General features: G+C 44.0%; 4 protein-coding genes and 1 long non-coding RNA gene across 14 annotated transcripts; 1 reads left to right on the forward strand and 4 right to left on the reverse strand.

The window, feature by feature from the left end:
- Positions 1–20,033: 20,033 nt before the first annotated feature.
- On the reverse strand, positions 20,034–38,483 carry LOC130678831 (aldo-keto reductase family 1 member C15-like). Of its 5 annotated transcripts, none has more exons than XM_036888231.2 (10): positions 38,274–38,483; positions 34,448–34,615; positions 33,527–33,643; positions 32,588–32,665; positions 31,740–31,862; positions 23,607–23,716; positions 22,637–22,802; positions 20,949–21,031; positions 20,773–20,873; positions 20,034–20,229 (listed from the first exon to the last, which is right to left on the reverse strand). In XM_036888231.2, the coding sequence occupies exons 1-9, from the start codon at positions 38,481–38,483 to the stop codon at positions 20,774–20,776; spliced, it is 1,155 nt and encodes a 384-aa protein (XP_036744126.2). In that variant the 3' UTR covers positions 20,034–20,229; position 20,773. The 5 variants fall into 5 exon arrangements, with proteins under 5 accessions (XP_036744126.2, XP_036744134.1, XP_036744130.2 ...); XM_036888239.2 differs by lacking the exon at positions 38,274–38,483 and adding an exon at positions 36,083–36,247; XM_036888235.2 differs by lacking the exon at positions 20,773–20,873.
- LOC118913914 (aldo-keto reductase family 1 member C15-like) lies at positions 34,477–62,938 on the reverse strand. 5 transcript variants are annotated; one of them, XM_036888252.2, is made up of 10 exons: positions 62,784–62,938; positions 61,122–61,289; positions 60,198–60,314; positions 59,270–59,347; positions 58,386–58,508; positions 56,550–56,659; positions 55,586–55,751; positions 53,885–53,967; positions 53,121–53,165; positions 34,477–34,615 (listed from the first exon to the last, which is right to left on the reverse strand). In XM_036888252.2, exons 1-9 carry the CDS (start codon positions 62,868–62,870, stop codon positions 53,123–53,125), a joined length of 975 nt encoding a protein of 324 aa, XP_036744147.2. In that variant the 5' UTR covers positions 62,871–62,938; the 3' UTR covers positions 34,477–34,615; positions 53,121–53,122. The 5 variants fall into 5 exon arrangements, with proteins under 5 accessions (XP_036744147.2, XP_057354098.1, XP_036744145.2 ...); XM_057498115.1 differs by lacking the exon at positions 34,477–34,615 and adding an exon at positions 38,444–38,626; XM_036888250.2 differs by lacking the exon at positions 34,477–34,615 and having other exon boundaries at positions 52,967–53,165.
- On the forward strand, positions 49,624–51,690 carry LOC130682899 (uncharacterized). Its single transcript, XR_008996335.1, has 2 exons — positions 49,624–49,673; positions 51,077–51,690. It is a non-coding gene; the product is annotated as an uncharacterized LOC130682899 (long non-coding RNA).
- Positions 62,939–85,559: 22,621 nt separating the features above from the next.
- Positions 85,560–96,740, reverse strand: LOC130678840 (aldo-keto reductase family 1 member C15-like). The gene is made up of 9 exons (XM_036888249.2): positions 96,590–96,740; positions 94,956–95,123; positions 94,036–94,152; positions 93,100–93,177; positions 92,213–92,335; positions 89,182–89,291; positions 88,195–88,360; positions 86,501–86,583; positions 85,560–85,771 (listed from the first exon to the last, which is right to left on the reverse strand). Exons 1-9 carry the CDS (start codon positions 96,674–96,676, stop codon positions 85,729–85,731), a joined length of 975 nt encoding a protein of 324 aa, XP_036744144.2. The 5' UTR covers positions 96,677–96,740; the 3' UTR covers positions 85,560–85,728.
- Positions 96,741–114,352: 17,612 nt separating this feature from the next.
- On the reverse strand, positions 114,353–124,209 carry LOC130678854 (aldo-keto reductase family 1 member C15-like). Of its 2 annotated transcripts, XM_057498113.1 has the most exons (9): positions 124,053–124,209; positions 122,406–122,573; positions 121,482–121,598; positions 120,559–120,636; positions 119,674–119,796; positions 117,970–118,079; positions 116,998–117,163; positions 115,281–115,363; positions 114,353–114,548 (listed from the first exon to the last, which is right to left on the reverse strand). In XM_057498113.1, exons 1-9 carry the CDS (start codon positions 124,137–124,139, stop codon positions 114,506–114,508), a joined length of 975 nt encoding a protein of 324 aa, XP_057354096.1. In that variant the 5' UTR covers positions 124,140–124,209; the 3' UTR covers positions 114,353–114,505. The 2 variants fall into 2 exon arrangements, with proteins under 2 accessions (XP_057354096.1, XP_057354097.1); XM_057498114.1 differs by lacking the exon at positions 122,406–122,573 and having other exon boundaries at positions 124,053–124,205.
- Between the last annotated feature and the right edge of the window lie 19,970 nt (positions 124,210–144,179).

The raw sequence follows: 144,179 nt of genomic DNA on the forward strand, positions 1-144,179 counted from the left end.
ACTCAAGAATGGACTAACAGGTACCAAAGGGAAAGGGACTGGGGAGGATGGGTAGGTAGGGAGGGATAAGGGGGGGAGAAGTAGGGGGGCATTAAGATTAGCATGCATGGGGGGGTGGGAGAAAAGGGAGGGCTGTACAACACAGAGAAGGCAAGTAGTGATTCTACAACATTTTGCTATGCTGATGGACAGTGACTGTAAAGGGGTTTATAGGGGAGACCTGATATAGGGGAGAGCCTAGTAAACATAATATTCATCATGTAAGTGTAGATTAGTGATACCAAAAAAAAGAAAAAAAAAAGGGGCAGTTTCTGTGTGGTAACCTCCAATGAGTTCTACACAAGAGTATAAAGGGCATATAAAAGTGTAGGCAAAGGGTCTGTTTGTGTTTATACAGAGGATCAAAGCCTAATTTGGCTACCCTGAAAATGAACTAAGATACGATATGAAAGAGAACTTGCAACATCAGCACTCTCTGGAAGACTCATGCCAGAAGATGATCATCAAAAAACCCCAACAAAGATCCACGCACTGCTACAGCTGTAGATGTACTCATCCCACCAGCTCCTGGACTTGCCATGGGAATGAGGAAGGAGATATGTAAGCTGGCCTGTGCATACAGTAACACATCAAATTTGACTGGATCTATACTGTTGGAACTCAATCAAGAATTAGGAGAAGTGCAAATTGTAGCGCTCCAAAATCTTACAACTACAGACTATTTACTGTTAAAAGAACATAAGGGATGTGAACATTCCCCAGGAATGGGTTGTTTTAATTTGTCTGATTTATCTCAGACTGTTCAAGTTCAGTTGGACAATATCCACCATATCATAGATAAGTTTTCACAAATGCCTAAGGTGCCTAACTGGTTTTCTTGGTTTCACTGGAGATGGCTGGTAATTACAGGTATGCTTTGGTTATGTAACTATACTCCTATTATGTTAATGTGTGTGTGCAATTTAAGTAGTAGCTTAAAACCTATACATGCTGAAGTTACTCTACAAGAAGATATGTCAAAGAAATAATCAATCTTCCCATGTTTTCTTCTGCCTGCTACTTCTATAGCTTTTCTTCTTCCTTCCTAATTACAACCCTTAAATAGAATTCGTGCCTCATATCAAATTTACCGAGTATCATAATTCTTCCAAGTAGTAAAGATACCTCAAGACAAATGCGGGCCATAGAAGCTACAGGGCATAAATATGCAAAGAAATAAAAAGCTAACCATTTCAAACAATAAGGCTTCTCTCTCACTTACCAACTTTACATTTCCCTGTATGGCCCCGGAAGATGACTGGTTAGCCAGAGACAGGTAAGATTCCTCAAGGGAGGAACAACCTAAGACTGGCACAGTCGCAGGGGGGTCATCAGGTGAGAAATTGGGGATCAACAGAGGTGAGGCTTAGAACCTCACCCCCCCGTTCTGAGAGAAATCTTCTGCATACGTGGATGTTTTATTGCCCTTGTCTAGCTTGGATTAACACATAGTCTACAGGCACACACCTGATCATCTACATTTGCTCCCTTACAACACTAAACTATGTTTTCTACCTTTATCTTGTATCTACCTACCACTTCAGCATTTTATTAAAAATAATAATAATAAAGAGAGAAATGTGGTATCCACATATAAATCAAGTATAAAAACCAAATGAGTATTCATATTTGAACTGTTTATAGTTCATAATGCATGAGCAAAACCGAAAGTTTCTGTGATGACTGCCCTTGTACTGTTCACTATGTAACTTATTCATTATGTAAGAATTTGTTCTCCATGTAAGAACTTGTTTGTTATGCCTCAGAAGATTGGAGACTGACGAAAAGTAGGCTTGGGGTGGATTAATGATTGTGCATTGAGCATTGACTCCCCTATACAGAGTTTTATTGTCATTAACAACCATTTGATCAATAAATATGAGAGATGCCCTAAAAAAAAAAATACTGATTACCATACCCCTTGTATTTTCATTGTTAAAATCAGGTCTCAGTTCTGAGTCAAGTCACAAGAAAATTCCCTCAGTTGATGTTAATAGCCTCCAGCACATCATTCAACAGGTTAAAAATTTGTCTAACACCCCTTGAAATATTTATCTATAGATTGCACTAAATACTCTTGAAGTGCAGAGACAAAATTTCGTTCGTACTTCCTGGTTTAGCAGCTTAGGAATGTTGTCAGTAAAAGGGACTTTAATTCCTTTGAAAGTTGTATCAGGCTATCATGCTCCCTGCTTCACTTTAGGACTTCTCATAACACTGGTATCTAAACACTACCCTAAAGAATTTTATGATTGTTGTCATGCCTTACAGCATATGGTTTTCAAAAAACATCTTCCTTTTTGTAACCAGAACGCTGATTATCCTTTGCTTTCACACACCTCTCCTGTTTTCTAAGGTTTCTCAAAGGCTGCCTGTGGGATAGGATGCTCTCAGGGAGGTCGCGGTCCATCAGAGGAGTAGGTGCCCATGGCAAGATGGCCTCAGTGATCCCTGCCTCCTGGGAGCCATTCCTTTGTGAAATTCCCCCTCCTTGAGCGTAGCTAGTATTGGGACATCCTTCTAACCAGTAGAATATTGCAAGACACACCTTATTTTTATCCAGACACAGTTGAGGATTAATATACAGAGACACTGTCCCCCAACAGTAAAGTGTAATGGGCCTGCAGTGGGAAAGAAAGCATCATGCCAGCCTGGGCAGATGCCTGTGTGGCTTCTCCTTTCCTATTGAACTTGGGGACCTGGATGTTGGAAGGAGAAACTGACAGAAAGGAGTAGAGACCAGGAGCCCAAACTGTCTTCCTCCCACCAGAGGGAAAGCTGATGCCCAATGCCAAGGCAGTGAATGCTCGGACATCACCGCCAAGGCCCCAAAGAACCCCTGTGACCCAGAGCTGTAAAAAGCCTCTGTTCATTATGATTCAGCAGTATTTCTGAAAAGAGGTGAAGTTGTATTATTGAAAACAATGAGGCTTTGCAGGTTGTTAACCCTCCAGGCAGGTCAAATTCCTTCTTGTACTGCATGCAGAATGCATGCCAGGTGCTGATCAAACGTTCCCTGCACCAAGTCAAGCTGACTGGCAAAGCCTCAGGGGAGACACCATCAGAAAAGTAAAGAAGGGGATGGGTCTGTTGTTGAATTCAACACCTGGCAGAGGGCAGAGTCTGGATTATTGAGCAACTACAGTACATTGTGCAGCTGGATAGCTCTGTGGAAGTCATGAGAAAATGGTGGGTGTGGCAAGGCTAAGAGATGTTCTGAGAGGAATCAACTTTCTTAAATAAACAAAAGGTTTGTTTAACTACCAACTAGATTTCCTGTTTACTCTGAGTGTTTCTCAACCTCTCCTGATGTAGTGCTTAGAATGGAGCAAAGGTTCATTCCAATGCGAGTGCTGATCCAGTTCAACCGATGACCAGGGCAGCCCAACCGTGGCCAAGGTCAAGTCTGTTTCCTGGAGAAGGTCCCTCATGTTCGGTTTGAAGAGACAGCTAACCTAACCCTAAGGAGACAAATGAGATGCAGAGGAACTCTGACACAACAGCCCTCAGAGACCACAGTTCATTGCAACCACAGGCTCTGAGAAGTCTGAGAGTTCATAGGAGAAAGAGCAAGGACCGTTGTAACTCCCGGTGAAAATCCTGGGGCAAAATACCTTAGAAACTGAAATCAGTAAAAGGGAGTATAAGGTGGGATAAACCTGTTTATTTCTTACAAGCATTCGTCCAGTGCTGGGTCTCTCTCAACCTGCCTGCAGAAGAAGAGAGCTCCACCCAACTTCTCTGATCCAGATAAGCCCTCACTTGGCCTTGTAATTACGTACTGATATGGAGATGAACTACTTCTCTCCACCCCTTGGAAACACCTATTGATGTGGAGATGCTCTAAGACAAGGTGAGAGATTCTGGAAATATTGCAATTTTGCCCACACACAACCTCTCCAGAAATATCACCTTACAATATTAGTTCCCTATCTTCTGCTATGCCACCTGAACAAGAAAACTGGAGCATTGCAACCAGACTAGTAACATACAAGAGCAACAACAATAAAACCATAATAATCCTCCAGCCAGAGGATTCAGCTAAGTTCAAAGTCCTATGCAGATTTAGTGCATAGCTCGCTCTTTGCACAAGAGGCCAGTAGCTGAACTGGTAGGAGCAGTTCATCATGTTTCAGCTACAGTCAGAGGGCAGGTCCAGGCCACAGGGACTGTAGAAGAAAATAAACTTAAGGGCAATAAGATACATGTTTTAATGACACCAGCATAGGCAAATCTTGTCCATCAGGTAGGATGCACGCAAGAGAGTGGTCCTGTGATAGGACATTGGCAGGAATGGGATCTCGTCCTGGTCTAGTACACCAGATTTTCACCACCCTCCCTGTGGTAGTTACAGATCATTCAATATGGGCAAGGAGAGGTACATGCACTGGCCATAAAGACAAAACAAAAATTTCCTGTAAGATGCTCTTACCTTCTGATATTTTGGGTCTTTGGGGTACACTCTGTGGTTCCTGCAGAAATACAGACAAGGCCAGCTTCCAGGCCTTTTTCCCAAGGTGCCAGAAGGGCCAGCCATCACTGGTCCATGTGTTGAAATGTCCAGGGCCAGGTCACTCAGCAGTGTCTCCAGGGTTTAATGCACTTGGGGGTGGTAGCAGAATGTTGCTCTGCTGGCCATATCCTGGCTTCAATAACTCTTCTTTGGTTTGCACATACAGTTGTATAGGAGAGGCAGCAAGGTGTGTTAGCATATCCACAGGGCTCAAGGCTCCTTTATGGGGCTTCTCATTCAAATGCCAAAGCACTGTCCATAAATGAACTGACCAGCCCCATAGACTATTGGTGTCCCCGACTTTAGGCCAGATTTCAATAAACCATTGTACCTCTCTATCATGCCTGCCCCAGTTGGGTTAAATGGCACATGAAACTTCCACTTTATTCCTAACTGCTTCACCCTTTCTTGTAATACATGTCCAGTAAAGTGGGTGCCTTGAACACTCTCAATCACCTGTGGCTGCAAAGAGATGCTCTACACCCATTTTGGTGGTTTGCTGATCTGCATGACATGCAGGAAAAGCAATAACAGTCCAGTAGCCATGTCTACACAAGTCATGGCATACCGATATCCTTCTGATATGGGCAGAGGCCCGATATAGTCTATCTGCTACCTGACAAGGGATATCAACCCCTTTACTATGTCCCATGTTGCTGCAGGACTTTGTGTAAGTCCCTCTTAGAGCACACAAGGCACTCCTGCTGGGCTCTGCTGACATCTTCAGACATCAATGGCAAGCCCCAGTGACGGACTACAGCCCACATTGTCTTTTGCCCCGCTTACAACAAACGCTGATGTAACCATTGAGTACATCAGAGGCAGGCTTTCCTTCTAGCCAATGCACCTGAGCCAGTGTGTCTATTTCATCATTCCCAGGGGATACCGAAGGCATATGGCCAGCCACATGATTTTTTGGTAACTGCCTTAGTCTGGCCGGAGGCCCATAGGTCTTGCCACAACTCTCCTCCAAAAGGGAATGATGACCAGCCATCCAGTTGGCATTGTTACCATGTCGGTAGCCACTGGGTTAAGTCCTGATAGATGGCCCAGCTATCAGTACAGACAACTATGGGAGAAGGCTCCTGGGTGATCATAAGCCACACTGCCTGCAAGTCAACCCATTGACAACTCTTCCCCTCTCAGCCCTCTATCCACATTGTCTCAGTCTTGATGGAAAGGCACAGGCCTCCACTTCGGGGCTGCCTGTGACTGGGGCCGTCTGTATACCAAGTATGTGCAGGTATAGGGACTTTTCCCTCCTGGTGAGGACTCTCAGCTACCAGTGGCTCAAAAACAAGTTCTTCCTGCTTTCCACTGGTGTATGTCACTGGCCAAAGTAAGCACTGGAGTTCCCTACTTAAGCAGCTCATGGAAAGGGCACTATGCTACTACAAATATGCACTCCATATGGCCAGTCGGCATCTGTGCCATGCCACTCCATGGCCTTTGGGTCCAGTCTCACACCCACCCCATTAAAGGTAAGTGGTCATTACATTGGTCAGAACTGTTCTGGTGATGGACTCCATAGACAGCAAGGCATGGTACATAACAGCCAGTTGCTTCTCTGTCAAGGCTTACTGGACCTCTGCTCCTTTCTGTAGTTGTGACCAGAATCTAGTAGGTTGGGGGGTCTATTCAAGCCATTGACAAAGACCCTGTCCATAACCATGAACATCTAGCTCACAGGGCCTTGATGAGTCCATTACACTCAGGGCCTGAATGGCCTTGACTGCTTTCTCAGCAGCAGTAAAAGCAGCTATACATTTCATACCATCGCACTTGATACCCTTTCATACCAATGGGTATAAGAGCTTCAGAATTTGTGCCCTGTGTGGGGTAAACTCTCCAGTAGCCCAAAAGACCCAAAAACTCTTTTCTGGAGATCCTTTTATCTCTCTCTGTGTCAGCTTCTATGCGTTCCTGTTCTCTGGTTTCTATTCCATTAATGGCCTCTTGCATCTCATCCATTCTGCTTTTAAGTCCTTCCAGAAATTGTTTTATTTCTGTATTCTCTCTCCCTACTTTGTTGGTTAGCTCTTGCATTTTTCTCTGTAGCTCCATCAGCATGGTTATGACCTTTATTTTGAATTCTTTTTCAGGAAGATTGGTTAGGTCTATCTCCCCAGGTTCCCTCTCAGGGGAGGATGTCTGTGTGGTTCTGGTCTGGATCAAATTCTTCTGCCTTTTGATGGTGATAGAAGTAGTTGTGGGGAGTTGGCACGTGTGTCAGCTGGGAGAACATCCCTTCTTGCTAGTTTGTGGCCTTCCTCTCCTGGGAGAACAGCGACCCCTAGCGGCTTGTGCTGGGCAGCTGTGCACAGATTGGGTCTCTGTTTCTTGCCCGGGATGCTGTGGAGGGAGCTCTGCGTGGCTGCTGCAGGCGTGGCTGGCCTCAGGCTGCTACTCCGCTATGGTGGGGCCGTGCTGGAGGGGGAATGGGCAGGAGGCTGTTTTTCACCATGAGGGGCCTCTGAGCTGCCCTGTTGCTCAGGAGGTTAGAGCACACAGAGTTCCCTGGGATTCCCAGCTGCTGGGCTAAGTGTCCCGGGATGCTGCTGTCCAGCTGTGAGGCCTCTGTCCCTTTAAGACTTTCAAAAAGCATTCACTTTTCTTTGTCCCAGAGGTGCTGACTGCAGGGACCCGCTCACAGGTTTTACTGTCCTGTTTCCCTAGTATCCAGCTCCCCATGCACTGTGTGTCTGCGCTCCCGGTGCAGATGGCTAGGGCTGGGTATTTAGCAGTCCTGGGCTCCCTCTCCCTTCCTGCTCTGACTTCTCTCCTCCCACCAGGGGAGCTGGGGTGAGGGGCGCCCTTGGGTCCCACCAGGCCATGGCTTGTATCTTACCCCCTTCGTGAAGTGCTAGGTTCTCGCAGGTGTAGATATAGTCTGGCTGTTGTACTGTATCTTCTGGTCGCTCTTTTAGGAATAGTTGAATTTGTTGTATTTTCAAAGATATATATGGTTTGGGAGGAGATTTCTGCCGCTCTACTCATGCCGCCATCTTGACTCCTCCCAAAAACTCTTATAATATTGCCCCACTGGTAGGGGTTGGGAAAGCCTGGACCTTGTCTATGACTGCTCATGGGATAACTTTGGTTTTGCCCACTTAGATAACCCCCAAGGACTTTACTGACAAAGAAGATCCCTGAACCTTGGTGCTTTTCACAGCCCATCCTTTCTTCTATAGATATTGTAGCAATCTAGAAACTTCCCCTTCTAAATCTGCAAGGGAATCAGACTTGCGCATATTAGTGTAGTGATACAACCACACCATTTGCTGTTTCTTCTGTGTGGCTAAGTCCTGGGCTACAAGTCCATGACAAATGGTGGGACCGTGGAGGTATCCCTGTGGAAGGGCAATGAATGTCCACGTCCAGCCTTCCCACATGAAAGCAAACTGTTCCTGACTTTCCTGTGCTATGTCAGTAGAGAAGAAAGCATTAGCAAGGTCCATAACATTATGTTACATCCCTAGGTCATGACTGAGAGTGTCCATAAGGGCTGCCATAGAGGGGACAACAGCAGACAAAGGGGGTGTGACTTCATTTAATTCCCTGCAGTCCACAGTTATACACCAGAATCCATCTTGCTTTTCCACTGGCCACACTGGGGAATTAAAAGGACTGTGAGTGAGCTTTATGAAGCCCACGTTCTGCAAATCCTGTGGAGTTTCCTTGTGTTCCCCAGGCTATTTATATTGCTTAGTATTTGTCAGCTGCCAAGGTAGAAGCAGAGCTAGAGGTGGGTGCTTAGCATATCCTCTCAGAACTGCCCTTACCACTCATATTCTCATTCTGAACTCCCCTGCAGTGGTCTATAACTACAGGCCCTGCAGGATATCCACCCCCAAAATATATTCAGGGATGGGAGAAATACACACAGTATACTCCTTTGGGGGTAAATGCCCTATCCCCAATGGGATTGGGCATTCTTTACTCTAATTGTCTTTCCCCCATAGTCATCTATCACAGCAGGGTCCCAGGAAAATCCTCACGGTTGCCATAAACCAGAGAACATTCAGCTCCTGTGTCCACCAGTGCCAGGACACATTGTACAGTCATGGGGGACCAATGAAATGCTAATTCTACATATGGCCTCAGTCCCCAGCACATCCCAAGGTGGGGGCGTTGATCCCCACCAGTCAAACTGCAACACCCAGTCATCCTCCTCTGGAGGCAAGGTCCCAGGTGGAGTCTGAGTAGTGTCCCCTAGGAAGTCCTGCAGGGACACCGGCCAGACATGAGGCTTTGCCTCTGCTTTCGTGTCTTGGACCTCAGTGGCTGGAACTGCTGCTCTGGCTTTAACTGTTGCCACAGCTCCAACAAGATCTTCTTGGGATGTCTATCCAATTTCTCTTTTACTGCCCCTCCTTTACCAAGTCAACCCATATCTGGGTCCTCGAGACCTTCATGGGGCCCTTTGCCCCTTTCAGTCATAGCCCACACTTCCTTCTGTGCTCTTATTGTTTCAACCTCTCCCATATCTGCTGAAGTACGAGTAGCCACACTTCTGGGTTGCCCTATGTGGGTGTCAAGAATAGTCACTAGGGACCCAAAGAGAGATAGGGGAGCTGTATGGAGCACCAGAGCTCTCATACCCAAGGTGAACAATTCCTCATCTGGCCCTGGGGGTTCCATATTATAGATATTTTTTATGACCAACTCCTGTAACACCTGCTGGAGCTCCACATATGTTTTCTGAATAGTGGGTAAGTATGGTAAATCATCCTGATTAGGCCAAACTACCCTAATGGCTGATGTCAGCCAATCCAGAAGCACCTAATTCCCTGAAGTGTGACAGGCACATTGCAACTGCTTCCAGAGGAAAGGATGAGTCACCAGGGGAGCCAGTCTACCCACTTCAGAACCCAACATAACAATGTTTTCCACCCTCATATTCAAGAGATGCAAAAGCTGTGTTTTACGTCTGCAAAAGGTTCCAATGGCTTCTGCCAAAACCGGGTGCTCATATCTACAAGCTTATCCTGCGAACAGGGGTGGAGCATGGAGTGCTCCACTACCTGGGGAGGGGGCTGATCCTCCCCCTGAGGAGCCCATACTTGTTGCATTTTAATTTACTTAATTACAGCTGGGTGGGCCTTTAATAAAGGAGGGGCTGGTACCTTGGGCTGTGCCCTTGGGAACAGCCTCACCCTTGGCTTCAGCCCCTCATCCTCTCCTGATATCTCCTGTACCGTCTCCAGGGCTGAAGGCATGGCCCCTTTCTCCCCCTCCCCCACAGCCTTGTGCCACACAGATTCTCCTGCTTCCTCCTCCCTCGTTTCTAACGTATCTTCCAGGAATGCAACCTGACTTCTCAATGACTGTCCTCTCTTTCTTAAAGGCATCCCATAGGTCAACACCCAGCTCCTCCAAGTGAAACCAAAGTGTATCTTTCTCCCTGATAACTCTTTCCAATATCTCAAAAAACAAAAATCCCACAATCTTGGCTACCACATGGCCACTCAGGGCCTCTAAGCAGTCTTCTATCTCATGGAGGGTTAATTCCACACCTTCCGGTGTCTCCACCCTTCCCCAATCTGGGGAAGACCCCACCCATCTAGGAGCTGCTTTACGGTAGTCCAGTTCCCCACTTGGGGCTCTTGGAGTGGAAGCCCCAGGGGGGGGGGTTCCCAGGTAAAATAGCAACATCCACAGTGTGGTTCCCTCATCCATCCCCTCCCAAATCAGCCTCCGGGGCCTCCCCACCATCCACAGGGGGCTTTCTGGGTATCTCCCCCATCTCTAGGGGCAGCCTGCCCAAGCATCGCACCCATGAAGACAGATTACGGGTACAGAGGTACGGCCAACTACCATCATATGTAATTCTGCAGGGGAAAATATGTTCCCAGCCCAGGGCAAATAAATCTTTGAAGCCAAAATCAGTCAAAGGGGAAAAATAAAGTAGGAGAAACCCATCTATAGCTTACAAGAATTCATCTACTCCCTCTCACCCGTGTCTCTTATGACCTAGCAGTGAAAACCCCACCAAAACTGTCTGGTCCAGGTGCTTGCTCACTTTCAATCCCTCTAGTAACAATCTATTGATATGGAAATGGGCTACTTCTCTCCATCCCTTGAAAACACCTATTGATATGGAGACGCACTAAAGCCAGGCAAGAGATTCTCAAAATATTGCAATTTTACCCACAATTTCCAATCAGCTGGTATCAAAAGAGAGAATCTATGTGACTCAGAAGGTAACCAGCTTATGTCTTTTGAATTTCTAACATGCTATCAAAGGCCTCAGTATACTGTGAGTCAGAAGTAATTTTGGTAGAAGTGTGCAGTGGCGTTCTTGACAGCAAAGAGACAGAAAGTCTGGGATGCCCAAAACACAAGCATACTCTTCTTATATGTCCTACAAAATGTAATGCCAGGTACTAATCAAATATGCCATGCACTGCTGTAGACTCTTTTTACAGTTGAGGTCTCTCAAATGTCCACGGGGTTCTGGGGACCAAGTCTGACCTTGCTCCCCCAGTGAGAGGACAGTTGGAAAGATTGAAAAAGGAGTTCCACATACCCCCAGCATGGGGCATTTTTGGACAGTCCCCAGGAGGACATTGGGCAGGGAAGGTAGTTGTGTGTCACTGAGGTGGAAACTGTGTGCTCTTGGTGACATAGAGTGGCAATCTTCTTTTATCTTCCTTGGGAAACTGATTGTCAAGCTTCCCCTGACCTACTGAGATAGGGAAGCAACAGAATCACCCCTGACCAGTTAGAGTACAGTGTGGGCCCTGGCAAAGGACAAACTCTTACTGAGGCTTCAAGAATGTAGAGGAATAACAGGGTGCTTGAGGTTGAAACAATACAACAATGTACCCCCCCAACAGGACCCAGTGATATGGAACAGCTTGCTGACCATACTCACATAGACACATTAGTTTACAATAGGGTAACTGGATTAACCGGGTTACCTTTACTGAGATAGGTTAAAACATAATGAGCACTCTGGCTGAACCTATAGGAAACTAACAGCTCCCACTGCAACAGGCATAAAACCCTAGACACCGAGACCTCAAGCGGCAGCCTTGCTCCTCCTCACTGTACCTGTGGGGAGCTCCATACTTTCTCTAATTCTAAATAAAACTTTCTCTAGTAAATCTCCTACCTTGCTCATTCACAAAATTCATTCTTCTGTGCCACGAACAAGAACCCCAGCATCACTATGTTCAGAGAAATATTAAAAATAAAATTGGCTGAGACCCAGAAAACTTCTCTCCACACATGTAGAAATGAAAGGACATGATTTTATTATTCAATATGCAATAAACCAGACTGCAATGAACATCATAAGTAATCTTCCTGAGATTACAAAGTTGTAAAGAAATCTCATCCTTTTATACAGGTAAACAGATTTATCCTTAAGGTAAATGACTAGTCCTCAGGTAAGAGGGCTCAACAACACCATTTATGTTGCATTTTTTATAGTTCAATTCTAAATTTAGCTGGGCAGCTATCTGTGCTATTGGTTGTCTTTATCCAAAGGAAAGTTGAAACTTCTATGGGAACAGGCAATTGTAGCTTAGAGCTATAGGCCCAGGGGCAGTATCCTTTCTTCCCTGATGTTACATTTCAAAGAGACGGTGTCCAGTCCTTTAAGACAAATGTTAACAAAACTGACAAATCTTTAACTAAATTATAAAACAGAAGGTCCAAACAAATAAAATTATTACAAGGGGACATTTCCCCTGATATGACAAAAATGCAAAGGATCTTAAGAGACTGCTATGAATAACACTATGCCAACACATTTCATAACCTAGAAGAAATTGATAAATCCCTAGCTACTTACAGCTTCAAGACTGAATCATGAAGAAATAGAAAATCTGAAAAGACCAATAATAAGTAAGGAGATGAATCTGTAGGAAAAAAGTAATAATAAATACTTCACAGCAAAAAAAAAATGCTCAAGGCCAGACGTCTTCCTGGGTGAATTCTATCAAGCATGTAAAGAAGAATGAACACGAATTCTTCTCAAACTCTTCCAAAATATTGAAAAGGAGGAAATACTCACAAACTCATTTTATGTGGCTAGCATCACACTGATGCCAGAGATAGGTTATTCATGCCAGACATCTGTGTCCATTCATGATAAAAACTAAACAAACTAAATATAGAAGGAATGTACCTCAGCATAATAAAGGCCAAATATCACAAGCCCAGAGCAAACATCATAGGCAATGGTAAAGAGCTGAAAGATTTCCCTCTAAGAATAGAAAAAAGACAAGGACACCCAGTCTCACCACTCCTATTCAAAAAATACTGGAACTCCTAACCAGAGCACTCAAGCAAGAAAAGAAATAAAAGGCATACAAATCAAGAATGAAGAAGTAAAATCTTTGTGTACAGATGTTAGGTTCTCATATGTAGAAAATCATGAAGATTCTGCCAAATAGCTCAGGACTAATTAACAAACTTACTTAAGTTGAACATGCAAAAATCAATATGTAAAGATCAGTTGCATTTCTTTAAGCTAACAATGAATTGTCCAAAAAATTAATAAAGACAACAATCTCATTTACAACAGCTCCACCAAGGGAGACGCAGGTTGGTTTTTCTCCATCAGCCCCCAGCATAGAGGAAGCTTCTTCCCCACACCAAGTCACTTACACCAAAGGAGGAGTGAACATCCCAGGCCTACAGTATCATGTTCATCTAAGTCCAGGCAGGAGGGCAGCATGATGATTATTTGCACAAGAACTAAGCGGAGTTGGATGGAGCCCAAGTTACTCTGAAAGGAGATTTGACCAAACAAAAGACAGTGTTCAATTAGGTCTCTGTGATCCTGAAGGAAAGGGTGACCCAGGGTTAAGATAAAAGTATTTACTTAGCACGGAATAAAATGTCAAGAATGAATATCATCCTCCTTGAACAGGTGGAAGTCCATTGAGAAGCAACAAAGAGAACTTTGCCTTGTGACCTGGAAGAATCCATCCAACATGCACACAAATGGAGCATATGAAAGACAGCTTTAGATGCTCCCAGAGAGGTTCACAGTGTCCTTCTCAACAACCTGTCCTTGTGCAGGTGCTGCTCCAATCCCCCCTTCCTAGGCCAGCAACAACGCAGACAGGGACCACCTGTTGGTCCTCTGGATCACATCTCGAGTTCACCCATTTCAAGAAGAGGCTTCAACTCCAAATTCAGTCTACAAGAAATGCCTGTGCCCTTGCCACGCTCTTGGCTAGGAGGGCATCTGAGTCACAGTGAGACCTGTGCTGCAACCAGAGGTTCCCCTAGAGCCTCACGGACTCCCTCCTGCTCAGGAATTAGCATCAGCTCCAGGGCCACCTCCTCAGAGAGGATCCTCTGCGGTATCACTCCACGATTCCCTCAGCCTACTGATAAATGCCCAAGCAGCCCCTGAGAGGGGAGATGCTCTGTTGTCAATCCCACTGGTGTTTCCTTAGTGTTTAATGATATTTTCCCACCAGAGACTATCAGGATCAGCAGGGACCACACAGGAGTAGTAGATTCAACCGGCCCCCTGGTACTCCAAGCTGGCCTTCAATATCCTTTGTGAAGTATCATCAAATGATGCTTGAATCTCTTCAGTGCAGGAAGGCATTACCTCATGGGGCAATGTATTCCACTTTTGGGTAGCTTAAGTACTAGATGGTTGTTCCTAATGTTAGCCCATATGTGTTTGCTGACAGCTGCCATTCTTTGTCTTCATGTAAATTAGTGGGACTAAAAATAATAAATACAATGCAGAGTTGTTCAACGTAAACTGTATCGGTATCTCAGGGTGTCCCTATAGAAATGCAGCTTTGTGGACTCTGTTTCAAACTCACAACCTCAGCATATGTGTGGTGAGACTTAGGAATCCAAGTACTGAATAATGACCTACAGATAACTGCAATAGACACCAAGTTTGACAGAACTACTGTCTAACTAAACTTTAATAAGAAATGCATTAATATATTTGAATATCTACCTCCCTACTCTGAGTAGTTTTCTTCTGCAAAATCAACAATATTACTTTAGATATTCTTATACTGAATTTTGAATCCTCTGATTATCCTGGTTGCAACCTTTCAGTATCTTTCCTCTTCCTTCAAACATTGTCCCAACTGCAAATTTGAAGAAAGTAACATCTAAATCTTTACAGGCTTGAAGACAAAGACATGGCACTTTAAAGAGAACACTTCTGTAGGCCAGCATTGGCCAATTAATTTCTTTATGTATAAACAGTCAATACATCACCCAACTACTTATCTTAATTCAAGGCCACATTTCTGCATCTTAATAAAGCTGAGATGAAATTCAAATGGTCTGCGAGTTCTGGGGCATCCCATGCACCGTTATGACTATGTCAAAGGAAGATAAGTTATTTTGACAAGATTATTGCCGAGTAAAAGTGTAAGCTAGGTTCTAGAAATTACAATTCCTCTTCTATGAACTCCAAAACCATTCACTAAGCAATGAATTCTAAAACCTTGCCAGATATTGTTCTGTATATTGAACTATCATGAATATTATCTACCTTATTCTCTATTTGAAATCACAATGTTTTTCTTTCCTCTCCTATCTCACATTCTAAAACTCTGTCTGATATCATCAATAGTAGTTAAGTAATGTCATGGCAAGTCCTCAGAAACTGGGCCAGTGATTTTCTCCTGGCCTGATTTTTGAACTAATTTAAACTACTGAGAGTTTTATTTGATCTCTAGCTCCTCCAACCCCTGCCAGCATGGAGTCCCACACAGCAGTACTGAGCCTCTTCTCAAATACTCAGTCTTTGTGACTCTCACCTCCTTGTATGCAGACTTTATATATCAGCATGATCACATTACTCATTGGTAATCGAACGCATCTTGCTTTTATTTGCCTGCACACCTTTGTATATGTGCTCTCTTTGAAGTGTGTCCATGATGACCTAGCAAGGACACTTTTTGAAATGCTGGCCAGCAATAGTATTAATTGTGAAGATTGTCATGGTCTTCCACTTGACAGCAGACAGGTATACCGTAGAGAATGACTTCTATCTTTGTCCAATTTTTGTGTTTCATATGTGCTCACATTGATTGTCATATTCTACATCCAGATCACAGAGTGTAGAAGGATGATCTCATCTGGGTGGTGTCTAATGTCTTATTCATGGCAGCATTGAATAAATGTTTGCTAGCCTGAAGGGCACCTTACTGCAGGTGAGTGGCCATTTCTGCACTATTTTCCAACCTTATTCATGACCACAGGACATTTCACATTGCTGTTTTGAACCCAAGAATGCTGGGCCTCCCCAATCTGTCCCTTCCATGTTCCCATAGCCTCCACTTGTGCCTTCCATGGGTCTCAGTTGTCAAAAACACATGCAAATTCTCATCCTTTATTCAAGTCATACCGATGGTATTGTGAGAAATAACCAACACCAAGGAACACTGACAACCAGCGAAAATTGCAACAGCACAATTGGCTATAACGTCAATATTAATTTAGAATGTTTACATATAAAAGTGAATACATAGCCAGGAGTACAGTCATTTGAGGAAAATCTCTAGCATGAAAGACAGAGAAAAGAGAAGCCCCAAAAACAAAGATGAAAAAGGAATTTACAAAGAAAATCACCAACATAGAAACAATTAGGCAGTGGAATTTTTTAATGTAAATACAAAAGAACCCTCACAAGAATAAGATAAGAATGAATCCTTAAGTCAAAAATAGAATTTCCTTCCTTAAAACAGACAATCAGAAAAAGGGAGGGGCTAATAGAAGTTAAAAATAAGATAGTCAAAAGTTCACTGTGCAGCAGTATAATAAGAAGGAGAACGTTACTGCTATTAATAATCAAGAAAGAGATAAAGAAAAAGAAAATAAAAACCAGATAAATTATAAAACCACACTTTAATATACTGGAAAATTCTGAGGACTCAGATATTACACAAACTCAAGTTCCCAGAAGGAAAGAGCCGTCCTACATGCCCTAACTCTCACTAGCTGTTTTCTTTCATGGATAAATGTCCCAACTGTGATGAGCTGCTGTCAGCCTTAACCCAGATAGGAACCCTCTACTCAGGGAATTCTAAACTAGCAGAGAGACTTTTCGGCATGGTGCAGGGCTAGCATTGTAGATTCGCAACTACAAAAATAAAAGCCCCAAATGTACTGCGGTGCTTTCCCCAAGCACATTTACTGAGCTCTGGGGGCTGGGAGGGGGTGTGGAGGCTTGGGGCCGGGGCAGAAGCCTCCAAGAAGCAGAGCATATATCCTGAAGTCTTGTGGTGCTCGGGCATGAGAGCCGTAGTTGACAGGACACACGGTCCAGACTGCCCTGCAGGGAAGGGAAACACCGCAGGGCACGTCAGGCTTGTTGAGGTGAGCACAGGAGGGCTGAGGAAGCTGCATATTGCATGACACGTACAGAGAACAGGGGACTGTACAGCAATAGAGGCCCCACACTCTGTCCAGGAGTTCCCTTCACTATAGACCAACTACTAGAATGTGGAACTCCCAACACATGTAGATGAGGGAGCTCTTAGTTAATCAATTACCACAGTCTTCACAGAGCTGAGACTGTTTTCAGTTCTAACAAGCAGACAAAAGGATTTTTGTTAAACATTCATGGAATTCAGTACAGACCTTGGAGAATCCCTAGACAGGTTTAAAGAGGTAAGCTAATCAGACAATAATGAAGCTACATACACACAAAGGGAATGTTGATACAAAAGAAAGCAGAAAAAGAGAAAAAAGAAACAAGGAACAAATGGGACAAATAGGAAACGAACGCATGGTAGAGATAAACCCAGCATATTGTCACTTACAGTACATATACATGGTTTAAACACTCCATTCAAAAGGCAGAGATATTCAGACTGGATAAAAGCAAACTTTTCTTATATACTATCTACAAGAAACAGACACATAATGATGCATCTATTCACAGATGATGTTATCAACAGCAAAAATTCCAAAAACAATTTTTGAGACCAATAGAACTAATATGTGAACTTAGTAAGCACACAGAATGCAAAGCCAGTATTTAAAAGATTAATAGCATGTTTAAACATATGCCACAAAAGGGTTAGAACTTGAAATTTCAGAAACAGTAATATCCATTATTGTATTAAGAATAACAAAATATTTTGGGGCAAATTAAAAATATGTGCAAGATTTGTATGCTAAAGCATGCAAAATACTGATGCAGAAGTTAAAAATATCTAAATACATCAAGAGATCCAATCCAAAGTTTGGAAGACTCAGAAATGACTCCTTGTTATTTCTTCCCCAAATAATTCTCTAGATTCAATGCAATCCTGCTAAAAATTCCAGCACAATTCTTTAGAAATTGACAAACTCATGGACAAAAAAAGGAGTTAGAGTAGCAAAAATATGTTAGATAAAGAAATAATTTGGAAGATTCAAATAGGCTCAACTCAAGACTTACTATAAAGGTACACTAATCAAGACAGTGCCATTTATCAAAGAGATGGACATATAGATGAAGTGAGCAGAGCACAGTCCAGAGAGAGACAGGCAGGTTGATGGCCAACTGCTTCTCTACAGAGGTGCCGAGGTAATGCAAGAACAGGGGGTAGTCTTTCCACAGCTGCTGTGGAAACACTTCAACATCTTTCATCCAAGGGCAGAGGCTCCCCAAGTTGGGTCCTGAACCCCAGCACTTGCCCTCACCAGCCAGTGCCCACAGGCCAGCAGGACCACCCATCCCAGTCAAGGTGGCCCCCTGGGGCTTTCAGTGTCTGCCCCCCAGAGGAAGGTCACGCTCCGCTCCATAGTATGTGGCCTCTTTGTGAGCCTCATGTCTTGGCCTTGCTGGACGTGTGCTCTGTGTTATAACAATATTTAATCACTCAAACTTCCCATATATGTTATGTGTCCCCCAACCCTACACCAGAAAACACTCTGGCTGGTCCCAAATCTTCAATTATCCTGCAGTATAATAAGGCTCCTTTGGGACCACTGCCTCAGCTGCCATCATTTTTTATTTTAGTATCACCTGTAATGCTACTCAAACCCTTAGACTCCACTGGGGTTCTTGCTCTCAGAGGATTAATCAGCAATATTCACAGATTGCGAATCTCCTGGCCAGGTGGAAAGTGCATGGGAATTGTGAATTGAAAACTGTTGACTTTGCTGTCGGCTTAGGTTAGAATACAACCAGGTCAAGTAAATCTATCACACATTGAGTTAAACCCCATAGAAATGTTACCTCCAAGCAAGTCCAGAGGAACGTGAGCACTGGTGCCACCCTATGAGGTCAGCTTTGCACTGACCCTTCACGACTTGCAAACACAGCATCTTCCCTTGGAGACCTAATGGGCATCCCACACATGTTCTAAAATTGGACTCACCATGTTCCACAAAAATCTGTACCCCCTACCTCATCTCCACCTGAGAAAACAGCAACTCCTTCCTTCCAGTTCTTTAATCAAAATGCCTGGTGTCAACTTTGAAACCTTTTGTTCCTTTCCAAGAACTTCACAAGGTTAGAGAGCCGTGTTGACTCTACTCTTCAAATAAATGCAAACTGTAACAACTTCTGACCACCGTGCCTCCTCATACTATATCCAAGCCAGCATCATGTCTCACATGAATTTTATATAGAGCCCTAAAACAGGGTTCTTTTTCCCCTTTTATTTCTCAACATAACACCCAAAGTGATCCTTTTAAAAGAAGTCAGCTCGTGCAGTTCTGCTCAGAACCTGCAATACCATTCTCCTCTTCTCCTTGTCCTTTTAAAAGCCTACAGAACACACGCTCCCCACCACAAACTACCAGGACCTTATCTCTTACCTACCTTGCACATTAAATAAGCACCTTACATTTCACTGAAGGAAGCCACTGTCTCTAAATTCTGTGATGTTTGCTGAACGAACTTTTTGAAAAGAATGGCAAAGAATAAAGGGCACAGTGCTTTTATCACATGTGCACAAATGTGAGGACTTGTGCAGAATTATCTTCCAATGGCACTTACCCCTTTCTGACATCTAATACTCCTTATATCAGCCACTCTTCTTCTTCTGCCAGAGTATACACTCACTATATTTCTTATTTTAATTTGATCTTTCTATTTTATTTATTGAGTAAATAATACCTGGCACATAAAGGATGTTCATTAGAGTTTTCCTGAATGAATAAATGAAAAAAGGGCAAAATACTCAGGAACTAATCAAAATACCAAAACATAAACAGATGACTAAGAACTTAATAAACTAATAGGATGCGCTGATTTAGCACAAGCTAAATATAATACTGGAATTTTTAAGTAGTATTTGATAGCTTCAGAAAATACTTTTGCTAACGTTTAAAAAAGTATAAAAGTATGTTGAAGATTATTTCAATATTGTATATAAATACAAACACCCACTTTTGGTTAGGAAAACCATGAGGGAACTGCTCCAACCACTAAGCATTTTTATATGGCCTAATTACAGGTTATCTTATACTCTACCATTTCCTTTTATCATCCAAACTTTCTGTAATGTGTATGTATCTTAATTATAGGAAAAACAGATTTATTCTGAAGTCTTTTTATTTCTTTAAGAGATAAAAGGGCAAGTGCCTGAATCCAGAGACCCTGCTTCCCATTAGCTCCAGCAGGTACAGAAATCGTGCGCACACTCTAGAAGGAAAAAACTCTGGTAGAGCCCATAGTGATTGACCTCAGTCAATATTCTTCAGACAATGGATACCAAGGGTGATGGACGGCACTGAAAGAGAAAGCAGGACATTAGCTCAGCAGCTCTGTCTCACTGCCCAAGAGAGGGTTTCTCTGAGGGAGCTTCAGGCCCTGCTCCAATCTCTGAGTGACAACCACGCCCTCGCGCCCGGAGCCCCGCCCACTCCCACGCCTCCAGGGCAAACTGCCCCTGCAGCCCATCCCCCACGTTCAGAGCAGCAGGGCCGCAGCAGGGCGCTCACAGCCCCCAGGCACAGCTGATGCCACCACCCCATAAAATAGGAATTTTACAATTGTGTTAGGATAAACCTGAATACGATCTATGCAGGATTCATTATTACTCAGTCTCTATTAATATAATCATTTTTTTACATTATTAAAGTAATGAAAAATGAACCATCTCCATGGGGCCTGAAAGTGCAGTGGGCCGCAGGCACTGTGCCTCTGAATCTAATGGGAAAGCCACCCAAAGGCATGTCCTACAGCACAGGGGGAGGCCCACGACAGCAGTGAATTCAGGGATGCAGGTCTTGGTGGACTGGACTTCTTCTGGTCCCGCCTGGGCCCTGCTCACCTTACTGTCGGATCCCATATGGGGTCCTGGAGTTCACCTTTGTTCTGAGGTCTGCAGGGAGCTCCTGTGTCACTTCTACACCAGACAGCAGGCCTGCCTCACTGATTTCAAAAAGTTTTAGCCTCTGACAAACTCCATGTGACAGAAAACCAAATGAAAACATTCAACTCACTCACAATTGTGCTTTAAAATATCGGAAGTTTCTATTGACGCCATCAATTGCTTTCATGTCTTCTGGAGTCAGTTCAAAGTCAAAAACCTAAAAGGAAGGAGAGATCAGATGGCCTCTGCCTGGGAACCAGGGGCCTTGGCAGCTCTACAGAGACAAGGTGCTTCTGCCTGCACTTTCCCATCGCTCTCCTCTGCTCCACTTCACAAATGAGAGGCTTATGTCTCATCCACCCCACACCTTTCCAAGTGAGGTGCTTGCAAAAGAAAAGGAAAAAAAACTTTTTTCCTAAAAAAAAAAAAGACAGTTCGACAATCAGGACAAAACACCTGCTGACCTGACTAAACTTCTCTCAGGTTTCCCTCCCACCCCTAGAATTAGACGCAGCCGTGAACTAAAGCCAGCGTGGAAGGAAGAGCTGTCCCTGTGAGTCCGCCCCATAACCTGGTGACCCCACAGGCAGCTGATACCACCCACACCTTTCTCTTCCCAGATGAGCTTACTCTTCCCACAGCAGGAAACTTTCCAATGGACATGAGACACACTCACACATCTTACATTCAGAGAGTTCTCCCTTTCAAATGCATCTTTCTTCCTTAAATTCAGATTTGTTCTTATTTGACAATGAACAGCCCCTAATGGAGAGTCCAGTAACAGCAAAGCAGACAGTTTTTTAGTAAGAAATACAAAAGCTAGAAGCTCAGTATTTCATCCAGGGGACAATTTCATAGAAAATTCAGTGCAATTATCTTTTTTCTCTCTGTCGGTCATCTTAAAATATACCACAGTGCCATGGGGATATGTATTAAAATGTTGAGTTGAACTGAAAAAATGGAACTTTTTTCCTGATAGGTTGTACCATGAGATTTAGCTTTCCCTATCAGGTATTTCCATAAATTCAGTGAACTCAAATTTTCCTGTGTAGGTTTTGGAGCAAATAAATCATAATAGGATCCAAATGTCATCTTTTGCAAATGTTAAAGTCATGATGAAATTTTAGCTGTCATCTTAAAACAGGTAGAGCTGATGCAGTTTTCACCATTCTCTAGAGGCTCATGATGAAGTTGGAGACCCTGGGTGAAACAAAGCACTGGAGATATATGGGGAGAGTTGTGGAGACCACCAATTCATTTGTTGATTTGGCCAGTCTAGAAGCTTCTATCTGGCCTGCTACCTGCTAGGAGCTGTGCTTGGGAAAGGTGCTGAGAGCTAACATAGGGAGTCTCAAAGTCCAGACAGCACGTTGACAGAAACACATCATGTAGGCTAACCAGGTGAACACAGCCTCCCTAACAGAGCGATGCCAAGTGCTATGGGTTCCTGGATGGTTCAATATAGCAGCTAATCCCGTTTGGGTTTGATATTGAAATAAAAATAGGATATTGAAATACAAATAGAAGAGGGGAAGGAGAGGAATGAGGGTTTTCAAAGGTCTTTACTGCACAGATGGACTCCCTGATCCAATGAAAAAAACAGAGAGGAAAACTGTTCAACATCACACAAGGACATGGCAAAGTTACAACCAGGATCCATACAACCTAGGACCCTGAGGCTAGTGCTCCCTCGTCCCCCTGCACCCGTGGCACCCAGGGAGAGGTGAGTGATATGAAGGGACATAGTTGCATGTTGTAAGGGAAGACAGACAGCCCCAGTTCTGGCATGCGTTCCTCACTGGGAGGGACTGCAGGCCTGTACCTGGAAGTTCTCCTTGATTCTCTTCTCATTGAAGCTCTTCGCCAGGACCACCACCCCCCGCTGCAGCTGGTAGCGCAGGGCGACCTGGCCTGGGTTTCTACTGTGTTTCTTGGCAATTTCCTTCAAGACTGGATCCTCCAAGAGATGTGGGCTGTCCTCTGGCACCCTGAGAAAAGAAAATACACACAGACTGTGGTGTAGGACTGGAAATGTAGTGTTGCTGACACCTTTTTCCCAAATTCCCCAGATAATTGAGAGAAGTAGCTTTGTATGGTCAGAATGATTAAGAGTTTCAGAAATATTCACAGAAATTCATTCATAGATGTGCCAAATGGGAAATAACCAATAATTCCATCAACAGGTGAATGGAGAGAAAACTTGTGCTGTCTGTGTCCACACAAAAGAATATTATGCAGCAATAAACATAATGAACTAGACACTTAAAGCAGCACGGATCAACCCCATAGACAGATGTGAGCCAAAGAAGCCAGACACAAAAGCATACATGCTCCATGTCTGCTCTTATACATGAGGCAGGTGCTGGAACATGGCCAACTAATTAAAGTTAAACACAAAAATCAGTGACATGGTAAGGTAGAATTTCCATAAAAGACACTGAAGGACTCTTGGGGAATTAGAAGGGCTCTGTATTAGCACAGGGGTGTGAATTATACTGAATCCACCTCTCAAAAATTATAACGCTAAGATAGATATGAGAAGCTGTATAAATGTTGTCATAAAGTGACAGTTGACGGTAACATTTGGAGTGGGGTTTGCACATGTGCATAAACAAGAACCAAGAATGCTGAGATGGTGGAAACTCAGTGAAGGCACGTGAGAATTCACTATACTACAATGGCAATGTTTTTCTGTATTAATTTTTCTGTACAAACATGTTAAAACTTAATGTAAGAAGTGTCTCATCCCCAACAGAGTTGCTGACACAGCTCAGACCTGACACTCTCATTACCACTTTGGGTCTCTTTGGGTTCCCAGAGCACTGTAGGCAACTAGAACGATGTCCTTGGACTTGCAGAATTCCAGGAGTTTGCTCTGATTGAGGTAAGGGTGACATTCAACCTGTAAATTGCCAAGACCAATAGGAATCAGACTACATGAGCCAGTTACATTAAATTAGAGAAGCCCTTTGACCAAGTATCTAACACAGTAGTACTACATGTACCCTGTCTTCCAAATTGGTAATCTTTCCATGCACCTCCCGAAACACCCTCATGTGCTGTCAGATTTGAAGGACATAAAACAATTTTCATCATATTTTTTAATTAGTGTCTGAAATTATTACAGACACTTCTTCCCAGATGGCAGTCTCTACAATCTACAAATTGAGCCTAGAATATCTAACACTGGAGAAAGCAAAGCTGAAACGGAGGCTCTGGGGCATGTCAGACGGAGCTCACTTGAAGAGGCTCCTACTCGACATAAAGAGGACAAAGTGATCTTCAATAGGAACAGTAAGTATGCTGGGCAGGAAATGTCCTATTGGTTAAATTTTGCAAATTCGCAATGACACACATATACTATCAAGCCTGTATATATAACCTCCAAATTACAGGAAGTAAAAAACACAGTCATATCAAACTGTATCACAGGGATCAATAAGTAAAACAAATTGTGCCGAACAGGAGGAATTTAAAAATGGCAACATGACAGGTGAGACAGAGGTCTCCACCCAAAACCACATATAATATGAAAATATAGTTAGTACAATTAATCCTGAAAGAGCAACAGGAAACAAGGCTGCACCAGACTGCATACACCTGCATATACCTGGAGAAAAGAACAGAACTCACAGAACAGACTAATGTACCAAAGCCATGATCCTATAGGACCAAAGCTGTTCCCCCACACTAGCTCACTGGTGGGAAGAGAAATGGACTGGGGAGGGAATGGAGGCCTAGGACTGCTGAACACCCAGCCCTAGATATCTGGTCTAGGAGTACAAACCTACATTGCATGGTGCTCTGGAGATTTGTGGGGTTGGAAAGCTAAGACAGGCATAATACCTAGAAAGACTGAGATTCCAGTTGCTTGTGGAAAACAGGGATCCACATCTGGCCGCTCTGGGACAAAAGAAAGGTGGGCAGTCTAAGAGACTTCCTAACAGCAACAGGGCTGCTGATGGGACAAGGATTGCACAGAGCTTCCTGCTCAGGAGAAAGCACAAGTGGATAAAATTGTCCAGGCACACTCTGCTCAGCAGGTTGGGAACTTTCAGGAGCTTCAGGCACTACATCCCCCCGGCTGGCTATGCAGCTCCAAGGACCCTCAGCATGATATACAACCTGCTGTGCCTTCCTCCAAGCCAGCCCACACTGGCTCACAAACTGGCAGCACTTTCCCTGGCGTCAGGCCAGCCAGAGGGGGCACCCTCCTATGGCAGTTACAAACACAAAGCACAGGGGCTTAAACTTGCGTGCTCAGCCTACTGGTTCTGGCAGTGGCGACAGGCACAGCAGTCAGGAAGCAGGAAACAGCTCTTTCCTACCCCCAGGCACCAGCACCACACCCGTGTGACTACTGACATTGCTCCAGGGGCTGAGCAGCTCCAGAGTAGAGCTTCTGGGCACTAGAGGGCTCCACATACAAATATGAAATGTCAAAGGAAGCTGGTTCAAAGCAAAATCCCTCAAACACCAGAAAAAGAGAAGTGAAATTGAACTCATCAATCTTCCTGAAACAGATTTCAAAATAAAAATAAACATGCTCATGGAGGTACAGAAAAATATTCAAGAACTCAAGGAAGAATATTGGATGGAGATTCAATTATTACAGAATAAAATATCTGAAATGAAACATACACTGGAGAGATTTAAAAGCAGATTAGATATAGTAGAGGAGAAAGTAAATAGAATAGAAACTAGAGAAGAGGAATACAAAGAAGCTGAGGCAGAGAGAGAAAAAAGGATCTCTAGGAATGAAAGAACATTGAGAGAACTTTGCGACCAATCCAAATGAAACAATATTCACATTACACGGGTACCAGAAGAAGAAGAGAGAGAAAAAGGTATAGTAAGTGTTTTTGAGGAAGTAATTGCTGAAAACTTCCCCAATCTGAGGAAGGAAATAGTCTCTCAGGCCATGGAGGTGCACAGATCTGCCAGCACAAGGGACCCAAGGAGGACAGAAACAAGACATGTAATAATTGAAATGCCAAAGATTAAACATAAGGAAAGACTATTAAAGGCAGCCAGAGAGAGAAAAAAGATCCCATACAAAGGAAAACCCATCAGGCTATCATCAGACTTCTCAACAGAAACTTTACAGGCCAGAAGGGAGTGGCATGATGTATTTAATGCAATGAAACAGAAGGGCCACTAACCAAGAATACTCTACCCAGCAAGATTATCACTTAAATTTGCAGGAGGGATTAAACAATTTCCAGATAAGCAGAAGCTGAAAGAATTTACCTGCCATATTCCATCTCTACAGTGTAATTTGGAGGGACTGATATAGATGGAAGTGGTCCCAAGGCTAAATAGCTGTCACCAGAGGAAATAAAAACACAGTAAAGAAAGTAGAACAATTAATTACAAAGCAGATGCAAAACTAAATCAACTATCCCCAAAGTCAGTCAAGGGATAGACAAAGAGTACAGAATATGATACCTAATATACAAAGAATGAAGGAGGAGGAAAAGGAGAAAAAAAAAAAAGAACCTTAAGATTGTGTTTGTAATAGCATACTAAGTGACTTAAATTAGACTGTTAGAAAGTAAAGAAGTTGCCCTTGAACCTTTGGTAACCACAAATCTAAAGCCTGAAATAGAAATAAGCACATACCTATTGATAATCACCATAAATGTAAATGGACTGAATGCACCAATCAAAAGACATAGAGTCACAGAATGGATAAAAAACAAGACCCGTTTATATGCTGCCTACAAGAGACTCACTTCAAACCCAAAGACATACACAGACTAAAAGTGAAGGGATGGAAAAAAGGTAATTCACGCAAACAATTGGGAGAAAAAAGTAGGAGTTGCAGTACTTGTATCAGATTAAATAGACTTCCAAACAAAGAAAGTAACAAGAGAAAAAGACATTATATAATGATAAAGGGGTCCATCCAACATGAGGAAATAACCATTATAAATATCTATGTGCCCAACACAGGAGCACCTATATATGTGAAACAAATACTAACAAAATTAAAGGGGGAAATAGAATGCAATGCATTTACTTTAAGAGACTATGACACTCCATTCACTCCAAAGGACAGACCAACCAGACAGAAAATAACTAAAGAGACAGAGACACTGAACAACACATTAGAACAGATGAACCTAACAGACATCTTCACCGAAAAGCAGCAGGATACATATTCTTCTCAAGTGCACATGGAACATTTTCAATAATAGTTCACATACTAGGCCACAGTAAGTGCCTCAATAAATTCAAAAAGACTGAAATTGTACCAATCAACTTCTCATACCACAAATGCATGAAACTAGAAATAAATTACATGAAGAAAAACAAAAAGCCCACAAACACATGAAGGCTTAACAAAATCCTCCTAAATAACCCAGTGATCAAAGACCAAATAAAAACAGAGATGATGCAATATATGGAGAAAAATGACAACAATAGTTCGACTCTATAAAATCTGTGGGATGCAACAAAGACCATGCTAAGAAGGAAGTATATTGGAAGGCAGGCATATCTCTGGAAAGAAGAACAATCCCATACAAACGGTCTAAACTCACAACTAACAAAACTAGAAAAAGAAGAACAAATGAGACCCAAAGTCAGTAGAAGGAGGGACATAATAAAGATAATAGCAGAAATAAATAAAATCGAGAAGAATAAAACAACAGAAAGAATCACTGAAACCAAGATCTGGTTCTTTGAGAAAATAAACAAAATAGGTCAACCTCTAGCCAGACTTATCAAGAAAAACAGAGTCTACACATGTAAATAGAATCAGGAAAGAGAAAAGAAAAATCACTACAGAAACCACAGAAATACAAAGAATTATTGGAGAATACTATGAAAAAGTATGTGCTAACAAACTGGATAACTTAGAAGAAATGGACAACTGTCTAGAAAAATAAAACCTTCCAAGGCTGACCCAGGAAGAAACACAAAATCTGTATAGACCAATTACAAGCAACAAAATTGAATTTGAAACAAAAAGCTACCTAAGAATAAACTTCTGCACCAGATGGCTTCACCGCTGATTTTTATCAAACATTTAGTGAAGACCTAATATCCATCCTCCTTAAAGTTTTTCAAAACTTTGAATTTGGAAGTATTCCTTCCTCTTCTTTCTGTGAGGCCAGCATCACTCGAATACCAAAATCAGGCAAAGTCACCACAAAAAAGGAAAATTACAAACCAATATATCCCTGATGAACATAGATGCAAAAATACTGAACAAAATATTAGCAAATTGAATTCAGAAATACATAAAAAGATCATCCATCATGATCAAGCAGGACTTCTTTCAGGAATGCAAAGATGGTACAATATTAGAAAATCCATCAACATTATCCACCACATCAACAAAAAGAAGGACAAAAACCACATGATCATATCCATAGATGCCAAAAAATCATTCAACAAAATTCAATATTGATTCATGTTACAAACTCTCAACAAAAGGAGTATAGACGGTAAGTACCTCAACAGAATAAAGGTCATATGTGACAAACCCACAGCCAACATCATACTTAATAACGAGAAGGTAAAAGCTTTCCTTTAAGATCAGGAACAAGACAAGGATGCCCACTCTCCCCACGTTTTTTCAACATAGTTCTGGAGGTGCTAGCCACGGCAATCAGACAACACAAAGAAATAAAAGGCATCTAGACTGGTAAGGAAGAAGTAAAATGGTCATTGTTTGCAGATGAAATGATATTGTACATAAAAAGCCCTAAAGAATCCACTCCAAAACTAGTAGATCTAATATTTGAATTCAGCAAAATTGCAGGATACAAAATTAATACACAGAAATCTGTTGCATTTATATATGCTAATGATGAACTAGCAGAAAGAGAAATCAGGAAAACAATTCTATCCACAATTGCATCAAAAAGAATAAAATACCTAGGAATAAACCTAACAAAGGAAGTGAAAGACCTATACCTTGAGAATGACAAGAAACTCATGAGACAAATTAAATACCAATAAATGGAAATACACTCTGTGCTCATGCATAGGAAGAATTAATATTGTCAAAATGGCCATCCTGCCTAAAGCCATCTACAGATTCAATGCAATCCCTATCAAAATATCAACAACAAACTTCAATGAACTAGAGCAAATAGTTCTAAAATTCATATGGAACCACAAAAGACCCCGAATAGCCAAAGCAATCCTGAGAAGGAGAAATAAAGCAGGGAGGGATCTTGCTTCCCAACTTCAAGCTCTACTACAAAACTACAGTAATCAAGACAATTTGGTATTGGCACAAGAACAAATGTAGACCAATGGAACAGACTAGAGAGCCCTGATGTAAACCCAAGCATATATGGTCAATTAATATATGGTAAAGGAGCCATGGACATACAGTGGGGAAATGACAGCCTCTTCAACAGCTGGTGTTGGCAAAACTGGACAGTTACATGCAAGAGAATGAAACTGGGTTATTGTCTTACCCATACACAAAAGTAGATTCGAAATGGATCAAAGACCCAAATGTAAGTCATGAAACCATAAAACTCTTACAAGACAGCATAGGTAAAAATCTCCTGAATATAACCAAGAGCAACTTCTTCCTGAATGCATCTCTTTTAGCAAGGGAAACAAAACCAAAATGAACAAATGGGACTACATCAACCTAAAAAGCTTCTGTGCAGCAAAGGACACCATCAACAGAACAAAAAGGCATCCTACATTATGGGAGAATATATTTGTAAATGACATATACAACAAAGTGTTAACATCCAAAATCTATAAAGAACTCACATACCTCAACAACCAAAAAGGAAATAACCTGATTAAAAAATGGGCGGAGGATATGAACAGACACTTCTCCAAAGAAGAAATTCAAATGGCCAACAGACACATGAAAAGATGCTCAACATCACTAATTATCAGGGAAATGCAAATATCATCTCACACCAGTTAGAATGGCCAGCATAAAAAAACTAAGAACAACAAATGCTGGAAAGGATGCTGCAAAAGGGGAACCCTCCTATACTGCTAGTGGGAATGTAAATTAGTTCAACCATTGTGGAAAGTAGTATGGAGGTTCCTCAAAAAAGTAAAAATAGAAATACCATTTGACCCAGGAATCCTACTCCTAGGAATTTACCCTAAGAAAATAGGATCACAGATTCAAAAAGACATATGTACCCTTATGTTTATCACAGCACTATTTACAATAGCCAAGAAGCAACCTAAGTGTCCATCAGTAGATGAATGGATAAAGAAGAAGTGGTACATATACATAGGGGAGTACTATTCAGCCGTAAGAAAGAAGCAAATCCTTCCATTTGCAACAACATGGATGGAACTAGAGGGTATTACACTCAGTGAAATAAGCCAGGCAGAGAAAGACAAGTGCCAAATAATTTCCCTCATTTGTGAAGTATAACAATGAAGCAAAACTGAAGAAACAAAACAACAGCAGACTCACAGACTCCAAGAAGGGACTGGCAGTTACCAAAGGGGAGAGGTGGGGGAGGGCAGATGGGGAGGGAGGAACAAGGGGACTGAGGGATATTATGATTAGTACACATGGTGTGGGGGGGTCACAGGGAAGACAGTGTAGCTCAGAGAAGACAAGTAATGACTCTGTGGCACCTTACTAAACTGATGGACAGTGACTGCAATGGGGGTATGCAAGGGGGGGACTTGATCATGTGGGTGAATGTAATAACCACACATTGTTTTTCATGTGAAACCTTCACAAGAGTGTATATCAATAATATGTTTATTTTAAAAATTGTATAAAACAAAGAAACTGTGCAGAACAATTTTAAAAAGAAAAAGCTGATTTCTTTGAGTGAAAGAGGTGGACAAAAAGATGGAAAATGACATGGACATATTTCAATGTATTTTAAATTATTCTTCACAAATAGTCTCTAATCATAAAATAAGCTGAAAATATAAGTGAATGGTTTCTAGCATGAATTTCAAATTATTTTACAAAAAGTCCATAAAACTGTACAGTATCATGGTGTTTGTTGCATGGCAGCAGATGCTGTCTGTCACAAATAAATGTTGAGAAAAGGAGAGAGAAGGAGGTGGTGGAGGGAGTCAGGTAATGAAAGAAGGGGCAGGGTCATAATTCAACATATTTTGAATTGTTCTCCACAAATAATTCCTAGTCATAAAATACTATATAAAAATAACTATGTGAATGGTTTCTTGCATGTTTTACAAACTGTTTAGCCAATAGGCCATGCAACTATTCAGTATCACAGCTGGCAACATCTATAATATCACGGATCCACTGCATATGGAGTTACATTTAAAAAGTATTTCTGGTATGATTTGCCCATTACCTCGCTCCCCACGCCTGTGCTTTCTCTGCACCTGCTCCAGCGGGACTTCCCATAAGGCTGTGGAGGCAGGTCCATGTCCACTGCATCCCTGGGGGATGGGCTGCTCCTCAGCGGGCCCCACCCCTGGCTCCCTAAACCGCTTCTGCCCTCTCCTCTGGCTGTCCGCTCACCACACTCTCCTCTTTTCCTCTCTCCTGCCTGGAAACTCGTATTCAATCCCCTAACCAGTGCCTCCCTGCCTGATCCTTACATGTTGACATCCTGCCCTCCTCCTGTTCATTCTGTGACCTTTCTCGGGGGAGCTAACCCGTTTCTGTGAGTTTCATTACCACCCATAAACCTACACCTCCAAAATCTGCCCCTGTTGCCTGACAGCCTTCCTGAGCTCCAGATCAGTCTGGCCATGTGCCCATTTGGCTCGTGCCCTTGACTGGCTCAGAGGAACTTCAAGGCCACCTCTGAGTCATGGATACATAGTCTTCCCACCCCACTCAACCTTCCTTCTTTGGCACTTCCTACTGCAGTGAAGGAACAGTCATCTGTACTGTCCACATCATGAAGTAACGGGGGTTGTTACTTAAGGAAGGTGTGCAGAGCACACAGTAAGGAGTCCACGGTGGGCTGGGCGCTCACCTGGTTGCACACGGGCTTGTACTTGAGGCCCGGCTTGTTCAGAATCATGTCCAGCTGTTTGTGATTGAAATTGGACACCCCGATGGACTTGGTTAAACCCACATCTTTGCACTTCTCCAGGGCCTGGGAGGAAGGAAACAAGTGGCAAACCCTTAATGCACTTTGGCCCTTTCAGCTGGAAATCTGTTTTAACATAATATGACAATTTGAACCCAAAAGTTTCATCATCTTAATATATTATTTCCTCATCTACTTTGCTGCTATGTACACACATTGTATTTCCTGGAGTCTATGACATGCACAGCCAGGACAGTAAGTAGATATTAAGATGCTTAAATGTCCCCCTTGCCTCCTGTCCTCTTTCATGTGTTTATGTCAGCATGAGGCAGGAACAGTTCTCTGACAAATGGTATTGTCCTCAAGGGCAAAGAGGAACTCTCACTAGGAGGACGTCCTTGTGCCTCTTTCCTAGAACGGTGAAGGAGTCTCTGCAATGGCCTAAGCAAGGTCAGCCTTCCTTCTTGTGCTAATTCAGACAGCACTTCTTCTGCCTAAGTGGGGGTGCTTATCTGTCACAGGTAGACCTCCAGCTGCTCCCAAGTTTGCCTTCTGAGCATCCCCCTGGGGCAAAGAGACCCCTACTGAGACCAACACAAGATTAGATTAGATTAAAATAGACCTCATTCATCCTTGCTTTGCCGATGACAGCAATGACGTACAGAGGAGCCCAGCGAGGAGGCTGAGGGCAGACTGAGGGGGCCACAGCCCCCTTCCTCTGACCACCCTCCCCACCCCAGTGACTTCTGCCTGCTTGCAAGATACCTCCTGGTGTTGGGACCAGTACTTACTGTCCATATTTCCCGCAGGTCCACTGTTTCGAAAATAATTTCCCCACTGGCATCCTTGGGGAAAAGCTCCTCCCCAGGCTGGAATAAAGACAGGAGAGGATGAAGAAGGATTCGTCTATGAATGGCTTTCCTGGGTCTGAAGGCGCTTGGTCAGGCCACCTGCATGAGGCTGTGGTTACTAATCAGACAGAGAGAGACAGAGATGGGGTGTGTAAGAGAAGACAGGGCAAAGGAGCCCAGAATCATCTAAGAATTGGCGACAAAGTATATCCACATCTTCCCACCCACACACCCTTAAACCTCTCTGAGAATGGCTCTCCTGCAGTTGGAAGTGATCCTGCTTCACAAGGAAAGGCTGGTGCAGATGATAGGACAGAGCATTATTACTATGCAATGTGCTTTTGATCCCATTTATGCAATAACCCAACTGAGAGCGATTGAAGATTGGAGACGTTTCAGCCAATCCACTGGAAGAGGAGGTTGGATCCGTGAAGCCCAGCGGGGCCCGGTCATACAATATGGACCGTCCCAGGGAGGCTCACCTTGTCTGGGCTTAGAGGTCCAAGGGGAGGTGGGATTTCCCATCACACCTCAGCCATCTGTACTTACTCCTCACCCTCAAGGACACTAATCTTAAGGGCCTACATACAGCAACACCTCACTGATAGCTGCCCACTAGTCTCCCCGAATTTTTTAGTTGAAGGCTGGGAGGTAAACTTGTTCACTCCATCCAAGGCTCTGGGATGGGGACAAAAAGGTCTCAATGGGAGGTGACATAATGGTCATGAAATGTCCCTTCATGCAGCATTTCCATCTACCACACTGTCACACCTCTCTCAGGAAGGCCTCCAGGAAATCTAGCTGGAATGAGGTTACAGAGACACAAAACCAGTGATGAAATAGTCTTGGAAACCAGAGGAAGGCAAACCCAAACCTGACCTTCATGGCAACAGGCACGTGGATAAGGAAGAGGTCTACATAGTCCAGCTGAAGCTTCTTCAGCGATCTTTCCAGGGCTGGTCGGACCAACTCTGGTCGGAAGAAAGTAGCCCAAAGCTGCAGTGACCGAGAGAAATAAAAACTGCTCATGATCTCCCACATCTGGGACCAAAACTAAACATCATAGTTAGAAGACAGAGCAAAACAATCTACTGTGGTCTAAAGATCAGAAGCGGTGGGCTGTGTGGCTGCTCCTAGTGTTGGTCACACCCTTAACTGGCACTGGCATTTATCTGAGTGACTCTAAGGAAACGGAATGAAACCGAGGTGGGCAGGAAAAGTAGTGTAAGAGATTCAAAGTCATCTCTGAAAGGAGTCAAGGCAGGTCAGGACAGGACAATGGGCTCTGCAGTCCTACTGTGTACGCCTGCAGACAGTACTGCTGGGAGCCCTGGTCCAAACATAAGTTAGCCTTAATGTACGTGCACACAGATCATTCTGTAGAGACCTCTTTACACTGGAGCAGGGTTTACATCTAAGAAACTTTACAAATGTCAGTACACCCAATGCTGACTTGGAGAAGGGACTCCTAGTCTGGCTATTTTGTAAATAATATGTCCACCACACTTGGATCTGTCCTGAAGGGTCTGCTGAGGAATCAAAGGAGTGTTCAGCTCTGTGGCCACTTGCTCAGTCTGTCCAACACATATGGAACGTAAGGGGCACAATACAGTTTGTAAAACGAGTGCTGACTCCTGCTCAGTTGCCTCAAATCAAGCAAGACTTTATGGTTTTCTGTTTTTCCATAGGAATCTCACAGCATTAGGAGGGAAAGACCTATTCACACCAAAACCAAAATTGTTGTTTTTCATAAATAACATATCCAGCCTAACAGACCCCTGCCAGCCCATCCCGTGGCACCTTGGTGGTGTAGAATAACTCCTCTCTCTTCACTGTGCCATCAGCGATCTTCTCTCGAAGGGCCTGGCCAACCTCCTCCTCATTTTCATAGACGTAGGCTGCATCGAAATGGCGGTAACCTACATCAATAGCCACTTTGGTGGCTTCCCTAGCCTTGCTCTTAGGAACCTGTAAGATACAGAGTAAGAGGATTTGTAAGCAGCCCCATTCGCACAGAAGCGATTTATTTCCTTAATAGCATTTCCCCAGCTCTTACTATGGGTCTCCTAGTGCCCAGGTTGGTGGTTGTGGCCTGGGAACCAAACCTGTACTCTGGGAGCACAGGCTTCACTCCACATGGGAATGAGTTGGTGACCTGGGCCTCACCAGGGAACCTGGAAACACAAGGTTCAATCAGTAAAGAATTCCTTGTAAGGAAGTAGCTAACAGGAAATAATTTGTCACGTGGAATAATCTTCTGCAGATATAGATGGGTATGGAAATGGAGGTGATGGTGAAGGTGAAGGTAACGTAAATATATAGATATCAGAGAATCAGTTTTTGGCTTGGAATTGGAAACAAGCCGAAATACTGATCCTCCATCCAGTGTCCACGGAACTGGGCTCTTTAACTCAGTTTAGAGACAATCATGATTGTTTTCTAGTTTTCCTTCCCCAGATGCTCTCATGCAACATTTATGCAACAAGCGTTCATTAAGTGCCTCCTGTGTGCCTGACGTTGTGCTAGACCCTGAGACCCTGGGAATCTAACCATTAGCAGAGGCCCGTGTCTCTAGAATAGGCACCCCCTGTGCTGAGGCGTAATGGCGGGTATGAGGGGGATCACATCATTGTAAGGAGACTGGCAGCCACTTGCTGTTGATAGTTCATGTCCCACCTCTACCAAAATGGCATGTGCTACTGTCTATCATTTATGTAGACAGTTGCACCTAATAACCCAGAACCCTGCCTCACCCTGTGACCTGAGCTGGGCACTCTACATACACTGCACTCACCATGTGGACATGTGGGTAATACATTCGGTGAGAAGCCCGATTCCATCTCCATTACTACTCTGTGCCCCTATGTCTTCCTTTGCAAACACCTAATGCTTGCAGGAATAGCACCTTTTTCTCAGAGAAAGGTTTACGTGATATAAAACCTCCTGCACCAACAATGAGAGCAAAGCTGCTACCACGTGGTCCTGTGGGGGGTCCTTTCCTCCTGGGCCCCCTGCCTACCAGGAGTTTCTAGCAGAGGGCACAGCAGCTCTGTTTCAGGTGGCTGCTCTGTGTGGAAAGAGCAGCCTGAACTCAGATTTTAAACACATAAGAAAGAAGCAGAGGAACAGTACTTACCCGGGGTTGTTGTCCCACAAATAAAGTAAGTCATCCCAAGTGCCCAAAATACATGGAAGCATCCAAACTTTCAGTAACCAAAATAATAACAATAATAAAGAGAATCCACCCTCAAAATGATCTCCTCTGAATCCACAGCGTCATTAGCTTGTCTCACTCAGTGCAAAGGGAACTGCTGAAATGAAGGCCCAGATCGGCCCCGCCAAGTCACTCAGGGTGTCCCAGGCTCTGGCACATGCAGCTGCCACCTTTCATGGGCTTTTTGTGTTCAACCCTCCAGCTGCCTGGCTTCTACTTACTTCATCAGGAGCAGCAGTACCAAGTCCAAGCACTGGCATGAAGTGCCCATCATTAAGCTTCACAGAACGACTGTGCTTGAGGTCCATCACCGTCCTCGAGTCTGTCCTGTCCGCCTGCCTTCCCTACCTTTCGTGACTGAGAGGCAAGGAGGAGTCAAGGCTCCAGCTTTCATTATTTATACCCAGTGCAACGAGAGGCAGGGCTGGGATTAAGTCCACACGGATTGGGAAATAAAACCGTATGCAGCCTACTGACTTCTTTGTAACTCTTTCTCATCTCTGCAGGCATATCTCACAGGAGTGGCAATGGAAATTTCAGGCACAGCACAGGAGTTTGACTTTTCTCTTCAACATCACTCACCCTTGACTCCTAAGTTTAAAAATGAAAATCAACCGTGGCAATTTGTCCCTGATAACAATATCAGATTTACCCAACAAGATGCAAAATAATCATTAGGCTGGTCATTTTGAAACACTAATTGTACCTTAGGACCTTAGTTAAGATCCTCACCCTTCATTTGGTCCAAAATGTCCACCAAAAAAGTGATATTCAGAGTTCCTTGAACAGAGCTCCATGCCTGTTCCTGAGCACACATGAAACAAACTTCCTTAGGGAATTTCATAATCCTTTTCCCTGGATCAGACCTCATTCCACCTTTGGATTCTCCGTCTTGTTTCTTTGAATGTTTCAGCAAAGCAAATGTCTCAGCAAAGCAGTTGTCTGAGCTTCAGGACACCTTTGTGTAGTTTTGGCCGCGTATCAGCTGCTGCCTCCTCCTGGAACAGCCTCTTCCTTCCCCCCTTGTAAGTCCAGGGAAAGGAAATTCCGGGGAAAAATACTTCTAAAAACTGAAATCAGCCAAAGGAAGAAATAAAGTTTAAAACCCGCTTATTGCTTCCAAACTGCAGTCTGGCCCATCTCTCTCTCCTGCTCCACCAGCAGCAAAAAACGGCCCTCCCCTCACCTCTCAGGTACAGATAAACCCTCAGTTGCCCAGGTAATTACCCATTGATACGAAGATGAACTTCTCTTCACCCCTGAGGAATTATGCAAATTCACTGAAGTAATTCTTCTCTCCTACCTTGAGCTCCTGTTGATCTGCACTGAAACCAGTAGTATATGTACTAAAGCCTAGTGAGATATACTGGATAAATTACAATTTTACCCACAGGTCATCTGTCCAGAATTCTCACCTTACAATTTACTTGTTCCCCCTCTTCCAACCAAACTAATGACATACAATAGCAACAGCAATCATGACAATCCTCAAGCCAGAGGATTCAGCCTATGCAGATTAAGTAAATGTACTTTACAGAACAATCACTAGGCACAAAATATGTTTCTACACTTGTTTACTCATTCCTGAAAACCATGCTAGATTGCCCATAAAACTTTTACTGAACATGAAACAAAGTCAAGCCTCTCTTTAAGCATTTTTTTTCTTGACAACAGCAATATAAGCATAGTAATTCTCAAGCCAGAGGATTCAGCTAGGTTCAAAGTCCGCTGCAGATTAAGTCCAAAGCTCGTCCATTTCAGCCATCACATGTCAGCTGCAGCCAGGGGTTGCATCCAGGACACGAGGACTGTAGAAGCAAATAACCATGATTTTGGGGGGCCACTTTGCTGTTATTACAGGAATATGCAGGAGGCCAGCTTCCAGGCCTATTCCCCAAGATGCCAGAAGAGCCAGCCATTGCTGATCCATGTGTTGAAATGTCCAAGGCCACGTCCATTTTATTCCTAATTGTTGCACCCATCTTTGCAATACATGTCCAATAAAGTGGATGCCTTGATCGCTCTCAATCATCAGTGACCGGCCATAAGCCGCAAAGAGATGCTCTAGGCCCCTCTTGGTGGTTTGCTGATCTGCACAATGTGCAGGGCACACCTTCTGGGATTGGCTGACTTCTTCAGAGGTCAATGGCACACCCCACTGATGGGCTACAGCCCACATTGTCTTTTGGCCTACGTTCGACAAACACTGATGTAGCCATTGGGCCACATCAGAGTCAGGCTTTCCTTCTAGCCAGGACACCTGGGTCAATGCATCAGCTTCAATATTCCCTGGGAATACCAAAGGCAAATGGCCAGTCACATGATATATGGTAGGTGTCTGTGCCCCACCACTTTGTGGCCTTTGGGTCGAGTCCCTCACCCACCTCACGATGGGAGATAGGTGGTTATTACCTTGGTCAGAGCTTTTCCATCGATGGGCTCTATAGCCAACAAGGTGTGGTACATAGCAGCCAGCTGCTTTTCTATTAAGATGTACAGGACCTCTGCTTCTTTCCATAGTTGTGACCAGGCTCCAGCTGGCAGCAGTGGCAGAAGCAGTAGCCTTAGGCTCAGGCCACAGGCTGGGTTCGGCATGGCCAGCAGCAGTGGTGGCGCCTCCATGACCACACGAGTGTAGATACACGTCCCTCAGTGCGAGCACCACTTCTCCCCATCATTTCTAGGGGCAGCCCTCCAAAAGGTCACACCCATTATGCCAGATTTTTGAGGTCAGAGGAATCCTACCAACTGTGCCAGGTGTAAGTCTGGGGAAAGGTAATCCAGGGGCAAAATACTTTTAAAAACCGAAATCAGCCAAAGGAAGAAATAAAGTTTAAAACCCATTTATTGCTTACAAATTGCGGTCTGGCCCATCTCTCTCTCCTGCTCCACCAGCAGCAAAAATGGCCCTCCACTCACCTCTCAGGTACAGATAAGCCCTCAGTTGCCCAGGTAATTACCCATTGATATGGAGATAAACTTCTCTCCACCCCTGAGGAATTATGCAAATCCACTAAAGTAATTCTTCTCTCCACCCTTGAGCTCCTGTTGATATGCGTATGTACTAAAGCCTGCTGAGATATTCTGGATAAATTACAATTTTACCCACACCCCTCATTCCCATCAGCCTCAGGCACGCCTGCCTACTGACCCTAACGGCAGGTGCCCTGCCCACATCCTACACGAGGTCCTCCATGACCTCGCTGGGTGGGCTGAATCACTCATTCCTCTGTGCTCACATTATTCTGGCTTCTATGAATGCAGTCCAACAAGCCATATTAGTGAAGCTACACTCTCAGTGGTAAGGAACTCTGCTAGATAAACTCCTCTGAACGGTGTTTTGTCATTATTACGCCATGCTTCCCTCTTCTCATATTTGTGCACTTTGTACTTGAGAGAGATCCCCAGCCTGAGGCATTGGATTTTATCCTATTATTTCCAACCCATCCCTCTGGCTGTTCAAAGTCAAAATTCTGCCTGATTCTATTACTGCACGAATTTATTATTTATCCCAACATTGTGTCAGCTACAGAACTGATCAGCATCCCCTTTATAGTTTCATTGTTAAATTTAAGGCCAAGTTCTGGGTCAGGGTCACAAGGACATTCTTCCAATTGATTTAATAGCCTTCAACACATCATTCAACAGGTTATAAATTTGTCTAACAACCCTTGCAATATTTATCTGCAGTTCACACTAAACAGTCTGTTTAAGTGCAAAGACACATGTTCTTCCTTACTTCCTGACTCAGCAGCCTAGGTATGTTGTCAGTAAAAGAGACTTTTCTTCCTTGTAAGTTATATCAGAGTATCATGCTCCTGTTTCTCTTTTAAGAGTTCTCATAAAACTGGCATTTAAACACTAGCCTGAAATATTTCGGAACTGTTGTCATGCCTTACAGCATATGGTTTTTAAACTCTATCTTCCCTTTGTAATTGGTGGTGATTATCCTTTGCTTCACACACCTCTCCTGTTATCTAAGGTTTCTCAAAGGCTGCCGATGGGATAGGATGCTCTCAGGGAGGTCGGGGTCCATCAGAGGAGTAGGTGCACATGGCAAGAGGACCCCAGTGATGCCTGTCTCCTGGGAGCCATGCCTTTGTGTAATTCCCACTCCCTGAGTGTGGCTAGTGGTTGGGACGTGCTCCTTGAAAGGGTATCTCGCCGCGACCCTCCTTACCCCAGAACAACTCAGGAGACATGGGACCACGCAAGAGATTTTATTATCTGAAAGAGAAAATGGCTGCCCCCAGAGAGAGGGAGCAGTAGCTCTTGGGTGAGGAAGCGCGTTTTTAAGGAGTAGGAGTAGGGTGTGTTCTGCGTTGGTGATTGGATCTTAAGGGGTGGGGGACCATCTGTTTGGTGGTGATTGGATCTTAAGGGGTGGGGGTCTTAGCACCCCAGAATTTGCCTTCACTCCTAACCAGTAGAATATTGTAAGAAACCACCTCTATTTTATCCAGACACAGTTGAGTATTGATAAGTGGAGACACCGTCCCTTGACAGTGAAGTCTAACGGGCCTTCAGTGGGAAGGAAAGCATCATGCCAGTCTAGGCAGATGCCCTTGTGGCTTCTCCTTTCCTCTTGAACTCAGGGATCTGGATCATGGAAGGAGAAACTGACAGAAAGGAACAGAAACCAGGAGCCCAAACTGTCTTCCTCCCTCCAGAGGGAAAGCTGGTGTGTGATGCGTGGCCCAAGGCAGTGAATGCTCGGACATCACCGCCAAGGCCCCCAGAAACCCAAGTGACCCAGAGCTGTCAAAATCCTCTGTTCATTGTGATTCAGCAGTATTTCTGAAAAGGGGTGCAGTCATATGTTTCATAACAGTGAGGCAGAAACTACAGGATATTAGCCCTCCAGGCAGGTCAAAGTTCTTGTATTGTATACAGAATACGCTGCCAGGTGCTAATGACACGTTCCCTGCACCAAGTCAAGCTGACTGGCAAAGCCTCAGGGGAGACGCATCAGAAAAGTAAAGAAGGGGATGGGTCTGTTGTTGAATTCCGTACCTGGCAGAGAGAAAGATTCTGGATTACTGAGCAACTACAGAACATTGTGCAGCTGGATAGCTCTGTGGAAGTCATGACAAAGTGGTGGGTGTGACAAGGCTAAAAGATGTTCTGAGAGGAATCAGATTCCTTCAGTAAGCAAAAGGTTTGTTTCACCACAAACTAGATTTCCTGTTCAGTCTGAGTGTGTTTCAGCTTCTCATGATCTAGTGCTTAGGATGGAGAAAAGGTTCAATCCAATGTGAAGGTTGAGCCAGTCTGACGGATGACCAGGGCAGCCCAAGTGTGCCCAAGATTGAGTCTGTTTCCTGGAGAAGGTCCTTCATGTTTGGTTTGAAGAGACAGCTAACCTAACCCCAAGGGGACAAATGAGATGCAGAGGAACTCTGACACAACAGCCCTCAGAGACCACAGTACATTGCAACCACAGGCCCTGTGAAGTCTGAGAGTTCAAAGGAGAAAGAGCAAAAAACATACCAATAAATATATGTGCACAGGAAAGATTTTGCTCAACACAACTCACTTTCTCACACACACATCACCCACAAACAATTTCAGATCTGCTGTCCTCACCCAGCCCTTTCTTTGGCTATTCAGCTTTGGATCTGTCCTGCTGAATGCAGGTGGGGGTGGGAGGGAACATGAGGGGTTTACCCTCAGCCATCGACATACCAGTCCCTAGCTGGTGCACCATTTCCTCATGCCATTTTCAGGGTAAACCAGCTACTTTTAGGACTTATTTTCCTTCACCTTTTCTGGTTTCCATGTCAAATACAGACACACTAGATGACAGGCCTTAGAAACATAAGTGTACCAAGAGATCCACTGTGTGCATTCTGGGAAGGGGGCACCAACCCCAGAACACTGGGAGAGAGCTGTAAGAAATAAAGTGATTCAAACAATGGCTTCACTTTATGAGATTATTTCCAACCAGCTGATACCAAAAGAGAAATTCTATGTGACTCAAGAAAGTAAGGCAAGCCAGCTTGTGGTTTTGGAACTGATAACATGTTATCAAAGGCCTCTGTGTTCACTGTGAGTCAGCAGTATTTTTAAAAGAGGGGTGCAGTGATACCCTTGATAGCAATGAGAAAGTACATCTGGAGTGCCCAAAACACAGGCATACTCTTCCTGAATGCCCTACAAAATGCAATGCCAGGTACTAATCAAATATACCATGCACTGCTGTAGACCCTTATTAAGGAGATTGGGCCTCTCAACTATCACGGGCTCCTAGGAGCCAAGGCTGACCTTGCTCCCTCAGTGAGAGGAAGGTGGGAAGGATACACAAAGGGGTTCCACATGCCCATGGTGTGTGACATTAATGGAGAGACCTGCGGAGGACCCTAGACACGGAAGGTAGTTCTGTGTCACTGAAGGTGGAAACTGGGCACATGGTGACAATGGCAATCTTTTTTATGATACTTGGGGCACTGACTGTCAAGTTTTTCCTCACTTAGATTAAGGAAAAATTAAAAATAAAACTGGCTGCAACCCAGAATACTCCTCTCCACACATGTAGAGATAATAGGAAATGGATTTATTATTGAATATTCATTAAACCAGACTGCAATATGACATCATAGGTAATCTGCCAATGAGATTAAAAAGTCAGAAAGAAAGCTCATCCTTTTATATAGCTAAGCAGATTTATCCTCAAGATAAATGGTAACTTGTCCTCAGGTAAGAGAGTTCAACAACACCATTTATAATGGATTATTTCATTGTTCAATTCTGATTGAACAGTCCCAGGGGAACAGTAACCTGGTTCTGTGATGTTTATGTTTCAAACAGATGGCTCCCAGTGTTTAAAGACAAATGTTAACAAAATTGACAAATCTTTCACTAAACTAACTTGTAAAAGAGAAGGTCCAAATAAAATTATGAAAAGGAGACACTCCTGCTGATATGACAGAAATACAAACGATCATGAGAGACGGGTATGAACATTTCTATATCAACACATTTCACAACCTAGAAGAAATGGATAAATTCATAGCAACTTACAGCTTCAAGACTGAATCATGAAGAAATAGAAAATCTGAAAAGACCTATAACAAGTAAACAGATGAATCTGTTAAATAAATAAGTAAATATCTCCCAGCTAAAAAAGCTCAAGACTGGATGGTTTCCTGAGGGAATTCTATCAAGCTTGTAAAGAAGAATTAACTCCAATTCTTCACAAACTCTTCCAAAATATTGAAAAGGAGGGAATACCCATAAACTGATTTTATGAGGCTAGCATTACCCTGATGCCAGAGCTAGGTTAGGACATTGGAAGAAAAGAAAACTATAAGCCAAAGTCCATGTTAAATATAGATATAAAATTCAGAAGTAACACTGAGCAAAAATATCGAGCAGTACATTAAAAGGATCATACACCATTACCAAGAGGGATTCATCCCTAGGAGACAGTGGTGGTCAATATATACAAATAAATGTGATACATCACATTAACAGAATGAAAAACAAAACTCACATTATCATCTCAATAGATGCAGAAAAAGTATTGACAAATTTCAGTGCCCATCCATGATAATACCTAAACAACTAAGTATAGAAAGTATGTACACCAACATAATAAAGTCCATATATGATGAGCCCAGAGATAATAGGCAATGGTAAAAAGCTTATTTTCCTCTAAGATCAGAAACAAGATAAGGATGCCACTCTTACCACTCCTATTCAGCAGAGTAATCAGTCAAGAAAAAGAAATAAAGGGCATACAAATCAAGAAGGAAGAATAAAATACTCTCCATGTACAGATGATATGATCTTATATCTATAATATCCTAAAGATTCTGCCAAATAGCTTAGAACAAATTAACAGGTTTAGTTAGGTTGAAGACACAAAACTGAATATGCAAAGATCAGTTGCATATCTCTAAGCTAACAGTGAATTGTCCAAAAAAGCAATAAAGTAACAATCTCATTTACAACAACTCCACCAAGGGAGACCCAGGTTGGTTTTACCCCATCAGCACCAGCATAGAGGATGCTGGGATGAGGAATTTCTTCTTCCCCACACCAAGTCAGTTACTTCAGGCCTACAGTATCATGTGCCATCTGAGACCAGGCAGGATTGTTTTAAAACATTTTGTTAGGAGGGCAGCACAATGATTATTTACACAAGAACTAAGCAGAGTTGGATGGAGCCCAAGTTACTCTGAAAGGAGATTTGACCAAAGAAAGGACAGTGTTCAGTTAGGTCTCTGTGATCCTGAAAGAAAGAGTGACACAGAGTTAAAAGAAAAGTATTCGATTTTCATGGGAATAAAATGTCAAACACGAATATAATCTTCCCTGGACAGGTGGAAATCCATTGAGAAGCAACAAAGAGAATGTTGCCTAGTGGCTGGGACAAACCATCCAGCCCTGACACAAATGGAGCAGGTGAAATACAGCGTTACATGCCCCCTGAGAGGCTCACAGGGCTGCATGGGCAGTGTCCTCCTCAGCGACCTGTCCTTGTGCCAGGGTTGCTTACCGCCCCTCCCTGCAGGGCCAGCACAGCCCCAACAGCACCTGTGTGATGGTTCTCTGGCCCAATGTCTCCCAGGTCACCCATCAAAAGCAGAGGGTTCGACTCCAAATTCAGTCCATGTGATATGCCTGTGCCCTTGCCATGCTCTTGGCTAGGAGGGCATCTGAGTCACAGTGAGACCTGTGCTGCAACCAGAGGTTCCCCCAGAGCCTCACAGACTCCCTCCTGCTCAGGAATTGGCATCAGCTCCAGGGCCACCTCCTCAGAGAGGATCCTCTGCGGTATCACTCCACGATTCCCTCAGCCTACTGATAAATGCCCAAGCAGCCCCTGAGAGGGGAGATGCTCTGTTGTCAATCCCACTGGTGTTTCCTTAGTGTTTAATGATATTTTCCCACCAGAGACTATCAGGATCAGCAGGGACCACACAGGAGTAGTAGATTCAACCGGCCCCCTGGTACTCCAAGCTGGCCTTCAATATCCTTTGTGAAGTATCATCAAATGATGCTTGAATCTCTTCAGTGCAGGAAGGCATTACCTCATGGGGCAATGTATTCCACTTTTGGGTAGCTTAAGTACTAGATGGTTGTTCCTAATGTTAGCCCATATGTGTTTGCTGACAGCTGCCATTCTTTGTCTTCATGTAAAATAATGGGACTAAAAATGATAAATATATTGCAGAGTTGTTCAATGTAAACTGTTTCAGTATCTCAGGGTGCCCCTATAGAAATGCAGCTTTGTGGACTCTGTCCAAACTCACAACCTCAGCATATGTGTGGTGAGACCTAGGAATCCAAGTATTGAATAATCACCTCCAGATAATTGGAATATACCCCAAGTTTGGCAGAACTACTGTCTAACTAAACTTTAATAAAATATTCATTAAGATATTTGAATATCTACCTACCTACTCTGAGTAGTTTTCTTCTGGAAAATTAACAACGTTACTTTAGATATTCTTATACTGAATTTTGAATTCTTTCATTATCCTGGTTGCAATCTATCAATGTCTTTCCTCTACCTTTCAGCATTGTTCCATCTGCAAATCTGATGAACATAACCTCTAAATCTTTACAGGCTTGAAGACAAAGACCTGACACTTTACAGATAACTTTTCTGCAGGCCAACTTCGGCCAATAAATTTCTTTAAGTATAAACACTCAATACATCACCCAACTACATATCTTAATTCAAGCCCACATTTCTGCATCTTCCTAAAGCTGAGATGAAATTCAAAAGCTCTACTAGGTCTGGGGCATCCCATGCACCCTTAAGACTACGTCAAACGAAGATAAGAAGTTATTTTGGCATGATTGTTGCCAACTAAAAGTATGAACTGGGTCCCAGTAATTACAATTCTTCTCCTAAGGTCTCCAAAACCATCCACTTAGTAATTAATTATAAAACCTTGCCAGACATTGTTCTGCATATTGAAATATCATGAATATTATCTACCTTAGTCCCTAATTGAAATCGCAATGTTTTAATTTCCTCTCCTATATTGCATTCTAAAACTTGATAATCAATAGTAGTTAAGTAATGTCATGGCAAGGTCTCAGAAGCTGGGCCAGTGATTTTCTCCTGGCCTGATTTTTGAACTAATTTAAACTACTGAGAGTTTTATTTGACCTCTAGCTCCTCCAATCCCTGCCAGCATGGAGTCCCACACAGCAGTACTGAGCTTCTTCTCAAATACTCAGTCTTTGTGACTCTCACCTCCTTGTATGCAGACTTTGTATACATCAGCATGATCACATTACTCATTGGTACTCAAACGCATCTTGCTTTTATTTGCCTGCACACCTTTGTATATGTGCTCTCTTTGAAGTGTGTCCATGATGACCTAGCAAGGACACTTTCTGAAATGCTGGTCAGCAATATTATTAATTGTGAAGATTGTCATGGCCTTCCACTTGACAACAGACAGGGATACCATAGAGAATGACTTCTATCTTTGTCCAATTTTTGTGTTTCATATGTGCTCACATTGATTGTCATATTCTACATCCAGATCACAGAGTGTAGAAGGATGATCTCATCTGGGTGGTGTCTAATGTCTTATTCATGGCAGCATTGAATAAATGTTTGCTAGCCTGAAGGGCACCTTACTGCAGGTGAGTGGCCATTTCTGCACTATTTTCCAACCTTATTCATGACCACAGGACATTTCACATTGCTGTTTTGAACCCAAGAATGCTGGGCCTCCCCAGTCTGTCCCTTCCATGTTCCCATAGCCTCCACTTGTGCCTTCCATGGGTCTCAGTTGTCAAAAACACATGCAAATTCTCATCCTTTATTCAAGTCATACCGATGGTATTGTGAGAAATAACCAAAACCAAGGAACACTGACAACCAGCGAAAATTGCAACAGCACAATTGGCTATAACGTCAGTATTAATTTAGAATGTTTACATTTAAAAATGAATACATAGCCAGGAGTACAGTCATTTGAGGAAAATCTCTAGCATGAAAGACAGAGAAAAGAGAAGCCCCAAAAACAAAGACGAAAAAGGAATTTACAAAGAAAATCACCAACATAGAAACAATTAGGCAGTGGAATTTTTTAAAGTAAATACTAAAGAACCCTCACAAGAATAAGATAAGAATGAATCCTTAAGCCAAAATAGAATTTCCTTCCTTAAAACAAACAATCAGAAAAAGGGAGGGGCTAATAGAAGTTAAAAATAAGATAGGCAAAAGTTCACTGTGCAGCAGTATAATAAGAAGGAGAACGTTACTGCTATTAATAATCAAGAAAGAGATAAAGAAAAAGAAAATAAAAACCAGATAAATTATAAAACCACACTTTAATATACTGGAAAATTCTGAGGACTCAGATATTACACAAACTCAAGTTCCCAGAAGGAAAGAGCCGTCCTACATGCCCTAACTCTCACTAGCTGTTTTCTTTCATGGATAAATGTCCCAACTGTGATGAGCTGCTGTCAGCCTTAACCCAGATAGGAACCCTCTACTCAGGGAATTCTAAACTAGCAGAGAGACTTTTCGGCATGGTGCAGGGCTAGCATTGTAGATTAGCAACTACTAAAATAAAAGCCCCAAATGTACTGCGGTGCTTTCCCCAAGCACATTTACTGAGCTCTGGGGGCTGGGAGGGGGTGTGGAGGCTTGGGGCCAGGGCAGAAGCCTCCAAGAAGCAGAGCAAATATCCTGAAGTCTTGTGGTGCTCAGGCATGAGAGCCGTAGTTGACAGGACACACGGTCCAGACCGCCCTGCAGGGAAGGGAAACACCGCAGGGCACGTCAGGCTTGTTGAGGTGAGCACAGGAGGGCTGAGGAAGCTGCATATTGCATGACACGTACAGAGAACAGGGGACTGTACAGCAATAGAGGCCCCACACTCTGTCCAGGAGTTCCCTTCACTATAGACCAACTACTAGAATGTGGAACTCCCAACACATGTAGATGAGGGAGCTCTTAGTTAATCAATTACCACAGTCTTCACAGAGCTGAGACTGTTTTCAGTTCTAACAAGCAGACAAAAGGATTTTTATTAAACATTCATGGAATTCAGTACAGACCTTGGAGAATCCCTAGACAGGTTTAAAGAGGTAAGCTAATCAGACAATAATGAAGCTACATACACACAAAGGGAATGTTGATACAAAAGAAAGCAGAAAAAGAGAAAAAAGAAACAAGGAACAAATGAGACAAATAGGAAACGAACACATGGTAGAGATAAACCCAGCATATTGTCAATTACAGTACATATACATGGTTTAAACACTCCATTCAAAAGGCAGAGATATTCAGACTGGATAAAAGCAAACTTTTCTTATATGCTATCTACAAGAAACAGACACATAATGATGCATCTATTCACAGATGATGTTATCAACAGCAAAAATTCCAAAAACAATTTTTGAGACCAATAGAACTAATATGTGAACTTAGTAAGCACACAGAATGCAAAGCCAGTATTTAAAAGATTAATAGCATGTTTAAACATATGCCACAAAAGGGTTAGAACTTGAAATTTCAGAAACAGTAACATCCATTATTGATTAAGAATAACAAAATTTTTTGGGGCAAATTAAAAATATGTGCAAGATTTGTATGCTAAAGCATGCAAAATACTGATGCAGAAGTTAAAAATATCTAAATACATCAAGAGATCCAATCCAATGTTTGGAAGACTCAGAAATGACTCCTTGTTATTTCTTCCCCAAATAATTCTCTAGATTCAATGCAATCCTGCTAAAAATTCCAGCACAATTCTTTCAGAAATTGACAAACTCATGGACAAAAAAAGGAGTTAGAGTAGCAAAAATATGTTAGATAAAGAAATAATTTGGAAGATTCAAATAGGCTCAACTCAAGACTTACTATAAAGGTACACTAATCAAGACAGAGCCATTTATCAAAGAGATGGACATATAGATGAAGTGAGCAGAGCACAGTCCAGAGAGAGACAGGCAGGTTGATGGCCAACTGCTTCTCTACAGAGGTGCCGAGGTAATGCAAGAACAGGGGGTAGTCTTTCCACAGCTGCTGTGGAAACACTTCAACATCTTTCATCCAAGGGCAGAGGCTCCCCAAGTTGGGTCCTGAACCCCAGCACTTGCCCTCACCAGCCAGTGCCCACAGGCCAGCAGGGCCACCCATCCCAGTCAAGGCTGCCCCCTGGGGCTTTCAGTGTCTGCCCCCCAGAGGAAGGTCACGCTTCGCTCCATAGTATGTGGCCTCTTTGTGATCCTTCTTTGTGAGCCTCATGTCTTGGCCTTGCTGGACGTGTGCTCTGTGTTATAACAATATTTGATCACTCAAACTTCCCCAAATGTGTTATGTGTTCCCAAACCCCACAACAGAAAACTTTCTCTGGCTAGCACCAAATCTTCAACTATCCTGCAGTATAATGAGGCTCCTTCAGGACCACTGTCTTGTCTGACATCATTTTTTATTTTAATATCACCCATAATGCTATTCAAACTCATGGACTCCACTGGGGTTCTTGCTCTCAGAGGATTAATCAGCAATATTCACAGGTTAGGAATCTCCTGGCCAGGTGGAAAGTGCATGGGAATTGTGAGTTGAAAACTGTTGACTTTGCTGTCTGCTTAGGTTAGAATACAACCAGGTCAAGTAAATCTATCACATGTTGAGTTAAACCCCACAGAAATGTGTTACCTCCAAACAAGTCCAGAGGAACGTGAGCACTGGTGCCACCCTACGAGGTCAGCTTTGCACTGACCCTTCAGCTCTTCCTCAGGATATTGGCATGGTCCTTGGGCTAGATGAAGACAGCTCGGCCATTCCAGACACCACATCCCAAGACATGTACTTTCAAAGGAGAGGTGCCACCTGCCTTCAGAAGGGAAAGAAATTCTCCAAGATGTGCCCCATCCCTGCATTTCCACTCACATGTCATTGGCCAGGATGGGGTCACAGATCCCTTCCAAAGCAATAATGTGTCAAGGGAACTGAAACCAACATGAATAACCTACACAAACTATTTGAAGTAAAATGGGTTTGGAGTACGCAAACAACTTGCTCACTGAAATCACAATGAGAACATCATGGTCATTAGTTTAGACCTTTCCTGCTCCACTTAGAGCTGCGTGGTGAGCTTTAGAGCATAGTGTCACCTAGGCTTTAATACACAGCAAGTGAATAACCATGTCCAGTGGGTGTTTGGTCTCAGATTTAGACAAAAGTGTCCCCATAAATAAGAGTAGAGCAATTGCCTTGGCTGTGAAGGTGTGTGTCCTGTATGGTTGGTCCAAGGACAGGCTGAGATGGGAAATATCCAGGGGCCCTCACCCAGCAGCAAATCTATCTAAAGGACAAATGTAGAGGGAATGAGTGACAGCTCTTCAATTTAATTTATTACTTCACCTAATTTTAGATGAAAATGGCTATGGAAGGAAAGGTTGAGAAGGGAGGGACTCACTGACCACAATTCCTAATGCGGAAGATGGGATGGATTAAGTGTGGAGGAAGCCTCAGGGTGAGTTGGGCTTTCAAGGTGAAGCAGCCGTGAGGAGGAAACATGGAATTAGTCACCTGGTGGGCAGCAGGCACATGTAGAAACTCAGGAATTGTGAACAACAAAACTGAGAAGCTTGAGTTCCTGTGTAACGAGGTGATGTCTACATGTCCTGGGAAGGACTGATGATCTAAGAAATGAACAAGGGTGCAAGGAAGTGGGTAAGGTCACAGGTCAAGAAGATACCAACTTTAAAAAGAACCTTTTTTTGTTAACGTACCTTTCTACTTGATATCTGACTTCAACTTAGCGTTTGAAAGATTGGAAAAGTAAACCTTACTTGCCCCCAGTTAACCACAAAGGGAGTGTAGTGGACTGAATAATGGCCACAGAGGCCGCACTGCCCTAACTCCTGAAACCCGGGGCTATGCCGCCTTGCTTGGCAAAAGGGACTTGGCAGATGGAATTAAGGATCATGGGGAGGCAGGATCTTCCTGAATTATCCAGCCAAGCCCTGTGTCATCACAAAGTCCACAGGGCTGGGACCCTAGAGTGTTACAGCCACAGAGAGGAGGGGAAGGACACACAGACTCGCAGAGAGTGCAGCTGATTTGGAGAAGGAAGAGAAGTCCCACAAATGGGGACAGGAGGTGGGCTCTGAAAGTGGAACCATAAGGAAATGATTTCCCCATGCCCTAGAGAAGGAACGCAGGCCTGCTGTTCTGTGATTTTAGACCAGTGACGCTGATTTTTAAGTTTTGACCTTTAGAGGTGTTGTTCCAAGCCAGTTTCAAATAATTTGTTATGGCTTCAATAGGAAACTCAGATGTCATTCCAGCCATTCTCCCAGCTCTCTCCTGCACCATTACTTTCCTCTCTGCACCAGTGTGCCCCTGAGAGCAGAGGCATGCTGCTATTCCTCCCATCCTAGAAAACCCTCACATGATTCCATTTTCTTCATGAGCAACAGCCCGATCTTGTGGTCTTCTTTAGAGTGAATTCTTTGAAAACTGTCTATGGCCTGACTCTAGCTCTCTCTCCCCACTTGCTTGAGCTTAGTCTATTCAGGCTCTGGCCTCCACTCCTCTATCAAATTGCTCTAACCTTGAGAAGGACAATTGTCAAATGTAATCATTAATTTTCATTCCTTGTCTTACTTGTTCTGTCATTAGCTTTAGACTCCTGAACCCTGAATCAGTCGCTTCATTTGCCGCTAGGACAGAACAACCTCCCCCCTGCCTCCTGCAGCACCCGACCTCCTCTCAGCCTCCTTTGCCAACCTCTTAATGACAGGCCCCCTCTTCTCTGTCCACACTCACTCTACCTAATCCCTGACCATCTGTTTCCATGGCTCTAAGTGGCAACTACGTTCTGGTGGATCCTAATCAGATCCCTTTGTTCTAAACCTCTTCTCTAACTCACGACTTGCAAACACGGCATCTTCCCTTGGAGACCTAATGGACATCCCACACATGTTCTACAACTGGACTCAGCATCTTCCACAAAAATCTGTACCCCCCTTCTCATCTCCACCTGAGAAAATAGCAACTCCTTCCTTCCAGTTCCTTAACCAAAATGCCTGGAGTCAACTTTGAAACCTTTTTGTTCCTTTTGCAAGAACTTCACAAGGTTAGAGCCATGTTGACTCTACTCTTCAAATAAATGCAAACTTTAACAACTTCTGACCACTGTGCCTCCTCATACTATATCCAAGCCAGCATCATGTGTCACATGAATTTTATATAAAGCCCTAAAACAGGGTTCTTTTTCCCCTTTTATTTCTCAACATAACACCCAAAAAAAATCCTTTTAAAAGAAGTCAGCTCGTGCAGTTCTGCTCAGAATCTGCAATATCATTCCCCTTTTCTTCCTGTCCTTTCAAAAGCCTACAGAACACATGCTCCCCACCATGAACTACCAGGACCTTATCTCTTACCTCCTTTGCACATTAAATAAGCACCTTACATTTCACTGGAGGAAACCACTGTCTCTAAATTCTTTGATGTTTGCTGAACAAACTTTTTGAAAAGAATGGTGAAGAATAAAGGGCACAGTGCTTTTATCACATGTGCACAAATGTGAGGACTTGTGCAGAATTATCTTCCAATGGCACTTACCCCTTTCTGACATCTAAATACTCCTTATATCAGCCACTCTTCTTCTGCCAGACTATACACTCAATATATTTCTTATTTGAATTTGATCTTTTCTATTTTATTTATTGAGTAAACAATACCTGGTGCATAAGGATGTTCAGTAGGGTTTTGCTAAATGAATAAATGAAGAAAGGGCAAAATACCCAGGAAAGAATCAAAATGCCAAAACATAAGCAGATGACTAAGAACTTAATAAATTAATAGTATGCACTGATTTACCACAAGCTAAATACAATACTGAAATTTTTATATAATACTTAATAGCTTGAGAAAATATACTTTTGCTAACGTTTAAAAAAGTATAAAATCTCTATGTTGTAGATTATTTCAGTATTGTATATAAACACAAACACACACTTTTGTACAGAAAAATCATGAGGAAACTGCACCAACAGCTAAGTCTGTTTATATGGACTAATTACAGGTTATCTTATACTCTAACCTTTCCCGTTATTGTCCAAATTTTCTGTAATTTGTATGTATTATTTTAATTATCAAAACATACTCATTTTGGAATCTTTTTATTTCATTTAGAGATATAAAGGTGAGCGAGCGCCTGAAACCACAGACACTGGTTTTCATCACCTCCAGCAGGTACAGACATCGTGTCCACACTCTGGAAGGAAGAAATTGTGGTAAAGCCCATGGTGTTCACTCACCGTCAATATTCTTCAGAAAATGGATACCAAGGGTGATGGACGGCACTGAAAGAGAAAGCAGGACCTTAGCTCAGCAGCTCTGTCTCACTGCCCAAGAGAGGGTTTCTCTGAGGGAGCTTCAGGCCCTGCTCCAATCTCTGAGTGACAACCACGCCCTCGCGTCCGGAGCCCCGCCCACTCCCACGCCTCCAGGGCAAACTGCCCCTGCAGCCCATCCCCCACGTTCAGAGCAGCAGGGCCGCAGCAGGGCCACAGCAGGGCGCCCACAGCCCCCAGACAGAGCTGATGCCACCACCCCATAAAATAGGAATTTTACACTTGTGTTAGGATAAACCTGAATACAATCTACACCGGTTTCATTATTACTCAGTCTCTATTAATATAATCACTTTTTTCCATTATTGAAGGAATGAAAGTTGAACCGTTTCCACAGGCACCTGGAAGTGCAGTGGGCAGCAGGCACTGTGCCTCTGGGTCTAATGGGAAAGCCGCCCGAGGGCAAGTCCCTCAGCGCAGGGGGAGGCCCACAGCAGCAGTGTATTCACGGACACAAGTGCTGGCGGACTTGCTTCTTGTCTGGCCTGGGTCCAGCTCATGTTACTGTTAGGGCCCTGGAGTTGACCTCTGTTCTGAGGTCTGCAGGGAGCTCCTTGTCGCTCCTACACTGGAGAGCAGGCCTGCCTCCCTGATTCCAGGAAGTTTAGGGCCTCTGACATACTCTATGAGACAGAAAACCGCTTGTGAAAAACATTCAAGTTACTTACAACTCTATTTTAATATATCGGAAATTTCTGTTGAGGCCGTCAATTGCTTTCATGTCTTCTGGAGTCAATTCAAAGTCAAAAACCTAAAAGGAAGGAGAGATCAGATGGCCTCTGCCTGGGAGCCAGGTGCCTTGGCAGCTCCGCAGAGACAAGGCCCTTCTGCCTGCACATTCCCATCGCTCTCCTCTGCTCCACTTCACAATTGAGAGGCTTACGTCTCATCCACCCCACACCTTTCCAAGTGAGGTGCTTGCAAAAGAAAAGGGGAAAAAGCCTTTTTATCCTAAAAAAAAGGACAGTTTGACAATCAGGGCAAAACACGTGCTGACCCGAACAAACTTCTCTCAGGTTTCCCTACCACCCCTAGAATTAGACGCAGCCATGAACTAAAGCCAGTGTGGAAGGAAGAGCTGTCCCTGTGAGTCCGCCCCATAACCTGGTGACCCCACAGGAAGCATTCCTCATCAGCCATCACCACCCCCACCATTCTCTTCCCAGATGAGCTTATTCTTCCCACAGCGGGAAAATATTAGCAATGGACATGAGACACACTCACACATCTTACATTCAGAGAGTTCTCCCTTTCGAATGCATCATTCTTATCTAAGTTCAGATTTGTTCTTATTTGACATGAACAGCCCCTAAAAAAGATTCCACTAATAGCGAGGCAGACAGATTTTTGGTAAAAAATACAAAAGCAAGAAGCTCAGTATTTCATCCAGGGCACAATTTCATGGAAAATTCAGTGCCTTTATCTGTTATCTATCTATCTCTCTGTCATTCATCTTAAAATATCCATGGTGCCATAGGGATATGTATTAACATGTTAAGTTTTTTCCTATTTGGTTGTACCATGAGATTTATATTTCCCTATCAGGTATTTCCATAAATTCAGTGAACTCAAATTTTCCTGTGTAGGTTTTGGAGCAAATAAATCATAAATAACAGGATCCAAATGTCCTCTTTTGCAAATGTTAAAGTCATGATGAAATTTTAGGTGTCATCTTAAAACAGGTAGAGCTGATGCAGCAGTTTTCGCCATTCTCTAGAGGTTCATGATGAAGTTGGAGACCCTGAGTGATACAAAGCACTGGGGATAAATGGGGAAAGTTGTGGAGACCACCAATTCATTTGCTGATTTGACCAGTCTAGAAGCTCCTATCTAGCCTGCTACGTGCCAGGAGCTCTGCTGGGGAAACGTGCTGAGAGCTGGCCCGGGGAGGCGTACATGTAGTGTTTGAGTCCAGAGAGCACACTAACACAGAAACACGCCATGCAGGCTAACCAGGCCAGGACAGCCTCCTAACAGAGCCATGCCAAGTGCTATGGGTTCCTGGATGTTTCAACATGGCAGCTAATCGCATTTAGGTTTCATCCTGAAATGCAAATAGGGACTCATCAGGCAAAGGAGGGGAAGGAGAGGAACCAGGGTTTTCAAAGGTCTTTACCGCACAGATGGACTCCCTGAACCAATGAAAAAACAGAGGAAAACTGTTCAGTGTCACACAAGCACATGGCAAAGTCACAACTGGGATCCATACAACCTAGGACCCTGAGGCTAGTGCTCCCTCGTCCCCTTGCACCCGTGGCACCCAGGGAGAGGTGGGTGATATGAAGGGACATAGTTGCATGTTGTAAGGGAAGACAGACAGCCCCAGTTCTGGCATGCGTTCCTCACTGGGAGGGACTGCAGGCCTGTACCTGGAAGTTCTCCTTGATTCTCTTCTCATTGAAGCTCTTCGCCAGGACCACCACCCCCCGCTGCAGCTGGTAGCGCAGGGCGACCTGGCCTGGGTTTCTACTGTGTTTCTTGGCAATTTCCTTCAAGACTGGATCCTCCAAGAGATATGGGCTGTCCTCTGGCACCCTGAGAAAAGAAAATACACACAGACTGTGGTGTAGGACTGGAAATGTAGTGTTGCTGGCACCTTTTTCCCAAATTCCCCAGATAATTGAGGGAAGTGCTTTGTATGGTCAGTATGATTAAGAGTTTCAGAAATATTCACAGAAATTCATTCATAGTTGTGCCAAATGGGAAATAACCAATAATTCCATCAACAGGTGAATGGAGAGAAAACTTGTGCTGTGTCCACACAAAGGAATATTATGCAGCAATAAACATAATGAACTAGACACTTAAAGCAGCACGGATCAACCCCACAGACAGATGTGAGTCAAAGACGCCAGACACGAAAGCATACATGCTCCATGCCTGCTCTTATACATGAGGCAGGTGCTGGGACACAGCCAACTAATTAAAGTTAAACACAAAAATCAGCAACACGGCGAGGTAGAATTGTCCATAAAAGACACCGAAGGACTCTTGGGGAAGTACATGTGCTCTGTATCTCCACAGGGGTGTGGGTTATAGTGATCCACCTCTCAAAAACTGTAAAGCTAAGATAGATGTGAGAAGCTGTATAAATGTTCTCGTAATGTCACAGTTGACAGTAACATTTGGAGTGGGGTTTGCACATGTGCATAAACAAGAACCAAGAGTGTTGAGATGGTGGAAGCTCAGTGAAGGCATGTGGGAATACACTACACCACCATTGCCATATGTTTATGTATGAATCTTTCTGTACAAACATATTAAAACTTAATGTAAGAAGTGTCTCGTCACCAACAGAGTTGCTGACAAGCTCAGACCTGACGCTCTCATTACCACTTTGGGTCTCTTTGGGTTCCCAGAGCACTGTAGGCAACTAGAACGATGTCCTTGGACTTGCAGAATTCTAGGAGTTTGCTCTGGTTGAGATAAGGGTGACATTCCACCTGTAAATTGCCAAGATCAATAGGAATCAGACCACATGAGCCAGTTACATGTAAATTAGAGAAGCCCTTTGACCAAGTATCTAACACAACAGTACTACATGTACCCTGTCTTCCAAATTGGTAATCTTTCCATGCACCTCCCGAAACACCCTCATGTGCTATCAGTTTTGAAGGACGTAAAACAATTTTCATCATATTTTTTAATTAGTGTCTGAAATTATTACAGACACTTCTTCCCAGATGGCAGTCTCTACAATCTACAAATTGAGCCTAGAATATCTAACACTGGAGAAAGCAAAGCCGAAAGGGAGGCTCTGGGGCATGTCAGATGGAGCTCACTTGAAGAGGCTCCTCCTGACCATAAAGAGAACAAAGTGACCTTCAACAGCAACAGTAACTATGCTGGGCAGGAAAAATCCTATTGGTTAAATTTCATGAGTTCACAATGACACATACATATGAACAAGCCTGTAAATCTAACCTCCAATTTAGAGGAAGTAGAAAACACAGTCATGTCAAACTGTATCACAGGGATCAATAAGTAAAACAAATTGTGCAGAACAATTTTGGAAAGAAAAAGCTGATTTCTTTGAGTGGAAGAGAGGGAGAGAATGAAGGAAGAGGACAGGGCTATTTTTCAATGTATTTTAAAGTATTCTTCACAAATAATTTCTAATCATAAAATAAGTTGAAAATATAGCTATTTGAATGGTTTCTAGCATAAATTTCAAATTGCTTTAAAAACACCATAAAACTCTACAGTATCACGGTGCTTGCATCTTGGCAGCAGATGCTGTCTGTCACAAATAAATTTTGAGAAAAGGAGAGAGAAGGAGGTGGTGGAGGGAGGCAGGGAATGAAGGAAGGGACAGGGACATATTTCAACGTATTTGGATTATTCCCCACAAATAATTCCTGGTCATAAAATACTGCATAAAATATAACTATGTGAATGGTTTCTTGCATGTTTTTCAAACTGTTTTTACAAAAGGACATACAACTATTCAGTATCACAGTTGGCAACATCTACAACATCACAGATCTGCAGCACATGGAGTTATATTGACTATTTCTGGTATGATTTACTCATTCTTCGCTGCCCACTCCTGTGCTTTCTCTGCACCTGCTCCAGCGGGACTTCCCATAAGGCGGTGGAGGCAGGTCCGTGTCCACTGCATCCCCGGGGTATGGGCTGCTCCTCAGCGGGCCCCACCCCTGGCTCCCTAAACCGCTTCTGCCCTCTCCTCTGGCTGTCCCCTCACCACACTCTCGTCTTTTCCTCTCTCCTGCCTGGAAACTCGTATTCAATCCCCAAACCAGTGCCTCCCTGCCTGATCCTTACATGTTGACATCCTCCCCTCCTCCTGTTCATTCTGTGACCTTGCTGGGTGGAGCTAACCCGTTTCTGTGTTTCATTACCAACCATACAGCCACATCTCCAAAATCTGTGCTTCTCACCTGACAGCCTTCCTGAGCTCCAGATCAGTCTGGAAATCCACCCATTTGGCTCATGCACTTGAAAGGCTTATAGGAAATGCAAGGCCATCTCCAAGTTACAGATACATAGGCTTCCCTCCCCATCCAACCTTCCTTCTTTGGCACTTCCTGCTGCAGTGAAGGAACAGTCATCTGTACTGTGCACATCATGAAGTAACGGGGGTTGTTACTTAAGGAAGAGGATGTGCAGAGCACACAGTAAGGAGTCCACGGTGGGCTGGGCACTCACCTGGTTGCACACGGGCTTGTACTTGAGGCCTGGCTTGTTCAGGATCATCTCCAGCTGTTTGTGATTGAAATTGGACACCCCGATGGACTTGGTTAGACCTGCATCTTTGCATTTCTCCAGGGCCTGGGAGGAAGGAAATGGGTGGCAAACCCTTAATGCACTTTGTCCCTTTCACCTGACATGGGACTTTTTAAAAGCTGGAAATCTGTTTTAACATAATATGACAATTTGAACCCAACAGTTTTATCACCTTAGAATATCATTTTTGTCATCTACTTTATTGCTATGTACACACATTGTATTTCCTGGAGTCTATGACATGCACAGCCAGGGCAGTAAGTAGATATTTAGGATGCTTTAAATGTCCCTCATTCCTCCTTCCCTTTCCAGGTGCCTATTGCGCTGTTAGTCAAGAATAGTTCTTTGACGAACATTATCATAGTCAAGGCCAAAGAGTAACTCGCACTAGAAGGTCCTTGTGCTTCTTTCCTAGAATGGTGAAGGAGTCTCTGCAATGGCATAAGCAAGGTCAGGCTTCCCTCTTCTGCTAACTTAGACGGCGACTCTTCTCCCAAACCTGGCGGTGCTGCTCTGTCACAGGGAGATCTGCAGCTCCTTCAGAGTTTGCCTTCTGAGCTACTCTCTTAAAGGGAGACAAGCTCAGCCTACTCCAAGGGGCAAGCGGACCCCTACTGAGACCCAGACAAGATTAGATTAAAATAGACCTCATTCATCCTTGCTTGCAGATGACAGCAGAGGTACAGAGGAGCCCAGCAGGAGGCTGAGGGTGGACTGAGGGCACTGCAGCCCCCTTCCTCTGTCCTCCCTCCCAGTGGCTTCTGCCTATTCTCATGTTGCCCCCTGGTGTTAGGACCAGTACTTACTGTCCATGTTTCCCGCAGGTCCACTGTTTCTAAAATAATTTTCCCGCTGGCATCCTTGGGGAAAAGCTCCTCCCCAGGCTGGAATAAAGACAGGAGAGGATGAAGAAGGATTTGTCTATGAATGGCTTTCCTGGGGCTGAAGGCACTTGGTCAGGCCACCTGCACAAGGCTGTGGTTACTAATCAGAGAGACAGAGACTGAGTGTGTAAGAGAAGACAGGGGGCAAAAGAGCCTAGAATTATCTGAGAATCATATATCTGCACCTTCCCACCCACATGCCCCTAAACTTCACTGAGAATGGCTCTCCTGCAGTTAGAAGCGATCTTCCTTCACAAGGACAGTTTGTGTGAATAACAGGACTGAGAACTACTACTACACAATGTGCTTTTGATCCCGTTTATGCGATAACCCTATTCAGAGAGAGTGAACATACGAGATGTGTGAGCCAATCCTCTGGAATCAGAGGTTGGATCTGTGAAGCCCAGCGGGACCCCGGTCATACAATATGGACCATCCCAGGAACCCTCATCCTGTCTGGGCAGAGAGGTCCGAGGAAGGTGGGATTTCCTGTTGTACCTCGGCCATTTGCACTAACTCCTCACCCTTGAGGACACTAATCCTAAGGGCCTTCAGACAGCAGCACCTCACTGATACCTGCCCAGTGGTCTCCCTGAATCTTTGAGGTGAAGGCTGGGAGGTGAATGAGTTTCACTCCATCTCAAGGCCCTGGGATGGGGACAAAAAGGTCTCAATGGGAGGTGACACAACGGTCATGAAACGTCCGTTCATGCAGCACTTCTGCTACCACAATGAGTCCCACCTCTCTCAGGAAGGCCTCCAGGAAATCTAGCTGGAATGAGGTAATAGAGACACAAAACCAGTGATGAAATAGTCTTGGAAACCAGAGGAAGGCAAACCCAAACCTGACCTTCATGGCAAATGGCACGTTGATAAGGAAGAGGTCTATATAGTCTAGCTGAAGCTCCTTCAGCGATCTTTCCAGGGCAGGTCGGACCAACTCTGGTCGGAAGAAAGTAGCCCAAAGCTGCAGTGACCGAGAGAAATAAAAACTGCTCATGATCTCCCACATCTGGGACCAAAACTAAACATCATAGTTAGAAGACGGAGTAAAACAACCTACTGTAGTTTAAAGATCAGAAGCAGCAGGCTCATGGCTGTTCCTAGTGTCAGTCACATCCCTAACCAGCACTGGCATTTATCTGAGTGACTCTAAGGAAGTGGAATGGCACTGAGATGGGCAGGAAAAGCAGCCTAAGAGATTCAAAGTCATCTCTGAAAGGAGTCAAAGCAGATCAGGCCAGGCCATGGGCTCTGTTGTCCTACAATCCATGCCTGCAAACAGTCCTGCTGAGGGGCCCCATCTAAAGACATGTTAGCCCTGAGGTATGTGCACACAGATGATTCTGTAGAGACCTCTTTACACTGGAGCAGGGTTTCCACCTAAGAAACTTTACAAATGTCAGTGCACCCAATGCTGACTTGCAGCGGTGTTTCCGAGTCTGGCTCCCTTTTCAAAATAACTGTCCGCTGCACGTGGATCTGTCCTAAGGGAGTCTGCCATGGAATCAGAGTGGCTTCCTCTGTGGCCACTTGCTCAGTCTGTCCAACACATATGGAAGGTATGGGACTCAATTGGTTTTGAAATACCAATGCTGACTGCTGTTCAGATGCCTCAGATCAAAACAAGCTTTTGCTGTTTTCTGATTTTCTGTAAGGGGCCTCAAAGCATTAGGAGGCAAAGAGGCTATTCACACCAAAACCAAAGTTGTTGTTTGTCCTAAATAACATATCCAGGCTGCCAGACCCCTTTCCAACCCCCGACCCATGGCACCTTAGTGGTGTAGAATAAGTCCTCTCTCTTCACCGTGCCGTCAGCAATCTTCTCTCGAACAGCCTGGCCCACCTCCTCCTTATTTTGACAGACATAGGATGCATCGAAATGGCGGTAACCTACATCAATAGCCACTTTGACGGCTTCCCTAGTCTTACCCTTAGGAATCTGTAAGATACAAAGCAGAAGGGTTCATAAGCAGCCCCACTCAGAAAGAAGCAATTTATTTCCTTAATAGCATTTCCCCAGCTCTTACTGTGGGTCTCCTAGTGCCCTGGTTGGTGGTTGTGGCCTGGGAACCAAACCTGTACTCTGGGAGCACAGGCTACACTCCACATGGGAATGAGTTGGAGACCCGGGCCTCACCAGGGAACCTGGAAGCTCAAGGTTCAATCAGTAAAGAATTCCTTGTAAGGAAGTAGCTAAAAGGACATCATCTGTCACATGAAATAAGCTTCTACAGATATAGATGAATAGGGAGATGGAGATGATGGTAAAGGTGAAGTTAAGATAGATAAATAGATAGATAGATATCAGAGAATCTGCTTTTGGCTTGGAATTGGAAACAAGCCGAAATACTGATCCTCCATCCAGTGTCCATGGAACTGGGCTCTTTAACTCAGTTTAGAGACAATCATGATTATTTTCTAGGCTTCCTTCCCCAGGTGCTCTCATGCAACATTTATGCAACAAGCATTCATTAAGTGCCTCCTGTGTGCCTGACATTGTGCAAAGAAAGCCCTGAGGCCCTAGGAATCTGACCATTAGCAGAGGCCCATGTCTTCCAAAGAGGCACCCCCTGTGCTGAGGCATAATAGCGGGTATGAGGGGGATCACGTCATTGTAAGGAGACTGGCAGCCACTCGCTGTTGATAGCTCCTGTCCCACCTCTACCAAGATGGAGTGCGCTGCTCTCTATCATTTATGCAGGCAGTCACTCCTAATAATCCATAGCTGTCCCTCCCTCACCCTGTGACCTATGCTGGGTATTCTAAGTACACTGCAGTCACCATATCAACATGTAGGTAATACATTTGGTGACAAGACCGATTTCATCTCCATTGCTCTCTGTGCCCCTCCGTCTTCCTTTGCAAACACCTAACCCTTGCAGGAATAGTGCCTTCTTCACAGACAAAGGTTTCTGTGTTATAAAACCTCCTGCACCAACACACTGACAGCAAAGCTGCTACCACATGGTCCTGTGGGGGGTCCTTTCCTCCTGGGCCTATGCCTACCAGGTGTTTCTAGCAGAGGGCAGAGTGGCTCTGCCTCAGTTGGGTACTAAGTGTGGGAAGAGAAGTCTGAGCTTGGATTTTAAACATGTAAGAAAGAAGAAGAGGGACAGTACTTACCCAGAGCAGTTATCCCGCAATTAAAGGTAAGTCAGGCCAAGTGCCCAAAATACATGGCGAGCATCCAGTATACTTTCAGTAACCAAAATAATAATAATAAAAATAAAGAGAATCCACCCTCAAAATGATCTGCTCTGAATCCACAGTGTCATTAGCTTGTCTCATTCAGTGCAAAGGGAGATTGTGAAATGGAGGCCCAGCGGGTCCCTCCAAGCCACCCAGGGTGTCCCAGGTGTGGGCACATGCAGCTGCTGACCACCTTCCATTGGCTATTTCCATTCAACCCTCCAGTTGCCTGGCTTCTACTTACTTCGTCAGAAGCACCAGTGCCCAATCCAAGCACTGGCATGAAGTGCCCATCGTTAAGCTTCACAGAATGGCTGTGCTTGAGATCCATCACGGAGCTCAGGCCTGGCTGTGCTGACTGCCTTCCTTCCCTTCCCTCCCTTCCCTCCCTTCCCTGACTGAGAGGCAAGGAGGAGTCAAGGCTCCAGCTTTCTTTATTTATACCCAGTGCAACGCGAGGCAGGACTGGGATCAAGGCCACAGGGATTGGGAAATGAAACCGTATGCAGCCTACTGACTTCCTTGTAACTATTTCTAGTCTCTGCAGGCATATCTCACAAAATGGCAACAGAAATTTCATGCACAGCACAGGAGTTTGACTTCTCTCTTCAGCATTGCTTACCCTTAACTCTTACATTTAAAAAAAATTACCGTGCCAATTTGTCCCTGATAATGATATCCTATTTACTTTACATGATGCAAAATAATCATTAGGCTGGTCATTTCAAAAGGCTAATTGTACCTCAGGAATTTAGTTAAGTTCCTCACCCTTCATTCGGTCCAAAATGTCCACCAAAGAAGATGTTATTCAGAGTTCCTTGAACAGAGCTCCATGCCTGGTCCTGAGCACACATGTAACAAACTTCCTTAAGAAATTTCATTATCCTTTTCTCTGGATCAGACCTCATTCCACCTTTGGATTCTCTGTCTTGTTTCTTTGAATGTTTCTGTCAGCAAAACAGTTGTCTGAGCCCAGGACACCTTTGTGTAGTTTGGCCGCGTATCAGCTGCCGCCTCCTCCTGGAACAGCCTCCTTGATATCCCCTCGTTCCCATCAGCCTCATGAACGCCTAGTGACCCTAATGCCAGGCGCCCTGCCCACATCCTACACAAGGGCCTCTGCGACCTCGCCGGGTGGGCTGAATCACTCTGTCCCCTGCACCCACATTATTCTGGCTTCTATGAATGCAATCCAACAAGCCGTGTTAGTGAAGTTACACTCTCACTGCTAAGGAACTCTGCTGGATAAAGCCCTCTGAACAGTGTTTTGTTTACTGTCACTGTTATGCCATGCTTCCCTCTTCTCATATTTGTGAACTTGGTCCTTGAGCGCCAACCCCAGACTGCGGCATTGGATTTTATTTTATTATTTCCAACCTATCCCTCTGGCTGCTCAAGGTCAAAATTCTGCCAGATTCTGTTACTCCACGGATTTAGTATTTATCTCAACAAAGTGTCAGCACAAATTCGATGAATATACACTGTATATTTCATTGTTAAAAGTCCTATCAGGCTATCATGCTCTCTGCTTCTCTTTTAAGAGTTTTCATAAAACTGGGATTTAAACACTAACTTAAAACAATTTTAGATTGTTGTCATGCCTTTCAGAATATGATTTTCAAACTACATCTTCCTTTTGTAACAAGAATGATGATTATCCTTTGCTTCAGAGAACTCTCCCATTTTCTAAGATTTCTCAAAGTCTGCCAGTGGGATAGGATGCTCTCAGGGATTTCGGGGTCCATCAGAGAAGTAGGCATGGCAAGAGGGCCCAGTGATGCCTGTCTCCTGGGAGCCATGCCTTTGTGTAACTTCTTCTCCTTGAGTGTGGCTAGTACTTGGGACATGCTTCTAACCAACAGAATATTGTAAGAAACCTCTTCTATTTAATGCAGACACAGTTGAAAATTAATATACAGACACTGTCCCTGACAGTAAAGTGTAATGGGCCTTCAGTGGGAAAGAAAGCATCATGCCAGCCTAGGCAGATGCCCGTGTGGCTTCTCCTTTCCTCTTTCAGGAAGTGTCACGAGGTCCATATCATTTAAATCTTTCTCGGGAGTTGTATTAACAATTTTACTCTGGACAAGGTTCCTTTGGCATTTCATAGTTGTATATGGCGCCCTCTAGTGTCCAGAAGCTGTAGTCTCTGGAGCTGCTGAGCCCCTGAAGCAATGTTAGGGGTTGCAGGGGAGCAGTACTGGGGGTAGGAAAGAGCTGTTCCCCGCCTCCTGGCTCCTGTGCCCGTCTCCACTGCCTGAGCCAGTGGGCCGGGCACACAGGTATAAGTTTTTGTCCCAGAGCAGCCGGGTATCCTTTCCTCTTGAACTCAGGGATCTGGATCATGGAAGGAGAAACTGACAGAAAGGAGCAGAAACCAGGAGCCCAAACTGTCTTCCTCCCTCCAGAGGGAAAGCTGGTGTGTGATGCGTGGGCCAAGGCAGTGAATGCTCGGACATCACCGCCAAGGCTCCCAGAGAATCCCAGTGACCCAGAGCTGTCAAAAGCCTCTGTTCATTGTGATTCAGCAGTATTTCTGAAAAGGGCTTGAGTTGTATTTTTGATAACAAGGAAGCAGAAACTGCAAGATGTTAACCCTTCAGGCAGGTCAAAGTTCTACTCTCTTTGTGTTATGGAAAACCTGAAAACCTGGACTGGACTGCTGACAGAAGAACCAAGCAGCACTTGGAGATTTTGGAGGGTGGAGGTTTATTTCACTGGTGGTCTCAGAGGAGAGTAATCTCCAAAGGTCTGAGCCCCGAGTACAGCAGGGCCGTGGCTTTTATGCATTTATTACAAAGCTAAGCGGAGAGTCAGCACCCAGAAACTGTTGCAGTAGGAGCTATCAGGTCACTATAGGTGTATTCAGGATGCTACTTATATTTTAATCTATTTCTGTAAAGGTGACCCAGATACCATATTATAAATTAATGGGCTTCTGTGACTATGATTAACAAGCTCTTCCATACCACTGAGTCCTGGTGGGGCCAGAGGGTGGGGAAAGATACAGTGTAAGCACCCAAGCACCTTGTGATTCCTTTATGTTCTTGAAGCCTTTACAGAAACTTTGTCTCTTTGGCTTCCTTGGCTTCCTATCAAACCTGGAGAGAGGGAGGGATTTGAGAACTTTCTGAATATTTCCTCTTCATTCCCCCCTCTCATGTCTCTTTAAATAATTTGTTTTAGAGGGCATCGTCTTGGTTTACGATAGAATTATGGTAGCCATGAAGCATGGTGTCTTTGATTCTAATGTAGCATGGGAAACAAGCTAAGGTTTCGCTGCCATTTTTTACCTGGCTGGGGTGATGCTCCTGCCAGGGATAATCCAGGCATGTCATGGGGATCAAAGTACAGATCCCCCAGGTTTGATCACGGCCTGATGACAGCATAAAATTGTACAATGCAGGGTGCTCCTGTCCCACCGCTATTTGGGCAGTTAGGCATAGTTCAAGCAGGTATGGAGACAACATTAAAGAGCAATATTGGGGAGAAATATCTGATTTGGAGATACGGGGAAGTTAGACAGGCTGAGGCCCAAGACTAAAGTTAAGAGAGGTGAGCAAGTGCAGCAGCACAACCTATGTTACTCAATAAACAATGGGAAAGGGCAACTCTGTGGGGGACAGTCTAATCAGAAGGGGCACGGCCAAGAGTCAATTCCCAGGATGAGAGATCCCGCACTGGTGAGGGCCAGGGTTCATGGCATGCAGGTGTTTATTAGTCAGAGGACTCTCGTTGGATGCGGAAGCAGAGGGACTTCTTGTGGCTTAGCCGGGCTCTCCACTGACGTATTGTTTTCTCAGCATGATGGGCCTTCTTTACTCTGGAATGATGGACCCACAGAGTGATGCCTGAAACCTTGAGGGCAGTAGGAGTGGTTAGAACAATAATGTGAGACCCCATTTACTGAGGCTTGAGGGAGTCTTTTCTCCAATCTTTGACCTAGACTGAGTTCCCTACATGGAGGGAATGTACTGGGGTACCCAAGGAGATATGGGCTCTTTTTTATGGTGTACTGTTGTAGCTTATTCAGGGTAGCTCCTAAGGCTTGGAGCTGTTCCCTTGCTCCCTTATCTCATATTTGGTGTAGGTTCCCTGGGAGGCTTCCTAGACATGGGGGAAGGCCATCCATACACTAATTTAAAAGAGGAAAAGCTTTGTGCAATGGGCATGCAGGAGGGCCAGGGATAGAAGGTCAGTTTCTTGACAGAACTTGGCTAGGGTTCCCTTAAGGGTACGATTCATTCACTCCACTTCCCCTGAACTCTGGGGCCTGTAGGTGGTGTGAAGTTTCCAGGTGATGTTGAGAGATTTGGTTAAAATTTGTACTGTGTCTGCTACAAATGCAGATTCATTATTACTGTGAATCGTAGATGGTAGGCTAAACTGGGGCACAATCACCCCAGGAGAACTTTGGCTACCTTCTGGCTTTGTTCTGTTTTGGTTGGGAAGGCTTTGACCCACTCAGAGTGTGTACACACTATTACTAGGAGGTATCTGAGTTTTCTGCTTGGCCTGACGTCTGTGAAGTTTATTTCTAGGTCTTCAAAGGGGGCAATTACTGCCCTTTGGATGCCTCACAGGGGTCATGGTACAGATTGAGCATTGTTTCTGGCACAAGTCATGCACCACTCACTTGTTGCACGACACAATGCTGGCAACTGGCTGATGTAGTATTGCTTTTTGAGGAAAGCTTCTAGTGCAGTTTTTCCTGGATGGGTGAACTGATGGTACTCGCTGACTGGGTGCCTTCCAATTGCAGTTGGGACAGAGATGTGTCCGTCAGGCAGCACCCACCACCCTTTCTTGGTTAGGGTGGCTCCTTCAGCCATGGCCCAGTTTTTTTGGTAGGGTCATGGTGAGGGAAGGAGCTTTACCTGTCTCCCTACTGGCTGCTGCTTTAGCTGCTTCATCTGCCAGACAATTTCCCTGTGTTATAGGGTCGTTTCCCTTTTGGTATCCTTTGCAATGTAGAATTGAATTTTTGTCCCAGGGTAAGTTTGTCTTCCTCCTTAATGAGTAGAACTGTGGCTGCCAGTGCCCTGAAGCAGGGTGGCCATCTGCTGCAACTGGGTCCAGTTTCTTTAACAGGTATGCGACCAGCCATTGCCAGAGACCAATAATCTGTGTGAGAACCCCAAGGGCCACCTTTTCCTTTTCATGTACGAAGAGATTGAAAGGCTTTTCTATATCTGGCAGGCCTAGGGCTGGTGCCTGTCCTAAAGCAGCCTTTATTTCTAGGAAAGTGGCTTTTGCTTCTTTTGTCCAATGGGGCTCTCGATCTGGCCCCCCTAGGAGGCTGTAGAGAGGTTTTGCCATTGCCAAGAATCCGGGAATCCAGATTCAGCAGAATCCTGTATCCTCCAGGAATTCTCGTTTGCCTTTCTTTGTCTGGGGCTGGGGTAAAGAGGTAATGACTCTTTTCCTCTCCAGCCCTAGTGCCCTTTCTCCTGGGTGACAAGGAAGCCCAAGTACCAGACTTGCTGCTGGCAGATTTGGGCCTTTTCCATGAGACTTGGTATCCCAAGTCTGACAGGAGTTGCAGGAGGACCTTTGTGCCCTCTGTACAGTTATCCTGGGTGTCACTGGCAAGGAGGAGGTCATCTACATACTGCAGGAGGGCGCAACACATGGCTTCCCTCGGAAAGCTGACAAGGTCTGCAGCCAACGCCTCTCCAAAGAGAGTAGGTGAGTTCCTGAACCCTTGTGGAAGCTGCATCCATGTTAATTGCATCTGCCACCCTATATCTGGTTCAGTCCATTCAAAGGCAAACAAGGTCTCGCTTTAGGGGACCAGCTGGAGGCAGACTGCTGCTGTCTCTGTGGCCCCTGCAGCAACTCTACAATGACAGGGGCTTGATTATGGGCCAGTCCAGGTGGGTTGTCTTTAGCCCATACTGAGGGGAAGGCAGCTCTGAATTCACGTGGGCTACTCAAGGGGTCCTGGGTATGGAATAGCCTCTATTTCTCTTCCCTGGGTGTGGTTATTGCCAGTATGAGGGGACCTGGCTTTTCTTGCCCTGGATTTAGTTTGAGGCTGGTGTAGAGAAATCATTGTCAAACCTTGTGCCCCCAAGTTTACACTGACGAGCTTGGCAGAAGTGCTGCTGAACTGCTTTGTCCTGGTGGCTCTGAGAATAGTTGCAGTCCTTCTGCTGAAGGCGAATGCAGGGAGGGCGACCACAGAGTGTTCTGCCTCAGGGTCAACCATAAAAGTCATGTTTTGACCCCCACTTTCATTTTGACCATGGGCTCATGGGGGCTGAGCGTGAGAAAGCCCGGTCCTTGTCAATCTGAGTCTGTTCCTGCCAAGCCAGTGAGCCTTTCCCCGTGAGGTTTTTCCCAGTAATGTCTGGGCTTTGGGGCTTTTCCTTGGTTGGGGTACTTGTTTTTCCAATGCCTCTTCTCTTTACAGTCCCTGGCTAGGGGGGTTCTAGGCTTTCCTGCTTTTGGTGGCTGGCTCCTTTTTGTGGCTTTTCCAAGTATGACAGGGTGTTGTGCTTCCAGTTGAGGAGGTCAGTTGTGGAGAAGGGTTGATAGTAGAGCATGGACTGGCTGGGCTGGGTGGTCCCGTCTTCATCACACTTCTCAGGCTCCTTTGTCTCTCATACCGGCATCTGAAGGGCACCTGCACCCAGTCGAGGGTGCAGTCTGGCTGCTGGTCTGGGGGAGAGTGGGTCCGCTGGACCTGGAGGTGACAGGGAGACCGACGGTGGAGGAGTGTCTGGGACTGGAGGACTGGGTGCTGATGGCCTTGGGGGCGCATAAGGTTGGAACAATATTGTTTCTTCCTCTGGATCACTGGCAAAAGTGGGATGCAGTCTTTTGTTGGTCTTTTGTAGGCCACTTTGTTGAGGCAATTAAGACCCTACTTTGTCCCTGCCGGTTGCAAGCAAATTGCACCCAAGGGGGAAGTGTCTGGGCAACTCCTAACCAGGAGTCAATATATGGGAACTGACCCAGGTGACTTGGATCTCCAGTGATGACCCGCCAGACTTGGTGAACTGTTGGGCCATCTAGGGTTCCTTCTGGAGGCCACCCTACATCAAAGGTGGGCCAGTCAGATTCACACAAGGTCCTTAACTTGCCAGGGTCATAATCTCCCTGAAATTCCTTATTAAAATTTTTGCTCATGGTTCCAAGAACTGTGGCTTGCTGTGACCGGATCCCATGATGTGTTTGTGAGACAGTGCCACAAAGACAGACAAGGGAGGGGTGCCTCCTCTAGAGAGGCGACCAGTCAGATGCCCATCCATTAGTGCTCCTCTTGGAGACTTTGACCAGCCTTGACTAAGGTGCACCTGTATTAGCCCTGGACCAGGTCAGCTGAAGCAGAGTCACCATTATGTTGTGGCAGCCGACCACGAATGTGGATGAGGACCCACTCAGATTCTGTGGCGCAGGCCATGGAATCACAGATTCAATGCAAGCTGAATGTCTTCAGTTGCCCTGCCCAGTCACTCACACACCAGACCTGAGTTTAGACATTTCTTCCCTGGGAATCTCTACCTGTGAGTCCTCTAAGAGGTCTCCAGGAGGTGGTCAGGTTCCCCTTCCATCCCAAAGGGTGGGTCTGACTGGGTCCAGGGCCCCGGGGCCCTACCATAATCCAACGTTGGAACCAGGTCCTCACCTGCCAAACCTCCTCAAATCTGGTGGGAAAAGTGCAGCAGGGGCCTGTCTGAGGTGGCTGGACAGGAGACTGCCAAAAGTTCAGGAAGGGTGGGCCTTCTCTGCTGCAGTCACCCCATGCTGTCACCGCCCTCCGTTCTCCCAAACCAGTGGCAACAATGGGCTAGCATGGTTGGGTTTCCCAGTCAGGGAACCAAAAATGTTACAGAAAACCAGAAAAGCTGGACTGGATCGCTGACAGAAGAACCAAGTGGCCCTAGGTGGTCTTAGAGGGTGGAGATTTATTTCACTGGTGGGCTCAGAGGAGAGTGATCTCCAAAGGTCTGAGCCCCAAGAACAGCAGGGCCATGGCTTTTATACATTTATTACAAAGCTAAGGGAAGAGTCAGCACCCAAAACTGTTGCAGTAGGAGCTATCAGGTCACTATAGATGTATTCAGGATGGCAGTTATATTTTAATCTATTTCTATAAAGGTTACCCGGATACCATATTATGAACTAATGGGCTTCCATGACTATGATTAACAAGCTGTTCCATAGCACTGAGTCCAGGTGGTCAGGGGGCAGAATACACTCTTACATTGTTTTAATTTCAAGCACCCAAGCACCTTGTGATTCCTTTATATTCTTGAAGCCTTAACAGAAACTTTGTCTCTTTGGCTTCCTTGTCTTCCCTCCAAACCTGGAGAAAGAGAGGGATTTGGGAACTTTCTGAATATTTCATCACTTATATTGCATACAGAATGCACAGCCAAAGGCTAATCAAATATGCCCCGCACCAAGTCAAGCTGTGTGGTAAAGCCTCAGGGGGGACAAATAAGAGAAGGAAAGAAGGTGAGTGGATCTGTTATCGAAACAGGACCTGGCAAAGGGGCAGAGTCTGGTTGCTCAACATCTACAGAACACTGTGCAGCTGGATAGCTCTCTGGAAGTCATGAGAAAGGCTAAAAGATGTTCTGAGAAGAGTTGCATTCCATCAATAAACAGAAGGTTTGTTTTACCACAAACTGGATTTCCTATTTACTCTGAGTGTTTCTCAGCCTCTCATGATCTAGTGCTTAGGATGGAGAACAGGTTATGTGAGGGCTGAACCAGTTTGACCAATGACGAGGGCAGCCCAACCATGCCCAAGGTCAAGTCTGTTTCCTGGAGAAGGTCCTTCACATTCAGTTTGAAGAGACAGCTAACCTAACCCCAAAGAGACAAATGAGATGCAGAGGAACTCTGACTCAACAGCCTTCAGAGGACCACAGTACATTGCAACCACAGGCTCTGAGAAGTCTGAGAGATCAAAGGAGAAGCAGCAAGGGCCCTCCAAATAAATATATGTGCACAGAAAAGATTTTGTTCAACTCATAATTTTCTCACACACACATCACTGTAACTCCCAGGGAAAATCCTGGGGCAAAATACCTTTGAAACCAAAATCACTCAAAGGGAGAAATAAAATTTAAGAAACTCTTTTATTTCTAACAAGCAGTCATCCCATCTCTCTCTTGACCTGGCTGCAGCAGAAGAGCTCCACCCAACCTCTCTGGTCCAGATAAACCCTCACATGACCATGTAGTACCTATTGATATGGAGATGGACTACTTCTCTCCACCTCTTGGAAACATCTATTGATATGCAGATGAACTAAAGCCAGGTGAGAGATTCTGGAAATATTGCAATTTTACCCACAATCACACACAAGCCATTTAGGATCTGCTGTCCTCACACAGCCTTTTTTTGGCTATTGAGCTTTGGCTTTGTGCTGCTGAATACAGCTGGCGGTAGGAAGGAACATGAGGGGTTTACCCTCGGTCATCAACATACTCGTCTCTAGCCATTGTCAGGGTAAACCAGCTACTTCTAGGACTGCCATTATTTTCCTTCATCTTTTCTGATTTCCATGCCGAATGCAGACACACTGGATAACAGGCCTTAGAAACATAAGTGTACCAAGAGATCCCTGGCCAGTGACCCCACTCCCTGCATCCTGTGCAGGGGTCACCACCCTCAGAAACACTGGGGATAGCTGGAGGAAATAGAAGGATTTAAAAAACAATGGCTTCATTTTACGAGACTAATTCCAACAAATGGTATCAAAAGAGAGAATCTATGTGACACAGAGAAGCAAGGTGAGCCAGCTTGTGTTTTTGAAACTGTGAACATGCCATCAAAGGCCTCTGTTTGTTAGGGGCCATTGAGCTTATTTTCCGTGGTGCTTGTCCTCACCACATCAGAGAATTGAAGGGCAGAGACACAGTAGTGAAGCAGAGTAAAAGTTTTAGTTGAATGTACTCCAAGAGAGGAGCAGGCCTTTGTCAAGGTAGATAAAGGCAGGTTTACTTGAATAAAGCAGAGAGGAAGGAAAAATGGAGGAAAGAGAAGCTCACTGAACTCCTGCTCAGCCTAAGGGCATAATCCCTTGCCAACTCCTGAAGCCAGTGTCACCTGGCTTCCCGTGTCCACTTGAATGTGTATGGCATTGGAACTAAGACCCTACCACCCCAGGATTTGGGGGAGCTGCAGAGCACTGGATGGAGTGAGACTATGTTCTGAGAATTTCCCAAAGGCAAAGAAAAGAGATTTTCAGGCAGGCTACTCAGGAACATGACTGTACAGTTACAGTCCTGTCTGGGGCACCCAGGTAACAGGAACTTGCAAGCCCCAGATCAGAGCTCTGAGCAGCCCCTCCCTACACATCTGAAGTAGGACAGAGTTGAGTGACACAGTTCAAGCAAGGGAAGTGTGGGCAACCTCAGAGAGGGGGCGTGCTTAAGGGTCTGGGGTCTGAGGTTCTATGGGCTTTTAAGGACTTTTCAGGAACGTGACAAAGGGCCAGGAGGTGTAGACTTGTCAAGTGGTCTCAGGATGCTTATCTCTGGTGAGAGACAGCATGTCTCTTCTCTTCCGTTATAAGTCCTCCAACTAATTCTGCTAAATAAACTGAACACAAGAAATTTATTGATTTGCTTCCTCTCCAGGATAGTGGCTTCTCTCTGGGGACATAGTTCAGTTAAAACTGTTTGCCTTACTTTAACGTGGGTTGAGTTATTGTCTATTTACTAAAGAATACATTAGGAGTCTTACTTCTTAACTCCCTGGTTTTTAAAATGGAATCTTAGCCTTAGGAGGAAATCTCTCCGGTTCTTACTGTACTGTTTATATCTGGGCTTTTTTGGAAAATTAATTCTGATGCTTGTCTCCTGCCCTGGTTACAAAATTACTTTATGAGGGGATGGAGGAGGAGGAATTAACAGCACATAGGTTAATTAAAGAATAAGCTGGGCCTTTTAGCAGGCTAAAGTAAATCTTACAATGGCATGATCTCATTGACACAATGAAGACATGGGCTACTCTCAGATACTTTTGTTTATCTCAGGAACACCTGGACATTTCAAGTTGCTCCTGATCTTTGAAGCTTCAACTGATGAATTTATTAATTCTGTGAATACTTTTGCTCTCTGCTTTTATCTGGTTAACTCTTTGAGTCCCCTTTTGGTGGACTTTACTGGTCTATTCTCCCTCTAACTACTCATATCTGTTCTTCTGCCTAACATGTTCACTGTCAATCAGCAATATTTTTGTAAAAGGGGTACAGTGGTATTCTTGATAGCAATGAGACAGAAAGTCTGGGGTGCCAAAACACAGGCATACTCTTCGAATGTCCTACAAAATGCAGTGCCAGGTATTAATCAAATATGCAATGCACTGCTCTTGAACCTATTGAAGAATGTGGGTTCTCAACTATTCATGGGATTCTGGGAGCCAAGGCTGACCTGGTAACCTCAGTGAGAGGAGGGTGGGAAGATAGACAAAGGGGTTCCACATACCGGTGGCACGGGGCATTAATGGGCAGTCCCCAGAAGGACCCTGGACAGAGAAGGTGGTTCTCTGTCACTGAAGATGGAAACTGTGGGCCCATGCTGACATCCAATGGCAATCTTATTTTACTTGGGAAATTGATTGTCAATCTTCTCCTCACTTATGTTCAGGAAAAAATTAAAAATAAAATTGCCTGTTGACCCACAAAACTCTCTCCACACATACAGAAATAAAAGCAAATGGTTTCATTACTGAATGTGCATTAAACCAGCCTGTAATGAACATCACAGGTAATCTGCCAATGACATCACAAAGGCAGAATGAAATGTCATCCTTTTCTCTATCTAAGCAAATTTATCCTCAAGATAAATGATAACTTGTCCTCAGGAAAGAGGGCTTCACAAAGCTATTTATTACATATTATTTCATAGTTGAATTCTAAATTTAGCTGGCAATGAGGAAGCTATCTGTGCTATTCAGTTGCCTTTTTCCAGAGGAAAAATGAATCTTCTATGGCAACAGGCAATTGTAGCTTAGAGTTGATGAGGGGACAAGAACCTGTCTTCCCTGATATTTATATTTCATTGAGATGGAGTCCAGTCCTTTAAGACAAATGTTAACAAAATTGACAAATCTTTCACTAGACTAACCAATAAAATTGAGGGTACAAATAAATAAAATTATAAAGAGGAGACATTATAACTGATATGACAGAAATACAGAGGAGCAGAAGAGACTGCTATGAAAAATTCAAGGCCAACACATTTCACAAACTTGAAGAATTGGATAAATTCCTAGAAACATGCAACCTTCAAGACTGACTCATGAAGAAGCAGAAAATATGAAAAGACCAACAGCAAGTAAGGAGATTAATCTATAATTTTAAAATAACTCCCAGCAAAAAAAGCTCAAGACCAGAATGTTTCCTGGGTGAATTCTATCAAGCATGTAGAGAAGAATTACCACCAATTCTTCTCAAACTCTTCCAAAATACTGAAAAGGAGGGAACACCCACAAACTCATTTCATGACGCTAGCATTACCAGGATGCCAGAGCTGGGTAAGGACACTACATGAAACCAAAACTACAGGTCAATGTCCCTGTTGAACATAAATGCAAAAATTCACAAAAAACTATGAGCAAAAATATCAAGCAGTTCATTAAAAGGATCATACAGTGATTGACAGGGAGTCATCCCTAGGGTGCAAGGAGAGGTCAATGGACACAAATCAATAAATGTGATATATCACATTAACAGAATGAAAGATAAAAATCACATGATCATCTCAATAGATGTAGAGAAAGTATTTGACAAAATTAGGTGTCTATTCATGATAAAAACTCAACAAACTAAGTTCAGAAGGAATTTATCTCAACATGATAAAGGCCATATATCCCAAGCCTGCTGGAGTCCAGCTCCAGCGAGTCCAGGAGTCCCTGAGGGATGAACGGTGTCGGCGACTGAATGAGTGAATGAGGACACAGACACTAGCAAAAGCTGAGCCTGGCCTTTAATTAAAAGTAGAAGCTTGATTACATACTCTTTGATTATATAAAGTAAAGTACAGATATTAATTATTTAATTGACACATAGCACAGTTACATGAGTTTGGAGAATGAGACTAAGTCATTTGGCAGGTCTTAGCAGTTAACCTGTTTCTAAGTAAGCTTTGTTCTTAGTTATTGCAGCCAGAAAATCTTACAAATGTTAGGTAGGTGCCAGACTCTTGGTTTCTTTACAGATGACTATCTAAAGTTCTCTATTCTATTATTTTTATGTAGGGCCTTCATTCTTTCATAGCTATACTCCCATTCTTCATCTCTGGTAGGAAAGAAGAGGCTCTCTCTAAAAGAACACGATGACCTTTTGGCAGGCAGGGACAAATTTTATGGACTGTGTCTTGGACCCATTTTCAGTAAGACTTGCAATGGAGATTTTTCTGATCTGGAGTTAGGTAATGCCCTGTTCTCATTTGTTTTACAGTTTACCAGGTTGTTCTTTGGTGGGCTAGCCAAAGAATATCATTTGTTCTCTGTACCCACCTGTGGCCATTAATCATTGAATATGTTATTTGGAGGCCACGTAGGGGCGGGGGAAGGAACCTCAGCCCAGGTAAATTTCCATATCTTTTTTTCCCATAAACTTGGGTCCAATACTCCTGGGGTCTCACTTTCCCATCATTGGGGGTAGTCACAAGGGCAGTAGTGGTTTTTTTCCAATTTCCTTTAGGGTCAGTACCTAAAATCTTCAGGGGGAATTGGATATGGCCTCTTTCCTGAAGGGGCAGCTTGACTTGAAACCGAAATGAGAAAATTTATTAGGAGAGACATTTTGAGCAGGAGGGATATCGGGGTTGCTCCTCTGGGAAGGCCGCTGTGCAGTCCCTTCCATCTGACTGCCCAGACTGTGTCATCAGGCTGGCAGTTCGGACTGGCTCCCGACACAAGCCCACAGTTAACATCATAGACAACAGTAAAAAGCTGAAAGATTTTCCTCTATGAGCAGAAATAAGACAAGGACACCCACTCTCACTGCTCTTAGTCAACAAATACTGGGACTCCTAGCCAGAGCAATCAGGCATAAACAAGAAAGCTAAAGGAATGACACTACCCACTGGATCTAGAAAAACCATCAGGAATCAGAGTGTCCATGGCTCTGCCACCTGTAGGGCCAGGGGAACCCATCAGACAGAAAGGCTGTCTTTTCTACAGTGCAGAGCTGGGTCCAGTTTATGATTCCATATCCTTCACACCAGTTTCAGGAGAATCCTTACCATGGAGTTTGTGCTAGTTGCTGGGGAATCAGCCACAAAATGCCTTTAGATATCAAACAAAGGGACTCCCCCATTGGTGCCAAAAAGCTTACTGATTCCAGCAGGCTGAGTTTTCTTCTCTCCCAGGAGGTGATACAATGCAGAAACTGTGGAAAGAGAGAGGCGCTCAGCGTCCAGTATAGTCATCAGGAGACACCCTCAAGATGTGAGGAGACCCAGGTCTCTTGCTTAAACCCAGGAGCACCTATCCCAACTGAGGGCAGAGTCTGCTGGCAGCTGTGGCTCCTGTGACCATCACGGTTCCTGGTTTTCACGCCACAGGAAGGTTCAACCCAACCTGGATTCGTAGGAATAGTAGTAACAACAGCAATGTTTACTGATATTTTCCAGCAGCCTTATGGAGGTGTAATTGAATACCATGAAGGTCACCCATTCTAAAGGTATAGTTCAATGAGTTGCAGTGGGTTTAAAGAGTTTTGCAGTTATCCCCACAATCCTGTTCCAGAACACCTCCATCAACCCCAGGAAGGTGCCCTGTTCTCTCGGAAGGCATTTACTGCTCCCAAGCCCCAGTGCTGTGCAACCTGTGATGTGTCTGTAGAGTTGTGTCTCCTCCACACATCTCATGGAACCGAAATCACACGCTGTGTAGCTGCTCATGTTTGGCTTCTCTCACTTAGCAGAACCTTGTGAGCTCCATCCGCATCACTGCATGTACCAAGAGTCTGCTCCCAGTTATTGCTGAGAAGTGGCCCACGCTGTGGAGGGGCACATCGTGTTGCTACATTCAGCTCATGGCATTTGGATTGTTCCCATGTTTGGCTCTCAGGAATCACACTGTTGCGGTGGACATTCATGTACATGTACTTGAAGGTAAGTGTTCCTTTCCTCTGGGTGGACCTGAAGATTCACAGGAGTGGAATCACGAGCTCATAAGGTGAGTATATGTTCACCTTGTCAGGAAACTGCCACACTGTTTCCCACATGGTCCTATTTTCCATTCCACCAGTGATGTACAGTAGCTCCCCTCCCAGTCCCCAGGCCAGAGAAGCAGACTTAACCCCTGCTTTGTTTCCTTGTTTGACAAAACTGAGTCACAGAGGAAAAGCAGCTTGCCCAGAGGTACACAGGAGGTGCCTGGGTTCTGTGTTTCTTTGTTTGTTTTAAGTTTTTAATTTTATAATTCAGATGAGTATACCCAGAAGAACGTCAGTTGTTTGTGACATGCTGTCTTAGTTTAGGGCATGTTGTCATCGCTGGCTCGTGCTCAGTCCTCTTTAATGTTGCTTATTAGTTACCATTTCAAAAATAGTATAATGAAGACCTCTACTCAATTTGACATGTCATTCGGTATATGGATGTATCGTGTAAGGGCCACAGAGGCTGAATGGCCTTTCAAGCATTACCCTCTCTACACAGGGAGCCAGGAGTAGAACCTACATTTCCTGAACTCTTACCTGGGGTTTTTTCTCCTCCCTCTTCTTATCTGATCTAGCCTCTTCAGTCACATTCCTCTCGCCTTCCTGTTCTCCCTGCCTCTTACTCTACTGTCCATGCTCTAGAAGTGGTGAGGACAGGAGGAAGCAAGTGATGGAGACCATTGGATGTGACTCGGTCAAGCTCAGTAGCTGACTGATAAATGCCCAAGCAGCCCCTGAGAGTGGAGATGTTCAGTCCCATGGGCATTTCATAGGTATTTAATGATATTTTCCCATAAGAGACTATCAGGGTCAGCAGGGACCACACAGGGGTCAAATTCAACCAGCCCCCTGTTCCACTAAGCTTGCACTCAATGTCCTTTGTGAAGTAACATCAAAGGATGCTTAAATCTCTTCAAAGGCAGAAAGGCACTACCTCATGGAGCAAAGAATTCTACGTTTGGGTACCTCTAACTACCAGATGGTTCTTCCTGGTTTTAGCCATAATGTGTCTGCCAATAGCAGCCATTCCTTTGTCTTCATGTAAATTAATGATAGTAAAAATGATAAATCCAATGCAGAGTCATTCATAGATAACTTGTATCAGTATCTCATGGTGTGCTGATTAATAATGCAGATTTGTAGAATCTGTCCCAAGCTGACTACCTCAGCATACGTGGGGTGAAACCTAGGAATCCAGGTACTGAATAATCACTTCCAGGTAACTGAAATAGAACCCACGTACTGTCTAACAAACCTTTAACAGGAAATGTGTTAAGATATTTGAATATCTACCTACCTACTCTGAATAGTTCCTTCTGGCCAATCAACCCTGTTACCTTAGCTAGTCTTATACTGGATTTTAAATCCTTTCATTATCCTGGTTGCTCTCTTTCAATGTCTTTCCTCTACCTTCTAATTTTGTGCCATCTGCAAATTTGATGAACATACTCACTAAAGATTTACAGGCATGAAGACAAAGACCTGGCACTTTACAGAAAACCATTCTATAGGCCAACTTCAGCCAATTAATTTCATTATGTAAAAGCATTCTACACGTCACCCAAGTAATTGTCTTAATTCAAGCCCGCATTTCTGCACCTTCCTAAAGCTGAGGTGAAATTCAGATGCTCTACTAGGTCTACGGCATCCCCTGCACCATTAAGACTATGTCAAAGGAAGATAAGAAGTTATTTTGTCAGGCTTAATGCCAAGTAAAAGTATAAGCTGGGTCCTAGTAATTATAATTCCTTTCCTAAGTGCTCTGAAACCATTCATTTAGTAATTAATTCTAAAATAGTGCCAGAAATTCTTCTGCGTTTTGACCTGTCATGCATATTACCCACCTGATTCTCTATTCAAAAATCACAATGCTTTTCTTTCCTCTCCTATCTCACATTCTAAAACTCTGTCAGATCATCAATAGTAGTTAAGTAATGTCACGACAAGGCATCAGAACCTGGGACAGTGATTGTCTCATAGTTGGAATATTTGAACTAATTTAGACTACTGAGTTTTCATTTGGCCTCTAGCTCCTCCAACCTTCCCTAGCATGGTGTCCCACACAGCAGTACGCAGCCTCTTCTCAAATGCTTAAAGTCTTTTTGCCTCTCATCTCCTTTCATGCAAACTTTGTATGTCACCATGATCATGTAACTCATTGGTACTTGAACACATCTTGCTTTTATTTGCCTGCACATCTTTGCATATATGCTCTCTTTGAAGTGTGTCCCTGCTCACCTAGCAAGGGCACTTTTTGAAATCCTGGCCAGCAATTGTATTAATTGTGAAAACTATCAAGACCTTCCACTTGACAGCAGACAAGAATATCAGACAGGAAGACTCCTCCCTTTGCCCAATTTCCATGCTTCATACATGCGCACATTGCTTTTCATATTCTACATCCAGATCACAGAGTATACAAGGATGATCTCATCTGGGTGGTGTCTAATGTCTTATTCATGGCAGCATTGAATGTTTGCTAGACTGAAGGGCATCACATTGCAGGTGAGTGGTCATTTCTGCACTATTCTTCCAACTTTATTTATGACCACAGGACACTTCACATTGCTCTTTTGAACCCAAGAATGTTGGGCATCCCCAGTCTGTCCCATCTGTGTTCCCATAGCCTCCACTTGTGCCTTCCTTAGGTCTCAGTTGTGAAAAATACACGCAAGTTCTCATCCTTATTCAAGTCATACTAATGGTATTGTGACAAATAACTGACACCAAGGAACACTGAAAACCAGTTAAAACTGCAACAGCACAATTGGCTATAGCTTCAATATCAATTTAGAATGTTTCACATTTAAATGTGAATAAATAGCCAGGAGTGCAGTCATTTGAGGAAAACTTCTAGCATAAAGACAGAGAAAAGAAAAGCACCCATCCCCCCCAAAAAAAGGAAAAAAGAATTTACAAAAAAACTCACCAATATAGAGACAATCAGGAGTTAAGAATATCTAAATGCATCAAGAGATCCAATCCAAAGGTTGGAAGACTCAGAATTGACTCCTTGTCATTTCTTACCAAAATGTTTCTCTACATTCAATGCAATCCTGCTAAAAATTCCTCCACAGTTTTTACAGAAATTGACAAACTGATGGCCAGGCAAATAAGGTAGAATAGCAGAGACATTACTCATAAAGAAACCATTTGAAGACTCAAATAGGCTCAAATCAAGACTTACTATACTTGTACACTAATGAAGACAGTGCCATATATCAAAAAGATAAAACAGAGAGATGAACAGAGCAGAACAGAGTCCAGGAAGAGACAGACACATTGATGGCCAACTGCTTCTCTACAGAGGTGCCAAGGTAAGGCAAGAACAGGGGGTAGTCTTTCATCAGCTGCTGTGGAAACACTTGGACATCTTTTTATCCAAGGGCGGAAGCTCCCTAAGTCGAGTCCTGCCTTTCCCTCACCAAGGCCAGCAGGGCTACCCATCTCAGTCGGAGTGGCCCCTGGGGCTTTCATGGCTGCCCTCCAGAGGAAGTTCTCGCTCCGTGGTATGTGGCCTCTTTATGATCTCCTTTGTGAGCCTCATGTCTTGGACTACTTGGCCTTGTGCTCCGTGTTATAACCATATTGAATCAGTCCCAGTTCCCCATATATAATATGTGCCCCCAATCCCACTCCAGAAAATGTCCTCTGCCTGATCTTGAATCTTCACCTGTCCTGCAGTATGATGAGGCTCTTTGGGGACCACTGCCACTGCTACATCATTTTTTATTTTAATGTCACCCATAACCTTCATCAAACCCTTGGACTCCACTGGGGTTCTTGCCCTCAGAGGATAAATCAGCAATCTTCACAGATTCCAAAACTCCTGGGCAGGTGCAAAGTTCATGAGGGTTGTAAAGAGAAATTTGCTCACTTTGATGACTTTTTCAGTTAGGATATAACCAGGTCAAGAAAACCTGTAACACATCGACTTGAATCCCACAGAAGTGTGTTACTCCAAACAAGTCCAGAGAAAGACGAGCACTGGTGCCACCATGTGGCGTATGCATCCCTAAGCTTATCGGCTCTACTCTCTGACACCTTAGCTCTTCCTCAGGGTACTGGCCTGGTCCCTGGGCTGGGTGAAGACAGTTCAGCCATTCCAGACACCACATATAAAGATGTGTCCTGTCAAAGGAGAGAGCCACCTGCTTTTAGAACAGAGGGAAACTCTCCAAGATTCACCCCATTTCTGCATTTCCACTCACATGTCATTGACCAGGATGGGGTCACAGTCCTCTTTCAAGGCAACTACCTGTCAGGGGAAGTGGAACAAACATGAATGATCTACACAAACCACCTGGAGTAAAATGGAGTGTTGGGAAGGCAAACACCTTGACCACTGAAATCTCTATGAGAACATGATGGTTGTTAGATTAGACGATTCTAACTTCACTTAGAGCTGCTTGGTTGAGTTTTTAAAGCATAGTGACACCTAGGCTTTACTACACAGCAAATGAATAAGCATGTCCAATGGGTGTGTGGTCTCAGATTTAGACAAAAGTGTCCCCATTCATAAAAGCAGAGCAATTGCCTTGGCTGTGAAGGTGTGTGTCCTAAATGGTTGGCCCAAGGACAGGCTAAGAGGGGAAATAGGGACCCTCACTCAGCAACAAATCTGACTAGAGGACAAATGTAGAGAGAATGAGTGGCATCTCTTCAGTTTAATTTCTTATTTCACCTAATTTTAGATGAAAACTGCTATGGAATGAAAGGTTGAGAAAGGAGGGACTTCCTGACAATTCGTGATGCAGCAAGTATGTGATTTAATCCGTAAGTGCAGAGGAAGCCTCGAGAGTAAGTTGGGCTTTCAAGGTGAAGCACCTGTGCGTAGGAAACATGGAAGTAGTCACCTGGTGGGCTGCAGGCACACACAGAAACTCAGGAGCTGCGACTATCAAAAATCTGAAAAGCTTGAGTTATATATGCAAAAAAGGGTGATGTCTATTGACCCAGTAATTCCACTCCTAGAAATTCACCCAAAGAAAACAAAATCCCTGATTCAAAAAGATATATGCACCCCTATGGTTGTCACTGAACTGTTTGCAATAGCCAAGATATATAAGCAACCTAAGCGTCCATCAGCGGATGAATGGATAAAGATGTGGTACATACACACAAAGGAATATTATTCAGCAATAAAAAGAAAAGAAATCCTGCCATTTGCAATAACATGGATGGATCTAGAGGGTATTATTCTCAGTGAAATAAGCCAGGCAGAGAAAGACAAATACCATATGATTTCACTTATTTGGGACATATAAAAACAAAGCAAAACAGAAAGAACAAAACAGCATTAGCCTCACAGACACTGAGAAGTGACTAGTGGTTATCAAGGGAGAGGGGAGTGAGCAGGGGCGGTAGGGAGGGGTAGGGGGATTGTGAACCACTGTGATGTACATTTGATAATAATAATAAAAGAAGATACCAGACTTAAAAGAACCATTTTTAATTAATGTGCCTTTGTACTTAATATCCTAGGTATATATCCATAAAGTTTCAGTACTTAGAACCTGCTGATCTAATTATTCCTATTTGAAATACTGTAAAACTAAGGCTTACTTGCCCCTAGTTAACCACAAAGGGAGGGAGTGTAGTGGACTGAATAATGGCCACAGAGGCCACACTGCCCTACCTCCTGAAACCCAGGGCTATGCCACCTTGCTTGGCAAAAGGGACCTGGCAGATGGGATTAAGGATCATGGGGTGGCAGGATCTTCCTGGGTTATCCGGCTAGTCCCCGTGTCATCACAACCTCCACAGAGGTGGACCTTGGAGAGTTACAGCTACACAGGAGAGGAGGGGAAAGAAGCATAGATAAGAGACTCACAGAGAGTGCAGCTGGCATTGGAGAAGCGGAGTCCCCGAGAGAGGACAGGAGGTGGGCTGTGGAATCTGGAAAAGGCAAGGACATGGATTTCCCTACACCCTCAAGAAGGAATGCAAGCTCACTGACCTTTGTTTTTAGCCCAGTGACCCAGATTTTTAACTTTTGACCTCCTAAGGTGTTGTTTCAAGGCAGTTTGTGGTAATTTGTTATGGCAACCACAGGAAACTCAGACAGACGCGATTCCAGCGATTCTCTCAACCCACTCTTGTACCATTAATTTTCTCTCTCGACCAGAGTGCTCCTGAGAGCAGAGGCAGGCTGCTACTTCTCCCATCCTAGGAAACCCTCACCTGACTCCATTTTCTTTGTAAGCAATGGCCCAGTCCTGTGAACCTGTTTGGAGCAAATTCTTTGAAAACTCTCTATGGCCTGACTCTAGTTCCTCTCTGCCCACTTTCTTGAGCTTAGTCTATTTAGGCTCTGGCCTCCACTTCTCTATCCAATTTTTCTCAACATTGTGACAATCAGTTGTCAGATCCAATGGTCAGTTTTCCCTCCTCATCTTACTTGTCCTGTCAGTAGCATTTCACTCCTGATCCCTGAATCACTCCCTTCATTTGCTGCCTGGGACAGAACAACCTCCCCACTGCCTCCTGCAGCACCCGGCCTCCTCTAGCTTCCTTTGCCAATCTCTTAATGACGGGCCCTCTCTTCTCTGTCCACACTCACTCTACCTAATCCCTGACCATCTGCTTCCATGGCCCTAAGTGGCAACTATATTCTGGTGAATCCCAAAAACATCCCTTTGGTCTAAGCCTCTCCACTAACGTGAGACTAGCATATACACTGCATTTTCACTTGGGGGCATAATAGTCATACCAAACATGTCTACAATTAAACTCAGGATTTCCCCACAAAAATATGCACCTCCAACGTCATCTCCACCTGGGAAAATAACAACTTCTTCCTTCCTGTTCCCTAACTGAAATACCTGGAGTCAACTCTGGCTCCTTTTTGTTCCTTTCACAAAAACTTCACTTGGTTAAAGAGCTGCATTGACTACACCCTTATAATAAATCCGAGTTCTAACAACTTCTGACCACCTTGTCTGTTCATACTATATCCAAGTCAGCATTCTCTCTACCTGAATTTTATAGAGAGCCCTAAAATAGGGTATCCAGAGTGATCCTTTTTAAACAAGTCAGCTCATGCAGCTCCTCTGCTCAGAATTCGCAGTATCATTCTCCATTTCTCTCAGCATCAAAGTCCTTTCAAAAATCTACATGGCACACACTCCCCACTGTGGACTGACTAGACCTTATTTCCTACTTCCCTCACTCATTAAATAAGCACGCCTTCCATTTCACTGGATGAAGTCACTGTCTCTGTATTCCATGATGTTGGCTGAACAAACTTCTTGAAAAAAATTGTGCAGAATGAAGTGCTTGGTGCCTTAGTTTATCACATGTGCACAAATATCAGCGGTTATATTGAGTTATCTCCCAGTGGCACTTGCCACTTTCTGACAGCTAAATACTCCTTATTTCAGCGACTCTTCTTCCTCCACCAGATACACACTCAAGACTTTTCTTATTTTAATTTAATTCTTTTCTATTTCATTTACTGATTAAACAAAGACTGGTACAGAAAGGATGGTCACTAGAGTTTTGTTGAATAAATAAAAGAATGAATGGCAAAATACCAGGAACTAATCAAAATGCCAAAACATAGGCAGATGATCAAGGAATTCATAAATTAATATGATGCACTGATTTACCAAAAACTAAATATAGTATTGGAATTTTAAAATAATACTTGATAGCTTGAAGAAATACTCATGCTGAATTATTTCTTTAATGTACAAACTATGTTGAAAATTATTTCAATTTTATATATAAAATACAAACACACACTTTGTATAGAAAATCATGAGGGAAATGCACTAACTGCTAAGTACTTTTAAATGGGCTTATTTCAGGTTATCTTATACTCTATCCTTTCCTTTTATCATCCAAACTTTCTGTAATTTGTATGTATTATTTTAATTATCAGGAAAAACAAACATCCTTATTTTGGAGTCTTTTTTATTTTATTTAGAGATATAAAGGCAAGTCCCTGAAACCATAGGCACTGCTTTCCATCACCTCCAGCAGGTACAGAAATCGTGTCCACACCCTGGAAGCTAGAAACCCTGGTAGAGCCTGTGGTGATCGCTTACGGTCAATATTCTTCAGAATATGGATACCAAGGGTGATGGACGGCACTGAAAGAGAAAGCAGGACCTTAGCTCAGCAGCTCTGTCTCACTGCCCAAGAGAGGGTTTCTCTGAGGGAGCTTCAGGCCCTGCTCCAATCTCTGAGTGACAACCACGCCCTCGCGCCCGGAGCCCCGCCCACTCCCACGCCTCCAGGGCAAACTGCCCCTGCAGCCCATCCCCCACGTTCAGAGCAGCAGGGCCTCAGCAGGGCCGCAGCAGGGCGCCCACAGCCCCCAGGCACAGCTGATGCCACCACCCCATAAAATAGGAATTTTACAATTGTGCTAGAGTAAACCTGAATACAATCTATGCTGGATTCATTATTACTCAGTCTCTATTAACATAATCTTTTTTTTCCGTTATTAAAGGAATGAAAGATGGACAGTTTCCACAGACCCCTGGAAGTGCAGTGGGCCGCAAGCACTGCGCCTCTGTATCTAATGGGAAAGCCGCCTGAGGGCAAGTTCCTCAGCGCAGGGGAGGCCCAGGCAGCAGTGAATTCAGGGACGCAAGTGCTGGCGGGCTTGCTTCTGGCCTAGCTTGTGCCGGGCTCGGCTTACTGTTGGGTCCCAGACGAGGCCCTGGAGTTGACCCCTGGTCTGAGGTCTGCAGGGGGCTCCTGTGTCACTCCTACACCGGAGAGCAGGCCTGCCTCCCTGATTTCCGGAAGCTTAGTGCCTCTGACATACTCCACGCAACAGAAAACCACTTGTGAAAAACACTTAGGTCACTTACAAGTGTATTTTAAAATATCGGAAATTTCTGTTGAGGCCGTCAATTGCCTTCATGTCTTCTGGAGTCAGTTCGAAGTCAAAAACCTAAAAGGAAGGAGAGATCAGATGGCCTCTGCCTGGGAACCAGGGGCCTTGCCAGCTGGATGGAGACAGGGCCCTTCTGCCTGCACTTTTCCACCCCTCTCCTCTGCTCCACTTCATAAATGAGAGGCTTATGTCTCATCCACCCCACACCTTTACAAGTGAGGTGCTTGCAACTGAAAAGGAAAAAAAAGCCTTTTTTTCCCCAAACAAAGGGACCACTGGACAATCAGGCAAAACACCTGCTGACCGGACCAAACTTCTCTCAGGTTTGCCTCCCTCTCTTCAAACTTGACACACCATGAGCTTAGCACAGCGTGGAAGGACGAACAGCCCCCGTAAGGCTGCTCCACAACCTGGTGACCCCACAGGGAGCGTTCTCAGAGCTCTCCTCCACCCACCACTCTCTTCCTAGATGAACTTATTCTTCTCACAACAGGAAAATATTTCCTACTGACATTAGACACACTCACAGATCTTACATTCAGGGAGTTCCATCTTTCAAATAAATCTTTCTTATGTAAGTTCTGATCTGTTTTTATTTGATAACACACAGCCCCTACTAGACAGTCCAGTAATGGCAAAGCAGACAGATTTTTGGTAAGAAATACAAAAGCAAGAAGCTCAGTATTTCATCCAGGGGACAGTTTCATGGAAAATTCAGTGCCTTTATCTGTTATCTATCTCTCTCTCTGTCACTCGTCTTAAAATGTATACAGTGCCATGGGGATATGTATTAACATGTTGAGTTTTTTCCTGATTGGTTGTACCATGAGATTTAGATTTCCCTACTAGGTAGTTCCATAAATTCAATGAGCTTAAATTTTCCTGTAGGTTTTGGAACAAATAAATCATAAATAATAGGATCCAAATGTCATCTTTTGCAAATGTTAAAGTCATGATGAAATTTTAGCTGTCATCTTAAAACAGGTAGAGCTGATGCAGTTTTCACCATTCTCTAGAGGCTCATGATGAAGTTGGAGACCCTGGGTGAAACAAAGCACTGGGGATATATGGGGAGAGTTGTGGAGACCACCAATTCATTTGCTGATTTGACCAGTCTAGAAGTGTAAATCTAGCCTGCTACCTGCCGAGAGCTCCTCTGGGGGAAGGTGCTGAGAGCTGGCCTGGGGAGGCGTACATGTGGGGTTTGAGTCCAGAGAGCACACTGACACAGAAACATGCCAGGTAGGCTAACCAGGCCAGGACAGCCTCCCTAACAGAGCCATGCCAAGTACTATGGGTTCCTGGATGTTTCAACATAGCAGCTAATCCCATTTGGGTTTGATCCTGAAATACAAATTGTTTGTACAAATCCAAACACAAAGAAGAAGAACCAGGGTTGTCAAAGGGGTTCACCGCACAGAAGGACTCCGAGAAGGACAGCAAAGACACAAAGTGCTCAGTGTCACACAAGGACATGGCAAAGTCAAGACCGAGACCTAAAAAACCTAGGACCCTGAGGCTAGTGTTCCCTCGTCCCCCTGCCCCCATGGCACCCAGGGAGAGGTGGGTGGGATGAAGGGACATGTTTGCATGCTGCAAGGACAGACACACACACACGGCCCTGGTTCTGGCACGCGTTCCTCACTGGGAGGGACTGCTGGCCTGTACCTGGAAGTTCCCCTCGATTCTCTTCTCATTGAAGCTCTTGGCCAGGACCACCACCCCCCGCTGCAGCTGGTAGCGCAGGGCAACCTGGCCTGGGTTTCTACTGTGTTTCTTGGCAATTTCTTTCAAGACTGGATCCTCCAAGAGATGTGGGCTATCCTCTGGCAACCTGAAAAAAGAAAACACAGACTGAAGGTTAAGGACTGGAAATCTAGTGATGCTGGCCCTTTTTCCCCAAATTCCCCAGGCAATTGAGAGAAGTAGCTATGTATGGTTGGTATCCTTAGAATAGTTTGATGAACATTCACAGAGATTCATTCATAATGGTGTCAAACTGGAAACAAGCAACAATTCTATTAATAGGTGAACAGAGAGACAATTTGTGCTGTTTGTGTCCACATAATGGAACACTACTCAGCAATAAATAGAAATGATCTAGACACTTGCAGATGGATCCATTCCACAGACGGGTGTGACCAGAGAAGCCAGATGCAAAAGGGTACATGCTCTATGCCTGCTCTTATACATGAGTCAGGCATTGGGAAACACCCCATAATCGAAGTTGAAAAAAGGAATCAGAGAAATGGAGAGGAAGAATTGTCTGGTAAGGAACCAATGGACTCCTGGGAGAGGTGGAAGTGTTCTGTATCTCCACAAGGTGTAGGTTACAACCCATCCATCTCTCAAAATATTGTACAGTAAGATTGATGTGAGAAGCTGTATAAATGTTGCCATAATAACACACCTGAAGATAATATTTGGAGTGGGGTTTGCTCATTGGGTGAACAAGAACCAAGAATGTTGAGATGGTGGAAGCTCAGTGAAGGATCATGAGAATTCACTACCTTACTTTGTCTATGCTTTTATGTTTGAACATATCCATAAGAACACTGTAACACTTAATGAAAAAAGTGTCTCATCACCAATATAGCTGACAATATATGTATATATAATGTATATATATATATTGATACATAATGTTCTCATTACCACTTTAGGTCTCTTTGGGTCCCCAGAGCACTGTAGGCAACTAGAATGATGTCCTTGGACTTGCAAAATTCCAGGAGTTTGCTCTGGTTGAGGTAAGGGTGACATTCCACCTGTAAATGCCAAGACCAATGGGTATAAGAGTGCATGAACCAGTTACATTTAGCTTGAGAAGCCCTTTGAAGAAATATCTAACACCACAGTAAAACATGCACTCTATCATCTACATTGGTAATCTCTCCCATGGACCTTATGAAACACCTCATGTGCTATCAGTTTTCAAGGACATTAAACAATTTTCTTCTTGTTTTTTATTAGTGTTGAAAAATTATTAAAGACTGTTCTGCTTGGATTGTAGTCTCTAATTGCCTTACCCACTGAGAAAAACCAAGATTCCTTAGAAAATAAGCTGATGCCATGTCTGGGCAAAAAATCCTATGAATTGACACTAGAATGTCTAATAGTGTGAAAAGCAAAGCAGATAGAGAAGATGCTGTGGTACATCAAGGACTCGGAAGCTCACTTGAAGAGGCTCCTACTGACCATAAAGGGGACAAAGTGATCTTAAATAAGAACAGTACCCCATACACAAAAGTAACCTCAAAATGGATCAAAGACCTGAATTTAAGTCATGAAACCATAAAACTCTTAGAAAAAAACAGAGGCAAAAATCTCTTGGACATAAACATGAGCAACTTCTTCATGAATATATCTCCCTAGGCAAGGGAAACAAAAGCAAAAATGAACAAGTGGGACTATATCAGACTAAAAAGCTTTTGTACAGCAAAGGACACCATCAGTAGAACACAAAGACATTCTACAGTATGGGAGAATATATTCATAAATGATATATCCAAAAAGGGGTTGATATCCAAATTACATAAAGAGCTCACACACCTCAACAAACAAAAAAGCAAATAAGCCAATTAAAAAATGGGCAGAGGAGCTGAACAGACACTTCTCCAAAGAAGAAATTCAGATGGCCAACAGGCACATGAAAAGATACTCCACATCACTAATCATCAGAGAAATGCAAATTAAAACCACAATGAGATATCACCTCACACCAGTTAGGATGGCCAACATCCAAAAGACAAACAACAACAAATGTTGGCGAGGTTGTGGAGAAAGGGGAACCCTCCTACACTGCTGGTGGGAATGTAAATTAGTTCAACCATTGTGAAAAGCAGTATGGAGGTTCCACAAAAAACTCAAAATAGAAATACCATTTGACCCAGGAATTCCACCCCTAGGAATTTACCCTAAAAATGCAGGATCACAGATTCAAAAAGACATATGCACACCTATGTTTATCGCAGCACTATTTATAATAGCCAAGATATGGAAGGAACCTAAGTGTCCATCAGTAGATGAATGGATAAAGAAGATGTGGTACATATACACAATGGAATATTGTTCAGCCATAAGAAGAAAACAAATCCTACCATTTGTAACAACATGGATGGAGCTAGAGGGTATTATGTTCAGTGAAATAAGCCAAGCAGAGAAAGACAAGTACCAAATGATTTCACTCATCTGTGGAGTATAAGAACAAAGCAAAAATGGAAGAAATAAAACAGCAGCAGACTCACAGAACCCAAGAATGGACTAGTGGTTACCAAATCGAAAGGGGTTGGGGAGGGTGAGTAGGAAGGGAGGGATAAGGGGATTAAGTGGTATACTGATTAACACACATAATGTGGGGGACGGCACACGGGGAAGGCAGTATAGCACAGAGAAGACAAGGAGTGACTCTATAGCATCTTACTGTGCTGATGGACAGTGACTGTAATGGGGTATGTGGTGGGGACTTGATAATACAGGGAGTATGGCAACCATAATGTTGCTCATGTAATTGTACATTAATGATACCAAAAGAAAAAAGAAAGAAAAAAAAAAAGAACAGTAACTATGCTGGGTGGGAAATGTCCTATTTTTTAAATTTCACAAGTTTACAATGACACATAGATGGGACTAAGCTTGTGGATCTAACCTCCAAATTACAGGAAGTAGAGAACACAGTCATGTCAAACTGTATCACAGGAATTTGTCGGTAAAACCAATTGTGAGGAAAAATTTAAGAAGAAAAATGCTGAGTGTCTATCACAAATTAATTGTGAGAAAAAGAGAAGGAGGGAGAGAAAGGAAGCAGGGAATGAAGGAGGGTAACAGGGATATAAGTCAACATATTTTGAATTATTCTCCACAGATAATTCCTAGTATTTAAACACTGTATAAAATATAACTATATGAATGGTTTTTGCATGATTTTCAAACTGTTTTACAAAAGGGCCATGCAACTATTCAGTATCACAGCTGGCAACATCTACAATATCACGGATCCACAGCATATGGAGTTACATTTAAAAAGTATTTCTGTTGTGATTTGCCCATTTCCTCACTCTCCACTCCTGTGCTTTCTCTGCACCTGCTCCAGCGGGACTTCCCATAAAGCAGTGGAGGCAGGTCCATGTCCACTGCATCCCTGGGGGATGGGCTGCTCCTCAGCGGGCCCCACCCCTGGCTCCCTAAACCGCTTCTGCCCTCTCCTCTGGCTGTCCCCTCACCACACTCTCCTCTTTTCCTCCCTCCTGCCTGGAAACTCGTATTCAATCCCCAAACCAGTGCCTCCCTGCCTGATCCTTACATGTTGACATCCTGCCCTCCTCCTGTTCATTCTGTGACCTTTCTGGGGGGAGCTAACCCGTTTCTGTGAGTTTCATTACCACCCATAAACCTACACCTCCAAAATCTGCCCCTCTAAGCCTGACAGCCTTCCTGAGCTCCAGATCAGTCTGGCCATGTGCCCATTTGGCTTGTGCCTTCAGGTGGCTCACAGGAACCTCAAGCCCACATGCGAGTCATGGAAACATAAGTTTCCCACCCCACCCAAACTTCCTCCTATGGAACTTTGTACAGCAACGAGGGAACAATCATCTATACTGTCCACATCATGAACTAATGGGGGCTGTTAGTTAAGGAAGAGGGTGTGCAGAGCACACAATAAGGAGTCCACGGTGGGCTGGGTGCTCACCTGGTTGCACACGGGCTTGTACTTGAGGCCCGGCTTGTTCAGGATCATGTCCAGCTGTTTGTGATTGAAATTGGACACCCCGATGGACTTGGTTAGACCTGCATCTTTGCACTTCTCCAGGGCCTGGGGAGGAAGGAAACAGGTGACAAAACCTTAATGTATGTTAGCCCTTTCATTTCACATGGAACTTTTTAAAAGCTGGAAATCTGTTTTAACGTAATATGACAATTTGAACCCAACAGTTTTATTGCTTTAATATATTATTGTGTCATCTAATGTATTGCTATGTAAACACATGGTGTTTCCTAGAGTCTATTACATGCACAGCCAGGACAGTAAGTAGATATTAATATGCTTTAAATGTCCCCCTGGCCTCCTGCCCTCTTCCATGTGCCTATTTCACTGTCAGGCAGGAATAGTTCTTTGACAAATGGTATCTAGTCAAGGCCAAAAAGAAACTCTCACTAAGAGAGGGTCCTTGTGCTTCTTTCCTGGAATGGTAAAGGAGTCTTTGGGATGGTGTACCCAAGTCCTGGCTTCCACCTTCTCTAAGTCAGACAACAGCTCTTCCCCTCACCCTGGTGGTGCTTATCTGTCCCAGGTAGAGCTCCAGCTCCTCTCAAATTTGCTTTCTGAGCATCCCCCTTAGACGGAGTCAGGCTCACCCTGCTCGATGGGGCAAAGAAACAACCACTAAGATCCAGACAAGTTTATCTTAAAATAGACCTTGTTCATCATTGCTTTGCAGATGATAGCACTGAGGTACAGAGGAGCCCAGCAGGAGGCCGAGGGCAGACTGATGCGCCCACAGCCCCCTTCCTCTGACCCGGACCCACTGCGTTCTGCATGGTTGCACGGCGCCTCCTGGTGTCAGGACCAGTACTTACCGCCCACGTGTCCCGCGGGTCCACTGTGTCTAAAACAATTTCTCCACTGGCATCCTTTGGCAAAAGCTCCTCCCCAGGCTGGAATACAGACACGACAGAGGATGAAGAAGGGTTTGTCTATGAATGGCCTTCCTGGGGCTGAAGGCACTTGGTCAGGCCACCTGCACGAGGCTGTGGTTACTAATCAGACAGAAAGAGACAGAGACGAAGTGTGTAAGAGAAGACGAGGGGCAAAGGGTCCCCAAATCATCTGACAGTCAACAGCAAATCACTTGTACCTTCCCACCCAAACACCCCTAAACCTCACTGAGAATGGCTCTCCTGCTGGTGGAAGTGATCTTCCTTCAGAAGGACAGCCTGGTGTGGATGACAGAACTGAGCGTTAGTATTATGCAATGTGTTTTTTATCCCATTTATGAGGTAACCCAGCTCAGATAGTTGGGATAAGAAACACATCATCCAAAGTCCTCTGGAATGAGAGTTTGGATCAGTGAGGCCCAGCAGGGCCCAGTTGTGCAATGCAGACCATCCCAGGGAGCCTCATCTTGTCAGGGCTGAGAGGTCCGAGGGAGGTGGGATTTCCCGTCGTACCTCAGCCATCTGCCCTAACTCCTCACCCCAAGGACACTAATCCTAAGGGCCAACAGACAGCAGCATTTCACTGACACCTGCCCAGTGGTCTCCCCAGCTCTAAGACAGAGGCTGGAGGTAACAGTTTCACTCCGTCTGAAGGCATAGGATGAAGACAAAAACTTATCAGTGGGGAAGTGACATAACTGACATGAAGATGTAGTCATTCAGCACTTCCGTCTACCATACTAAGTCCCACCTCTTTCAGGAAGGCTGCTGGGAATTGTAGTCAGAATGAGATAACAGAAGTTCAATATCAGTGATGAAACAGTCTCAGAAACCAGAACTAGGAAACCCAAATCTAACCTTCATGGCGATTGGCACGTGGATAAGGAAGAGGTCTACATAGTCCAGCTGAAGCTTCTTCAGCGATCTTTCCAGGGCTGGTCGGACCAATTCTGGTCGGAGGAAAGTAGCCCAAAGCTACAGTGACCGAGAGAAATAAAAACAGCTTGTGATCTCCCACATCTGGGACCCAAACCAAACGTCCTATTTAGAAAATGGAGCAAAACAATCTACTGTGGTCTAAAGATCAGAAGAAACAGTGGGCTGCACGGCTGTTCCTAGTGTCAGTGACATTCTTAACCAGCTCTGGCATTTATATGAGTGACTTAAAGGAAATGAAATGAAAAAGGGATGGGTAGGAAAAGCAGACTGAGATTCAAAGTCATCTCTGGAAGGAGTCAAGGCAGATCAGGCCAGGCCATGGGCTCTGTTGTCCTACAATCCATGCCTGCAAACAGTCCTGCTGAGGGGCCCCATCTAAAGACATGTTAGCTCTGAGGTACGTGCACACAGATGATTCTGTAGAGACCTCTTTACACTGGAGCAGGGTTTCCACCTAAGAAACTTTACAAATGTCAGGGCACCCAATGCTGACTTGCAGAAGTGTTTCCGAGTCTGACTCCCTTTTCAAAATAACTGTCCACTGCACATGGATCTGTCCTAAGGGAGTCTGCCATGGAATCAGAGTGGCTTCCTCTGTGGCCCCTTGCTCAGTCTGTCCAACACATATGGAAGGTATGGGAATCAACTGGTTTTGAAATACCAGTGCTCACTGCTGTTCAGACACATCAGACTAAAACAAGCATTTGCTGTTTTCTGATTTTCTGTAAGGGACCTTACAGCATTAGGAGGCAAACTATTCACACCAAAACCAAAGTTGTTGTTTTTCCTAAATAACATATCCAGCCTGCCAGCCCCTGTGCCATCCCGACCCATGGCACCTTGGTGGTGTAGAATAAGTCCTCTCTCTTCACCGTGCCATCAGCAATCTTCTCTCGAAGGGCCTGGCCAACCTCTTCCTCATTTTGGTAGACATAGGCTGCATCGAAATGGCGGTAACCTACATCAATAGCCACTTTGGTGGCTTCCCTAGCCTTGCTCTTAGGAACCTGTAAGATAAAAAGTAGGAGGGTTGGTAAGCAGCCCCATTCACACAGAAGCAATTTATTTCCTTAACAGCATTTCCCCAGCTCTTACTGTGGGTCTCCTAGTGCCCTGGTTGGTGGTTGTGGCCTGGGAACCAAACCTGAACTCTGGGAGCACAGGCTACACTCCACACGGGAATGAATTGGTGACCTGGGCCTCACCAGGGAAACTGGAAACTCAAGGTTCAATCAGTAAAGAATTCCTTGTAAGAAAGTAGCTAACAGGAAATCTTCTGACACTTGGAGAAAGCTTCTAAAGGCATAGATGGGGATGAAGATGGAGGTGAAGGTGGTGTGGAGGTGACATACATGGAAAAAAGAGAGATCAGAGCATCTGTTTTCAGCTTAGAATGGGAAACAAGTCCAAATACTCATCCTCCATCCAGTGTCCACTCAACTGGGCTTTTAAATTCAGCTTTAAGTCATTCCTGGTTGTTTCCTATCCTTCCTCACTCAGGTGCTCTCATGCAACAAGCATTTATTAAGTGCCTCCAGGTGTGCCTGATGTTGTGCTAGGCCCTGAGGACCTGGGAATCTGACCATTAGCAGTGGCCCATGTCTCTAGAATAGGCAACCCCTGTGCTGAGGCGTAATGGCGGGTATGAGGGGGACCATGTCATTGCAAGGAGACTGGCAGCCACTTGCTGTTGATAGCTCCTGTCCCACCTCTACCAAGATGGAGTGTCCTGCTCTCGATCATTTATGCAGACAATAGCTCCTAATAACCCAGAGCTACCCCTGCCTCTCCCTGTGACCAGAGCTGGGCACTCTACATGCACTGCACTCACCATGTGGGTAATACATTTGGTGAGAAGCCTGATTCCATCTCCATTGCTACTCTGTGCCCCTCTGTCTTCCTTTGCAAACACCTAACCCTTGAAGGAATAGTGCCTTCTTCTCGGACAAAGGTTTCCGTGATATAAAACCTCCTGCACCAACACACTGACAGCAAAGCTGCTACCACATGGTCCTGTGGGGGTTCCTTTCCTCCTGGGCCCCTGCCTAACAGGTGTTTCTAGCAGAGGGCAGAGTGGCTCTGCCTCAGGTGGCTGCTCAGTGTGGGAAGAGCAGCCTGAGCTCGGATTTTAAACACATAAGAAAGAAGCAAAGGCACAGTACATATCCAGAGCAGTTATCCTGCAATTAAAGGTAAGTCATGCCAAGTGCCCAAAATACATGGAGAACAACCAGTATATTTTCAGTAACCAACATAATAATAATAATAAAGAGAATCCACCCTCAAAATGTTCTGCTCTGAATCCATAGCATCATCAGCTTGTTTCACTCAGTGCAAAGGCAGCTCATGAAATGGAGGCCCAGCGGGTCCCTCCAAGCCACCCTGAGTGTCCCAGGTGTGGGCACATGCAGCTGCTGACCACCTTTTCTTGGCTATTTCCATTCAACCCTCCAGCTGCCTGGCTTCTACTTACTTCCTCGGAAGCAGCAGTGCCAAGTCCGAGCACCGGCATGAAGTGCCCATCGTTAAGCTTCACAGAATGACTGTGCTTGAGATCCATCACTGTGCTAGGGCCTGGCTGTGCTGACTGCGTTCCCTCCCTTTTGTGACTGAGAGCCAAGGAAGAAACAAGGCTCCAGCTTTATTTATACCCAGTGCAATTACGTGTGGACCTGGGACTGGGAAGTGAATAGGCTGATGACTTCCTTGTAAGTCTCTCTTGTCTCTCCAGGTATATCTCACAGGAGTGGCAACAGGAATTTCATGCATAGCACAGGAGTTTGAATTTTCTCTTCAGCATTGCTCACCCTTGACTCCTAAGTTTAAAAATAAAAATTAACCATGGCAATTGTCCCTGATAACATCAGCAGATTTACCTGACAAGATGCATAATAATCATTAGGCTGATCATTTTGAAATACTAATTGTACCTCAGGACCTTAGTTAATATCCTCACCCTTCATTTGGTCCAAAATGTCCACCAAAAAAGATATTATTCAGAGTTCCTTGAACAGAGCTCTGTGCCTGGTCCTGAACACACATGCAAGAAAAGTCCTTAGGGAATTTCATTATCCTTTTCCCTGGATCAGACCTTATTCTACCTTTGAATTCTCTGTCTTGTTTCTTTGAATTTTTTGGAAGCAAAAGAATTGTCTGAGCTCCAGGACGCCTTTGTGTAGTTTTAGCCATGTATCAGCTCCTGCCTCTTTCTGGAACAGTCTGCTCAATCCCCCCTCATTCCCATCAGCCTCCTGAACTCCTACTGACCCTAATGTTGGGCAGGAAAATAGATATGAGTGGGGTGGAAAGAGAATAAGGTCAGTAAAGCCCACCAGACAGGACTCAAAGTTAACCAGTTAAAACTAGAAAGCTAGAAAAGACTCAGAGTTAGAATTAATCAATTAAAGCTCAAAAGGTCAAAAGCAACTTGGCCTTGAATATTTGAATATTCCCCAGATAAAGTACCTGAGCACAGCCCATGTCTTCACTATGTCAATTAGATCATGCCATTGTAAGATTTACTCTATCCTGCTAAAAGGCCCACCTATAAACAGCACAATAAAGACAGGAAGATTCCATCTGGAAGCTTAAATTGCAATTTAAAAAACCCAAGAAGTTAAGAGGTAAGATTCTTAACAGACTCTTCAGCAAACAGACAACTCAGCCCACCTTGGAGGCAGGGCAGACAGTCTTAATTGATAGGCTCCCAGACCAGAAAGCTGCTATCCTAGGAGGGGTCCAGAGCAGTAAATCTCTTGTGTTAAGCTAATTTTGCAGAACTACCTGGAAGACTGATAAGAAGAGACTTAATGTCTCATCAGAGATAAACATCTTGAGATCACTTAACAAGTCCACACCCATAGCTATTTGTCACATACCTAAAAAACCCTTAAAAGGGGGAACCCCCAAACTTTGGGGTTGCCCGCACTTTCTAAGTGTGTAACTTTAACTTTTACCCAATCTTTCAGTGCCCTTCTCTCTGAAGTAGCCCATGCTCCCCTTTCTCTGAGTCTGTGCTTTCTCTCTTTAAATAAAACTTCAACCTTTCAAGGTGTCTTTCCTCCCCGAGGTTGCCTACACATTTTCTCTCTAAGTAAGTATGTTGTGCCCAAAGTCGTGAATCCCAGAAGACCACCAAGGAGCCAACACCGATAAAAAAGCAAAGAGCCTTTATTCAAGCTAGCTTGAGCTCAATCTCTCATCTACACCAACGCAGTGGTAAGATGCCAGAGAAAGAGAGCGAGTTTCAATACCACAAAGGTTTTATGTGGTTCTAGGGCAGTTGGTGGGGTGATGGTCGTGGCTCTGGCTGATTGGCTGGATCTAGGGGTAGTTGGTGGGGTGATAGGTCATGGCTCTGGTCAATTAGCAGGGTCTAAGGGTGGTGGGTGAGCTCCTTGCTGACTGGAGAGGAGAGAGAGATCAAGCTCCAATTGGGTGAAATAGGATCTGGGTCCCAATTGGCTGAAATAGAATCTGGGAGCTTGCCCCTTCAAGTAACTTTAAATAAAACTTACTCTGCTTCACTACTGTGTCTCTGCCCTTCGATTCTTTGTTGCGGTGGGGACAAGAACTGAGGAAAATACACAATGCCCCCTAACACTAACAGCAGGTGTCCCTGCCCACATCCTACACGAGAACCTCTGTGACCTCACCGGTTGGATTGAATCACTCTGTCCTGTGCACCCACATTATTCTGGCTCCTATGAATGCTGTTAGACAAGCCATATTAGTGAAGTTACACTCTCACTGATAAGGAACTCTGCTAGATAAAGCCCCACAGTGTTGTTCTGTTTCTTGTTATATTATGCCCTGCTTCCCCCTTCTCAGATTTGTGCACTTGGTACTTCAAATCCAACCCCAGGCTGTGGCATTGGATTTTATCTTACTATTTCCAACCCATCACTCTGGCTGCTCAAGGTCAAAATTCTGCCTGATTCTGTTACTCCACGGATTTAGTATTTATCCCAACATTGTGTCACCACACATTTGATGAGTATACATTATATTTCATTATTAAAAGTCCCATCAGGCTATCATGCTCTCTGCTTCTCTTTAGGAGTCCTCATAAAACTGGCATTTAAACACCAACCTAAAACAATTGTAGATTGTTGTCTTTCCTTACAGCATATGTTTTCAAAATCCATCTTCCCTTTGAAATTGGAAAGATGATAATTGTTCGTATAATTGCAACATTTCCAGAATCATTCATCTGGCCTTAGTGCATCTCCATATCAATAGGTGTTTCCAAGGATGGAGAGAAGTAGTCCATTCCATATTAATAGGTAATTACAAGGGGGAGAAAGGGCATATCTAGACCAGAGAGTTTGGGTGGTTCCTTTTTGCAGCCAGGTTGCTAGAGACACAGAGAAGCAGGAGCAGAAGTGGACGATTGCTTGTAGGCAATAAAGGAGTTTCTCCCACTTTATTTCTCCCTTTGACAAATTTTGGGTTCAAAGGTATTTTGCCCCAGAATGGGAAGGTGTATTCCCCCAGAGTTGCAATTATCCTTTGCTTAAGACACCTCTCCTGTTTTCTAAGAATTCTTAGAGGCTGCCAGTGGGACAAGATGCTCTCAAGGAGGTCGGGGTCCATCAGAGGAGTGGATGCACATGGCAAGATGGCCCCAGTGATCCCTGTCTCCTGGGAGCCATGCCTTTGTGTAACTCCCCCTCCTTGCATGTGCCTAGTACTTGGGATGTGCTTCTGTTGGGGAGCGTTTTTTATTTTCCTCTGTTCTTGTCCCTACCACAACAAAGAATTGAAGGGCAGGGACACAGTAGTGAAGCAGAGTAAAAGTTTTATTTTAAGTTACTTAGAGAAAAAGTGCAGGTGACCTCAGAGAGAGGAGTGCCCTGAAATGTTTAAGTTTTATTGAAAGAGAGAAAGACTATGCACTTAGAAAGTGCAGACGACTTCAGAGAGAGGTATGACTGAGAGGTTGGGAAAAATCCTCTTAAGGATTTTTCAGGAATGTGACCAAGGGCTGGGGGTACAGACTTGTCAAGTGGTCCCCAAATGTTTAAAATTAACTTAACACAAGAAAATTACTGCTCTGATTTCTCCCTGAGATACTGGTGTCTTGATCTGGGAGCTTTCAAACAAGACTGCCTGCCCTGCCCCCAAGGTGGGCTGAGTTATTGTCTGTTTGTTAAAGAGTATGTGAAGAATCTTACTTCCTAACTGCCTGGGTTTTAAAACGTAATCTTATCTTGAAGGTGGACTCTTTCTTACTTTTACTATGTTGTTTATGGCTGGGCTTGCTTGCCAAATTAATTGCCCAGGTTATAAATTACTTGATTAGGGATGAAGGAGAAAAAACAGCACATAAGTAAAGTTAAAAAATAAGCTGGGCCTAGATGATTAACACAATAAAGACATGGGCTATGCTGAGGTACCCTCCTTTATCTGAGGAATATTCAAACATTCCAGGCCAAGTGACTCCTGACTTTTTGAGCTTAAACTGATTAACTCGTTAACTCTGGGTATTCTTTAGTGGGCTTTCCTGGCCTTATTCTCTTTCCACCTGCTCATATCTATTTTCCTGCCTAACACTTCTGACCAATAGAATAGTGTAAGAAACCCCCTGTATTTAATCCAGACACAGCTGGGGATTAATATACAGAGACATGGTCCCCTGAGAGTAAAGTACAATTGGCCTGTACTGAGAAAGAAAGCATCATGCCAGCCTAGGAAGATGCCCATTTGGCTTCTCCTTTCATCTCAAAACTTGGGAATGGAAGGAGAAACTGACAGAAAGGAGCAGAAACCAGGAGCCCAAATTGTCTTCCTCCCTCCTGAGGGAAAGCTGGTGTGTGATGCGTGGGCCAAGGCAGTGAATGCTTGGACATCACCGCCAAGGCCCCCAGAGGAGCCCTGTGACCCAGAGCTGTCAAAATCCTCTGTTCATTGTGATTCAGCAGTATTTCTGAAAAGGGGTGGAGTTGTATTTTTTATAACAATGAAGCAGAAACTACAGGATGTTAACCCCACAGGCAGGTCAAATTTCCCTCTCCTTGTATCACATACAAAATGCACGCAAGGTGCTAATCAAATGTGCCCTGCACCAAGTCAAGCTGTATGGTAAAGCCTCAGGGGAGACAAATAAGAGAAGGAAAAAAGGTGAGTGGATCGGTTATTGAAACAGTACCCAGCAGAGAGGCAGAGTCTGGATTGCTCACCATCTACAGAACAGCTCTGTGGGAGTCATGAGAAAACAGTGGGGGTGACCAGGCTACAAGATGTTCTGAGAAAAATCCACATACCTTGAGTAAACAAAAGGTTTGTTCTATGACAAACTAGATTTCCTGTTCACTCTGAGTGTTTCTCAGTCTCTCATGATCTAGTGCTTAGTATGAAGCAAAGGTTCAATCCAAGTGAGGGGTGAGCCGGGTTAACCTATGACCAGGGCAGTCTTTATAATAATGTAATAAGTGAGTTAAGTTAGACACAGTTACAGAATTAAATAGCTGTCACCAGAGAAAATAAAACCACAGTAAAGGAGGTATACCAATTAATTACTAACCAAATGCAAAATTAAATTGGCCACCCACAAAGTCAGTCAAGGGATATGCAAAGAGTACAGAATATGACATCTAACATATAAAGGAAAACAGATATGAATGGGGTGGAAAGAGAAAAAGGTTAGTAAAGCCCATTAGAGATGACTCAAAGTTAACCAGTTAAAAATAGAAATGCAGAAAATACTCAGAGTTAGAGTTAATCAGTTAAAGCTGAAAAGGTCAGGAGAAACTCCTGAGGCTAAATAGCTGTCACTAGAGAAAATAAAACCACAGTAAAGGAGGTAGACTGATTAATGACTAACCAATTGCAAAATTAAATCAGCCACCCACAAAGTCAGTCAAGAGTTATGCAAAGAGTACAGAATATGACATCTAACATATAAAGAGAGGTAGAGGAAGAAAAAGACAGGAGAAAAATAAGAACCTTCAGATTGTCTTTATAATAATGTAATAAGTGAGTTAAGTTAGACTGTTAGATAGCAAAGAAGCTGCCCTTAAACCTTTGGTAACCAAAAATCCAAAGCCTGCAATGGCAATAAGTACATATCTATCGATAATCACCCTCAGTGTAAATGGACTAAATGCACCAATCAAAAGACATAGTTACAGAATGGATAAAAAAGCAAGACCCAGCTATATGCTGCCTACAAGAGACTCACTTCAAACCCAAAGACATATACAGACTAAAAGTGAAGGGATGGAAAAAAGATAATTCATGAAAACAATAGGGAGAGAAAAGCAGGAGTTGCACTACTTGTATCAGATAAAATAGACTTCAAAACAAATAAAGTAACAAGAAACAAAGGACATTATATAATGATAGAGGGATCAGTCCAATGAGGATATAACCATTATAAATATCTATGCACCCAACATAGGATCACCTACATATGCAAAAAAAATACTAACAGAATTAAAGGGTGAAATAGAATGCAATGCATTCATTTTAGGAGACTTCAACACACCACTCACTCCAGAGGACAGATCAACCAGACAGAAATAAGTAAGGACCCAGAGGCACTGAACAACACATTAGAACAGATGGACCTAACAGACATCTACAGAACAATCTGCCCAAAAGCAGCAGGATACACTTTCTTCTCAAGTGTACATGGAACATTCTTGAGAACAGATCACATACTAGGCCACAGAAGGAGCCTCAGCAAATTCAAAAAGATTGAAATTCTTCCAACCAACCTCTCAGATCACAAAGGTATGAACCCTAGAAATAAATTGTACAAAGTAAACAAACAGGCTCACAAACACATGCAGGCTTAACAACATGCTCCTAAATAATCAATAGATCAATGACCAAATTAAAACAGAGATCAAGCAATATTTGGAGACAAATGAAAACAACAGCTCAGTGCCCCAACTTCTTGTGGGACACAGCGAAGACAGTTCTAAGAGGAAAGTATATAGCAATTCAGGCCTATTTAAAGAATGAAGAACAATCCCAAATGAACAGTCTAAATTCAAAATTAATGAAACTGAAAATAGAAGAAAAAATGAAGCCCAAAGTCAGTAGAAGAAAGGACATAATAAAAATCAAAGAAAATTAAATAATATTGAGAAGAATAAAACAATAGAAAGAATTAATGAAACCAAAAGCTGGTTCTTTGAGAAAATAAACAAAACAGATAAACCCCTAGCCAGACTTATCAAGGAAAAAAGAGAGTCTACATAAACAAACAGAATCAGAAATGAAAAAGGAAAAATTACTATGGACACCACTGAAATACAAAGAATTATTAGAGTATTTATATGGCAACAAATTGGATAACATAAAAGAAATGGACAACTTTCTAGAAAAATACAACCTTCCAAGACCGACCCAAGAAGAAACAGAAAATTTGAACAGACCAATTACCAGCCATGAAAATGAATTGGTATTCAAAAAACTACCCAAGAACAAAACTCCCAGACCGGATAGCTTCACTGCTGAATTTTATCAGATATTTAAAGAAGACCTAATACCCATCCTCCCTAAAGTTTTCCAAAAAGTAGAAGAGGAGGGAGTACTTCCAAACTCATTCTATGAAGCCAGCATCACTCTAATACAAAAACCAGGCAAAGACACTGCAAAGAAAAGAAAATTACAGACCAATATCCCTGATGAACATAGATGCAAAAGTACTCAACAAAACAGTAGCAAACCAAATTCAAAAATACATCAAAAAGATCACACATCATAGTCAAGTAGGATTTATTCCAGGGATGCAAGGATGGTACAACATCCAAAAATCCACCAATATCATCCACTATATCAATAAAAAGAAGGACAAAAATCACATAATCACCTCCACAGATGCTAAAAAAGCATTTGGCAAAATTCAACACCCATTCATGATAAAAACTCTCAACAAAATGGGTATAGAAGGCAAGTACCTCAACATAATAAAGGCCATATATGATAAACCCACAGCCAACATCAAACTAAACAGTGAAAAGCTGAACGCTTTTCATTTAAGATCAGGAACAAGACAAGGATGTCCACTCTCCCCACTTTTATTCAGCATAGTTCTGGAGGTCCTAGCCACAGCAATCAGACAACACAAAGAAATAAAAGGCATCCAGACTGGTAAGGAAGAAGTTAAACTGTCACTATTTGCAGATGACATATTGTACATAAAAATCCCTAAAGAATCCATGTGAAAACTACCAGAATTAATATATGAATTCAGCAAAGTTGCAGTATACAAAACTAATACACAGAAATCTATTGCATTCCTATACACTGATGATGAACTATCAGAAAGAGAAATCAGAAAAACAAATACATTCACAATTGCATCAAAAAAGAAAATACCTGAGAATAAACCTAATGAAGAAAGTGAAAGACCTACACCCTGAAAATTACAAGAGAGTCTTAAGAGAAATTAAGGAAGACACTAATAAATGGAAATACATCCCATGCAATTGGGAAGGAAGAATTGATATTGTCAAAATGGCCATCATGCCTAAAGCAATCGACAGATTCAATGCAATCCCTATCAAAATACCAACAGCATTCTTCAATGAACAAGAATAAATAGTTCTAAAATTCATATGGAACCACAAAAAACCCCGAATAGCCAAAAGAATCCTTAGAAGGGAGAATAAAGCAGGGGAGATTATGCTCCCCAACTTCAAACTCTATTACAAAGTATGGGAGAATATATTCATAAATGACATATCCAATAAGGGGTTGACATCCAAAATACATAAAGAGCTTACATACCTCAACACCCAAAAAGCAAATACTCAATTAAAAAATGGACAGAGGATCTGAACAGACACTTCTTCAAAGAAGAAATTCAGATGGCCAACAGGCACATGAAAAGATGCTCCACACAGCTAATCATCAGAGAAATGCTAATTAAAACCATAATGAAATATCACTTCACACCAGTTAAGATGGCCAACATCAAAAAGACTAGGGACTACAAATGCTGGCAAGGATGCAGAGAAAGGAGAACCCTCCTACACTGCTGGTGGGACAAGATGCTCTTAGATAGGTCAACCCTTGTAGACTGAATTAGTTCAACCTTTGTAGGAAGCAATATGGAGTTTCCTCAAAAAACTCAAAATAGAAATACTGTTTGACCCAGGAATTCCACCCCTAGGAATTTACCCTAAGAAAACAGGATCACAGATTGAAAAAGGCATATGCACCCCTATGTTTATCACATTATTATTTACAATAGCCAAGATATGGAAGCCACCTACATGTCCATCAGAAGATGAATGGATAAAGAAGATGGGGTACATATACACAATGGAATATTATTCAGCCATGAAAGAAAACAAATCCTACCATTTGCAACATCATGGATGGAGCTAGAGGGTATTATGCTCAGTGAAATAAGCCAGGCAGAGAAAGACAAGTACCAAATGATTTCACTCATCTGTGGAGTATAAGAACAAAGCAAAAACGAAGGAACAAAACAGCAGTAGACTCACAGAACCCAAGAAGGGACTAGTGCTTACCAAAGGGAAAGGGGTTGGGGAGAGTGGGTGGGAAGGGAGGGATAAGGGGATCAAGTGGTATTTTGATTAGCACACATAATGGGGGGAGCGCTGGGAAGGCAGTATAGCACAGAGAAGACAAGGAGTGACTCTATAGCATCTTACTATGCTGATGGACAGTGACTGTCATGTGGTATGTGGTGGGAACTTGGTAATAGGGGGGAATGTAGTAACCACAATATTGCTCATGTGAAACCTGAGCATAAGATTGTATATCAATGATACCTTAATAAGAAAAAAAAGGTCAGGAGCAACTTCACCTTGAATGTGTGAATATTCCCCAGATAAAGAAAAGTATCTGAGCACAGCCCATGTCTTCATCGTGTCAATAAGATTATACCATTATAAGATTTACTCTAGTCTGCTAAAAGGTCCACGTATAAACAGCATAATAAAGACAGGAAAATTCCATCCTAAAGCTAAAATTGCAGTTTAAAAAACCCAAGAAGTTAAGAAGTAAGATTCTTAACAGACTCTTTAGCAAATAGACAACTCAGCCCACCTTGGAGGCAGGGCAGACAGTCTTAATTGATATGCTCCCAGACCAGGAAGCTGCGATCCTGGGAGGGGACCAGAGCAGTAAATCTCTTGTGTTAAGCTAATTTTGCAGAACTACCTGGAAGACTGATAAGAAGAGACTTAATGTCTCATCAGAGATAAACATCTTGAGACCACTTAACAAGTCCACACCCCTAGCTCTTTGTCACATATCTGAAAAACCCTTAAAAGGGGGAACCCCCAACCTTTCAGTGCACACCTCTCTGGGGTTGCCCTCACTTTCCAAGTGTGTAGCCGCTTATGTTTGGCTTCTCTCACTTAGCAGAACCTTGTGAGCTCCATCCGCATCACTGCATGTACCAAGAGTCGCTCCCAGTTATTGCTGAGAAGTGGCCCACGCTGTGGATGGGCACATCGTGTTGCAACATTCAGCTCATGGCATTGGATTGTTCCCATGTTTGGCTCTCAGGAATCACACTGTTGCTGTGGACATTCGTGTACATGTCCTTGAAGGTAAGTGTTCCTTTCCTCTGGGTGGACCTGAAGATTCACAGGAGTGGAATCACGAGCTCATAAGGTGAGTATATGAGTAACCTTGTCAGGAAACTGCCACACTGTTTACCACGTGGTCCTATTTTCCATTACACCAGAGATGTACAGTGGCTCCCCTCCCCAGTCCCCAGGCCAGAGAAGCAGACTTAACCCCTGCTTTGTTTCCTTGTTTGACAAAACTGAGTCACGGAGGAAAAGCAACTTTCCCAGAGGTACACAGGAGGTACCTGGGTTCTGTGTTTCTTTGTTTGCTTTAAGTTTTTAGATTTACAATTCAGGTGAGTATACCCAGAATAATGTCAGTTGTTTGTGACATGCTGTCTAGTTTAGGGCATGCCTGTCATCATGGGCCCATGCTTAGTCCTCTTTGACGTTGCTTATTAGTTATTATTTCAAAACATTATAATGAAGACATCTACTCAATTCGGCATGTCATTCAGTATTTGGATGTACCATGTAAGGGCCACAGAAGCTGAGTGGCCTTTCCAGTGTCACCCTCTCTCTGCAAAGGGAGCCAGGACTGGAAAGTATGTTTCCTGAGTTTAGATCTGGGGTTCTTTCTCCTCCCTCTTCTTATCTCTTCCTTTTTCTTCAATCACTTTCCTCTCTCCTTTCTGTTCTCCCTGCCTTTGATTCTGTCATGCATACTCAAGAAGTAGTAAGGACAAGGGAGAGCATGTACTGGAGACCATCGGATATTGACTCGGCCAAACTCAACAGCCGGCTGATAAATGCCCAAGCAGCCCCTGAGAGGGGTGATGTTCTATTATCAATCCCAAGGGCGTTTCACTAGTGTTTAATGATATTTCCCCACAAGAGACTATGAGGATCAGCAGGGACCATAAATGTGGTCAAATTCAACCAGCCCCCACACATGCTAAGTTTCCCCTCACTGTCCTCTGTAAAATATCATCAAATGATGCTTGAATCTCTTCAAGGGCAGAAAGGCACAACCTTGCAGGGCAAGGTATTCCACATTTGGGTAGCACCAACTACTAGATGGTTCTTCCTAATGTTAGCCTTAATGTGTTTGCCATTAGCAGCTATTCCTTTGTTGTCATGTGAATTAATGGGACTAGAAATGACAAATCTGATCATGGATACTTCAGAATCATTTATAGTTAGCCTAAATCATAATCTCACGGTGTGCCCATTAAAACTGCAGATTTGTGGACTCTGTCACAAACTCACTACCTCAGCATATGTGGGGTGAGACCTAGGAATCCAAGTACTGAATAATCACTTTCAGGTAATTGAAATAGATCCCAGTGCAACAGAACTAGTGTCTAACCTTTAACAGGAAATGCATTAAGATATTTGAATATCTATCTACCTACTCTGAGTAGTTTCTTCTGACAGATCAACCCCTTTACTTTAGGTTATCTTAAACTGAATTTTGAATCTTTTCATTATCCTGGTTACTCTTTCAATGTCTTTCCTCCACCTTCCACTGTTGCTCCATCTGTAAATTTGATGAACATACTTTCTAAGTTGTACAGGCATGAAGACAAAGACCTGGCATTTTACAGAAAACCTTTCTACAGACCATCTTCAGCCACTGCATAAGCATTCAATATGTCACCCAAATAATTGTCTTAAATCAAGCTCACATTTCTGAATCTTCCTAAAGCTGAGATGAAATTCAGATGCTCTAGTAGGTCTTGGGCATCTCATGCACCATTAAGACTATGTCAAAGAAAGATAAGTTATTTTGGCAGGCTTATTGCCAAGTATAAGTATAAGCTGGGTCATAGTAATTACAATTCCTCTCCTATGTGCTCTGAAACCATTCAGTTAGTAATTAATTCTAAAATCTTGCCAGAAATTGTTCTGTGTATTAATCTATCATGCATATTATCCACCTTATTCTCTATTTGAAATCACAATGCTTTTCTTTTCTCTCCTTTCTCACATTCAAAAACTCTGTCAGATCATCAATAGTAGTTAAGTAATGTTATGGCAAGGCCTCAGAACCTGGGACAGTGATTTTCTCCTGGCCACAGTATCTGAACTAATTTAGACTAATAGGAGTTCTGATTTTATCTCTAGCTCTTTCTGCTAGGGAAGATTTTTTGGCATAGTGCATGGCTGGCATTGTAGGTTGGAAACTACAAAAATAAAAGCCCCAAATGTACTCCAGTGTTTTCTCCAAGACAAATTTATTGAGCTCTGGGGTGGTGGTGGAGGCTTGGGGTCAGGACTAGAAGCCTCCAAGAAACAGAGTAAATGTCCAGAACTCTTTCAGTGCTCAGGCATGAGAGCCATTCTTGGTAGGAGACACTCTCCAGACCCCACTGCAGGGAATGGAGACACAGCATAACACATCAGGCTTGTTGGGGTAAGCAGACTGAATTGAAAGCACAGGAGGACTGAGGAAGCTGCATATTGCATGACAGGTAGAGAATACAGGGGACTGTACAGCAATAGTGGTCCCCAGTATGGCCAGGAGTTCCCTTTACTATCAACAAAATACTGGGATGTGAAAGTCCCACACATGTAAATGAGGGAGCTCATAGTCAAGCAATTCCCAAAGATGGCACAGAGCTGGGACTTGTTTGAGTTCTCCAAAAGAGTAAAGGATCTTTGTTAAACACCCATGCAAGTGGGTACAGACCCTAGAAGATTAACATTTTAAATTCTAGTGGAACTTCAAAAAAGGTTAAAAGAGGTAAGCTAATCAGACAATAATGAAGCTAAATACACACTAACCGAGTTTTAATACAAAAGAGAGCAGAAGAGAAAAAAGAAACAAGGAACAGATGAGACAAAGCATATTGACAATTACACTAGACATACATGGTTTAAATACTCCATTCAAAAGGCAGAGATATCCAGACTAGATAAAAGCAAACTTCCTTTATATGCTATCTACAAGAAACAGACAAATAATGCTGTCTCTATTCACAGATGACAAGTTATCAAGATCGAATTTTACAAAAACAATTTTTGAGACCAACATAATCAATAAGTGAACTTACTAAGCAAACAGAGTACAAAGTCAGTATTTAAAAGACTGCTGGCATGGTTATATATGTACCATTAAAGGGTAAGAATTTGAAATTTTGTGAACAGTAACATTTACTACTATATTAGGGACCATAAAATATTTAGGGGGAAATTTAAAAATATGTGCAAGATTTGAATTCTAAAATGTACAAAATATTGATGAGAGAAGCTAAGAATACCTAAATATATGGAGAGATCTATTCAAAAGTTTGGAAGACTCAGAACTGATTCCTTGTCAGTTCTTCCCAAAATATTTTTCCAAATTTATTGTAATCCTTCTAAAAACCCCAGCACAACTTTTTCAGAAATTGACAAACTGATGGATAGCAAAGGACTTAGAAGAGAAAAAACATTTTTATAAAGAAACCATTTGGAGGACTCAAGCAAGCTTAATATAGGCTCAAACAGAGACCAGAGAGAGACAGACACATTGAAGTCCAATTGCTTCTCTACAAAGGTGCTGAGGTAATGCAAAGACAAAGGGTATTTCTCAATAGCTTCTGTGATAACACTTGGGCATCTTTCATTCAAGGGAAGAAGCTCCCCAAGTCAAGTCCTGGCCCCTGACACTTGCCCTCCTCAAGCCAGTGCCAACAAGGCAGCAGGGCCCCCTGTCCCCATCCAGGCATCCCCCTGGATCCTTCAGTGGCCACCCTCCAGAGGAAGTCCATGATCCTTGGTATGTGGCCTCTTTATGATCCTCCATTGTGAGACTAATGTCTTGGCCTTCTTGACCTTGCTCTCTGTATTCCAACCATACTGAACCACTCGCACTTCCCCATACATGCTATGCAGCCCCAAACCCCACTCCAGAAAGGTTCCTCTGCCTGGCCTCAAATCTTCACCTGTCCTGCAGTGTGATGAGGCTCTCTGGGGACCACTGCCTCTTCAGCTTAATTTTTTATTTTGATATCACCCATAAGATCCTCAAACCCTTGGACTCCACTGGGGTTCTTGCTCTCAGAGGGTAAATCAGCAATCTTCACAGATTCTGAAACTCCTGAGTGGGTGCAAAGTGCATGGGGGTTGTAAAGAGAAAATCATTGACTTCGATAGCTGTTTTGATTAGGATACAACCAGGTCAAGAAAATCTATCGTATCGCACACTGGCTTACACCCCACAGAAGTGTTTTACCTCCAGAACAACAAGTGCAGAGTAAGGTGAATGCTGGGGCAACCCCGGAATGTCGGCTCTGCTCTCACTCCTCGGCTTTTCCTTGGGGTACTGGCATGGTCCTTGGGCTGGGTGAAGACAGGTTGGCCATACCAAACAGCACATCCCAAGATGTGTCCTGTCAAAGGAGAGGTGCCACCTGCTTTCAGAAGGGAGGAAAACTCTCCAAGATGCACCCCACCCCTGTGTTTCTGCTCACTTGTCATTGGCCAGGACAGGGTCACAGTCCCCTTCCAAGGGAAGTGGAACCAACGTGAGTGACCTACACAAACCATTTGGGGTGAAATGGGTGTTGGGAAGGCAAACACCTTGACCACTGAAATCACAATGAGAACATGATGGTCATTCGTTTAGACTTTCCTGCTCCACTTAGAGCTGCTTAGTGAGCTTTTAAAGCATGACACCTAGGCTTTACTACACAGCAAATGAATAAGCATGTCCAGTGAGTGTGTGGTCTCAAATTTAGACAAAAGTGTTCCCATAAATAAGAGCAGAGCAATTGCCTTGGCTGTGAAGGAGTGTGCCCTGAATGGTTGGTCCAAGGACAGGCTAAGAGGGGGAAATAGCCAGGGGCCCTCACCCAGCAGCAAATCTGTCTAGAGGACAAATGTAGGGAGAATGAGTGGCAGCTCTTCAATTTAATTTATTACTGAACCTAATTTTAGATTAAAACTGCTATGGAACAAAGAATGAAAAGAGAAGGACTCACTGACCACAATTCCTGATGCGGCAAGAAGTTGATTTAATCCATACGTGCAAAGAAAGCCTCAGAGTAAGTTGGGTATTGAAGGTGAAGCAGCCGTGAGTAGGAAACATGGAAGTAGTCACCTGGCGGGCTGCAGGCACACACAGAAACTCAGGAGTTGCGAACATCAAAAATCTGAAAAGCTTGAGTTGCCTGTGTGAACAAGGGTGATGTCTACGTGTCCTGGGAAGGACTGATAATCTAAGAAATGAACAGAGAGTACCAGGAGGTGGGTAAGGTCACAGGTCAAGTAGATACCAGCCTTAAAAGAACCATTTTTATTATGGGTCTTTCTACTTCATATCCAGGTGAACATCTAGAGTTTCAGCACTTAGTACCTGGTGCTCTAATGATTCCTACTTGAAAGACTGGGAAAGTAAGGCTTACTTGCCCCCAGTTAACCACAAAGGGAGTGTAGTGGACTGAATAATGGCCACAGAGATGGCACTGCCCTAACTCCTGAAACCCAGGGCTATGCCGCCTTGCTTGGCAAAAGGGACTTGGCAGATGGGATCAAAGATCATGGGGTGGCAGGATCTTCCTGAATTAGCTGGCTAGTGCCCGTGTCATCACAAAGTCCACAGGGCTGGGACATTGGAGGGTTACAGCCACAGAGAGGAGGGGAGGAAGCACAGACTTGGATAGAGTGCAGCTGCTTTGGAGAAGGAAGAGGAGTCCCCGAGTGAGGACAGGAGGTGGGCTCTGGAAGCTGGAAAAGGCAAGGACATGGATTTCCCTACACGCTCGAGAAGGAATGCAGGCCTGCCAACCTTTGATTTTAGCCCAGTGACCCGGATTTTTAACTTTTGGCTTCCTGAGCTGTTGTTCTAAGCCAGTTGGTGGTAATTTGTTATGACAGCCACAGGAAACTCAGACAGATGCAATTCCAGCCATTCTCCCTGCCCTCTCCTGCACCATTGATCTCCTCTCTCCACCAGTGTGCTCCTAAGAGCAGAGGCATGCTGCTATTCCTCCCATCCTAGAAAACCATCACGTGATTTCATTTTCTTCATTAGCAACTGCCTGATCCTGAGGTCCTCTTTGGAACAAGTTCTCTGAAAACTCTCTATGACCTGATTCTAGTTCCTCTCTCCCCACTTTCTTGAGCTTAGTCTATTCAGGTTCTGGCCTCCACTCCTCTATTAAATTGCCCTAAACCTTGCAAAGGTCCGTTGTCAGATCCAATGGTCAGTTTTCCCTCCTCATCTTGTCCTGTCAGAAGCATTTGACTCCTGATCCCTGAAACAGTCTCTTCATTTGCTGCCTGGGACAGAACAATCTCCCCTCTGCCTCCTGCAGCACCCGGCCTCCACTCAGCCTCCTTTGCAACCTCTTAATGACGGGCCCCTTCTTCTCTGTCCACACTCACTCTACCTAACCCCTGACCATCTACTTCCATGACCCTAAGTGGCAACTACATTCTGATGAATCACAAACACAACCCTTTGGTCTAAACCTCTCCTCTAACTGATGGCTTGTACATGTGGCATCTTCCCTTGGAGACTTAATGGGCATCCCAAACATGTTATAAAATTGGACTCAGCATCTTCCACAAAAATCTGTACCTCCCACCTCATCTTCACCTGAGAAAATGACAACTTCTTCCTTCCAGTTCTTTAACCAAAATGCCTGGTGTCAACTTCGAAACTTTTTTGTTCCTTTCCAAGAACTTCACAAGGTTAGAGCCATGTTGACTCTACTCTTCAAATAAATGCAAACTGTAACAACTTCTGACCACCGTGCCTCCTCATACTATATCCAAGCCAGCATCATTTCTCACCTGAATTTTGTAGAAACCCCTAAAATAGGGTTCTTTTCCCCCTTTTATTTCTCAACATAATACCCAGATTGATCCTTTCAAAACAAGTCAGCTCATGCAGTTCCTCTGCTAGAATCCAAAATATCATTCTCCATTTCTCCCAGCATCAAAGTCCTTTCAAAAACCTACATGGCACACACGCCCCACCATGGACTAACTGGACCTTATCTTCTACCTCCCTCACTCATTAAATAAGCGTGCCTTCCACTTTGCTGGAGGGAACCACTGTCACTGTATTCCAAGATGTTTGCTGAAAAACTTCTTGTAAAAATGGTGTGGAATGAAGGTCACAGTGTCTTTATCACATGTGCACAAATGTAAGGACTTGTGCAGAATTATCTCCTAATGGCACTTGCCCCTTTCTGACAGCTAAATACTCCTTATTTCATCCCCTCTTCTTCCTCTGCCAGACTATAACTCAACACATTTCTTATTTTAATTCTTGTCTATGTTATTTATTGATTAAACAAAGTCTGGCACATAGAGGAAGTTCAGTAGAATTTTGCTGAAAGAATAAATGAATGAATGGCAAAATATCCAGGAACTAATCAAAATGCCAAAACATAGGGAGATGACTAAGAAGTTAATAAATTAACAAGATGCCCGATTTACCACAAGCTAAATATAATACTGGAATTTTTAAATAATACTTGGTAGGTTGAGAAATACTTATGCTAACAAAAACAAACTTTAGTGTACTGGACTGAATATATATGTTGATGATTATTTCCATTTTCATGTATAAACACAAACACACATTTTTGTATAGGAAAATCATGAGGGAAATGTACTAACAGCTATGTACTTTTGTATGGGCTAATTTCAGGTTATCTTATACTCTAACCTTTCCCTTTATTGTCCAAACTTTCTGCAATTTGTATGTATTATTTTAATTATCAAGACAAACATCATCATTTTGAAATCTTTTTTATTTCATTTAAAGATATAAAGGCAAGCGCCTGAAACCACAGACACTGGTTTTCATCACCTCCAGCAGGTACAGAAATCGTGACCACACTCTGGAAGCAAGAAATTCTGGTAAAGCCCATGGTGTTCACTCATGGTCAATATTCTTCAGAAAATGGATACCAAGGGTGATGGGCAGCACTGAAAGAGAAAGCAGGACCTTAGCTCAGCAGCTCTGTCTCACTGCCCAAGAGAGGGTTTCTCTGAGGGAGCTTCAGGCCCTGCTCCAATCTCTGAGTGACAACCACGCCCTCGCGCCCGGAGCCCCGCCCACTCCCACGCCTCCAGGGCAAACTGCCCCTGCAGCCCATCCCCCACGTTCAGAGCAGCAGGGCCGCAGCAGGGCCGCAGCAGGGCGCCCACAGCCCCCAGGCACAGCTGATGCCACCACCCCATAAAAATAGGAATTTTACAATTGTGTTAGGATAAACCTGAATAGAATCTATACTGGATACATTATTACTCGGTCATTATTAATAAAATCCTTTCCTCCGGATGTTAAAAGAATGAGAGCTGAACCGTTTCCACAGGCCCTCGGAAGTGCAGTGGGCCGCAGGTACTGTGCCTACGGGTCTAACGGGAAAGCCACCTGAGGGCAAGTCACCCAGCGCAGGGGTAGGCCCACAGCAGCAGTGAATTCAGGGACGCAAGTGCTGGTGGGCCTGCTTCTGGTCCCGCTTGGGCCCCGCTCACCTTACTGTTGGGTCCCAGACGGGGCCCTGGAGTTGACCTCTGTTCTGAGGTCTGCAGGGAGCTCCTGTGTCGCTCCTACACCGGAGAGCAGGCCTGCCTCCCTGATTTCGGGAAGTTTGGTGCCTCTGACAAACTCCATGAGCCAGAAAACCAACTGTGAAAAACTCTAAAAACACTTACAATGGTAATTTAAAATATCGGAAATTTCTGTTGAGGCCGTCAATTGCTTTCATGTCTTCTGGAGTCAATTCAAAGTCAAAAACCTAAAAGGAAGGAGAGATCAGATGGCCTCTGCCTGGGAACCAGGGGCCTTGCCAGCTGGATGGAGACAGGGCCCATCTGCCTGCACTTTCCCACCCCTCTCCTCTGCTCCACTTCACAAAAGAGAGGCTTACGACTCATAACCCCACCCCTTTCCAAGTGAGGTGCTTGCAAAAGAAAAGGGAAAAAAAGCCTTTTTTTTCCCAAACGAAAGGACAGCTGGACAATCAGAAAAAAACATCTGACTTGACCAAACTTCTCTCAGGTTTCCGTCCCACTCCTAGAATTAGGGGCAGCCGTGAACTAAAGCCAGCGTGGAAGGAAGAGCTGTCCCTGTGAGTCTGCCCCATAACCTGGTGACCCCACAGGAAGCATTCCTCATCAGCCATCACCACCCCCACCATTCTCTTCCCAGATGAGCTTTCTCTTCCCACAATGAGAAAATCTTTCTGATTGACATCAGACACACTTGATGATGTTTCAGTTCTCCCTTTCGAATAAATTTTTCTTATTTACATTCAGATTTCTTCTTGTTTGACAATACACAGCCTCTAATGGAGAGTCCAGTAATAATACCAAGGCAGACAGAATATTGGTAAGAAAAACAAAAGCAAGAAACTCAGTATTTCATCCAGGGGACAATTTCATGGAAATTCAGTGCTTTCATCTGTTATCTATGTGTCTATGTGTCATTCATCTTAAAATATACCTCATTGCCATGGGGATATGGATTAACATGTTGAGTTGAATGGAAAAATAAAATGGGATTTTTTTTCTTGTTGGTTAAACAATGAAATTTAGATTTGCCTATCAGGTATTTCCATAAATTGAAGAACTCAAACTACACTTGAAGGTATGGGAGCAACTGGATCATAAATGATATACCCTAAATATCTTCTTTTGCAAATGTTAAACTCATGATGAAATTTTAGCATCATCCTAAAATGGGTAGCACTGATGTAGTTTCTCACCTTTCTCTTGAGGTTCATGACAAAGCTGAAGACCCTCATTTATCTAAGGGACTTGGGGATATATGGAGAGGGTTAGGGGGAACACATCCATTTATTTGCTAATTAGGCCAGTCTACAAACTTGTATCTAGCCTGCTACCTGACGGAAGCTCCGCTGCAGAAAGGTGCTGAGAGCTGACCTGGGGGAGGCACATGTAGGGGTTGAGTCCAAAAAGAAAACTGACACAGAAACACGCCATATAGGCTAACCAGGCCAACACAGCCTCCCTAACAGAGCCATGCCAAGTGTTATGGGTTCCCGGATGGTTTAGCATAGCAGCTAATCCCATTTGGGTTTGATACTGAAATACAAACACGGGCTCCTCAGGCAGAGGAGGTAAGGAGAGGAATGAGGGTTTTCAAAGGTCTTTACCGCACAGATGGACTCCCTGAACCAATGAAAAAACAGAGAGGAAAACTGTTCAGTGTCACACAAGGACATGGCAAGGTCACAACCAGGATCCATAAAACCTAGGACCCTAAGGCTAGTGCTCTCTTCTTCCTCTGCCCCCGTGGCACCCTGGGAGAGGTGAGTGGGATGAAGGGATGTGGGTGTGTGCTGCAAGGAGAGACAGATGGCCCCCATTCAGCACTCCATCCCCACTGGGAGGTACTGTCGGCCTATACCTGGAAGTTGTCTTTGATTCTCTTCTCATTGAAGCTCTTGGCCAGGACCACCACCCCCCGCTGCAGCTGGTAGCGCATGGCGACCTGGCCTGGGTTTCTGTTGTGTTTCTTGGCAATTTCCTTCAAGACTGGATCCTCCAAGAGCAGCGGGCTGTCCCCTTGCACCCTGAGAAAAGCAAACACACACAGACTGAGGGTGTAGGACTAGAACTAGAGTGTTGACACACCCTTTATCCCAAATTCCCTAGACAATTGAAAGAAGTAGCTATATGTTGTTGGTATGATTAAAAGAGTTTCATGAAGATTCACACAGATTCATTCATAATTGTGCCAAACTGAAAACAACCAATTTTCCATCAACATGTAAATCAAAAGAAAAACTGGGCTGTGTCCACACAATGGAATATTACTCAGCAATAAACAGGAATGAGCTAGACAATTGCAGCAGCATGGCTCCATCAACACAGAAAGAAGTGAGCCAGAGAAGCCAGACAGAAAAGCAAACATGCTCTATGCCTTCTCTTAAACATGAGGAAGGTGCTGAGACACACTCAACTCATCAGAGTTGAAAACAGAAATCAGAGAAACGGTGAGGAAGAATTATCTGGGAAGGACATCAAACGATTCTTAGGGGAAGTATAAGGATTCTGTATCTCAAAGGGGCATAGGTTATAGCACATCCATCTTTCAAAAAGTTATACAGTTAAGAATTAGGTGAAAAGCTGTATAAATGTTGCCATAATACCACATTTGAAGATAACGTTTGGAGTGGGGTTTGCATGTATGGTGAACAAGAATGAGTGAATGTTGAGATGGTGGAAGCTCAGAGAAGGCTCATGGGAATTCACTACATGACTATGTCTGTGATTTTATGTTTGAACCATTCTGTAAGAATGAATTAAAATTTAATTTAAGAAATGTCTTGTCACCAGTAGAGTTGCTGACACAGCTCAGCTCTGACACTCTCATTACCACTTTGGGTCTCTTTGGGATCCCAGCACACTGTAGGCAACTAGAACGATGTCCTTAGATTTGCAAAATTCCAGGAGTTTGCTCTGGTTGAGGTAAGGGTGACATTCCACCTGTAAATGTCAAGACCGACAGGTATCAGAGTACATGAGCCAGTTACATTTAATTTGAGAAGTGCTTTGAAGAAATATCTAACACTACAGTAATACATGTACTCTATCATCCACATTGGTAATCTTTCCCAGGCGCCTTCTGAAATGCTTTCATGTGTTATCAGTTTTAAAGGATATAAAACTATTTTCTTTTAATTTTTTTATTAGTGTCTAAAATGATTAAAGACTCTTCTGCCTGTGTTGTTGTCTCTAAATGCCTTTACCCACTGAGAGAAGCCGAGATTCTTTAGGAAGGCAGCTGATTCCATGTCTGAGCAATAATGCCATGAATTGAGCCTAGAGCATCTAACACTTTAGAAAGCAAAGCAGAAAGGGAAACCTCTGAGGCACATCAAAGACTGGGGAGCTCACTTGAAGAGGCTCCTACTGACCATAAAGGGGACAAAGAGACCTTCAATAGGAAAAGTAACTACACTGGGTGGGAAATATTCTATTTGCTAGAATTCATGAGTTCACAATGACACATTCATGTGGATGAAGCATGTGGATCTAACCTCCAAATTACAGAAAGTTCAAAACATGGTCACGTCAAACTGTATCACAGGGTCAATTGATAAAACCAATTGTGCAGAACAATTTTAAAAAGAAAAAAGCTAAGTTTCTTTCACAAATAAACTGAGTGAAAGAGACAGAGAAGGAGGGGGAGGAGGGAGGCAGGGAACGAAGGAAGGGACAGGGATATATTTCAACATATTTTGAATTATTCTCCACTAATAATTCCTGGTCATAAAATACTACACAAAAATACAACTATGTGAATGGTTTCTTGCATGATTTTCAAACTGTTTTACAAAAGGGCCATACAACTATACAATATCACAGCTCAACATCTACAATATCACAGATCCGCAGCATATGGAGTTACATTAAAAAAGTATTTCTGGTATGATTTGCCCATTTGCCCGCTCCCCACGCCTGTGCTTTCTCTGCACCTGCTCCAGCGGGACTTCCCATAAGGCGGTGGAGGCAGGTCCATGTCCACTGCATCCCTGGGGGATGGGCTGCTCCTCAGCGGGCCCCACCCCCGGCTCCCTAAACCGCTTCTGCCCTCTCCTCTGGCTGTCCGCTCACCACACTCTCCTCTTTTCCTCCCTCCTGCCTGGAAACTCGTCTTCAATCCCCAAACCAGTGCCTCCCTGCCTGATCCTTACATGTTGACATCCTGCCCTCCTCCTGTTCATTCTGTGACCTTTCTCGGGGGAGCTAACCCGTTCTGTGAGTTTCATTACCACCCATAAACCTACACCTCCAAAATCTGCCCCTCTAAGCCTGACAGCCTTCCTGAGCGCCAGATCAGTCTGGCCATGTGCCCATTCAGCTCATGCCCTCAGGTGGCTCACAGGAACCTCCAGCCCACATGCGAGTCATGGATACATAGTCTTCCCACCCCACTCAACCTTCCTTCTTTGGCACTTCCTGCTGCAGTGAAGGAACAGTCATCTGTACTGTCCACATAATGAAGTAACAGGGGTTGTTACTTAAGGAAGGTGTGCAGAGCACACAGTAAGGAGTCCACAGTGGGCTGGGCGCTCACCTGGTTGCATACGGGCTTGTACTTGAGGCCTGGCTTGTTCAGGATCATGTCCAGCTGTTTGTGATTGAAATTGGACACCCCGATGGACTTAGTTAAACCTGCATCTTTGCACTTCTCCAGGGCCTGGGGAGGAAGGAAATGGGTGGCAGACCCCTAATGTATGTTAGCCCTTTCATTTGACATGGAACTTTTTTAAAGATGGAAATGTTTTAAAAATAATATGACAATTTCAACCCAACAGTTTTATCACCTTAGTATATTATTTCCTCATCTACTTTATTGCTATGTACATACATTGTGTTTCTTGGAGTCTGTTGCATGCATAGCCAGGATGATAAGTAAATACTGAGATGCTTTAAATGTCCCCCTGGCCTCCCACCCTCATCCATGTGCCTATTTCACTGTTAAGCAGGAATAGTTCTTTAACAAATGGTATCATAGTCAAGGCCAAAAAGAAACTCCCACTAGGAGAGGGTCCTTGTGCTTCTTTCCTAGAATGGTGAAGGAGTCTCTGGGATGGCATACACAGAGCAGGCTTCTGCCTTCCCTTAAGTCACATAGCAGCTCTTCCCACACCATGGGGGTGCTAATCTGTCCCACGTAGATCTCTAGCTCCTTTCAAATTTGTCTTCTGAGCATCCCCCTTAGACGGAGACAGGCTCAGCCTGATCAGAGGGGCAAAGAAACTCCTACTGAGACCCAGACAAATTGAGATTAAATTAGACCTTGTTCATCCTTGCTTCGCAGATGACAGCACTGAGGTACAGAGGAGCCCAGCAGGAGGCTGAGGGCAGACTGAGGCACCGCAGCTCCCTTCCTCTGACCCCTACCCACTGTGTTCTGCCTGTTTGCATGGCGTCTCCTGGTGTCAGGACCAGTACTTACCACCCATGTGTCCCGCAGGTCCACTGTTTCTAAAATAATTTCCCCTCTGTCATCCTTTGGCATAAGCTCCTCCCCAGGCTGGAATACAGACAGAACAGAGGATGAAGAAGGGTTTGTCTCACTCCTGGGGCTGAAGGCGCTTGGTCAGGCCACCTGCACGATGCTGTGGCTACTAATCAGACAGAGAGGGAGTGTATAAGAGAAGACAGGGGGCAAAGAGCCCAGAATCATCTAAGAATAGGGAGCAAACATCTCTGCACCTTCCCACCTACACACCCCTAAACCTCACTGAGAGTGGCTCTCCTGCTGTTGGAAGCGATCGTCCTTCACAAGCACAGCCTGGTGTGGATGATAGGACACAGCGTTACTACTACACAACATGTTTTTGATTCCATTTACAAGGTAAATCAACTCAGAGTTAGTGAGGGTAAGAGACATGTCATCCAACATCCCCTGGAATGAGAGTTTGGATCAGTGAAGCCCAGCAGGGCCCAGTTGTGGGATATGGACCATTCCAGGAAGCCTCATCTTGTCTGGGCTGAGAGGTCCGAGAGCAGGTGGGATTTCCTATTTTACCTCAGCTGTCTGCCCTAACTCCTCACCCTCGAGGACACTAATCCTAAAGGCCTTACAGACAGCACCTCACTGCCACCTGCACACTGGTCTCCCCGACTCTTTGAGGCAGAGACTAGGAGGTCACTGAGTTTAACTCAGTCTGAAGGCCATGCATGAGGACAAAATGTTCTCAGTGGGTGGTGACATAACTCTCATGGAATGTGTAATCACTTAGCACTTCCATCTACCACACTAAGTCCCATCTCTCTTAGGAAGGCCCCCAGGAAGTCTAGACAGAATGAGATAAAAGAGGTGCAACACCACTGTTGAAATAGTCTTGGAAACTGGAACGCAAACCCAAACCTGACCTTCATGGCAACAGGTATGTGGATAATGAAGAGGTCTACATAGTCCAGCTGAAGCTTCTTCAGCGATCTTTCCAAGGCTGGTCGGACCAACTCTGGTCGGAAGAAAGTAGCCCAAAGCTGCAGTGACCGAGAGAAATAAAAATGGTTTGTGATCTCCCACATCTGGGGACTAATATTAAACATCACAGTTAGAAGATGGAGCGTAACAATCTACTGTCTAAAGATCAGAAGCAGTGAGCTGCCTGGCTGCTCCTAGTGTCTGTCACGCCCTTAACTGGCACTAGCATTTATCTGAGTGACCCGAAGGAAATGAAATGAAAGATGGGCAGGAAAAGCAGCCTAAGAGATTCAAAGTCATCTCTGAAAGGAGTCAAGGCAGGTCGGGCCAGGCCAAAGGGCTCTGCAGTCCTACTGTGCACACCTGCAAACAGTCCTGCTGAGGGGCCACTGTCTAAAGACAAGTAAGCCCTGATCATATGCACACAGATCATTCTGTAGAGAACATTTTACACTGGAGCAGGGTTTCCACCTAAGAAACTTTACAAATGTCAGTACACCCAATGCTGAACTTGGAAAAGTGTTTCCTAGTCTAGCTCCCTTTCCTGAATAATGTGTCCACCACACTTGCCTCTATCCTGAGGGGTCTGCTGAGGAATCAAAGGAGTGGCTGCATCTCCAGCCATTTGGTCAGTCTGTCTAACACATGTGGAAGGTAAGGGGAACAATTCGTTTTGACATATGAATGCTGACTGCTATTCAGATGCCTCCAATCAAAGCAAACCTTTGCTGTTTTCTGTTCTTCTACAAGGGGCCTCACAGCATTAGGAGACAAAGAGGCTATTCACACCAAGACCAAAGTTGCTGTTTTTCCAAAATAACATATCCAGCCTTCCAGCCCCCCTTGGTATCCCCCACACTTGGCACCTTGGTGGTGTAGAATAAGTCCTCTCTCTTCACCCTGCCATCAGCAATCTTCTCTCGAAGGGCCTGGCCCACCTCCTCCTCATTTTGATAGACATAGGCTGCGTCAAAATGGCGGTAACCTACATCAATAGCCACTTTGGTGGCTTCCCTAGCCCTGCTCTTAGGAACCTGTAAGATAAAAAGTAGGAGGGTTGGTAAGCAGCCCTATTCACACAGAAGCAGTTTATTTCCTTAACAGCATTTCCCAAGCTCTTACTGTGGGTCTCCTAGTGCCCTGGTTGGTGGTTGTGGCCTGGGAACCAAACCTGTACTCTGGGAGCACAGGCTACACTCCACACGGGAATGAGTTGGTGACCTGGGCCTCACCAGGGAACCTGGAAGCTCAAGGTTCAATCAGTAAAGAATTCCTTGTAAGGAAGTAGCTAACAGGAAATCTTCTGTCACTTGGGGAAAGCTTCTAAAGGCATAGATGGGGATGAAGATGGAGGTGAAGGTGGTGTGGAGGTGACATACATGGAAAAAGAGAGATCAGAGCATCTGTTTTTGGCTTAAAATGGGAAATGAGTCCAAACACCATGCTCCATCCAGTGTCCACCCAACTGGGCTCTTTAATTCATCTTAAAGTCATTCTTGATTGATTTCTATCCTTCTTTCCCCAGGTGATCTCATGTAACACTTATACAACAAGCATTAATTAAGTGCCTCCTGTGTGCCTGACATTGCTAGGCCCTGAGGCCCTGGGAATCTGACCATTAGCAGTGGCCTGTGTCTCCAGAAGAGGCACCCCCTGTGCTGAGGTGTAATGGCGGGTATGAGGGGGATTACGTCATTGCAAGGAGACTGGCAGCCACTCGCTGTTTATAGCTCATGTCCCACCTCTACCAAGATGGAGTGTCCTGCTGTCTATCATTTATCCAGACAATCCCTCCCAATAACCCAGAGCTGCCCCTGCCTCACCGTGAGACCATAGCTGGGCACTCTATGTGCACTGCAGTCACCATGTGGACATATGGGTAATACATTTGGCGAGAAGCCCAATTCCATCTCCATTGCTACTCTCTGCCCCTATGTCTTCCTTTGCAAACACCCAATGCTTGCAGGAATACTGCCTTCTTCTCAGACAAAGGTTTCCGTGATAGAAAAAAAACCTCCTGCAACAACACTGAGGGCAAAGCTGCTACCACGTGGTCCTGTGGGGGGGTCCTTTCTTCCTGGGCCCTCTGCCTACCAGTCATTTCTAGCAGAGGGCAGAGCGGCTCTGCCTCAGGCGGCTGGCAAGTCTGGGAAGAGCAGCTGGAGCTTGGATTGTAAACACAAAAGAAGGAAGCACATGGCCAATACTCACCCGGGGCAGTTGTCCTACAATTAAAGGTAAGTCAGGCCAAGTGCCCAACATACATGGTGAGCATCCAGTATACTTTCAGTAACCAAAATAATAATAATAATAAAGATAATCCACCCTCAAAAAGATCTCCTCTGACTCTGCAGCGTCATTAGCTTGTTTCACTCAGTGAAAAAGAGAACTTGTGAAACAGAGGCCCATATGGGTCCTTCCATGTCACCCAGGGTGTCCCAGGCTTAGGCTCACATGACCACCCTTCCATGGCTCTTTGCCTTCAACCCTCCAGCTGCCTGGCTTCTACTTACTTCCTCAGAGGCAAGGGTGCCCAATCCGAGCACCGGCATGGAGTGCCCATCGTTAAGCTTCACAGAACGACTGCGCTTGAGGTCCATCACTGTCCCCGGGCCTGGCCGCTCTGCCTTCTCCCTTTCGTGACTGAGAGCCAAGGAGGAGTCATGACTCCAGCTTTTCTTGTTTATATGCAGTGCAATGAGAGGTGGGGCTGGGATCCTAGCCACCAGGGATTGTAATCAGCCTACTCACTTCCTTGTAATTCTTTCATGTCCCTGCAGGCATATCTCACAGAAGGCCCAACAGAAATTTCATGTGTGTAATCGGACTTTGAATTTTCTCTTCAGCGTTGCTTGCCCTTAACTCTAAGTTTAATAAAAATTACCTTGCCAATTTGTCCCTGATAATGATATATTTACTTCACATAATGCAAAATAATCATTAGGCTGGTCATTTTGAAAGTCACTGTACCTCAGGAATTTAAGATCCTCACCCTTCATTTGGTCCAAAATAACCACCAAAAAAGATGTTATTCAGAGTTCCTTGAACAGAGCTCCATGCCTGGTCCTGAGCACACATGTAACAAACTTCCTAGGGAATTTCATTATCCTTTTCCCTGGATCAGACCTCATTTCACCTTTGGATTCTCTGTCTTATTTCTCTGAATTTTTCTGTCAGCAAAACAGTTGTCTGAGCCCAGGACGCCTTTGTGTAGTTTGGCCGCGTATCAGCTGCCGCCTCCTCCTGGAACAGCCTCCTTGATATCCCCTCGTTCCCATCAGCCTCATGAACGCCTAGTGACCCTAATGCCAGGCGCCCTGCCCACATCCTACACAAGGGCCTCTGCGACCTCGCCGGGTGGGCTGAATCACTCTGTCCCCTGCACCCACATTATTCTGGCTTCTATGAATTCAGTCCAACAAGCCGTGTTAGTGAAGTTACACTCTCACTGGTAAGGAACCCTGCTAGACAAACCCCTACATAGGTATTTTGTTTACTTTCCCTGTTACACTGTTTCCCCCTTCTTGGATTTGTGCACTTGGTACTTGAGAGCCAACCCCAGACTGTGGCATTGGATTTTACCTTATTATTTCCAACCCATCCCTCTGGCTGCTCAAGGTGAATTCCTCCTGATTCTGTTACTCCAGGGATTTAGTATTTGCCCCAACATTGCGTCAGCTACAAAATCGATTAGCACACCCTTTATAGCTTCATTGTTAAAATTAAGGCTAAGTTCTGGGTCAAGGTCACAAGAAAACTATCTGAGTTGATGTTAACAGCCTTAAACACATCATTCAACCGTTACAAATCCGTCTAACACCCCTTGCAGTATTTACCTGTAGTTTGCACTAAATGCTCTGTTGAAGTGCAGAGACATTGTTTCTTCCTTCTCTCCTGACTCAGCAGCCTAGGAATGTTATCAGTAAAAGAGACACTACTTCTTGTGTAAGTCATATCAGGGTATCATACTCCCTGCTTCTCTTTTAGGAGCTCTCATAAAACCGGCATTTAAACACTAGCACTAGCCTAAAACATTTCAAGATTTTTATCATGCCTTCGAGCATATGATTTTCAAACCCCATCTTCCCTTTGTAATCAAAAAAGATGATTATCCTTTGTTTCACACACCTCTCCTGTTTTCTAAGATTTCACAAAGGCTTCCAGTGGGACAGGATGCTCTCAGGGAGGATGGGGTCTATCAGAGAAGTAGGTGCACATGACAAAATGGCTCCAGTGGTCCCAGCTTCCAGGGAGCCATGCCTTTGTTTAATTTCCTCTCCTTGAGTGTGTCTAGTACTTGGGACTTACTTTTAAGTAAGGTACAGGAATACCATTTCCATTATTAGGTTAAATGAGATTGTGACTTCCACAATCTCTAATTTGCTAATAAATTTATTGTCTTCTCAGCCTGCATATCTGGATAAAATAAATAGCCATGTTGGAAGGTCCCACATGGCAAGGAGTTGAGGTTATCCTTTGGCCACCAGCTAGAAAGGAACTGAAGCCTTCATTCCACTAGCTCACAAGGACATGAATTTTGTCAATCACCATGTGAACTTGAAATCACATTCTTCCCTGGGATTGAACCTACAGACCAAACCCTGGCTGTGACTGACATCTTGATAACAACTCATTTGAATGATCTAAGCAAAGGATCTGGCTCAGCTGAGCCATGCCGCATAACAAATCACTCCATACTTAGAAGCTTGACACTAACACAGGGGGACAAGTTTAGTGACAATTATAATTTACGTGATACAGAAGAACATACAGAATCCTAGGAGAATTTGTTGGGTGCAGCTATCTGAGCCTGAATGTGTCAGAGAAGCTTCTGCAGTAATGTTTGTGTAGTTTTATGGCAATCTCTGAATATCCAAGAATTGTGTGAAAGTGTATTTCATTCAACAATACTTATTGAGTAGCTATAATGTGCATGTTATGGTTGTGGGCACAATGAACAAAAGACAAAACACTTCTGCTCTGTGAAGCTTACTTTTCAGTAGTGAGACAGTAAACTCATTAATGGACAGAGTGAAGATCTTTTTCTGTGATGAGAAGTAGGGGAAGTGAGGAAAGCAGGGGCAGGAACAGAGTATGGAAGGAGGGGAGAACAGGTAAAATATTTAAGTAGCATAGTCAGAGAATCTGGAGGAAAGAGATATCTGAGGAAAGACCCAAAAGAGGGAGGGGCAGGCTTTGCAGATATCTGAGAAAAGAGGGGTCCTCCGGGGCACCACCCACCACATAAGTGTGCGAGCATCCCCAGGAGGAGCAGGCGGGAGCAGGGTTAGGGCAGAGGGTCACAGAGGCCCAGCCTGTGTACAGCCCTTTAAGCTACTGCAAGGATTCTGGCTTTTACTCTGTGTTAGATGGGAAGAGATTGGAAGGTTTTGTGCTGCTGCATAGAGAACAGAATGTAGCTGGTGGGGGTGAGGAAGCAATCGTTTAGGAGGCTGTTTTGACAATATAGGCAGGAGATGAGAAGACTCAGATGAGAGTTTCTGGAGAGCAGCCATGAGCGGTGGCCAGACTCTGGGAACACCTGGATGGGGCTCGTGGCAGAATGTGTCCCCAGGCTTTCTGTGCGTACAGAGACTAACAGAAAGCAAGGGTGATCCAGAGTGTTGGTCCTCATGGTGGGCAGTGCAGGGCTTTCATTGACTGGGATTGATGGGTGGGGCAGCCTAGCAGGGGTGAGGGGAGCTTTTCCTGAGACACCTGAAGTTTGGAATTTCCAGTAGACCCTCTGTGGATGTGGAGGAGATGATTTGATATTCCTGTCTGGATTTCTGGGAACAGGGCTGAACTGGTTTTCTGATGGAAGATTACAGCCTATTGATGGTATTAAAGCCATGAGAAGGTCTAAGATCATCAGGGAGCGAGTGGAGACAAGAGTCTAAGGACTGTGCCATTGGCTCTGCAGTAGTAGAAGGGAGGAAAATGAGGAGGAGTTGGTAAAGGAAATGAGACTGAGGACTAAGCAAGAGAACGCAGTGCCGTGGTAGCTGCATGAAGAAAGTGGTTGGAGAAGGACAAAGCAGCCGTGTGTGCAGATGGACAGAGTTTTGGGAACCCAAGACTGGGATGAGCTGGGGGTCATGGGCTCTTTCGGGGACTAAAACAAGCAGGGCTGAAGACAAAATCCTCCTTAAATAGATTCAGTCAAGGACAGAGAATTAATGTTAGATTTAGCAACCATGGAGATCACTTGTGACCTTAATACAACAGTTTCAGTGGAATGATAAGGACAAGAACTCCAGTGGGGTGGGTTTAAGAGAGGATGGGAATTGGAGGCAGTGGATCATGGACAAATCTTTTGAGAAACTTATGTGGGAAGGTATAGAGAAACAAGGCAGAGGTTAAAGTGGTCATAAGGTTGTAAGTGGACAGAGGCCAAGGTGACAAGTGGCATTAGGTGCAGTATTTGTGAGGACACTGAATACACCAGGAATCAAGAAGAAGCCCCGGTGATGCCACAGAACAAGCCAGAACCCGGTGTTAAATCTTCAAGGCACGAGAGCAAGTGAGCAAGGGGGGACAGCTGCACAGAGCACAGGTGGTTCCAACGTGGATGACTGGGGCACCCGGCCCTCTAGTCCTACGGCTCAGGGGAGGATGCGTAGAGCCACAGCCCCAGCTTTGGCTTCTGAGGGCCGCTGGGGAGGCTCCTTTGGGCAGCACTCCACTTGATTAAAAGAAAAAAGGGTAGGGACTGCAAGCAGTAACAAAGTCAAGTACTTAGGATTCTGTGACGACGGAGCTTAAGTTGCTGAGGGAACATGGAGCAGGAGCTGTTGGATAAGGGAGGATACACAGCTGTGGGCGCAGAGGAGGGAGCTTTGTGAACCCAGGACTGGGATGACCTGTGGGTCCTGCGCTCTTTCTGGGACTGAAGGAAGGAGCAAAGAGCACATGAACAGTAATCCTGAGGACTTCGTGGCAGATGGCAGTGGGGTTGTGAGCACAGACGATGGACACTGAAGGGCCAGTCTATCCAGCAACATGCAGGGCTCTGGGACCATTTCTCTACTCCTGATAAGGGATGAGTGGTGGCCAAGAGAGCAGAGAATTCACTCTAGACAGAAAATTCCCCTTTATTTAATCCAGACACAGTTGAGGATTAATAAACAAAGACTTTGTCCCCTGACAGTAAAGTATAATGGTCCTACAGTGAGAAAGAAAGCATCATGCCAGCCTAGGCAGACACCCATGTAACTCCTCCTTTCCTGTCCAAACGTAGGCATCTGGATGTCAGAAGGAGAAACTGACAGGAGGGGCAGAAACCAGGAGCACTAACTGTCTTCCTTCCACCAGAGGGAAAGCTGTAGAAAGCTGCATGGGCCAAGGCAGTGAATGCTCGGACATCACTGCCAAGGCCCCCAGAGAGCCCGTATGACTCACAGCAAGCATAGGCAAGCCAGCTTGTGTTTTTCCAACTGCTAACACACTGTCAAAAGCCTATGCTCACTGTGATTCAGCAGTATTTTAGAAAAGAGGTGGAGTACTATTTTTTAAACAATGAGGCAGAAACTGCAGGATGTTAACAAAGCAGGCAGGTCAAAGTTCCCTCTCCTTATATTGCATACAGAATGCACGCCAGATGCTAATCAAATGTGTCCTGCACCACATCGAGCTGTGTGGTAAAGCCTCAGGGAAGAAACATCAGAAAGGGAAAGAAGGAGGGCAGGTCTATAGATGAATCGGTACCTGGCAAAGAGGCAGAGTCTGGATTAGGGACCAACTACAGAATTTTATGCAGTTGAATAGCTCTATAGAAGTCATGGGAAAGTGGTGGGTGTACCGAGGCTAAAAGATATGCTCAGAGAAATAGACTTGCCTTGAGTAAACAAAAGGTTTGGTTTACCGCAGACCAGCCTATTTACTCTGAGTATTTTTCAGCCTCTCATGATCTAGTGCTTAGGATGGAGAAAAGGTTCAATCTAATGTGAGGGTTGAGCCAGTCTGACGGATGACCAGGGCAGCCCAACCATACCCAAGATCGAGTCTGTTTCCTGGAGAAGGTCCTTCATGTTCGGTTTGAAGAGACAGCTAACCTAACCCCAAGGGGACAAATGAGATGCAGAGGAACTCTGACACAACAGCCCTCAGAGACCACAGTACATTGCAACCACAGGCCCTGAGAAGTCTGAGAGTTCAAAGGAGAAACAGCAAGGGCCATACAAATAAATATATGTGCACAGGAAAGATTTTGCTCAACACAACTCACTTTCTCACACACACATCACCCACAAACAATTTCGGATTCTGCTGTCCTCACCCAGCCCTTTCTTTGGCTATTCAGCTTTGGCTCTGTCCTGCTGAATGCAGGTGGGGGTGGGAGGAAACATGAGGGATTTACCCTCAGCCATCGACATACCAGTCCCTAGCTGGTGCACCATTTCCTCATGCCATTTTCAGGGTAAACCAGCTACTTCTAGCACTGCCATTATTTTCCTTCACCTTTTCTGGTTTCTATACCAAATGCAGACACACTAGATGACAGGTCTTAGAGAAACATAAGTGCACCAAAAGATCCTTGGCCAGTGGCATTCTGGGCAGGGGGCACCCACCTCAGAAACACTGGGAAAGAGCTGCAAGAAATAGAATGATTTAAAAGTTAATGGCTTCACTTTATGATATTATTTTCATCCATTTAGTGGTGCTGGGGTTCTTGTTTGCAGAGTTGAAGAATGAGCTTAGCAAATACTCAAGGTAGGAGAGCCAAGGAGAGGCTTTTATTTAGAGATACAGTGAGAGGACAGAGCTCCTGGCTCATGCCAGGAGAGGACAAGAGAGCCCGTAGTTATGCGTTGTCTAGGGATTTATAGGCAGTTGAGGATTTTTGGAAATGTGATAAAGGGCTTAGGGGTGTGGACTTGTTAAGTGGTCCCTGAGTATTTAAAATTAACTTAACACAAGAAATTTACTGCTCTGATTTTTCCCTGACATACCAGCATCTTGGTCTGGGAGCATATCAAACAAGACTGCCTGCCCAGCCTCAAGGTGGGCTGAGCTATTGTCCGTTTGCTAAAGAGTAAGTTACGAATCTTACTTCTTAACTTCCTGGGTATTATATTTTTAAGATGGAATCCTTCCTGCCTTTTACTGTGTTGTTTATGGCAGAGCTTGATTGCCGTTATTAATTGCCCAGATTGCAAATCACCTCATCAGGTCTGAAGAAGGAAAAAGAGCACATAGGCCTGGGCCTTTTAGCCTGCTAAAGTGAATCTTACACATGATTACAAATGATTAGCATAATAAAAAAATATAGGCTACTTTCTTTTATGGAGGGAATATTAACTGATCTTATTGAAGGATGACTCTAGAGCTTAATGTTTAACATAGAGTTTGGGTAGGGGATTTCCTTGCATGTAGTTACACTGCTCTGACTGTAATTATCTTGCCTTGCTTTTTCCAGAGGCCCTCACCCTACTCTCACTACACCCACAGCACCTGTCTCACTAGTACCAAAGAGAGAAACTGTATGACTCAGAGCAAGTATAGGCAAGCCAGGTTTGCGGTCCCAGCAATTCTAACATACTGCCAAAGTCCTGTGTTTACTGTGAATCAGCAGTATTTTTTAAAGAGGGGTGCAGTAGTATTCTTGATAGCAATGAGACAGAAAGTATGGGGTGCCAAAATACAGGCATAGTCTTCCTGAATGCCCTACAAAATGCAGTGCCAGGTACTAATCAAATACACCATGCACTGCTGTTGACCCTATTTAGGGAGGTGGGGTCTCAACTATCCACAGGGTTCTGGGAGCCAAGGCTGACCTTGCTCCCTCAGTGAGATGAGGGAGGGAAGGGTAAACAAAGGGGTTCCACATACTGGTGGCATGGGGCATTAATGGACAGTCCCCCTGGAGGACCCTAGACAGGGAAGGTGGTTCTCTGTCACTGAAGGTGGAAACTGTGGGCCCATGCTGACATCCAATGGCAATCTTTTTTCTTTCTTATTTGGAAAAGTAATTGTCAAGCTTCTTCTCACTTATGTTCAGGAAAAAATTAAAAATTAAATTGGCTGCAACCAAGAAAACTCCTCTCCACACATGTAGAAATGAAAGGAAATGATTTTACTATTGAATATGCATTAAGCCAGACTGTAATAAACATCATAGGAATCTGCCAATGAGATCACAAAGGCAGAACGAAATCTCATCCTTTTATATAGCTAAGCAGATTTATCTTCAAGACAAATGATAACTTGTCCTCAGGTAACAGGACTTAACAACACCATTTATGATGCATTATTTCATGGTTCAACTCTAAATTTAGCTGGCAATGGGGCAGCTATCTGTGCTATTTAGTTGCCTTAATCCAAAGGAAAAATGAATTGTCTAAGGCAACAGGCAATTGTAGCTTAGAGCCAATGCCCAGGGGGACAGGAACCTGTCTTCCCTGATGTTTACATTTCAAAAAGATGGCTCCCAGTCCTTAAAGACAAATGTTAACAAAATTGAGAAATTTTTCAAGAAAATAACTTACAAAAAAGAAGGCCCAAACAAATAAAATTATAAACAACTGGTAACAACAGAAATACAGAGGAGCAGAAGAGACTGCACTGAACAACTCTGGGCCAACACATTTCACAAACTTGAAGAAATGCATAAATTCCTAGAAAAACACAACCTTCAACACTGAATCATGAACAAATAGAAAATCTGAACAGATCAATAATAATTAAGGACATAAATCTATACTTAAAAAAAGACCTCCCAGCAAAAAAAGCTCAAGACTAGTATGCTTCCTGGGTAATTGTATCAAGCATATAAAGAAGAATTAACACCAATTCTTCCCAAACTCTTCCAAAATATTGAAAAAGAGGAACATCCACAAACTCATCTTATGAGGCTAGCATTACCATGATGCCAGAGTGAGATAAGGACACTACAAGAAAAGAAAATTACAGGCTGAAGTCCCTGTTGAATATAAATGCAAAAATTCACAAGAAACTATGAACAAAACACCCAGGAGTTCATTAAAAGGATCATACACCATGATCATAAGGGAGTCATCCCTGGGATGCAGGCATAGGTCAATGGATGCAAATCAGTAAATGTGATACATCACATTAACAGAGTGAGAGATAAAAATCACATGATAATCTCCACAGATGCAGAGAAAGTATTTGTGAAAATTCAGTGTCCATTAGTGATAAAAACTCAACAAATTAAATATAGAAGGGATGTGCCTCAATATAATAAAGGCCATGTATGGCACGTATACAGCTAACATCAAAAGCAAGGGTAAAAAGCTGAAAGATTTTTCTCTATGAGCAGAAACAAGACAAGGACCCTACTCTCACCACTCCTATTCAACAAAATACTGGAACTTGTAGCCAGATCAATCAGGCAAGAAAAAGAAATAAAAGGCATATGAATCAGGAAGGAAGAAGCAAAATCCTCTTCATGTATAGATGATATGATCTTATATCTAGAAAATCCTAAAGACTCTGCAAAAGAACTGTTAGGACTAAGTAACAAATTTAGTAAAGCCAAAGATACAAAAATCAATATGCAAAGATCAACTGTGCTAACAATGAATTGTCCAAAAATGCAATAAAAACAACAATCTCATTTACAACAGCTCCACCAAGGGAGACCCAGGTTGGCTTTTCTCCATCAGCACCAGCATAGAGGATGCTGGGATGAGGAATTTCTTCTTCCCCACACCAAGTCAGTTACCTCAGGCCTACAGTATCATGTGCCATCTGAGACCAGGCAGGATTGTTTTAAAACAGTTTGCTAGGAGGGCAGCACGATGATTATTTACACAAGAACTAAGCAGAGTTGGATGGAGCCCAAGTTACTCTGAAAGGAGATTTGACCAAAGAAAGGACAGTGTTCAATTGGGTCTCTGTGATCCTGAAGGAAAGGGTGACCCAGAGTTAGGAGAAAAGTATTCTATTTTCATGGGAATAAAATGTCAAACACGAATATAATCTTCCCTGGACAGGTGGAAATCCATTGAGAAGCAACAAAGAGAATGTTGCCTAGTGGCTGGGACAAACCATCCAGCCCCGACACAAATGGAGCAGGTGAAATACAGCGTTACATGCCCCCTGAGAGGCTCACAGGGCCGCGTGGGCAGTGTCCTCCTCAGCGACCTGTCCTTGTGCCAGGGTTGCTTACCGCCCCTCCCTGCAGGGCCAGCACAGCCCCAACAGCACCTGTGTGATGGTTCTCTGGCCCAATGTCTCCCAGGTCACCCATCACAAACAGAGGCTCCAACTCCAAATTCAGTCCATATGATATGCCTGTGCCCTTGCCAAGCTCTTGGCTGGGAGGGCATCTGAGTCACAGTGAGACCTGTGCTGCAACCAGAGGTTCCCCCAGAGCCTCACAGACTCCCTCCTGCTCAGGAATTGGCATCATCTCCAGGGCCACCTTCTCAAAGAGGCTCCTCACTCCTCTGCAGTATCACCCCATGATTCTGCTCAGCCCCTCTCCATCTCACACCTCTGTTTTAATGTCTTCAGAACTACTGTCACTCTCATGATCTTATCTATTTCTTTATTTGCTTGCATGTTTTCAAATATATTGAATTATTCAACACTGTAACCTCTGCACCTAGAAAGGCTCCCAGGCACATAGCTGGGGCTCAATGCATATTCATGGAATGAATGAAATGAAGTGCTGAGCATAGCCACATTTGCGAGTTTTAAGTTGTACTCTGTTCTGTTCTTAGATTCTGTGGGCCCCAAACTGTCTGTAAATCCTTACTAAAATTTGCATCCAAAATTCTGCTCAACTCTGGGAAATCGACAGACCCATCTCACACAGGGAATGTAGTAGCAAAGCAGTTTTCATTCCTCCTCTTAAGGCCAGTATCAGTAACAGCAGTGACAGTTTTCAGCAGGTATCACGATGCCCAGCTAAGTGACAAATTTAGTCACAGAGAAACTGGCAGCACGGTAGGCTGAAGTGGCAGGTGACCACAGGGAAAGAATACCAGCAGGCTGCTGGTGAACATGTGCCAGAAAGCAGCCCTAAGGAGTTCCAAAGATTGCTGGTGATGTTTTGCGGGTACAGCTACAGCTGGGAACGAGCCAGGAAGAAAGAAATCATGCTGATTATTTAAATAGAGGAAATTCAATGCAAGAAACTGGTATTCAAAGTGGCAGCATCTAGGAAACCAATCAGAGACCAAGAAAGCAACCTAGAGACCAGCAAAAATGGAAAGCCACTGCTTGCTGCTCATCTGAGTAAAGAGACAAGGGGGATAGTTGTGGAGCCCCGAGCTGGTGGCAGGGTCCCCTGGCAGAAAGTACAGCCATGATAAGCCCAACAAGTGGGACCTATAACTACTGAAAAGAGTTGCATCCTTCAGAAAAGGCAAGAAAAGCACCCCAACAAGACCCTTATTTCTAGTCTGTCAGTAGTGCCTCCCAATGCCCAAAGCCAGCTGAAGACCGACAGAGAGCGAAGCCAGGACTCCACTTGCAGAGGTCAGCCCCCTGGGCTGAGGCCAAGAGAAAAGAGTGAGCAAGGTTTCTGAGGCCAGTAGTGTAACATCAACAACTAAGCTGCTCCTGGACTGGCACCCTGAAGTGGGCACTGAAGAAAGACAGCCTTCTTTTGCACTCCAAGCAGATGGGGCCAGAATGTGGGAGTCTGAAGGGTAAGAGTGTGAGATAGGTTAAAACTGCTCTTCTTGAGCACTCATTAATTCAAGTCACCTTTGCCAAGTACTTGGCTTACCACAGGTGGGGCTGCAGTACATGTTCTAACCAGAATCAATTCAACAAATATTTACCCAGAACACTGCTCCTAACTTGTTTTTGAGGTCATGCATTTCAGAACAATGCAAGAGCTTTGAAATTTGCTTTTGCATGGCTATATCCTCAAATCTTTCCCTGGCACTAAAATGACAACCTCCTTTGAAATAAGGATTTAGGAGTAATTATTGCTGGGTCCTAAAGCCTCTAGTCCCAGGAGTAAACCTCTTCCCAAGACTCAGCCTACAAGACCCAGATACACACTACAGATTCCACCCAGTAAAACCATCAGGAATTGGAATGCCCGTGGCTCTGCCACCTGTAAGGCCAGGGGAACCCATCAGACTGAATGGCTGCCTTTTGTAAGGTGCAGAATTTGGACTGATTTAGGATTACATTTTCTTTACCTTGTCTTCCTGAGAGTCCTTATAATGGAATTTGTGCTAGTTGCTGGGGAATAAGCCACAAAATGACTTCAGACTTCAGGCAATGGGGCTTCCCCATTAATACCAAAAGCTAGTTGACGTCAGCAGCCTCAGGTTTCTTCTCTCCCAGGAGGTGGTACAATGCAGTAACTGGGGAAAGAAAGAGGCGCCCAGAGTCGAATAGAGTCATCAGGAGACACCCTCAAGATGTGAGGAGACCCAGGTCTCTTGCTCAAACCCAGGAGCACCTATCCCAACCGAGGGCAGAGTCTGCCAGTGGCTGTGGCTCCTGTGACCATCACAGTTCCTGGTTTTCATGCCACAGGAAATGTTCAACCCAACCTGGATTCATAGGAATAATAGTAACAATAGCAATGTTTATTAATATTTTTCAGCAGCTTTATGGAGGTACAGTTGAATATTATGAAGGTTACCCATTAATGTAAATATATAGTTCAATGAGTTTTAGTGTGTTTAGAGAGCTCTGCAGTCATCCCCACAATCCTGTATCAGAACACTTCCATTCCCACAAAAGGTCTCCCTTGCCGGTGGGAAGGCCTTTATTGCTCCCAAGCACCAGTGTTAAGCAACCCCTCACGTGTCTTCAGAGCTCTCTGAGATAGTCCACAACAGGCAGGGCCCCTCTTCCTGGTCCCTTAGCCAACTCCACTCAGCCCGACTTCAGTACTTGCCACACTGCCTTGCAGTCACCTGTTTACCTGTGTGTCTCTCTCACAGGACAGTGATTGTTAGGAGGGCAGGCACTGCATCTTCCCTGACTCTGGCATCCCCTGCCTCTGGCACAATGCCTGACACAGCAGGGCTCAACAACTGTGTGGTTATCTTCCCTCTGTCAACTGTCACTTGCCCTCTGTGCTCAGCAAGCACACAAGAATCTTTTAAATATTTGAGCTATTTCCAAAAGACTGGGCTCCTCCAACAGGGATGAACAGCTTTAAATGCTTCTTGGTAAAATGTTCATGCACTTGATCTGTCTGGTTCAGTGTGAGAATCCTTATTAGCAAGTTCTAGTTGCACAGTCATGGGCAAAACTCACAGAGAATCCTGTGAGGGAAAAAGCATTTGAGTGACTGGAAATTTTTAGCCTGAAAGAAACAAAGATGAAATATTGACAATTCTTTTAAATACCTGAGCTTTTTCTTATATGGTCTCATAATCTGTTATCCACTCCCCACTCAGGACAGGATTAGAAGAGTTTATTTCAGCCGGAAATGGCCAAGAGCTTTTGCGGGAAGTTTGGAGTCCTCCCTGGTGGGGTTGGTGGCTGACTGCCTCCCACCCACTCACATACCCCTCTGTCTGGATAAATAATCACACAACAATCCAAACACTCGGAATAGATAAGCTGCATTCACTCTACCATGATCTTCACCACCAATTTTTACTGAAACAAGCAAACAGACCCAAACTTTCAAGATGGGTTCTGGCATACATGGGTATCTCAGCATGAATCTATGCTTTCCTCTCGTGTTGGCTATGACATTATGTTAGCCCAGGGGCTTGACCATGAACAATCATAAGTGTTTGAGGACAACTGGAGACCATTTCAAATTCCCTTCAACTAGCTGACTTCACAAATAAGGAATCGAGAGGGCAGGTGTTTTGCCTGAGGCACACAGTTGATGACTGGCATAGAGGACAGCAGTGCAGGACCCCTGGTCAGCAGACAGGCAGGGCAGACACATGTAACCCAGGCCCTACGCAGGGGGTGTGTCTCCCTGCTAGGCTTTTGGAAATTCAGCAAACCTTAAAGCACAGTACTTGTCCTTAGGAACTGGCTGTCCAAAACAAAAGAGAAGATCGTGAGATAGCTCATTAGCTGTCTAACTATGACCAATAACAGGTAGAGAAGCCAACACAGCAGCTGGACAGAGCAAATACAGTCCAGCCATTTGCAATGCTGAGGATCGAGGCCTCACTACCAACAGGTGGTAGTTACTCGGGCAGCAAGTTGACTTCTAATCCTACTCAATCGAGCATGGGATAGGCCCTCTGTCTTCAAGCAGAACTCAGTGAAAGGAAAACCAGAAGATTAATGTTTGAATAGTTGAATCTCCTAATGGCAGTCACCAGATGCTTCCTTGTTCTCCCAAAGAGCAGTCTGAAAATATAGAGTCCAGGTGAACTAGTCTGCCACACCCAGCCATCACACACCTTTACGGGACAGGGAAGGGAGCAGAAACAAGCAGTAAACAACCCTGGAAATGAATGCTGATTCTAAAATCCATGTGCACAGGAAGAGCCAAGGAAGTTCTGAGAAAAAATGAGATGTGGAACTAGCCCTAAGATTTCAAATATTCTAGAACTATGTGACTAAAGTAGTGTGTTATCAGCACAGCAATCAGCAAATTTATCAGTGGAACAAAACATGAAGCTCAGAAATAGCACTGTCTTTATGGAATTTAGCATGTGGTAAAGATGTCATTGCAATCAGTGGCAGCAGGATGGGGGGCAAGGGGGAGAACTAGTCAGTAGCTGCTTCACACTGTGGGCTGTGCTTTTGAGGGGTCAATTAAGTTAAATCTCTTCTTTACAACATTTCCCAAAACATAGGAGATGGATAGCATCAATAAAATTGGTAATATTAGGCAATATTTTTTAAGCATTGTAAGAACATATAGGGAATATCTCTAGGAGGAAGACGGGATGCTTTCATAATTAAGGCACAAAAAAGCATAAGTCAAAAGGGGAAAGATTGACAAATCTGACTACATCAAAATTTTAAATTCCTGTCTTAAAATAAACACCACAGAGAAAGTGAAAATCAAGGGGAAAATCAGGAGAAATATTACAAATATCTAGCAAAGGACTTAGAGCCACAAAAGATAAAGAATTCCTAAAATCAATACAAATGACTTATAAAAATAGAAAAAATGGACAAAGGATATAAGCAGGCAATTCAAAGAGGAAACAAAAATTCCAATCAATATATGAAAAGTTGATCAACTTGACTGGTGATCAGAGAATGCCAGTTAAAGCAAAATGAAATCTGTCTTCCCATTCATCAGCCTGGCAAAAATGTTAATGTCTGATGACACTGAGCATGCAGAACTTGTACATTCATACCCAGCTGATGAAAGCAGCCTGTGTACAATCAGGTTGGAGGGCAGATTGGTAAAATATACTGAAGCTGAATGCCAAAATTTTCGTTTTCACATTTAAGCAAATGAATACATTAATTGTCATTCTTGTAGTAAAGTAGGTTGCTTTGACCAAAAATTAGAGACCAGATGTCAGCCTAGGACCCCAGGGAAAGGGCGAATGTTTGCATTGGTCTGCATCTCAGCCTGCAGGTGGGGCCAGGTTAGGGCAGTCAGAGCCAGCACTGGGGCAGGGGGATGATGGAGGTCACCCAAGGATCCCACTTCACCCCTCCTCCTTTAATGCCACTCACTCCCCTGGCTGTCCCAGACAGGGAAGACAGCTCTGCCATCAGGTTGTCTCACTTTCCAAACTTCACCGATGGATCTATTTCTGGTTGCCAAGTGAAGCAATTAAATTTCTAAGTGGAGGGCTCACTTAACTAAATGAAAAAAAATCTGACTCTGTCTGGCAAGAGAAATGTATGTGATTAGTCATGGCAAGGTCCCCACAGGCCCACTGTCGTGCTCCTCGACCTTCCTTCCTTGAGCTGATTCATTCTTCATCTCACTTCGCAGTACAGAGCTGCCTGAAATGGTGCAATGAGGGCCCAGATGGGAAGGAGTGTCATTTGAAAGTTGGTTACCCAGGAAATTGAAAATCTGCCATGGTACTGGGAAAGTGCTAAAGAGGGAATTGATTTCCTGTACTGCTTGGATAACTGCAGTTTCTGGAGAAATAATGACAGAACCAGGTGGGGAACAAGGAAGGTTGAACAAGCAGAAGTTAACTAGCAAAGCAGGGAGAGTTGGTCAGGCCCCTGGCAGAATCAGGTGTTCACTTGCATCCCTTGGGAATCTGTCTCTACCTTTCTAGACTGTTCCAATTTTAAACCTGGACCCTGGGGTCTCCTCTGTCATGCCTGGCTCTGATTCTTGCTGTCCCTGAGCAATTTAATGTCATAAGAAATACTTACTTCTTTGGTCATTCATATGACCAAATATATATTGCCCAGGTATATTTGGTCTTCATCCACAGTTTCTGAAAATGCTGCAGTCTTAAAGATGGAATGGGTGTCTTGTCCTTTTAATAAGAGACTTTTGGATCCCCCACCCAAGGGCAGGGGCTGGAGGCTGAATCAGCCAATTGGCAATGATTTAGTCAATTATGAGTATGCAATGAAGCCTTCACAAAACCCCTGAGAAGAGCTCTCTGCTCTCTGCTCTGCTCTGCCTGTTCTGCTGTTAGGTCCTGCTTCTCAGTCAGAGAGACCTTCTACACTTGGCGCACCAGAATGCCTTCACATGCCACTGAGCCAGGCCCCAAGCTCCACAAAGATACAAGCCTTTATCTGGGACCTAGGTCTATATCTCTTCATCTGGCCATTAACTTGTTTACAGTATCCCTTATTAAACTGGTAAACATAAGTGTTTTTCTGAGTTCTGTGAGCAGCTCTAGCAAATTAATTGAACCTAAGGGGAGGTTGTGGGAACCTCCGATCTGTAGCTGGTAGGTCAGAAGCACAGGTTAAATGCCTGGAGCTTGTGACAGGCACCTGGAGTTGGTGTGGAGGGCAGTCTTGTAGGACGGAGCCCTTAACCTGGGGAATCTGGTGCTGTCTCTGGGCAGATAGCATCAGAATTGAGTTGAGTTCTCCAACACCCTGCTGGTGTTCAAGAATCGCTTGGTGTTATGTGTGGGAAGACACCCTTCCACATATTTACACACATTGGAATTAGGTCTGGGAACCTGAATGGAGTTTTACTGCTATTACAACTGTGTATAATATTGTTATTGTTATATATATATATATGTAGGAGAACATACCCTCGCACCCTGGCTTGATGATCTGCTCCTCACTGTCCCTGACTCCACTTTCTATTTGTGTCCCAAGAGCACCCTGTCGGCTCCTTAAGTGATTCAGTTGTCATTCAGTCAGTACTAGGCTCATTCCAGTCACTTCACATGAGTTATCTCACTTAATAAACTTTGAATATTTGATTTCAGTAGAATGGCCACAGATCCTCCGGCAGTTGTGGCCACACCATCTCACCCACGGGTGTGCCTCAGAATCACCAGGGGACCTTTGTCAAAATATACATACCAGGACCCGTCAAAACTTTCTGAAATACAATCTGTTGGGGTGGAGCCCAGGAGTTCCCCAGAGGGTCAGGGCAAGTTCTGTTTAAGAGCTGCTGATCTGGGCTCTGGGGAACATGCTGGTTTGACCCACCACACCAGGAAGAAACTAGACTCCTTATGCCACTGAGCCCCTGCAGCCCTCACCTGGTGTGTCTACCTTCTTTCTCAGACCTAATCCTACAAGCTACGGTCCAAACTTTCTTTAAAAAGTGATCTGGGAGTTAAGCATTGGTTCAGATAATCATACCCCTTTTCTCTTTCTTACACTGTGCTCTGAAACGCCTCTGGCAGAGACCACTGAATGCCCCAGAGACCTTTTGAGTATGTCACACCCATCACTCAAAAGGTCTTCAAAATGAAAATGCTAATGGAAACCAGAAATAGGCATGCTCTGCCCCCAGATTTCATGGTAATAAGGGACATCCTGTGAATCAGCTAATCTAAAGAAAGGGCAAGGGGCGGGGAAGGCTGAAACCAAAGCGAGCTTGGAATCCACCACCCTATAACACCACCCAACCCACCAATCTCTAACCGAGCATTAAATAGGGAAGTAATTAAAAATCATAATAATCATAACTAGGCCATTGTGTTAGGAGGAAATATGGGAGATGAGGAGGTGGTGCCCTTGACCTCACACCCAAGAGAATGTGAAGCATCTTTCTAAATGTGGAAGGCGCCCACTGGGCAAAGTGCTGAGTGGCAACAGAGAGAGGAAGCAACTTCGGTCCTTGTCCTGGACAAAGGGAGTAAATGGCAGACAGCAGAGCAGAGCAGTCAGGAGCAATCAAGGATTCCCAAGACAGACCTGAACAAATCTTAGTTTCTCCATTTCCTTCCTATGTAACCTTCAGCTGTTAGTGGGAAATCACTGGGCCTGCATCACAGGGCAAATGTTGTGTGCTAATAACCAGAACTCTTGGCTCATAAGAAGCTTTAATTCAGGTAATATGTGTAAAATATTTGTCCCAGGGCCTAGCTCTGGGGAAGAGCTCAACAGATGGTTGATAATCACTATGACCACATCAGTGTACCCCCTGGATTTCCACTCCTGATCCTTTGATGCATACTAGGCAGGGGCTTCATTACACAGAGCCTCATTTTCTCCACACACAAAAAGAGAATCATTACATCTGACTCCAGCACTGTTTAAATCTTTATTTCCCAAGGGGTTAAGACATGGAGGGCAATATCCAGGAAAAAGATATCGGTGATCTTCAGTCTTAACAAAGAAGGAAATCCTGCCATTAGAGACAACATGGGTGAACCTGGAGGACAGCATCCTAGTGAAATAAGACAGAGACAGGTGCTGCATGATGCCACTTACATGTAGAACTTAAAATAGCTTATAATAGAATCACGGTTGCCAGACCTGGGGATAGGGAGGAGGGATAGAGAGACACCGATGGAGGTGCACATAAGTTCAATTAAACAAGATAGATGCATTCTGCAGATATAATGTGCAGCATGGTGACTATAGGTAAAAACTGATTTTTTATACTTAAAATTTGCTAAGAAGGCAGATCCCCCCCACTCTGCCCCCACCCCTACCCCACAAAACCCTAACAAGCAAGAGGAAATGGTAACTATATGAGGCAACAGCTATGTCATTAGCTTGATTGTGGTGATTTTTCACCATGTATGTGTATATCAAATCATCACAATGTACACCTTGCATATTCAATTTTAATTGCTAATTATACCTCAGTAAAAAAGTATTGATTGTGTGAAAAGGTGTCTCACCTAGGATTTCAGCCTTAGGCAAATTCACTCTGGATTCAGTGAGACTGAAAAATGACAAGGGAACATTTAGGGGTAAAAGGATTTTTACCAAGCTTTACTCTCATGGTGGCAGATCAAGCACTAGAATCCCTTCTGCCTCCAGGGCAGTCTGCAAGTCCATCTCCTTCTCTGCCTCCACTCCAGCCTCTGCCCTAAGCACTGGGAAGAGCTCTTGATAAAGCAACACAGGTAATAATGGCTTATTGCCAACACATGTGCAAGCATGCTTCTTGTAGTCAACTAAGTATTACATCATTGCATGTGCACAGGGGGCGAATAGATTAGGATCAGAGGAGGATCCTCACCATGGAACTTTCATATTCCCTACAAAAGGCATCAGCATTCCTGCCTTTATGTGACTTCCAGACACAAGATGTGAATCCCAGTGAGCTGGCACAGCAAAAATCATAGCACATCTAAAGGACTCAGCAGCTGGAGACATCCCTGGGGAACACTTGGAATGCATGCCTGATGAGAGGCATCCCTGGAGGAGAATGAAAGACACCTGCCTACAAGGTAATAGGAGCATTTGAGGAAGTTAGAGACGAGCACAAAGACTTCCAGGGACTTGCCTGCAAATTGCTTTGAATTTCAAAATCTAGTATATAAATTAAAGTAGAGGATGGTCGTTCACTACCAAGACCAAGTGTAAGAAATGTGTCAAAGTACAGAAAAAATGAGATGAAAATCAGAGGGAAAGGGAAGATACTTAAAGGATAGCTTCATAAGACCTAATTTTTGATGAACAGGATTGCTAGTAGAAAAAGAAACAGACTATGAGAGAGTAATAGGGACCCCATCTACCCACCTGCCTTAAGCAGCTAGAACACCAATCAGAGCCCATGAAACACACTCAGACATTGGATAACAAACAGCACAGGATTGCAGTTTCATCTGAGATTGCCCTTGATAAGATATCAATTATTATAAATCCTATCAACTCTGTAGCATGTATCTTTTTGCTGTTCTGTGTGACGAAGTGGGAAGCATGCTCTGCTGTGTGCCATAGCACAGAGGTTATTTTAAGGAAACACATTTGTGTGGCTGTCTGCAATGCAGGTTGAACACATACCTTTATCCACAGAGCATTATTCTTACTTGAAGGGGAACTGGCAGACCAACTATGGTTGGCTATTCAAACAGAGGCAAATGGCAGGCATCTTCTCATTGCAAGGGAAACAACTAACAATACTTGTTGCCAAGGATAGTGAGACTAGCCCTGTATTTATTAATGAACTTAACTTCACAGTTAGAAATCTTCATTTTATGAGACAATTATTACCCTGATACCAAAGCCAGATAAAGATATCACAGATAAAAAACAGAACTATAGAATAACATTCTTCATGAATATAGACACAAACAACCTCAACAAAGTATCAGCTAATTGCATCCAACTATATATAAAGGGGACAATGCACCATGATCAAATGGTGTTCTATCCTAGAAACAGAGAGAAGACAAAAAATTTTT

Source organism: Manis pentadactyla, chromosome 3 (genome assembly GCF_030020395.1).
Source record: "Manis pentadactyla isolate mManPen7 chromosome 3, mManPen7.hap1, whole genome shotgun sequence".
Taxonomy (NCBI): Eukaryota; Metazoa; Chordata; class Mammalia; order Pholidota; family Manidae; genus Manis; species Manis pentadactyla.

Excerpts from the sequence above, each read along its gene's own strand:
- LOC130678831 (XM_036888231.2), bottom strand. The coding sequence starts at position 38,483 with ATGGAGGCGCCACCACTGCTGCTGGCCATGCCGAACCCAGCCTGTGGC. Across the intron at positions 33,644-34,447 it reads AGTTATTCTACACCACCAAG|CTTTGGGCTACTTTCTTCCG; the intron begins GTGCCACGGGAT and ends CGGTCACTGCAG. Across the intron at positions 31,863-32,587 it reads ACCTGCGGGAAATATGGACA|GCCCTGGAGAAGTGCAAAGA; the intron begins GTAAGTACTGGT and ends CCTTCCTCCCAG.
- LOC118913914 (XM_036888252.2), bottom strand. The coding sequence starts at position 62,870 with ATGGATCTCAAGCACAGCCATTCTGTGAAGCTTAACGATGGGCACTTC. Across the intron at positions 61,290-62,783 it reads GCACTGGTGCTTCTGACGAA|ATTCCTAAGGGTAAGACTAG; the intron begins GTAAGTAGAAGC and ends TGTATCTTACAG. Across the intron at positions 55,752-56,549 it reads ACCCAAAGAGACCCAAAGTG|GGTGCCAGAGGACAGCCCAT; the intron begins GTAATGAGAGCG and ends TTCTTTTCTCAG.
- LOC130678840 (XM_036888249.2), bottom strand. The coding sequence starts at position 96,676 with ATGGATCTCAAGCACAGTCATTCTGTGAAGCTTAACGATGGGCACTTC. Across the intron at positions 95,124-96,589 it reads GCACTGCTGCTTCCGAGGAA|GTTCCTAAGAGCAAGGCTAG; the intron begins GTAAGTAGAAGC and ends TTTATCTTACAG. Across the intron at positions 88,361-89,181 it reads ACCCAAAGAGACCTAAAGTG|GTTGCCAGAGGATAGCCCAC; the intron begins GTAATGAGAACA and ends TTCTTTTTTCAG.
- LOC130678854 (XM_057498113.1), bottom strand. The coding sequence starts at position 124,139 with ATGGACCTCAAGCGCAGTCGTTCTGTGAAGCTTAACGATGGGCACTCC. Across the intron at positions 122,574-124,052 it reads GCACCCTTGCCTCTGAGGAA|GTTCCTAAGAGCAGGGCTAG; the intron begins GTAAGTAGAAGC and ends TTTATCTTACAG. Across the intron at positions 120,637-121,481 it reads ACATACCTGTTGCCATGAAG|CCTGGGGAGGAGCTTATGCC; the intron begins GTCAGGTTTGGG and ends TCTGTATTCCAG.